General features: G+C 43.4%; 8 protein-coding genes across 15 annotated transcripts; 6 read left to right on the forward strand and 2 right to left on the reverse strand.

Annotated features, from left to right (window-relative positions):
• The first annotated feature begins 6,272 nt into the window (after window positions 1-6,272).
• pdia3 (protein disulfide isomerase family A, member 3) lies at window positions 6,273-12,205 on the forward strand. Its single transcript, XM_080505243.1, has 13 exons — window positions 6,273-6,536; window positions 7,438-7,516; window positions 7,621-7,738; window positions 7,833-7,940; window positions 8,063-8,192; window positions 8,302-8,418; window positions 9,434-9,559; window positions 9,635-9,817; window positions 9,981-10,089; window positions 10,377-10,505; window positions 10,683-10,762; window positions 11,081-11,138; window positions 11,219-12,205. The coding sequence occupies exons 1-13, from the start codon at window positions 6,403-6,405 to the stop codon at window positions 11,324-11,326; spliced, it is 1,479 nt and encodes a 492-aa protein (XP_080361369.1). The 5' UTR covers window positions 6,273-6,402; the 3' UTR covers window positions 11,327-12,205.
• Window positions 12,206-13,398: 1,193 nt separating this feature from the next.
• Window positions 13,399-16,023, forward strand: isg20 (interferon stimulated exonuclease gene). The gene is made up of 4 exons (XM_080505231.1): window positions 13,399-13,479; window positions 14,234-14,887; window positions 15,014-15,214; window positions 15,293-16,023. Exons 2-4 carry the CDS (start codon window positions 14,267-14,269, stop codon window positions 15,488-15,490), a joined length of 1,020 nt encoding a protein of 339 aa, XP_080361357.1. The 5' UTR covers window positions 13,399-13,479; window positions 14,234-14,266; the 3' UTR covers window positions 15,491-16,023.
• A 5,553-nt stretch (window positions 16,024-21,576) lies between these two features.
• On the forward strand, window positions 21,577-23,536 carry rlbp1b (retinaldehyde binding protein 1b; the record flags this gene model as incomplete). Its single annotated transcript, XM_080505226.1, has 6 exons — window positions 21,577-21,702; window positions 22,330-22,534; window positions 22,681-22,859; window positions 22,956-23,114; window positions 23,206-23,316; window positions 23,408-23,536. Exons 1-6 carry the CDS (start codon window positions 21,589-21,591, stop codon window positions 23,534-23,536), a joined length of 897 nt encoding a protein of 298 aa, XP_080361352.1. The 5' UTR covers window positions 21,577-21,588.
• Window positions 23,537-24,435: 899 nt separating this feature from the next.
• Window positions 24,436-35,188, reverse strand: abhd2b (abhydrolase domain containing 2, acylglycerol lipase b). Its single transcript, XM_080505351.1, has 10 exons — window positions 35,103-35,188; window positions 33,085-33,318; window positions 31,718-31,896; window positions 31,097-31,264; window positions 30,061-30,244; window positions 29,810-29,902; window positions 29,546-29,647; window positions 29,371-29,440; window positions 28,733-28,817; window positions 24,436-27,080 (listed from the first exon to the last, which is right to left on the reverse strand). The coding sequence occupies exons 2-10, from the start codon at window positions 33,294-33,296 to the stop codon at window positions 26,878-26,880; spliced, it is 1,296 nt and encodes a 431-aa protein (XP_080361477.1). The 5' UTR covers window positions 33,297-33,318; window positions 35,103-35,188; the 3' UTR covers window positions 24,436-26,877.
• Window positions 35,189-39,422: 4,234 nt separating this feature from the next.
• mfge8b (milk fat globule EGF and factor V/VIII domain containing b) lies at window positions 39,423-62,274 on the forward strand. Of its 4 annotated transcripts, none has more exons than XM_080504882.1 (11): window positions 39,423-39,630; window positions 47,256-47,378; window positions 47,540-47,671; window positions 48,257-48,289; window positions 54,239-54,352; window positions 54,886-55,067; window positions 55,256-55,411; window positions 55,652-55,796; window positions 57,707-57,909; window positions 57,983-58,138; window positions 59,417-62,274. In XM_080504882.1, the coding sequence occupies exons 1-11, from the start codon at window positions 39,561-39,563 to the stop codon at window positions 59,558-59,560; spliced, it is 1,458 nt and encodes a 485-aa protein (XP_080361008.1). In that variant the 5' UTR covers window positions 39,423-39,560; the 3' UTR covers window positions 59,561-62,274. The 4 variants fall into 4 exon arrangements, with proteins under 4 accessions (XP_080361008.1, XP_080361009.1, XP_080361010.1 ...); XM_080504883.1 differs by having other exon boundaries at window positions 57,725-57,909; XM_080504884.1 differs by lacking the exon at window positions 48,257-48,289.
• An 8,111-nt stretch (window positions 62,275-70,385) lies between these two features.
• Window positions 70,386-76,916, forward strand: hapln3 (hyaluronan and proteoglycan link protein 3). The gene is made up of 5 exons (XM_080505171.1): window positions 70,386-70,497; window positions 71,805-71,962; window positions 73,938-74,345; window positions 76,187-76,489; window positions 76,576-76,916. The coding sequence occupies exons 1-5, from the start codon at window positions 70,457-70,459 to the stop codon at window positions 76,851-76,853; spliced, it is 1,188 nt and encodes a 395-aa protein (XP_080361297.1). The 5' UTR covers window positions 70,386-70,456; the 3' UTR covers window positions 76,854-76,916.
• A 3,114-nt stretch (window positions 76,917-80,030) lies between these two features.
• acanb (aggrecan b) lies at window positions 80,031-96,087 on the reverse strand. Of its 3 annotated transcripts, none has more exons than XM_080505027.1 (19): window positions 95,998-96,087; window positions 91,314-91,392; window positions 90,830-91,213; window positions 90,536-90,710; window positions 89,935-90,062; window positions 89,529-89,822; window positions 88,632-88,853; window positions 88,344-88,518; window positions 88,093-88,220; window positions 87,715-88,008; window positions 87,054-87,179; window positions 86,827-86,931; window positions 85,613-86,707; window positions 85,297-85,410; window positions 85,039-85,197; window positions 84,387-84,469; window positions 83,656-83,800; window positions 83,219-83,401; window positions 80,031-82,149 (listed from the first exon to the last, which is right to left on the reverse strand). In XM_080505027.1, the coding sequence occupies exons 2-19, from the start codon at window positions 91,387-91,389 to the stop codon at window positions 82,058-82,060; spliced, it is 3,978 nt and encodes a 1,325-aa protein (XP_080361153.1). In that variant the 5' UTR covers window positions 91,390-91,392; window positions 95,998-96,087; the 3' UTR covers window positions 80,031-82,057. The 3 variants fall into 3 exon arrangements, with proteins under 3 accessions (XP_080361153.1, XP_080361154.1, XP_080361155.1); XM_080505028.1 differs by having other exon boundaries at window positions 95,951-96,022; XM_080505029.1 differs by lacking the exon at window positions 95,998-96,087 and adding an exon at window positions 95,857-95,879.
• Window positions 96,088-103,303: 7,216 nt separating this feature from the next.
• Window positions 103,304-107,172, forward strand: LOC308137050 (mannose-binding protein C-like). 3 transcript variants are annotated; one of them, XM_080505611.1, is made up of 5 exons: window positions 103,304-103,405; window positions 103,618-103,963; window positions 104,114-104,173; window positions 104,450-104,512; window positions 105,033-107,172. In XM_080505611.1, exons 1-5 carry the CDS (start codon window positions 103,331-103,333, stop codon window positions 105,413-105,415), a joined length of 927 nt encoding a protein of 308 aa, XP_080361737.1. In that variant the 5' UTR covers window positions 103,304-103,330; the 3' UTR covers window positions 105,416-107,172. The 3 variants fall into 3 exon arrangements, with proteins under 3 accessions (XP_080361737.1, XP_080361739.1, XP_080361738.1); XM_080505613.1 differs by having other exon boundaries at window positions 103,310-103,405; window positions 103,613-103,963; XM_080505612.1 differs by having other exon boundaries at window positions 103,354-103,514; window positions 103,613-103,963.
• Window positions 107,173-107,561: the final 389 nt, after the last annotated feature.

Consider the following 107,561-nt stretch of genomic DNA (forward strand, 5'->3'; position numbering starts at 1 on the left):
CAGGTCACTGAATCAAGTCCTTGCAGCAAAACTAAAGCACTTATTTCCATTGTCCTTGGGTTGTTTTAAACTTATCATCTCTTGTCTGAACTAGTTTATTCTTTTGTTTTATCCCCATGTCAGACTTTGATTGCAATACTTCATCTATCTTTGTACTCTCATTTTTATCAATGTTATGAAGCACTTAAAGAATGTTTAGAAAAGTCTCACATAAAGGAAGTTGTTATTGAGAATAAAGGTTACCAGGACCTCTTTTTAGCACTTGGTGAAGGAGGAGCGTAATAGTGCACAAATGTCAAATGTCCAATTAGTCCTCAGCTAAGAATAAAAGGTGTTTTTCGTGTTAAAACCTATTTAATTTACTCTATTTGTGTCTTCACTGGTTTTATCCTTTAACTTCTGTGTTGAGCTCCTTTTCCCTCGGACCTCCATCACGTGCGGCGTGACGTTAACATTCAGGGCACGGCGGCAGTGGGAGGACGTCCTCCTTCAATCTGTGTTTGTGTTTTCATAGCTGAAGCAGAATGTGAAGACGTCAGAGTGTCCTCTGCACGACGTCTGTAACAAGTGCCTTGTCTTGTTGGGAATGAATGACGGTCCTTTGTCTCTGGCGATGAAACCGTTTGGGTTTTTTTCCCCCAGTGTTTTGTTTCAGAAGCGGACGAAGACAAGAAGGACTTCAGTGTTCTGAGGAACTACAGCCGAGACGTGGAGTGTAGGTGTTCCTCTGACATCTGCTTCTTTTGCTCTCTCTTTAAGGATTTGGAGGACGGTCTTAGTCTCCTGAATAAACACACACACACACACACACACACACACACACACACACACACACACACACACACACACACACACTCCTCGTCCTCTCCTTTTCTGTCTCTTGCAGCAGTTAGAGCGTGTCACTGGCATAATGCAGCAGGCGTCTCCTCTCCTCCTCGCTCCAGATATGGATGAGGAGCAAGCAGGTTGCCTAGGCAACCTGTTCATGGAAGCAATGGGGGCTTGGATGGGGGAGGGAAGGAGCCCTTTTGAGGAAACTGAAAGCAAATCCCTACAGCAGTACGGGTGCTGCACGGCCCAACACGTCCCAGCTCGCTGACGAATCATCATCACCGTCTTCAACGGCCCAATATAGAACACATTGTACTTTATTTAATCTAAGGTCAGCCGTGGGTCGTGGTGTGATACGCTGACACTCTTGAAAACGAACCTGAAACACTTGACCGTGTGCTCTGACCTCATTCAGTCCCTGAATTATTTCAGTCTGATCCTTCTGTTTTCCATCTCGGGCTTAAGTTTACAGTAAACGGCAGCCTGGCCTGGATCGTCACTGAGACGCTCTGGAGCTGCAAGTGTGACCCACGGAGGCGAGAAGAGACGTTGGGCGGGTTGAAACACGTCGACATGTGCTTCACATGTATGTAGCAGAGCCATGTGATGTATGGATGCCTGGAGCAGATTCCAGTGTCAGTGGGTGGAAGGCGAGACGGTCGGAACAGGTTCTCAGTTCACTGCAATAAAACTACCCTGAATTGTTGAAATCTTCTCAGATATTCAGAGAAGCCACAAAGTCAACTTTATTTATGTAGCACCACATGAAACAGTCATGTCTCTTGTGTTTTTAACGGAGTGAAACCCAGAATGTGACACTGGACATCACTGCAGCCTGTTAAAGCGGCCGTGGAGTTAAATGGTGGACAGACTGCTGTCGGAGCGCTCCCCCTGCTGGCCGGCTGATGTGACTGCAGCTTTACAGAGAAGGAACAAACGGAGTTGAAGAGCTGCCAGTGTATTACTAAAATACTCAGGAGAGTAGATACTAAAATAGATACTAAAATTACGGTGGCCCTGAAGTGCAAACCACAACAACAAATCACTAAACACAACAACAAATTCAAAAACACAACAGCAAATCATTAAACACAACAACAAATTCAAAAACACAACTGCAAATTCAAAAACACAACAACAAATTGAAAAACACAACAGCAAATGAAAAAACACAACAACAAATTGAAAAACACAATAGCAAAAAATGAAAAAAACACAACAACAAATTGAAAAACACAATACAAATGAAAAAACACAACAGTAAATAAAAAACACAACAACATTAACTTTAATGGAAGCGCAGCAGACGATCTCTCTGATTGGACGACGGTGCAGTTCAGCCTTTGAACCGGAAGTTATTCTGCCTGGAGCACAAATTTCAAAACATGGAAAAGTTTGGTGACTCCTCTACCAACTCTTTCCTGCAGCTTGGACAAAACATTGTTCCTCCTTTCCTTCCCGATATTTTCACCTCTCGAAACTAAACGCGCCACAAGAGAAATGACCTCCGGTTCATAAGCGGTACTGTCCCATCGTCCAATCAGCGAGACCTCTCGCTGCCAAACCTTTTCTGTTTAAGTTACCGTCTTTGTGTTTTTTCATTTGTGTTGTGTTTTTCAATTTGTTGTTGTGTTTTTCAATTTGTTGTTGTGTTTTTTCATTTGCAGTTGTGTTTTTTTCATTTGTGTTGTGTTTTTCAATTTGTTGTTGTGTTTTTCAATTTGTTGTCGTGTTTAGTCATTTGTTGTTGTGGTTTGCACTTCAGTGCCACCGTATAAAATAGATACTGAAATAGATACTAAAATAGATAGATACTTTCCTCACCTTAGTCCTGCCATGACATGTCTTCATATCACTCGACATGTCTTCATTTATATGTGTATGTCTGCATGTGTGTTCTTTTGCTTTTTAATTATCTATTTTTTTTTATTTTTGCAACTGTTTTTAAATCATGTTAAGCACTTTGATGTATAAAAAAGTGCTATAGAAATAAAGTTGATTGATTGATTGATAAAATAAATACTGCGTCTCCTCTGTCCTCAGTTCATTAAGAAAGTGACGCACTACTGTCATCTAGTGTACAAAACTAACACCAAAGTAGCTCTGTTGCTGTTTTTTGTTTGTTTGTTTTCTAACAAAAACTATAGAAATCGGCTTATGTGAAGAGTCTGATTCAAAAAGTTCAGGCTCATCGAGTCAGTTTGAAGGTTGTAGGATCAGTCTGAAGAGTCTGGCACTACTTGAAAGAGTTCTGTGTAGTTTAAAGAGCACAACGTACAGAAGGTCTAGGCTTCGGTTTATTGTTGTTTGATTTATGTGAAGTGATACAAGTCTTGTTTTAGGAGTGTGAGTCCATAACAACGTCTTTAAAATGATCCAGTTCTGTTTTAAAGGTCATTCCTAATAAGTCCGGTTGTTGTTTAAAGAGTCCAAGACCAGTACAAAAAAAAAAAAAGAAGAAGTCTGGTTCTCTTTAATGAATTCAGGCCTGAAGGAAGGAATTTGTGGTAATTTACAGAGTAGAAAAAGAATCCAGGTCAAATTACAAAAGTCTCATTGGGAGAGTCGAGGCCTGCGTGTAAAGGCTAACAGGTATGCTTTGAAGAGTTGAAACAATCCAGATGGAGTTTAAAAAAAATTTTAATCTGTGTTTTAAAGTTTGAGTTAAAAAGTCCAGGAAATAAGAGTCTTGATTTGCTTTAAAGAGCTTAGACCTGTTATTAAAAAAAAACGAGAAAAGAAATTGTTCTTCCATTGTTTTTGTCTTTAAGATGATGTTAAAGATTTCAGGAAGCTTCGGGATATGAAAGAAATATAAACCGAAGAAAGTCCCACTGTACCTCCAGGTTTATTTTAATAAGACTGGGGGTTTTCTGTTAAAATGTACTTAAATAGTAAAAAAGCAAATCACGTCACTCAAACCAAGTTTCTTTATTGGTTTAATAAGAGCAGGTATACATGTAATAACACCAATTACTGTTGTTTCAAACATCTGTCACAGCAGACTGCAAATTAATCAAGAAGAGTGGACTGATGCTTCCACAAGTATAAACAAACAGATATAATTGCCATTCTTTTTTTTCTTTTTTTTTAAAGGCTTGTTTTATCATTTATACGATCCCAGCACACTTAATCCTGAGCGCTTTGGTTTTTCCACAGGTGAAAAAAAACACATTAGCAAGATTATCAGTGCCTGACCTTTCTTCTGACATCTGATCTGAAGCTGCACTTCCTGTAGGAACTCTGTGGGACTCTGATGTACACATGAGCCCATGAAAGGTGATCATGACCTGCAGTCCATGGGGGGGGGATCTCCGGCTCCGGGGGTTTATTACTGGTGCAGATCACCACAACTTCACCACAGCAAAGCAATGCTTCATTAAAACTTAATATTTTCTAACGTATACAATAAATTTGATTTATTTGTGATCTATTTTGTAATTTAGAAATAAAAAGGGTTCTTTTTTCTCTCTGAGTGGCGTCAAGAATTTAAATACCGTATTTCTTACTGCCATGCAATACCTTTATTTTGGCAAGTGGCAAGTGATTTGAATGATGTGCGTTGCAGCAGGGAGATCTCTCAATCATGCAGTGGGTGTGTGAAGACTTGAATTGGGAAACACGGTGCTATAGCACATAACAATGTGTATAAATAATGTTCAAAGAGAAGAAGAAGATTTGGGGTCGGGAATAGGTTTGATTCCGACAGTGGACAGGTGACCACTGAGCAATAGCCTTGACTGCCGGAGGATCTGCCCCCCCACATCTACAATAGTGATTAACTTCAAACGCAAGCATTGTTGCTCGTATACAAAGAGGAGGAGGACCATGCTCTGAGATTTAATATACTAAAATTATGCTTGTGGAAATGTGCAAACTATAATAATAATAATGGCATTATGTTGAAACTGCTCTATTTTTCTTGAAGTATTAAATTAAATGTATGATCTTTGAAATATATTTGTACTTTTTTGCAGTGAAACTATGTTCTCCAGGTTATTTATGTGTTTATTTTAGTGGCAGCAGCTGGAAAAACGTTGGGGGTCACAGGAAGATGACTTTTCCCAGCAGACGTCTTTCTTTTTAATTTTTTAGGCAAGGCAACTGTGATTCTATAACTCCATTCAGACACAAGGCCGCTTTACAAGGAGACAGAGGAAATGCATTAGAACATAGCAATCAAGAAAAGCATAACAAATAAATAAAGTTAAACCTTTATTAATATAAAAGTAAAATCTCATGTTTACTGACTCTGGAGAAATTCTAAAACCTCTTCCTGTCAGGAAGTTCCTGAGGACCTCAGAGGTCTGCATGTTTCATAATCTACAAGTAAATCTGAAGTGTATTTAGGCCTGAGACCAATGCTTTATAGACAAGAGGCAAGAATTTGAAGTGGATCCTTTGACAGGCAGGCAGCGAGAGCAAAGATTAGAGCTCAGATATAATGTCCCTCTCTGTGTTGGTGAAGACTCTATAATCCATCCTACTGAAAATTAATGCATGAAGAAGTTGATCGAACCCTTGTTAAGTCTGAAATTGCAAGGATTAAAGACTCGCAATATTTTTTTTCAGATGGCAGGTTATCTGATTGTCATTGTTTTAATGTTTCAGGTTTGAATCCAGAATTGCCCCCAGCTTTCTTTCTTGATGTGATGTCTGGAGTGACATGGAGTCAAGATAAGCGCTGAACCTTTGAGGTGTCGTCTCTGGGGCTGAAAACGATGACCTCAGTTTTCTCTGGGTTGAGCTTTTACACACTTGTGACACATCCACTCATTATTTTTTTTCACTTACTCAGGTACAAGGGGCTGCGGTCATTCACTGGCACTGATAAATAGAGCTGTGTGTCCTCTGCACAATTATGATAAGTGATGTTGTGATGTTTCATGAGCTGACCCAGAGGGAGCATGTAGATGACAAATAGAAGAGGCACGGGAATGGAGCCTTGAGGAACGCCACATGCGATTTCCATAGCTCACATTCATAATGACAAGAAGAGTTGTGCTTTTCGTTGTCTGTGGACCTGAAAGGTTGTTAACATTTATACCTTGGCATGTGTGTGTGTGTGTGTGTGTGTGTGTGTGTGTGTGTGTGTGTGTGTGTGTGTGTGTGTGTGTGTGTGTGTGTGTGTGTGTGTGTGTGTGTGTGTGTGTGTGTGTGAGGAACATTATACATTCCAATATTGAATCAAACATTGCTCCTTGACGTGAGACAACTATGAGTACGGAGAAAGGCTTTTTCCCCCCGTGCAGGAAAGACGTTCTGATTGTGCAGCCTTCTGATGGGCTCTCAGAGCATTTGCGTGATTTACCCACTCCTGATTGGCCAGTGGAGTGTGAGCGGCGTGCGGAGCGGACCAATGAGAAGCTGCCACAGTGTGGTTAGGAGAGGTTCCGCCGCCCGCAGAAGCCTTCTTCCTCCTCCCCTCCTCCCTCGCTTGTCTTTCTCTTTCTGTATCGCGCAGTCTGAGGAGCTGCAGCCCGAAGAGCTGAAGAAAGGGGGCCGCCACGGAGCTCGTTCGCGTCTTTTTCTCGTCGTCCTCCAGCGTGAAGAGGGACTTTCGGCTGCACGATGTGGAAGCTGATCCTGGTGGCCGCTCTCGCCGGCTTCTCGCGGGCCAGTGATGTGCTCGAGTACACCGATGACGACTTTGAATCCAGGATCGGGGACCACGATCTGGTCCTGGTGGAGTTTTTCGCTCCTTGGTGAGAAGTGTTCTATTTTTTTTTCTAGATGTGTGTCTGTACTCAAAAGTGTGTGTTTGTTTTGCCTTTCTTCCTGGCTGTGGACCAACTGTTAGCATGCTAGCAAGGAGCGGAAAGGTGGCCGCTGAAGCACAATTAATAATGTTTCTGTTTAAAGGCCTCACGTAGCGAAACGAGGGCTTCTAGTGTGGGATGGTATGATTACTTTTAAACATGTAATAGAATTAATTTCGGCGTGTTTTTATGATAGTAAAGCGTTTCCATTGGGGAGCTATGCGCTAATGGGGCTACAAGGAAGTTGGGGGCGTGGCCTTTCACTGTTGTAACAATGTGATTGGCCAGGGAAGTTTTGGTGTCCACGTCTGATTGGTACAGTGGAACTGTGACGTTTGATACCGCAAAACTTAACAGGACATTATTATCATTAAAGTTTAATTAAAACATTTTTTTAAATGAAGTAATGTATTTAAAACCCTTTTAAGAACTTGCTTGCTTGATGGGTGGCAAATTGTTTTTTTTCCCCTGAAGGACGTTTCTTTGCAGGTTTTTAATTGACGAAGTAATTGCAGTAATTTAAAGCAACTGCAGTTACTGTGAATTAAAACTACAAACAATAAAACAATCCCATGATGTTGTGGGATGATGTTACAAAAAAAATCAATCCTAACTTAATTATATTATTCAACTGTGAGTGCTGTCAGATAAATGTGGGTATGTGATCAGATGGAGAGAAAAATATTACTAATAAGTCCTTTTTTTGTTTTTAACGTGACGTAATTGTACTTATTTTAGCAATTAAAACAGAAAAATGCCTGCAGTATCAAATTCCACACAGTAAAATCCCTCAGGATGGTCATGTGGCGTGAAAGCTGATGTGTATCTCCTGTTTCATATCCTCAAGGTGTGGCCATTGTAAACGGTTAGCACCTGAGTACGAGGCAGCAGCCACGCGTCTGAAGGGGATCGTCGCTCTGGCCAAGGTATTGCACAACACGAGTCCCTCCACTCTGTCCACTTCACTGTGGTTTTTGTACTCTTGAACGTCGGGGCGTTTGAAGAGCAAGTTGTTCTTATCCCTCCCCAGGTTGACTGCACTTCCAACAGCAATGTATGCACCAAGTATGGAGTCAGTGGCTACCCCACCCTGAAGATCTTCAGGGACGGAGAGGAGACGGGTCCCTATGAGGGTCCTCGGTCTGCAGGTATAATCTCGCCTCTTATTCCTGCTGTGGTGAACTTTTATTTCCCCGTCTTGCTCCCATCTTCTCACTGGTTTGTGCGTCTTTCTCTGTGCAGACGGGATTGTCAGCTTCTTGAAGAAGCAGGCCGGTCCAGCTTCTGGGGAGCTCAAGACTGAAGCTGACTTTGAAAAGTTTATTGCGGATCGCGATGCGAGTGTAATCGGTGAGTTCACCTTCTGATACTGGAGACGTCCTCATTCTGGCACTCGGGTTTCAAGACCGCTTGTTTGGTAGTGAGATTGTGCTGCTTCCTACTCTGATGGACATTCATGTTTTCCTCTCCAGGATTCTTTGCCGATGACAAGAGTGCGTCGCAGACCGAGTTCCTGAAGGCAGCCAGCGCATTGAGGGACAACTACCGATTTGCCCACACCAACTTGGAGGCCCTCCTACAGAGTCAGGGCATCGATGGAGAGTGAGTGCACTCGTTTTGTTTTTGCTGCACAGAGCAGGCAGATCTTGCAGGGCAGCTTCTGTTAAGCGCTTGGATAAAGTCTTGACGTTTTGCACTGTTTGTCCTCCAGGGGAGTCGTCCTGTTCCGTCCTCCGCGGCTCAACAGCAAGTTCGAAGACAGCTCGGTCAAATTCACCGAGGACAAATTCACCAGCAACAAAGTCAAAAGATTCATTCAGGACAACATGTGAGTCATCTTCAGTAGAGGCGGCTCCTCAGCACACAGGCGTGGTGGCTTTTGTCTGTCGGTTTTTGGTCATGCAGCAAAAAAAAAAAATGTTTTCTGGGCAAAGTACATTGCAGTTAATAATTCCTGGCTGCAGTTGGACACACTGTCAATAATAAGAGGTGCATGTTTACATGCGGGGCTCAGTGCCAACGTGACCTCGTGCGACAGGCGAGGGGTCCAAACGCGCTGAGCCTCGCTCTGTTCAGGCAGTATGGGGAATCCGATCGTCCTGTTTTGAGATTGGAAAGAGGAATCTTCATCAGATTGGTGGTGTGGCTCGTCTTCAGAAGGCCGGCAGCTGAGGCAGAGCTCATTAGACAAGATCATTACCTCACAGTTGATCTGGAAGTCCCTCTCTCTGCATTCTCATTTAAGTGTAGCCAACACACTTTATTCAAAAGTTCATCATCAGGCTGCAAAAGGCGTCGAAGACAAAACTCTCATGTCGCTGCTGAAATGGACAAATGTTCCATTAAAAAGCCTCCGATCGGTTCTTCTAGTGATGAAGGGAGCTCAAATGCTGCGTGAGCAAAGACTCACTTGTGATTATTAGAATGCATGAACACAAAAAAACTCAAGACGAGATAATTGCTGCCCCAAAACAAGTGACATAACTGCCCCACCAGGTGATGGAGGTGACAGAGGGTTGATACACTGACTGCTATGTAATCCATTACTGAACAAACGACTGTTTTGCTCCAAATGTACACAAAGAGTCCCGACGGTCACAAACCTGGATCATATCATCCAGATGAGTTCACATCAGTCCGTGTGGAGCATCTCCGCCTTTCTTTTGTAGAATGTATTTGACTCAATGTGAACCTAATCTTTAGAGTGATTCAACTCTGCTCAGCTCAACAAACACAAGCTTGAGACACTTAAGAGTCGTGGACGATACAGCCGTTGTTGAATTATCACTGGATTGTTTCAGTTTCTCTTTGAGCTCACGTGTTACTTTCTCTCTTGCTCTCAGCTTTGGCATTTGTCCCCACATGACGGACGACAACAAGGATCAGCTGAAGGGGAAAGACCTGCTGGTGGCGTATTACGACGTCGACTACGAGAAAAACCCCAAAGGCTCCAACTACTGGAGGAACCGGTAGGAGTCCGCTCGCCTCTTTTGATCTCTGGTGTTTGGATTCCACGGGCTGACGCCGCGTCTCGACCTTGGCAGGGTGATGAAAGTGGCCAAAGGCTTCCTGGACCAGGGGAAGAAGCTCAACTTCGCTGTGGCCAACAAGAACATGTTCAGCCACGACATGTCGGAGTTCGGGATGGCGGGCAGCTCGGGAGAACTGCCTGTGGTGGCCATCCGCAGCGCCAAGGGGGACAAATTCGTCATGTCGGAGGAGTTCTCGTGAGTCCTGGACGAGCCGAGGAGCGCTTTAGCTTTTTAGACCATAGAACCGTCACAGTCCTCAGAATAGGATCATCTTTCTTTCCTTTTTTGTTGCTAAACCTGTTTTTCATGAGAAATTCATTTAGTCACTGACTCCTTTAATGTCTTTGTTTTGAAACAGGCGTGATGGAAAGGCTTTGGAGCGTTTCCTGCAGGACTATTTTGACGGAAAGGTGAAGCGTTACCTCAAGTCAGAGCCCGTCCCCGAGGACAACGACGGCCCTGTGAAGGTGAGCGCATTTTGAGGATTTGTTTGTTTCCCCCCCATTTCCAGTCCTGTTGTGTTAAATGTAGAGGAGTTTACAATTTTCCTTTTTTTTTTTTAATTGTAGCTCGATGCACAGAATACCGTTACTCATTCTGAATGTGCGGGGTATTTAAAAATAACGGGACACAAAGCGGCACATCCGTTTCTCGATCTCTCCTCTTTGAGCTGCGCTTTACGTCTGACAGGAACGACGCAGCCACGACCGGTCGTCGTAATTGTAATACTTCCCCGTGCGCTGGTTGTCTGCAGGTCCTCGTGGCCGAGAACTTTGACTCCATCGTCAACGACGACAGCAAAGACGTGCTGATCGAGTTCTACGCCCCGTGGTGCGGACACTGCAAGAGCCTGGAGCCCAAATACAATGAGCTGGGAGAGAAGGTGAGGAGAGGCCTTCAATTGGATATTTACATTTTTTTTTTGCTGGCTGCGATGGGCGGGTGACTTTTCTGTTTCTGGCTCGGTCTGCGTACCTCGTGTAGAATAAATGAAGACTTTACCGATTTTTAGAGGTAAAATGCCAAACGGCTGACGTTTTTCCTCCTCTTGCTTCTACAGCTGGCCGGCGATCCCAACGTTGTCATTGCCAAGATGGACGCCACGGCCAACGATGTGCCGCCTCCATACGAAGTCAGCGGGTGAGTCGACACTTCATTTAACTTTCAGACTCCTTGTGCTTCAAGTCGCACGACGTCTGTATTCACAGTGATGAAATACAAATGTTTGAAAAAAAAAAAAAAAAAGATATGCTTATAGGTCCAGTTTTATTTAATCGGGTTCGGCAGCTTAATTTACCATTTGACACTTTGATTTAAACTTGCATGTTTAGTTAGCTCTTCATGTGATTAAAGGTTTTAAATAAAAAAATTTACATCCATGTGTTGCTATATAAATTATTTTCTGACATTTCTCATCCATCTCCTACTTTATTTTTATTTATTTTTTTATTTCTGCAGTTTCCCCACAATCTACTTCTCTCCAGCCGGACGCAAGATGAACCCACAGAGATACGAGGTGAGTATTGACGCAGCAGCACGTAAAAACCCGGTGTGCTTCCTCCCGCTGACCGTCCCGTCCCACCGCTCTGCTTGCAGGGAGGACGCGAGGTGAGCGACTTCGTCTCCTACCTGAAGAAGGAGGCCTCCAACCCCTTGGTCATGCAGGAAGAGCCCAAGAAGAAGAAGAAGAAGGAGGATCTATAAAAGCTCCGCAAATGAACTCGACATCAACCCACCACCGCCCCCCCATCTCTCTCCCTCCCCTCCCCCGACACGACAGGATCAGGAGGATGATTTGGGACAAATAAGAACTAAATTGTACCCCACTGTCTTAGTGAACAACCGAATGCTCTGAAGCCCGAGTCGAGAAGACGCGGCGCCCCCCCCCCCCCCTTTTAGGTCCTCCTCATGCTCTGGGAATATTGTGGAGAGGTGGGGGCCTGGGTCCGCCCCATGTTTCCAAAACCAATTTTTAGGGAAAGTGTGGGACAGCTTTTGAAAAATTTATTTTTAATTTTTTTAATTTTTTTTTGTTTCCCATGGTGTGTCTTGCTACACCTCAATCTGATGCACTTTGGTTCGATACCAGTTGCCCGCTATCTGTCGCTTTGGTTTTATATCGTCATCATCACAGGGGATCGTGGTAATGGTGAATTATTTTTCTTTTCTTTTTTTTTTTTTTTTTTTTTTTTTTTTTTCGTAACACGTCTTTGTTTTTGTACATTTGGAAGGATTGTGAAATAAAAAAAAAGCCCACAAAACAAATGAAACTGTACGATCTCATTCATGAGTGTAAACTCTGCAGATGAAGCTAAAAAAATGTTTTTCAGTCTGAATCTTGTGAATCCAAACTGCTATACAGGTTCATGTGTACGAGGGCCGTTTCATTCAGAACACAATACAAACGTGTTATTTAATTCTTCAGCTTTCTCTGAGAAAAGTGATTTAACTTGGAGTGGAGATTAAAAAAGCAGGTTCAATGACCAATAATGTAGTGGGGTTTTTTTTTTATATGTATCTTTGTCTCAGTTGATGTAAAAATTTTCCGAACATATTGATGGAACTTGAAAGGAGATGATTAGATTGGGAAATATCATTACCTTTACCAACAAACATTGGGGGAAGTTTGTTTTTGTCTGCATTTATTTATTGGTCTATACGTGTGTATTTATTTACTTTCCACAAAAAATATTGACCCGACTTGCATGAAATCTTCAGGGGGGGATTTGTCATCATCCAAGGACCAATCGATTAGATTTTAAGATGTGAGCGGCTAACTTTCTGAATAAATGCCAAAAAAAAGTCTCAAAAAAGCAGACGGGAGAGGCGCCTCATGGAGGACAAAGGAGATTGGTGTCTGTTGCCATAGAGATGCTACCCGCTCAGCATTTCACACCGTTAAATACCGATACGGTTGACATGCTGCTAACTCTGTTCTGCAACAAATGTGGCGTTGGCGAAGGTATACACTCTACTGAGGCCCGTTCTAGTTTATTTATAAATGAGAAGACGTTCAGCACCTCACACTTTCAGTACACAATGAATTGAAAATAATTCATCTTTTGAGTCGACCTCCATCTACTCTTCCATTGGGGAAAAAAAAACATTTGGTGTAAAACCAAACTCCTTTTGTAATGGAACTGCAGAAAAGTGTCCAGCGATGTCATGTCAGTAAATATGAATCCAGTTATGCAGACCACACAAGTCACGTCAACATTTGTAAGAGAATGCAGACTTATAAATCTAGTCCCAACAGAGTTTTCAAAGCTTTTCACGCTGTTTTGATGTTAGTTGTATTTCTGCGATGACTTAAGATGACGCAGGTTTTAGAGTTTAAAATACTTGCCTGTTTTGCAGTGCAATGACGTCACACAATCTGCTGAAGGGACATTTTTTAATCATCGAAAGTAGTTGTCAAGATAAACCAAATAGTAGCCTTTTGATTGAACCTTTTCAACTGAAAAAAAATTTGATCTTGTTTTTCTTACATGCCACTTGTGGTGATTTGAAGCATTGTTTTCCAGTTTAAAGTTGTTTCACCTCCAGCCCAAAAACGTGTCTGATCATTTGACTTTTGTTCTGATCCACGAGCTGCAATGATACAGCAAATTTGTGATTCTGCGTTTCATAGTTTATTTGAAAACACTGCAGCTGCGCGTCGTCATTATTGGCAGGAGTGGTATTGGTTGTTTTTTTTTAGTGCATTCCTACATCCGACCCATAGATGGGGACACCACACACACTACACGATTGTCCTAAAAACATCAAACGAAGAAGAAAAGCAGCCAACCACAGACGAGCGGATGCAAGAAAACGTGTCAGGACATTTCCCACCCGGACACGTGCTTCTAAAGCTGGTAAAGTTCACACTTTTATCTTGATTATTTAATTATTTTGACTCTTTAATGCGGGGAACAAACTCGCAGTTCGTGGTTTGTCTAATGCCGGATATGTAAATGACGTTGCTGTTCAACTAAACGTGGATTTCACGAGTTAGCGAAATGCTACGTGGTTTTCTTCACCGAGTAGCTAATTCAATATAACTGTAAAAAATGGTTTAATCCCGAAGTTTGTTTATTTAGCCGCTTGATTCTTAGAGATGGATTGACCTCAGACTGTATTTATATCCGGAGAGCCAAAGCAACATTAATCTAGGGGTAATTTGAAGACACGTTAAGTCTCGACGTTTTTTCGAAGGTGATAAATGATAAACATGTACAAGGTTTGGATTTGCACTAATCTACTGACAAACTGTAATCAGTCCTTGAAGCACTAAATGTTTGCTCAGGCTTTCCATTAAGTAGTAGATTAATTATTGTAATCGCTAAAGATTAAGCGTTTTCATTGCTTGATTTCACTGTATTTCATTGTAAAATTCAGAGAACCGTATCAGTAGTGACGGAGAATTAAATGTGCCTTGCTTCACATGTTTTCTGTACAGAACGTTCAAAACTCTCACCCATGTTATGTAACCGCTTGAGGGGCCAGAGGTACCCTGTAAAGATGTATCATGAAAAGTCGCTGATAATCTTTTCACTTATGTATTTTTTATACTGAAATGAGTTATTACTGCTTTTGCTTACTGAAGTTTTTTTTCTTTTTCTCTCTCAGAAATGACTCGAAAAACACTTCGTCTATTTAATAATGGCAGAAACGTCAAGAAGGTGTAAAGCCTCATCGCAGAGCCTTCTGAGCAACTACAGGTATCTGAGAAAAAGAGCCATGCTGGTTTGTGCCATGCAGGCTGCAAGAGCCCGGAAGAAACGGCAGCAGAAGTTCACCATCGCCAACGTAAAGCTTAATAAACCAGAGACTGACGATCACTTGGATCCACACGAACAGAGCAGAGAGAGCAAATCGAGAGAGGCCAACCAAGTGAACCAAAATTTGCACTGCGGGAATAAAACTCAGGAAGAATGTAAACAAGGATTGACTTTGGCCAAAGCGGCGACCCTGGCAGACAGCTGGGAGGTGGACAGCGGTTTCTGCTCTGAGGCCAGTCCCCCGGCCAGCGGCCGGAGCTCGCCGTGCCTCGGCACATGTCCGACCACGGTGGTGGCGTTGGACTGCGAGATGGTGGGGACGGGACCCGGCGGGCGCTGCAGCGAGCTGGCCCGCTGTAGCGTCCTGGATTACCACGGCAACGTCCTGTTGGACAAGTACGTGAAGCCACATCTGCCCGTCACAAACTTCCGGACTCGCTGGAGTGGCATCCGGAGGCGCCACCTGCACAACGCCATGCCCTTCGCAGAGGCCAGGGAGCAGGTGAGGGCTCGCCTTAACGTGCAGACGGGAATTGATCGGCGCTTAATTCCAAACATCTCCTGCTCCTTTTGATTAAATGCCGGTTTCTAGTTTGACACCTGTGCGCGCTTGTCTTTATCCTGTTAGGTCCTCAAGATACTTGAAGGCAAAGTGGTCGTCGGTCACTCCGTCTACCACGACTTCGAGGCTCTGGACCTGCTCCACCCAGGTCACATGGTCCGGGACACGAGCACCGCCCGGCTCCTCGGCCGGCTGGCCGGTTTCCCCCGGGAACGCTGCGCCTCCCTCAAAATCCTGTCCCGGAAGCTGCTGAACCGCCACATCCAGGTGAGTGTCAAAGCAGACGTTTTGGCGTGTTCTTGCCGATCCAGGTTTGGTAACTGTCGTTGTCTGGCGGCGCCGCAGGCCGGGAGGAGCGGGCACTGCTCCGTGGAGGACGCCCGAGCTTCCCTGGACCTCTACAAGCTGGTGGAGGGCGAATGGGAGCGGGAGCTGCAGACGGGGCTGCGGGACGACGACGCTCCGCTGGAGCCCAGCTTCGCCTCCTCCAACCACTACATGCACGACGAGTACTGGCCCGACGGCGTCGCCGAAAGCCAATAGAGCGATTGGTATCGGTGGCGGTCAGCGGGATGTACCTCGTGAGGGGAGACGGTTCTGTGAACTGTCGTCTTGTCCATCGAACCTCGGCTCGTAAAAGATGGACTTTGTCATTTCAGAGACAAACTTCAGTGTTAGAATCCACTTTATAACTTATTCATTGTTGTCAATGAAGCATATTTTCTTACTGGGGTTCAGGTGTTTAACCTGCAGACGTGTCAAAGGTCAGGCTCATCGTCGCATTCTTGATATTTGAAGAGTTGGTGTTTTTACAGTGACGGTGAAACATTTAATGTGGACAGTTTGCAGTTCAGGTCTGAAGATTGTTTTTCGTTCATGATCCCCGAAAAGTAAACTAAATAAATACATTGGAAGATCTGAGACCAGAAATGCTGCTCGTTCAAACCTGTTTGCAGCTTTTTAAAAAGCGTCTCGCCGTCTCAAAGACGGTGTGTGAAACAATTGTATTTTAAACTGTGCAATTTATTTAATGGGTTATTGGACTAAACTGCTATGAAAGGATATTGGGTTGTGAGAGTGGTGCTTCATCGTGTTCTATTGTAAGCTGCTCCTAAATATTGAAATAAAAGTGTCATTGTGAATCAGTTTGTCGTTTTCACTCCTTGTTTGGGTTGAAGTATCAAAGATCTATAGAAGAAGCAGTCGGTCTGGTAATGAGGTCAACTAAAGTAACTTCTGCCCACAGTCATGTTTGTCAGCAGGATGAAGACAGGAAAACAGCCACTCAGTCCATCTGACTGAAAACAAATGCAGATCGCAGGTAAGCGAACAACTCGAGACCATTACAAGAGAATCATTCTGCCAAACAAGCACTGATGTAACCTCTGAAAAAATTTAAAAATGAAAACTAGTTATAAATTTCCCAGTACACACGGACCTACTTCTTGTTGCTTTCATGAACTTATTTGGGAATCGCCACATTTTTGGATAAATATGGGAGTTTTGCAAGTAAACTTCAGCAAATGACTTCAACTTGGATTTAAAACCAAGATAAAGGTACAAACTAGGTGACATAGTGGTGCTTGAACTTTAAGATTTTTTTTTGTCCACCTGAGTGGAATTTTTCTTTGGCTCAGCAAACAAAACACATTAAATGTATTAAATATGACGCTGATTACATTGAAAAGTTGGTGCCTCCAAAAGGTTAAAAGTTCAAACTCAAAAGTTGGATCAAGGGTTTCTGGGATTTGCTAATTATCTTTTATCTTAATTTATTTTTTATCTTACAATTCACAAAATGCTGGAGAGTATTTTTTTTCCACCCCCCATAAATATGCAATTTTTCGGATGAATGTGCAGACGCACCAACACTGGAGTTTCCTTGTGGCCCGATTGTGTCAAATACCCGAATCCCACAGTCCCAGTGAGCGTCTGCAGGTCTCTAACGTCGCCGTCGTCTTGTTCTACTCATATTAAACACATATATTGAAATTAAATGAAGAAATTTAGATGTGGGTATGGGGGGAAAAAAAATGTACAGCAGGTGGAGCTGTACATTTTGTTTTAAAACCACATAATAGTTGTTAGGACCCCCCCCCCCCCCACACACACACACACACACACACACACACACACACTCCTCATTCCTCAGCCTCTTTGTTCTCTCACTCATACATTTAAAGGACCTGAACCTGCCTCTTTCAGATCAGGCAACAGCGAGAGAACACAACATGGCATTGTTGGTCAAATCCGTCTAATTTGGTTCCTCAAATCGCTTTATTGAGCAGATCAGGCCTGGTTTAGCAGATTACTATTTAGTCGTCATCGTATCAGGGAGAAAACGCGTGTCGGTGACGTTGGAGCTACCGGGGCTCTGGAAAAAAGGCCAAAAAAATGGCCCAAGTTCCAAACATGAAGCACACGATAACGCACTGCAGGTCTGAACTGTGTTGGCTGTAGGCAAATCTGCATGGAGAGGCAATTGTACCATTACAATAAACACAACATACATACGGTATATCATTGTATTTTAAGTGAATTGTGTCTCACCAGAGTCCCTGAGGTACGTGTACAGTGATGATATTACAAACAAACACTGGTAATTCAAAGTGGACAGAAATACCAGGGTTCCACCTCCATCTACTTTTCATTGACTCACATCATTTTGAACCCAAACAATAACAAAAATCAACACTTTAGCCTCACGGCACATAAAGCAGCCGTGATTGTTTGTACCTCGACCTTCTCGACGTGACATCACATGATGTCAACACGACCTCCTGCGGCACAACTCTGGCGGCGAGCGTCACATGTGCAGTGTCTTTATGGTTAAGGTGCTGAGATCTGCGTATGTGCAACAAATAATCTGATCGCTGGAAGGACTGCTGGTCCATGTTTACTGCTGTGTGTGTGTGTGTGTGTGTGTGTGTGTGTGTGTGTGTGTGTGTGTGTGTGTGTGTGTGTGTGTGTGAAAATATGCAATAAGTGTACATATGGATCAGGTGATGATGGCGTTTGACACAGCTGGTCTGTCTATTGTCTTATTTATTTATTTATTTTAACTAATGCTTGCTTGGTGAGTTTCTTGTGTTTTTTTCACTGCTTCAGTTTGCCAGTGTGTTGCTGAAGTTTACTGTTCTTGTTCTTTTTTCTCAAAATATCCTACATTTATTTTACGTATCTACATCATATTTGAAAGTGTGTTTTCTTTCTGAGATTTCCATGGAACCATATGACTATGAACCATAAACATTTTATAAAGTCACAATAGTTAGAAAAAAAAAACATGTGCTATTTATTGATTAAAAAAAATCTTTGGCAAATGTGCAAAACCAACCAAAATCACACACATTTGTAGCTTCAAAAACATATTTATTAAAATACTTTTCTCAGTGGATTTGTGTCAGAAGTGCCTCATAGATTATTCTGTACGTGTCTCCTACAATCTGTTGAGTTATTTACAATTAAAGGCTGATAAATATGTATTACTGCTTGTTTTGTGAGCGCAATGATCAAATACAGATGTGCTTTCCTGAGGCAAAACATTATTTATGTGCATTAATGAGAACTTTAAAGCAGAACATTCATGAGTAGTAATTATTGGCATTTTCTCAAAAATCCCAAAATGGGCAAAAAAAAAAAAAAATATATATATATATATATATATACACAAAATTAATTAAATGTGTTAATTATGTGTTTGGTTGTAAGAGGTAGTTGGAGAAATGCAGAATCAGGGAAACCATAGAAAACGACTGCCTGCCTCTGATGAACGATGTCATACGAAATTCAGTCTCGGGCAAAGATGGAGGTGATCAAACCTTCCAAGGTCAAAGGTCACTCGGATTTTTCTGAGCTGCTTTTTGATATGTTCCTCAGGAATTTTCTCCCTCTGCATCAGTTAACGACAACTAATCGCATGTGTGAATGTATACAATATATATTTCGCAGCTTTATGGTCGTTAAGTCGAGGAAAACTCAAATTATTCTTCTCACTTGAAAAGCAGCTTCAACTGGAAGAAAGCGATTCCTTACAGCTGATGGTTCAGCGAGAAACGTATTAAAACTTGTGAAATGGGGCATTTTCATCGCCCCCCCTCCCCCCCTCCCCCCTCCTCCTCCTCTCACCCTGAGTGTGTTCACGTTGCCGTCACAATGGTCACTTTTCACTCCAATCAAGTCTTTGTGGAATGTAAGTCAAATCCCCCCCCCCCAAATCACCTCTTACCTAAAGTGTACACTCCACATTACATCATGCACAAATGCCCCCCCCCCCGCTCCTGCCTTTCACCATGCGAGAGCCTCCACCATTGGCCGTCAGCGCCTCCCAGTGACCTCCCCTTTCACTCCCCCCCCTGTCACTTTTTATGCTGATTGAAAGAAATCTGATGGGTGTGATCTGGTGTGACGCCACTGATCCCGCCGCTACAAATCGGAGGTCCCGGCCACCCGGCTCTGCACAGACCACCTCCACTCCCCCCCGACAGCGTCTCCACGGCGACACTCAGGTAGGAACCCCCGGGCCTCCTCCTCTCATTTCGCTCCGACTCTCTTCGTTAAGCTTCTTTCTTTCTTTCTTCCTCCGTTTCTGAAGAATGAAATATACGAATGTTACGGGCGACTTTACATTTTCACAATCAATGAGCGGCTTGTTTATTGCTTCAGAAGAAAGATCGCTGCTCATGGCGGTGGTGCATCATGGGAGCCGCTCTCACGTCCCGTGTTGCTCCGATACAAAGAAACTTGTTAATCTCCCAGCTGCGCTGCTTCACAGGGTGTCAGGATTTATTATAAAGCTCCTTGAGAATAAAGTGATTAGGACAATAAGTTGTCTTTTATTCTCCACTAAACCTCAACAAAACAACCAAAAATATATTAAAAAAAACACTAAAACCGCCCAGTCTGTTCAGACCTGTCTCCTTCAAATATATGTTTGTGTGTTTATTTGTACATATTCAGTATAAATGTTGTATTTTCCGGGAGGATGAGTCCCTCACAGCTGCTGTGCCGGTTCCAGGTGTTGATTATGAAACAGAAAGGCTCTCCTCCTTTAAATCTCCCAATAAATCATCCAGGAGTGGAAGGGAGCTAAATATAGAAAAGGTACTGAGAGGATGGGATGAAGGGGATTATTATTGAGTGCACGGTACCCATATTTTTGTTGTTGTTGTTTGATGATGATGATGGGATGTAGAATAACAATCACACCCTTCTTGTGTCCTCGCAGCACTGCACGGAGCTCATTGAAGAAAAACAGAAGACATGGCTGTGGTTGTAAGTATTCTCACTTCCAATTGAACTGATGCCTCAGTCGGCGATGGCGTTTCACACGTTGCTCTTCAGTTTAACAGGTGGAAGGAACATCTGGTTAAAAAAAAAAAAAGGCATCACCGCCCTCACAGAGGACAAACATCCATTCATCTCCTTGGAACTCGCATTGAGTCGCAGCTCAACATTTCCCAACTCCAAAAGCCTCTTGTTACGAGTCCCGCCAACGGGCGACAGTAGCTTGAGCTGCTAATCTCTGATCCCCGCCTCAAGTCCACTCGCGGTCCTTACCGTGTATTTACGAGCCTCGCTAGACTCATGTGAAGGAGATTAACCAAAACACTGGCTCCCATTGATCCTGCAGCGCCCGGCCGGCCTCACGTGGATTAGATTTCATTTGTGTGTCCGAAAACACACACAACACCAGCGAGTCTTGTGAAAGGAGTGTACACCGAGTGGTTTTAAACCATTTGAAGGCTTTTTTCTAATGGAGTCATTTGTTGTAAACTGCCAGCTGCTCCCCAACTGCCCCTCAGACAGTTTGACTTCTTCATTGCAGGAAAAATAGCCTTTAAATTTCTCCCAATTCATTTGAATAATTTCATTGTTAAGTTTGTATAAAAAAAAAAAATAAAAAAAAATACCATCAATGTTGTGGGTCTAAACAAAGTTTTTGCCAAGGTAATTCATAATGAATCGGTTTAACTTGAAATTCAGTAACTTTGCAGTCATTTAAAACATTTTTTTTATTTGTGTCAACTTGTAAGCGAGCTTATCCTAAAAGGTTTAAAGAATATAGTTTCTAAGCTTTCCTAAACCAGCACTGCAATGCACTGTCACTGTTTTACGTAAAACCAGTTGTATTGTTTTTTTGTAATTTGCCATCCATATAAAAAAAAAAAACCCACAACCTTTTTCATCCAATGGAGAAACATCCCCCATTATTTCTGATTAAAGCTCACACAGCATTGAAGCCAGTGGCTGCAGGGGACACATCAGTCCATCAGGGGACAGTTCTAGAGTCACCAACTCACCGATCAAACGACTTGTTTCCGGCCTGTTGGAGGAAACCAGATGTGTAACGCATACAAACGCCAAAGTCAGCAATATTGTCACTTTAAGGAGAAGTTAATGTGCTAATCAGGACTTAACATCAGGTTATTTTCTTGGACTCAAACGCCACTGGATGTACCTTCATGCATTTGAAGCTCTCTCTCTCTCTCCCTCTCTCTCTCTCTCTCTCTCTCCCCCTCTCTCTCTCTCTCTCTCTCTCTCTCTCTCTCTCTCTCTCTCTCTCTCTCTCTCCCTCTCTCTCTCTCTCTCTCTCTCTCTCTCTCTCTCTCTCTCTCTCTCTCCAGAGTGGAACCTACCGCATGGTGTCGGAGGAGGAGCAGGCTCTCAGGGCCAAGCTGGAGCGACTCACTGTCAAAGACCACGGGCCAGTGTTTGGACCCTGCGCTAACCTGCCGGACCACACCAGGCAGAAGGTAGCGACTCCTCCTCCCTCGCCCAACACATCGGTCTGTAGCGGGCAGGAGTGATGTCAGAATGTCAAAGCAGGAGAGGGTTGTTTAAATTCTCTGAAACCATCAAAACTCATGTTTGTGGATGGACATACTTGAAATGATCTTACATCTCACAAAATTTTTTATTTTAAGTGTGTACCTATATTCCGAATAGAAGCTCCTGAAAAATCTAAAATATGGTACATTGAGCTCTTATTAATAGCTATAATTGCTGCTATCAACAGGTCACATACACAACAGCCTTCGTTTCCCATTTCACTAACACAGCTTTACTGGTCAGTTCAGGTCTGGGTTTAAGAAGATATGCCAGCTTTATAAATCTTTAAGTTATTAAAGAGTTGTAATTGGTTTCAAAACTTTATCGGAAATGTCTCTTTCAATCATAAATTAAGAATTAAATAGAAATAATCACAAGTTTCATTGCTGATTCACATATTGATTCTCAGAAACCCGCAAAATCAGATCTTCTATGAAGAAAGATGTCGTTACTTTCAAGACTGTGTACATTTGATGCAGTATCAAGAGAAATGATAATGTGACGTAAGGTAAAAGACTGTAGACTGTGAACCCTCCGGCTGGTGTCTGCAGGCCAAGGACGAGCTGAATGAGACGGATGAGAAGCGCGTGTCCGCGGCCAAGGAGCTGCGAGCCATGATTAAGGAGAAGGCCGACGGGGGCGACGACCTGGCCAAGGGGGTGCAGGACACCTTCGGAGAGAAACCAGACAGTCTGCTGGTCCGATTCATCCGCGCCAGGAAATACGACGTCCCCAGGGCCTTCGAGCTCATGAAGGGTACGTCCGAACCGTCTAGACGTCAGCGTACCAACAGGGTCTATCTTACGTGCCCACGAGAGCATGATGAGGCAACCGGTGAGAAAGATTAGCTTGTGAGGAGATTGAGAGGAGTCTCGAATAATCCTGCCTTGTTCTGTACCCAGGCTACGTGCGCTTCAGGAAGGACTACCCCGAGCTGTTTGAGAATTTGACCCCGGAGGCCGTTCGCAGCACCATCGAGGCCGGATACCCCGGCATCCTGCAGAGCAGGGACAAGTACGGCCGCGTGGTTCTGCTCTTCAACATCGAGAACTGGGACTACGAGGAGATCACCTTCGACGAGGTATAATGGCGATATTTGTGCCTGCCAACGAAGTGAATCCACGAGGGGGGATTGATGATGCTGAGCACGTGGACGTGTTTGTGTGTGTGTGCTCAGATCCTGCGTGCCTACTGTGTGATCCTGGAGAAGCTCCTGGAGAATGAGGAGACTCAGATCAACGGCTTCTGCATCATCGAGAACTTCAAAGGCTTCACCATGCAGCAGGCGTCGGGAATCAAACCCACGGAGCTCAAGAAGATGGTGGACATGTTGCAGGTGGGTGAACTGTTGATAGAGTTGTGAGACGCGTTGACCCAAGGTGACGTCCCTCTGAACAAAAGTGGCCGCTTCCTCCCTCTCCCGCCAGGACTCCTTCCCCGCCCGTTTCAAAGCCGTGCACTTCATCCACCAGCCCTGGTACTTCACCACCACCTACAACGTGGTCAAACCGCTCATGAAGAGCAAGCTGCTCGAGAGGGTGCGTCACATCAACGCGTGCCGAAATTCTCGGAAAAGTCGTGGCTCCTTGTGAAATGTCTCTAACGAGCTGCTGCTGTTCCTTGCTCTAGGTGTTCGTTCACGGAGACGAGCTGGAGAACTATTACAAGGAGTTTGACGCGGACATCCTTCCCTCCGAGTTTGACGGAAAAGGCTCCAAATATGACGGCAAAGCCATTGCGGCCAAGCTGTTCGACTGAATGTCTTCCGTCTTCTTTGCCAATAAAATTGAGAGCCACTCTGCAACAAGCATTTACGAGCCATTCGACTGTGGAGAGTGAAAGCCCAATCTCGCTTGTGTGGGTTGTAGGGACACAATGTGAGAAGTTCAAAAGATGGTTTAGAGTAGTTCTGAAATAAACAGCCCATTAGTACCTCAGTGGCAGATTTCCTTTTTTTTTTTTTTTTACCCTGCACTGCAGTCAGCATTTTCCTTTCCATTAATTCTATGTTTTACAGCACAACATGACAAATGAACCTGCTGAGTGCTTAGAAATAGTTAATATATGAATTAAAAAATAGGAGTTAATCACAATTGCATGATTGAATCAGATACAAATGTACTAAGTAGTCATGGAGGTGGATCAGTTTTCAATCTAAAGAGTCTGCCCTGGTGGTGGTACTGGAAACACGTCTGCTGTGAAATCAGTGTAAACTAATGGGCAACATGTCAAATCTGCCCTTGAATTTAAAAAAAAATTAAGATTTGGTGATTAATCAAACTGTAGTTGTTATCAACAGACACATGGTGTGTCTCCTTCTCTTTTAAATTGTGCTTTTTAGCCTGAAGTTCACCCACACACTACTTCGCTTCTCCCCTCTGGTTTATGTGTCCTCTGGAAGGCTGATATTACAAGTGCCTGTCTCTCGCATGTTTGTTTGTTTGTTTTTTAGTTTGTTCTTCAATATATATATATGACGTTTTACCCAAATGTGCTACCCGGTGCACCAATAATAATGATAATGTCAATAAATGTACAATAAACTGCTGTATATAAACACAAAAGTGAAGTCATTGATTTTCAATAAAAAAAAAACAAAGTAGACACAGATATTTGTGCAAAAGGACATACATTTATTAGAAAGTTTCTTTGGATGAGAAACACAAGGTATGTTTAATAACAATAAGAAGAGAAACAATTAATTTCAGAATGCCATGACACCACATGGGGAAACCATGGTTGCAGTAAAGTGCATTAAAAAAAAAAAAAGTCAGGCAAGAGGAATTATTGCAGAAGTGGCACTTTTACAGGCTGGACTGGACTCCAAAGCAGAGGTTAATCTGAATTTGCAGCTGGTTTATGAGTCGACTGGTAGCTTGTGTTTGAATTGAGGAGCAAAGCAGCAAAGAGTTGAACGGAGGGACTCTGCTGCATTTTGCAGCACCTGACAGGATCTGACTCAGAGGAAACGGTGAGTAATGCACACCGCAGACATAGTTCTCAACACGCTCGCGAAACAAAACCACTGCGTGAATACGATACTCTGCACGTGTACGAGGTGGATGACCAAGAAGACTCCAAAAAGCAAGTCAGATTTGAGCAAACCTTCTGCATGTGCCTTGCGAGTCTTATCATTTTCCAGTTAAAAGTAAGTGACGACACAGTTTGACCCAGTTCTTAGATTTTCCTCCTGCCCTGCATTAAATCAGAGCTGTTCTGCAGCAATAATCAGTGTAAACAGCAGCTTGTGCATTTCTAAGGCACCGTGGAGCAGTTCAGGAATGGTACAGTGTTTGGAGGACAATGTTACAGCTGGCTGCAATAAAGTGCCAAAGTTCCAGTTAAATAAATCAACATCCACAACTCCATTTGCTCAGTTTGACAGTTTTTAAACCGCTTTTAAGTTTTTCCTCGACCTGATTCATTTGATCATGAAGGAGGAGCACAAACAAGGTCCACTGCATAGAAAGGGGAAACCTGGAAATGATGCTCGTCTCTGATATAAACACAAAAAACGATGCGCTCATCACACTTATTAAAGTGTTCATTCCATGTTTTAGTGACACGAATGAATGCAACTGATCTGTGATTGGAACAGAGAACCAAGACAGTTCCACCGCCTTGGAAAAGAAACAAAAAACCTGTTTAACCTTGTTGCAAAGTCGCAGCGAAAAAAACAAACAATGTCACAAAAAGCTCATTTCAAAGCTGCGAAGGGGAAGCCATTTGAATTGCAAAAGTTCTTAAGTAGGCAAGGGACAATGATGCTCTGCTGAATGCTGTGATGGCTTGTTTCCTTAAAAAAAAAACACAACATCAACAACAAAGAAGCCCTTGTTTCAAATGAAGGTTTCCGAGTTTTGAGAGCCGATGTCATCCGACATTTGCTGCGTCATTCAAAGGAAAGTAAAATATTGCTTGAGGCCGAGATAAAAACCCCCGAACCTGTCCAAACTTTCATCTTGCAATTAACAGTTTAATTTTGTAAAGAGGATTTAAATTTTCATAGAAAAAAAATAAAGAAAGAGGAAGTTGTGGCACTGTCTCATTTGGACACTTCTGGTAATACAAGACGAGCAGGACATATTAAACACGCTGACCTGATGTGAGTCTGACTCTGCCCAGAGAGTACAAGAAAGAAATGACAGGGAAACAGTCTCATACTCACTTCAACAGTCATAAGTTAGACTCCAATACCAATTGTTGGATGGTGGCAGGACACCAGAGTACCTGTAAAAACTCCACAAAGAAACTCCTTTGACTGGAGGGCATCCCACCACCTTCGTTTGTTCAATTCAATTAAAAAAAACAAAATCAAGTCCTTCATTTATATTTGATATGGTGTAAAAGTCAAGTGCAATAAACGTAGTCAAGCACTCAGTAAGTCAAGCTTACATATCCGAGCGCAAGATTCAGTACAATAAAGCAACGCACCTTCATCACAAACGGTGATGTTTTCACTGCAACTCAAGATATGTGGGATTAAGACTCAATGTACCACGACCGTTTTACACAATCCACAGTCGATATGCAGACTTTACAAATCACACGCCCTCTGCAGTCTGGTACACCAGCACTGTGAACCATGTAAATTAGAGTACTGGTATCAGAAAACCAAAATACCAACAGTTATATTGAGGCACTGGAACCTTTGGTGAGGCTGGAAGGGATTTTTATACGGAAAATTAGGCCGACCTTCTTCCTCGACTGAATTCTTGGGAGCATATTCACGCCTCTCGTCGGGCACTGATCACCCGGCGGCTAAAACTACGGGAACTGCGGCGACTCGTGAAAACCCACAGAGGGCGAGAAGTTGTTTTCCTAGAAGCTCAACAAAGGAGGAGGAAGCGGTTCAGCGGGAGGCCGCGCTCCACCCAGAGGTGGTGATCGTCTGTTGGCATCTGCTGCGGCCTTTTCACTTCCCCCTTTGTTTTGTTTATCCTCTCCCACTCGGCCTGTCTGGTCTCACTCACGTACACGTTGCGGCGTCGCTTAGCGGTAAATCGCAGGAGGCTGTGCTTGTGTGTGTGTGTGTGTGTGTGTGTGTGTGCGAGACCCGCATGTGCAGTGTGTATGGGTCATCCGCTGTGTGTCGCCTCCTAGACGTTTATGTCCCACTGGTCGCTCCTGTGACGGACTGAGCAGCTCTTCTTCTTCTTCTCCCAGTGGCAGATGGCGTCGGTGTACTCCACGATGACCTTGTCCATCCAGGTGAGGGGCTGAGGGAACAGCACGGCTCCTTCGAAGAAGCCCATGTGGCCGCCGTGCTGGGTCAGGGCGAATATCACATTGGGCTTCTTCTCTGCAAGAGGAAGATCGTGGGGAAAAAAAACAAAACAAAAAAAAACAAACAACTCAGGACCTTTTTCAAAGCAGTGTATTTCATCAATATCATCCAATTAGATGCAAAACATCCGAGGTTCAGGTTGTAAAGAAACTGGTTCAAATCTGCAATAATCCTGCGATTGTCCCATTTCTTCAAGTTGAATCTTTTCTCCATGATGTTACAGGACTGAAACCTGACAGTTAAGAAATATCTGCCCTCAAGGAGTGAAGACAAACCAACAACACTCTACTAAACCATCTAAACAAAGTGTGACGTACATTAATGGCCAGCAAAAAGAGTCAAAACATGGATCTAAACGTATTGATGAGGCTCAAACTGAGAGCTAATGATGTTTACTGTGTAGGGACGATTGGTCAACAACAACATTACATATGTTATATCACATACTTGGTTAATTATACTCACAACTTCAGTTCATTCATTGGCAACTAGTTTCTGTGTGTTTCTGGTAGGTCTTTATATAAAGTCTGCAACTGTTGTACACTTAAGCTTATTTCTTATTTTAACTCATCTTGCTCTACTTGGGAGCGACATTTTCTCATTGCTGATAAATTCATATCATATAAATACAATAATAGTGATATTTTTATTTCTATCCACCATTCAGAATTTGTAATAGTTGTTTTTTTTTTTGTTTTGTTTTTTTTTTTAAAGCTTTTTGGACAAGCGTCTTATTTTAGAAATCGAAACGGTCTAAACAAAAGGTGATCTTGCCTTGAGGGAAAGTGGACGGATCATTACAATGCCCTCGTTGACTGACGGCAGAGGCGGCAGCCAAGTCACTTTGTCTCTGCTGAGCAGCACCACCCTTTCTCCTTCGGTTACTTTACACCACTTGCACTTTACCTCCTACCTGACACTCTCCATCCGTCTCTCCTTCTTTACTTCACAGTGGTGTTGAATGTGGAGCGCCGTCGCAACGTCTCCAAAATGTACACTTTCTGCATGTCGAGGAGTTTTAATGTGTGCATCTGTACAGTAGAGTGGCTTTTTTATTTTTTTATAACCTGATTTTTGAAATGTTGAGCAGAGGAGTGAATAGATGACAGGGAAGTGTTGTCAAAACGTGGGGAATGCAATGCGATGTGTTCCTGTTTCCTTGAAGTCGGGGACAAGTTTAGAATTTCACTTGTCAAGGTCCAAGGTCTCGTTACACACACTGATTTACACACAGAGGGGCCGCTGAATGTGAACCAGTGAGGCAAGACGGGGCTTCCACACAGTCTCTCACTATATATATATATATATATAAATATATGAAAAAAATCCAGCATGGGCAGATCACATGGCCCTGAAAAATTCAACAAGCCCGTCTGGGCTGGGCAGCGTTGAGCAGATCGCTGTGACAAGACTTCATCACCACTTAAGGCTTAAGTCTCCAGTGTCTCCAGTGTCCGGCTCCAGCCGAAGCCTTTACTGCCGCACAAAAGATGCAGTTTGCGCGACATAGTATATAAGGCGCTACTTTTTTGCCAGGAATGCACTCTGCACAGCACATGGCTGCGCGTGATTACCTCAGAAATGTGACACGACTGACGACGACAGCAAATAATCGCCTCCTTCCTTCGAAAACGACGACTTTTTTTGTGCGAAAACAAACAACATACCTGCGAGAGTGCGCGGCACAGCGAGCAGCGACTGATGGACCAGCGGGTCATCTAAGGAGTTGACCAGGAGTAATGGGACGGTGATCTGCACACAAGCGACAGGGTCAATTCACGATTGAATGACTTTCGGGAGATGCAGCGTCGGCAGTAAGAGCACCAGCGCTCTTTCTTGTGATTTGTGATGCAAAGTTGGATTTAATTTTATCTTCATTTCTTTGATTACTTCAAACATGCTCAGAATATCAAAATCAACAATTCACACCAATCAACAGAACAAATATCTCACCAAACAAACAGTGACTAAATACAGCAACACGATAGAATCAGGTTGCATGTCCAAAAAGGAGTGGTAGAATTAGAAAGAAGTAGATTTTATTAATCCCACCCCTGCTCCATAAATAATACATATTTGTCACACATTTGTCAGACCAGCAAAGTCTGAGGTAAAAGCAGATTTAAATAATGTCACAACATTTAGTAGGTGAGATCTGCTTCTTGTATTGTTCTGCATGTTTACTAATACATCATATGATCATCATATCCCACTGAAGGCATCAGTGGCGCTATTCAAAGCAACAATATTGATGATCGCACCGACAATGGTGTTAGTTGTATTGTGAAGGGGATGTATCACTCACTTTGTGGATGTAGTGCACGCAGCTCTCCTTCTCATAGTACTCGTTCAGCGAGCCGTAGCCGTGGAATTTTCTGCAGTAACAATGGCGAGATAAGATCAGTCACACAGAGAAGAGCGACAAAGCGAGAGCCGAGTGGCTCAGGCCCCCCCCAAAACAAAATCTCCAAACGCGTCACCTCATGATGCTGTCATCGATCTGCATCAGCGACGTGGCTGCAGACAGTCGGCTCAGGTCTGCGTCGGCGATGTTGCTGGAGTTTAAGCTCCGCAGGGTGTCGCTGTCGAACCCATACGGCATTTAGATTAATCCACCGAACAAAAACAAGTCTGCAGTCCTGCCTTCTGACCTAAAGCCTAGGATTAAAAACTCTCTGCATTGTATGAATCCAACTGACACAACGTGTTAATCTGTACTTGGGGAAAATGTCGCGTTTGTCCACCTGTGTGACAGGATGAGCTTCTTCATGTTTCCCGCCAGCACAAAGTTGTAGAGCCGCCGCCACTGGTCCCACTGCAGGAAGGTCTCCTGGGCTCTGAACGCACAACGGCACATAAACGCAGGTATGTGATAAAGAGCATGGATCACGCCACTGATAACGTCTGCGTCCCGACAAGAGGCACCGGGAATGAATGTGAAGAATTGGCCTCGGGGGGGGGGGGATCTCAGTGGTGTTTGTTTTTGTTCACCGACCCGACGGCGCTGTAGCCCTGGCAGACGCTGACGCAGCACAACACCCGCTCCTGGTTGGACCGGTTTTCTCCCAGGAACTTGCAGACGACGTTCCCCCCCAGACTGAAACCCACCACCACAAGTAGCGTCTGGGGAAACGCCTGCTTGACGTAGTCCACCATGGCGGCGAACTCCCACGTGCATCCTGGATACAAAGAGAGAGGAGCTTTTACAAAACGCCACACGGGAACACCTGGAGTCAAACGTCACTCAGATTAATCACTAACAGGTTGTTAGTGTAATCGTTGTTATGTAATTTAGTCAAAGGTGAATCTCTCCTGCTCAGACGTCTGCTATCAAATCCGTTCGTATTGGAATGTATCTAATGTGCATGTACATTACATTTTAGGTTTGAAAATAAAGAGAGCATGTCCTCTGTTCTTTCAGCGGCTGCAGTTAATCGTTATCACAGTTAAAAATGAACAGAGAGGGTGAGCTGTCATGTTTGCCGCACCTCCTTCTTTCAACATTTTCCCATTCGGTATTGCCAAAGCAAAACCCTTTTCTTCCAACCCTGTCTGTCTCTGTCGCCTCTCTCCCGCATGCATGACAAAACCCTCTCTACCTCATCTTTCTCACTTTTCCTGTATCTCCTGATCATTTACAGACTGACCCTCACTAATACTCTGTCTAAAAAGGTTAGTAGCACTGGAGTTCCAGTTGTCTGTGTGAAAGTGTTTCACATGATTATGTTTCACTGTGGTTTTTCCTCCCGAATTCTCTTACGGTCAGGTTTTTTTTTTTAAAACATTTTTCCTGTTAATTCTCACTTCTTGGATCTCTTGAAACTGATCTGGTGAAACAAAGGCTAAAAACATCCACCAACAATACTTTTCTTATAGTAGAGTTGGAAATATTTAGATTATTTCTAATAATCAGATTTGATTTTGCCAGATCTTTAAGCTTCACGGGTTAACGCTTCATTAGTAACGACACCTTCCAAACTCTCGATTATTGATTAAAATCGAGGGTGATCTGCACCAATGTGTGTTTTTACCGCAGGTAAACATGCGAGGCGAGGTGAGCTCCATGTTCGGCAGGGCTCCCAGGTGGTTGAGGACGGCGCAGCGGTAACCCTGCTGCTGGGAGTGATCCACAAAGGTCCGGATGTAGTTTTTCTCGCTATGGTTTCCAATCCCAGGGCAGATTACCATGGTGATGTCATCTGACACACACACACACACACACACACATGGTGGAGAGACCACAAGCACAAACATCTCAAAGAGGAGTCATGAGTGGGTGTGAAGGTGGATGCGGTGTGTGTGTGTGTGTGTGTGTGTGTGTGTGTGTGTGTGTGTGTGTGTGTGTGTGTGTGTGTGTGTGTGTGTGTGTGTGTGAGCTGATTTAATTGGCAGCTGAAATGCAGGGTGTCTTTCCTCGAGGGAGTTCATTAGAGTTCATGCTGCTCGTGCATAATGTAGTACGAGCTGCTTGTTACTTGAGGCTGGCGGCGTGTCCGTGATCCAAGCAGGAGCGCCAAAAATAAAAAAATACTCAGGAGGTGAGACGTGGGAATAAAAACACGTTCACAAAACAGTGATGAGGGGATAAGTCAGTGGGGAATGAATCATCCTCCCCCACAAAACAAAAACAATGATCTTCATTTTGCCCTCACCTCCTGTGCTGTGGTCTCTGAGGGCTTCGAAGAGGTCGAAGGTCGCCGTGGCTCCGTCCTGCAGCATCGGGAGGAACTTGCGAACCCCGTGCGGCGTCGGCGTGCTGACACGGCCCATCTTGCCGTAGAGGGCCGTCTGGAGATGGCCACTCTTGCCCCAGAGCAGAGGAGGAATGTATCTGAGGAGGAGGAGGACAAGGACCCGCATTGTTTCACTTTACCCTGAAGACGGTTCGGGAGGCTCTGGGAGCAAAGCTGATCGCAGAAAGCACGCTTCAAGCCCAGTGTGAAAGCGGTGTCACCCACTTAACTGACAGGCAGGACCGGTAAGTGGTATCTCCGTGTCGCTAAATTACTTTCAACTCCGGTGTGACGTCACACGCACCGATGCCGCTGGAGGCATCGTGACCAGGAGAGGGTCGATCTGGTGCCAACAATATCTGACCTTTGTTTTCATTCATCGCCAGGTAAGGCGTAACCCAACATAAGTCTGACCCATTATTTATAACGAGGAAGAACAAGCCTTTATCTGGCTCAAATAGCAGCCACCAAACTCCCTTGCATTACTATTTCATCATCCTAATCCGACACAGTACCGGGCAGCTATTTAAAACGCCGACAGACAAACCCACTGTGTACACAGAAAAGGAGAAGTAAGTGCACGCTTCAACCTGTGACTAAGCATTCAGGGTGTAGCTGCAGGGTTAATCATGTACTTGCGACGACTTGACTCTTTAGCCTTTCCGGGATGTCGATGGCAAAACGAAGTCCCTGGGCCGCACTAATTTAACCACCGTTGAATAGTTATCCCGGGTATGTTCTTTAGCTCTTGTTTAAAACATGTCCACGCTGCACTGTGACAACACTCGTCTGGTATTTCATTAATGATTGTATGGCCATTGCACGGCGATGTAGCGGTTCGCTGCAGGAACATCCCTGGTTGAACGGGTTGAGGGGCCTTTTTTTTTTAATGTTGAGTGGAATTTCACTAAGAAACTCAAATTCTGTATGAGAGCAGTTCTTTCCTTCACCCTGGTCCTGATCCTCTTCCTTTCTTCTCGTCCTATACCCCTTGTCTCTACTGTCACATCAACCGGCTTCATGCGCTCCTTCTCTCTGGTCTTGTTCTCCTTCTGAATCGCAGCTCCTTCTCCAACACCCTTTTTTTCTTATTTGTTTCTTTGCTTTATCTTTGTATTGCCCTGCTGATTTGTTAATTTTTAATCCCGTCCTCCCACACACCCAATGGAAATCTCAGTATCTTCATCTCAAAGGGTACCCCCAGTTTCTTGTAGCAGTAAATATGTGTGTGTCTGTATGTCTTCCCCTTTTCATTTATGAAAAAAGCTGGTATCAAAAGCGCTCACTCTTTGGTCAGCATGGGGCAGGACTTCAGTAAATATCGGCTGAGCGGCGTGTCCTGGTTGATGATCTTTGGCGGCGCAGTGGAACTCTTCAGGTTCAGACAGCGGACGAGGATGTAGAGGATCGTCGCCACTGCCGCCAGCTTCACGCCGTCAAACATGGCCGGCAGCTCCTGGCCCAAGGTGTGCGAGTCGCCGTCCTCGAGGATGGTCATTGTGAAGGTGTGAGAAGACGTGCTGCATGGTGGGGGAAAATAAGTCAGGTAAATACTTCAACAGACTGAAACAGAAGGGCTGATTGATCATATGTTTGACTGGCCACGACAACATGGTCTTTAACCGCCTTTGACAAGATGGAGGTCGAAAAAAAACAACGAGAAAATTCCAGAACAACAGATGCTGATCTACTCCATCAGGTGCCTCTCCCATCCACTTGGTATGGGACAGTTTTTTTTTGCAGTTTTTTGGGGATTTATTCGGAAACGGTCAGCTGAATAGTTAACAAAAGTCTGAGAAACACATTTCCAAGTGTTCCGCACATTTTGATGTGCTTTTTCGTGTCCTTGCTCCCAACGGTGCGGGACGAGTTAGCCGAAGACAAAACAGGCAGACAAATAAATAATAATACTGTAATATAATTAAAAGGCCAAAAGGATAGTAATCTTTGTGCCTTGCCACTAGGGTAGACACAAGAGTAATCTATCAATCAGAATGTAATAATAACTTTTTCTTTATAATGGATGTCTGTACCAGACATCCATTTTCTACAGCGACATTGTGGCACAAGTCAACAATTTCATCACAGAGCAAACAGAGAGAGAGAGAGAGAGAGAGAGAGAGAGAGAGAGAGAGAGAGAGAGAGAGAGAGAGAGAGAGAGAGAGAGACAGAGAGAGACAGAGAGAGAGAGAGAGAGAGAGAGAGAGAGAGAGACATACAAATCCATTCCTAGTGGCAGTTTATAGTCACCAATTAACCTCAAAATGATGTTGTTTTTCGACTGAATAAAATAATCATACTAAGAAGGACAAACATACAACCTCCGCACAGACACGTGGGGGTATTTATTCCCCTCTGGGAGGCAAGAGAGCGAATCATACCCATACCAGACACCAGCATTAAGTTATACCACTATTTCCACACCCTTAAAGACACAAAACAAGCTTGGATTTAGGTGCACTGTTGAAAATCCCTTCACAAATGTGCACTCCAGTCATGAACAAGGACCGTATGAATGGTTATGAAATGTTCCAGTCACATTCTTGTTTTATTAGATCATCCCAGTGCCAAACTTATGATCCTGGCTTTTGTGTGTGTGTGTGTGTGTGTGTGTGTGTGTGTGTGTGTGTGTGTGTGTGTGTGTGTGTGTGTGTGGGAGACGCTCAGACAATTCATAGTTGTAGATTGTCCTCTCTTAATGTCCTGGTGTCAGTGGGTTTTTGAAAATACAGACGATCTTAAGTCTTTCTGACGTTCGTCTCAGTCTTTATGAGAGTAAATCCAGTTGTGACCACTGCCATAGTCATAGTGGAGTCAAAAAGGTGCGTATGTATATATGTTTTTGTTTTTGTTTTTTTTAAACACAAAAGTTAAAGCAACATTTTGCACTAGTGGAAGTCAGAAAGTTGCTTTAAGTCGTGTGTTTTCAAAACAAACGAGAGAAGAAAAAAAACAAACAAAAACGTTTCACTTGTGGTGCGCCTCGGGATAACCAGAAAGGCAAAGTAGACAACTCCACCAAACAGGAAAAAAAAAAGTAACTGCCATATCCCTTCACGTTATTTACATGTATTTGTAGGTGTAAAACCTTAAACAAAACAGAAACACACGCCCAGAAATACTTCAGCCAGTTCCGAAGGCGCTCCAAGTGTCACTTTCTTCCTCTTTTTGTAAAGTCGCTCAGGTAAAAAAAAAAAAAAAAAAAAAAACGGTTGCTGGAGACGGCTCAGGTGAAAACGTCAACAGAAAACAACACGGACTTTCCATAACGTACGTGTGTTAATATTGAATAAAGCAGTCTTACCGTGGTGCTCGGTGGCCTGGCTCGGGGTTCTGGTCGGATCCACCCGGAGTTCGTTGTGTTTACAGCCGCGAAGCTCTCGAGCTCACGGTGCGTTCACGTGCTCTCCCAAAGCTCCGACGTTTCACTACTATTAACTACACCACCATTAACTCGTAGCCTTTCAACAATTTCGTTTTTTCTCCCTAGGTTTTTATTTTTTCCCTGTACTTAAATAAAAAGTTACGAATCAGAACAGTTGACCGCATCTGTAGAAATAGTTTCCGTTAGAAACTCAATGTGGTCTGACATGAACGCAACCCTGAAAGTCTGATATTCGTGAAGGCACCACCACAAACTGCGGTGTGGCTTTCTTCCTATTGAGAGAAACAGAATCTTATAATTTACAGTAACGAGCGGACGCGGTGTCATTGTCGGTGCAGCGTCCGCTTACCGGACACCACGGAAAGTCACGTCACACATGGCAGGAAGTCTACTACACCTACATCAAAGCTCAACTAATAGTCACAGCAGTTCGCTGAAGTTTGAATTTCTTTCTCGAACTTTAAAGTGTGAGATTTATTGCTGCATCCGAGTGTGACTGTCATGACTATAATTAAATATTACACAAAATAAATCAAATAATAATTCTATTTGTATTTGATTTGATTTGTATTTGATTTATAAAAGTACGAAATACGACACGTGACAAACAGATGAGATACAGTATTTGTTACACCTCAGTTTAGTCCGTGAGATCAGGCGGATGTTTGCAATGAGGATTTGACCCACTGGGGGGCGCCATCCTCCACTACTACACTGAGTCAAACGCTTTTTAGTTCAGAGGCCACATGCGTAAGGTCCAAATCCGTTTGATTGGTTTCGGTTGATTTCGTTCTAAAAGCAGATGTTTTCACATCCTGAAAAATAGTAAGAAATCATTTCTGCTTCATGGTTTCTGTCCAGGCTGATTTAAAAGTATGTTGCTTCGCGGGAGCTGTGGCCCACTCAATGCAAGGTATAAGACACTGTAAGCATCCTCAGATATTCAACACCTGGGTGAAGTGAAACCCAGTTTGTGTATAATGTCTTTGTAAAACAGCAATCTGACAATTGAAAGGTCTATGCAATAGCACAGTCTGAATTCATTTCAGCATTATGAATGAAATCTAATCTGTAACTATTAGTTTACATGTTGTGTATCTTTTATTCCGCTCCAGGGCGATGGGGATTCCAACCTCAGTGTGATGAAACACCTCCATGAGGCTTTAGCCCCCACCCCCCAATAATTTTTACTTCTTTATCTGTAAATAAACAGCTCTCTAAAGTAACAGAACCTGATTTGTATACTGGTTTATGGTGTATTTTCTTATATGCAAGCCAAAGAAACACTGCAGCATGGATTCCATAAAAGGTATAGGTGAACTGGTTTTACTGTAATCTGCTGTTGTAATCAACTCACTCATGAGTTCTCCACCGACTATGAGCCCGGCTTTCTCATGTGGGTATAGTTCCTGATGAACTTTTCAGGGCAGCCGAGTTTCCCAAGGGTGTCTAAAAAAAGGAGCTGTCTGTTGACCGTGTCAGAGGCTTTTGTGAAGTCCACAAAAGCTATATAGAGGTTTCTTTTCTCCCGTGCTACTTCCAGTACAACACTACAGATTGTGACTGTGGACAGGTCTTCTCAGCAAGAATTGTTTTCACCTCTGTAGGAGGATGTCCGCCAATGTTTTTCCAACAACACTCAGTATGATCTTCTGAAAATCTTCAGTTTCACTGCATTCATGGATACTGCAATTCTCATTCCCACGTTTCTGAATCCCCACTGTACAACACAATAACCTGCTGTACCACCGACTGTCCGTCACACTAATGAGTGGTAATAAAGGAGGAGGTCAGTGTTTCGTCATGATGTTTGAGATTAAGCTTTTCTTGAAGCTTTTTTTTTTTTATGTAGCCCCATATCAAGTCAGATTGGTCATTGTGAATAGAAATGTATTCAGTTAAAATAAACATGAAAAGAGAAGATGAAACCCTTCAGGAGAGTGTGATAAGAATTGACCGTACAGCAGCTTTTCTCCTCTCTTTGTGTCAATATAGCCATGTGTGAGATCAAGCTGTATTTTAAACACCAAGGCTTGTTACTAGGCTACGGAAGGGTAAGTTTCACCCTGGCAATCACAATGTGTAGAGTTCATCTGTGATTATTCTTGCTGCTATTGTTGAGCTGTGGTGAAATGCATTTAGAACCAGAACAATACTTCCAAGACTATTAAAGGGATGGTGTCTTGTGAAGGTGACAGTCATGTAACTGTGGTTATATTTAGCCTGTTTGTCCCACAATTTTGGAGCAGGGTGGAAAAAAAATACATCTGAATTATAGTCACCCCTGCAAGGGTTATGAAGTGAAGGGTTGAGAATGAAATGGTACGACAGTGTTGGACTCACACCCATTAAAACTATTCTTCGCCTTACACCCACTCCCTCTGGAGGCACAAAAATCAACTCTGACCCCCTGCTTGATCTCAGTTCAAGCAACGCCCACAGAAAAAAAATCCTTTCTCTTGGTACAATAAAACATTCCATCTAATTAGCATTTCAAAGGCGGATATAATGTGAAATGTGCAAAGAAGACTAAGCCATCAGTCTATGGCATTGGGTCAATGACTGCCAGGACCTACTGAAGCTACACTGACAGCATGCCCTTTTTAATTAAACTGGGTCAAAAAAATAAATATGTCTTAATGCAATGTAAATGAGCTACTTAAAGGAGGAAATGTTAAAAAGCAGGTTATTGTTGAGTGAATCCAGATCAATCATAGTGTTTTCCCTTTTACAACTGTACACAGTTGCATACAGTTGTTGTTTTTTAATTTTAATTACATTTTTTTATTTGTATTTTATTGTTGTTTTTATTTGTATTTGTATTTTTTTTTTTTAATTTTGTTTGGGTTAGGGTTAGGGTTAGATACATAGTGGTCTCCAACATCGTTCTATACCAGTGTTTTCCAACCTTTTTGAGCCAAGGCACACTTTTTTGTTTGGAAAAATCTCGAGGCACACCACCACCCGAAAATGTTAAAATGTGAAACTCTGTAGCCTATATTAACAATATAAAGTCATTCTCATCAATGCTTTATCAACAGGAATCAAATAAATACAGAAAAAAGTATTTCCCAATTTCTTTTTTTTAATTTTTACCCACTGGATGAACACAGAGCTGATATCCTGGTTAGCATTCGTCCTTTTCAAAAACTTCTCCATCACTGTCACTGACACAGTACTTTGATACAAGATGGGAGCAGCTGCCCGTGGTGGAGATTAACCAGACTGACATCTGTTAAGTTTCGATTTCACCAGCAAAGTTCTGTGCTGCCATCTATTGGCGAAGAGTATTTATACATGATTACTCTGCAACACACTGCTCTCACAGCTGACAGCGGCTGTGAGAGCAAATGTTATTGTAGAAAAAATGTGGAATTGGATAATTTCCCACGGCACACCTGACTATATCTCCCGGAACACCAGTGTGCCGCAGCACAGTGGTTGAAAAACACTGCTCTATACTGCTTAATTCAGTTCAGGGTAGCAGAGATCTGGAGGCCTGTTTCTGGACAGTAGGAGGAAACCAGAGTACCATGAAAATACCTATGCACAAGGAGGTAACGTAAACACCACACAGAAAGGCCAGGATTCAAACCCACAACTTTTTTTTTTTTTACAATGAAACAGTGGCCAGCATCAAACGACAATAGAGGAATTGTTGAAAATGATGAAATATAATAAAAAGTCACATTTCAATGGTAAAAAAAAAAAAAGTTTTCATTTTTTTTACCATTTACTTGGTGGTTTACCAGATTGGAGCATCGAGTGGGCTGGTTTTTGGCTCACTCGCCTTATGTTTGATGCCCTTGATTTAACCTTTAAATACACAAACTGATATTTAAAGGGTTAAAATCTTGAAAAGGTTAGATACTTTGAATTTTGCCACAATGATTTATATAAGAAAAATGATTATTTAACCACACTTTGGCAAAGAAGAGGACAACAGTGGAGTAAACCTTAGAATTTCTTGAGGCTCCGAACAGACGAAAATAGGGTCAGAGGTTATCCGTGACAAAATTGACTAAAACCAGGAAGCAATTAGTCGCTTTCGTTATTAAAGATCGTAATCAGGTGATTACATTTATTGCCGCGAGCGTGTTTTGGTTTCCAGGCTCCTATGAACAACAGAGGGAAGAAAGGGGCGGAGCTACAATTAATAAGCATAATAGGATTGGCTGACAGCTGAGGCGCACGTGCTCCCTCATTACGCCTACCGCCGGGGAGTTTGGAGCTTCACAACCAGCGCGAGGCAGCGCAGCAGAAGCACCGTCCGACTCACCTCCGCCGCCACCGTTCCGTCCCGTCCCGCTCCGCTCCGCTCCCGTCCGGCTCGAGAAACGACACACGGCGCCTTAACCGCCGACCGAAACAGCAGACATGACAGACCAGACGCGTTTCTTCTTCTGCCTGCAACTTTTCGCCGCGTGCGCGGTGCTGGCGGTGAACGGTGAGTGTCCCTTCACGTTTGTTTACAGTGAGAGCGGCCGTTACCCGTCCCGTTGTTGTTGTTGTTTCAGTGGAGTTTAGAGAAGGAAGCGTGATCTCTGAAGTTTCTCCCATCCCTCCGTCCTCACATTTTCGCCCCGAGGAAAGTGGTTTTGTTAGTTTTCCGGGACGCCTCGGCGTGTTTTCGTAGTATGTCGTGATTTAATCGGCCAATTCATCACCGAAGTAATGGGCGTTTTGTTCCAGCACTTCAGCCGAGCCTCCACTAAGTGGACGTGTGGGAGAATGTGGCCGAGGAGACGTGGTTTAATGCAGAACCTGCTGCACTTCAACCAAAATATAAAATAAAATTAAAAAAATGTTGACATCTGCATGTCTTTTCACCGTCTGAAGGCTGAGGGATCGACGCCTCCAGGCTGTTGGTGCACTGACCCATTTCAAGGAGCTCCACACATGCAGGATGTCCATTATCCTCATCCTGCGTTCACCTCATGCCACTGGCGCGTTGCTTTTGTTTGTATTTCCATGCAGCAAACACATTTAGGACGACGGACAACAAAAGCTCAAGTGGCTTTGACTGCCTCGCCCCCCCCCCCCCCCCCCCCCTTTTTTTCTGCTTCTCACTCAGGGAAAGACACCACCCAGGTCCCAAAGTGTTTTCCTTGGTATGATGGTGAATTTTCCAAATGTTAAAAATGTTCCTGCTCCACACTTTGCATATTGACAGATGGTTCTGTTCAAATCTTGGGCTGGTGGTATGTTTAAAAGAAAAGAAAAAGATGAAGGTCTTTCGTTTCATCTCAGTCCATCAACAGTCTACTTTTTCCCCCCACAAAATCCTGAAAGTATTATTACATGTGACCGGAAACTCCATTGCCTTGAATCAACCCCATCTAGTTGACAGAGCCATAAATGTTTTTTTGTTTTTTTTCCTGACACACTGAAGTGAGACTCATGTGTTTGTGGTTTCCAGTGCTCATGTTATTGACTGTGTTGACAATGTGACTGTGGTTTGCACATGTGTGGCTTCAATCCGTGGTTTGGGTTGGATTTTAATGTCAAATAAGTAGAAAATAACAACAACAACAGTAAATCGAGGTGACATGTGTTTTGTTTCTTTGTGAAACATGCCAATCTTGCAGCACAGTAGCTCTGTGTTGTTGTGGATAAAATCAGCAAGGTAACGGAGCCCTATTAAAGTGTATCCTAAATTCTTCATATTTTCACAAAGTGACCTTCCTCAGAAAGCACTTTTTTGATGGTTGGTGTAATTTTTCCTGGCGGAATAGGGAAGTTGTAGGAGCGATGGCTGTCTTTCTGTCTTCTACCTGGTAAAATCATGTGTTTATTACCTTTAGAGTAACAGCAGAGGACATTTCCTGCATCGGCATTGAATGGGAGAAGGAGCTAAATATATTGAAATTAAATGTACAGCCTTCACTTTCTATGGTTAAATGTTTTCTTTCCCCGTACTGTTTGCAGCAGGCCGCCGCTTAAATCCCAGTGTCCATACAGATTGGCGATTGCCGCTAGTGATTTAAAAGAAATTAGTGTTTGTTCCTCGCGGCACAGGGACGGGACAGCCATGGAGAATAGGTGTGGTCGACCTCGCCACAGTGTTGACTCACGTTTCCGGGTGCAGCAAGCCAACACAGACGTGTCAGTGAACTTCAACCCACAGCGGCCAGGGATTTAGTTGGGGGGACTTGTTGCCGCTGTGTCATGTCAAAATGTTTACCCAGCAAAAATAAGAGCTGAGAGGACATTTCCTCTCTCCTCCACTTTACCTGATCTGCCTCGTTTCAGCAGCTTGGAGCTTCACTTGTCGTCTCCGTTTCATGCTGAGGGGAGAAAAGTGAAGAACGGTGCTCTGTGTCAGTGTTTTTTATTTATTTTTTTGCCCGTACAAGACGAGTACAGTGAAGTGGACCGATGCTAAAAACAGCCAAACTGCTGGACCATCTAGGTGGCTACAAGTGTGTTTGTATACATTGTGGGTCGGTGTACGCCAACACCTAAATCAATTTGAATTGCAAGTGCAACAAGCTCTTACATAATTGAGACATGAGAAGCGGACCATGTACTTAAAGCGTTGCTGCAGCTAAAAATGGACCCAGTTATCTGTTGGGAAGGTCCTGCTACACGGTCCGGTGTTCGTCTGACAATAAGAAAACACTTCACATGCAACCTTTCCCATAACGATGACTGTTGCTGTCGAGCTTTACAGTTTCAAAATGTCTGTTTGACCGAATCAGTGAGATACAGTATCATAATGATGATTTATGAATGAAAGGGCAAAAAAAGACACATGATAAACGTTCTATTTCTTAGCGTTGATCGAAATAATGGCCATGTTTGCCTAATGGTATAAAAATTAGGCCTTTATCCACTTCCGAGTTACTCCCTTCAAATATAACAACAAGGATTCTTCCTCATATCTGCAGAAAGTTTTGTTTTACTGTATTTTGATGGATGATTTACTCAGTTTTCATTTCTGCTTTTAACCAAACTGGTGATGTGACTCACTCCTCTTCTGACGGTAAACCCGGAAAGATGTGGTGTTTTTAATTAGGGTGTTTCTGCCCGAATATTAACACCTTGAGTTTGCGTGGCAGAAATTTGCGATCGTGTGAAGCCAATGACACCTTCGTCAAATCAAGCCTTTTACCATCTGCCCTGTATTTGCTCTTCCTGCAGGCGACTTGTCTTCTGCTGGCTATATCATTTACTTTTCCCACCGAATCCCTCGGGGACAAGATCCTCTAAAATTCAAGCTGAATTTCAAATAGCTTTCCTTGATCAATGTTTCAGCGCAATATGGGCTTTCTTCTAATTCGGGACGCTTTACTTTATTAGCCGCCCCACTTTCCAATCTGCTATGTTAAATATTTCACGCGCTCTCTTGTGAGCGGAAATTGGCGCTTTTTTTCTTTTTTCTTTTCTACACGAGATCTTGGATTTCATTTGACGGCAAAAAAAGGAGCGTTTTGACACGGGTACACTCCGTTCAGCCTGCTGTTGCTGTGCCTCTCCTTCCAGCTCTATTCCAGTCGCAGCTCTTCAAGCGCAGGAGCTCGTTTTGTTGATGGCGTGTGACGCTAGAGTATTTTTAGTGCCTGGCCATCGTCATGTTTGCACGCTTGTTTCTTTTTTTGTTTTGTTTTTTTGAGGGGGGGGGGGGGGGGGGGAGGGGGGGTAGTAGCTGCAGCAGATGGCTGTGTTTCAGACTCCCAATCACAGATTACAGGAATCTCACCTGCAGCTGGAGTCCCACTGATCCTAATGCAGAAACAAACGGTGCGTCGTCAGAACACTTGTACTCGTCTGCCCTCGACACACATGTTCCATACATTCAGAGTTTTTGCCTTGTGAGCCGTGGATGAACACTGCAGTTTTAACAAGGGTCGGACACGTGTGTGTGTGTTTGTGTGTGACGTCAGCTTCTCTCCTCGGCTTTCTGGAACAGTGAGTTCCCACACTTGCCTGTGAGCCCAGAGGGCTTTGGCATGCGACTGTGTGCATGACAGAGCAGAGGGGTCGAGGGGGGGGGGGGGTTACGTTTCTCCAGGCGTCAGGACAGATTACATATTAGGAGCAGTAAAGTGCAAACTTGAATAATGTGTTCATCCTCCGCGGCGAGCGTGGGAAAACCCCGAGGCCGACATGTAGGATTGTTTCCACACTGGTCTCTGTATCTAACATGCTCAACAATAATCGACACCATCACTGGGTTTCGTACCCCAGACCTCTACAGCAGCAATTGAGAAGACCAGGCCTTTGGTGGTAGTTTCTTGGCTTCTGCCGCAGGTATAACGTGTTGTTGCTCGTCGACATGGGTGTTGGTCACTGTTTCGTTTTCCTCCAAACGGAAAGCCAGCGCAGTTCTTAGAATTGCTGTGGAAGATGTTCTTTGTAATGAATGTAAGTTAATGATTTTACACCTTTTTTGTCCAGTCAGTTCATGTGCTCTAATGTTTGCGTTAATATAGCAAGAGAGCATCACTACAAGGGCCTATAGAGCCAAGCACAACTGTTTTCTATAATTTTACTGACTGCATCTATATTATTGAGCGCCCTGCAATAAATCATGCTTTTAGAGACAAAAACCTCAATTTTCAGTTAGAATTTATAGATACATTTTACGTTGTTGTCGGTGGTTGTAGTGCTTTTCACACCTTACCAGTTAATGTAACATCCATTTCGAGATGTGTTCATGTCTTTACCGTTTGGTTAGTTAAGGTCTCCTATATTTGTTTCGTGAGAACTCTGTGCATCTGTATATATATGCAGGGGTAACGCTAACTTTTTGCATTACTTTGCAAAAAGCTAAAGTTGCTGATCCTGCAATTGCCTTAAAAATGTGCAGTTCCCTCGAGAGAAACTATTCAGGACTGACTAGAAAAATGATTCTCGCCCCTTTATTGACTTTTTTTATTTCTATTTTCTATCTCCTTCAAGGCCAAATTAAAATCTATAAAGGCGTTTTAAATTTGACGTAATCTTTAATTCAGATCGAGGGGAATTTTTGTTGGGTATTTTCTTCACCCAGCAGATTTCCTGCTCAGTAAATGAGCTCTTCTGAAAACGCAAATGCTCCTGCTTATTGATGTCGACGGGATATTTTTCAAGATGTATCTGGCTCTCCGAGAGCCAGTCGCTCTCTTTCCTCTCTGATGCAGGCTGCATTACGGCATCGGGTATCCTCATCCGTCCCTTTTTTTTTTTTTGAGGACACTGTCCTGAAATGGCTCCCGTCTCCTTGTCTTTAGTTGGGGCACACAGCATTTAATATTCCTCAGAGCAAGAGATGAGTTACTCTCTTGTTAGGGCTTTTGCCTCCCGTTGTAGGAGTTATTTTTATCTTCTTTTTTTTTTTTCCTTTGCCCAGATCGGGTCAGTTTCTGTGGAAAATCAAATGGTGCATTTATCTAATTGGCAGATTTAGGACTGAATCCCTGTATGGGGCTGACTTTAGATGCTGTGCATTTCTGTTGTGGCATTTGAACCACAACTTCTCGGGGTGAGGCATGATGGGAAAGGCCCAGACCATGACTCACAAGGACCGAGGGAACACAATGCCCTGTAGAAAAGTCTTTTCCTGCCAAACATAATTCCACATACCTTCCTAATCTGTCATTCTGGTCAGGACAGAGCAGGGCACCATGTTTGGCAATTGGCTTTCAGTAACTGGTGGCGTAGAAACAAGTTTTACTTGATCAGTTGTGTCGAAAAGAGCTTTACTAGTTCCCCACACCATTTTGGTAAACAAGTGGTTTTATTGCTTCCTGGTGAGGAGAACTGAGATGCTGTTTAAGGAGTAATGGGTGCATTTACGGGACTCGAGACTTGTATTTAATGTTATTCGATAGATGAAACTTGGGTGAGTTCCTTACCGCATCAGCTGCAAACACGTCTTCACGTTTGTATGAATCATCTTATCTCGCTCAGTTAAACTTACTTGTTGCATCCCACTTTCCATTGCCAACTTCCTCGATAAACAAAACCGAAACTTGAACCATTTTTTGGATTTTGGGGGATTTTCACAGAGTTGACCACAGTCTGTTGGCTGACCAACACGAACTGATGCATAACTAATTTCATTTCCTCAATTTTTTCCAGACGGACTAGTAAAATGTCTTCTTACACGCAGATGTGGTGCGTGAGCTCTTGTATCTTTTTTGCTTGTTGCTGTAAATTCAGGAATGTATTGTCATTTGTTCAGAGTCGTTATCTTTTGGCACTGAGCTCCTCCCGAGGGCAGTGGTCTGTCGCTGGAGGAGTGGAGGTTGTGTTCCTTCTGGAAGATAAACGGGCGGCAGGTTTATGTGTTTGCGGTGCCCAGTGAGCCTGTCCCCCCCCCCCCCCCCCGGAGACCATAAAGCACTCGCAGGCCTCGACACTGGATACAGTCCTGATAACACTGGACATCCTTGAAGCGCAGCTCATGAATAAACAGCCTGACAGGATGTTTGTGAAATGGGCCTCTTACTCCTTTCTCAGCGAATAGAACACTAATGCACCGCTCGTCTTTCTCTGACGTTAATTGAGTTCCAGGTTTTTCACTGTAGTGGTTAAAAAAAATATGGAATTGCAATATATAAAACTCAGAAACAATACATATTTAAGTTTTGGAGGGTTTTTTTTGGACATTCTTTTACATTTCTGTCATAGAAAGAGAGAAAGATGTGTGAAAACATATTGTTCTCACAATATTGCACAGACGGAAAATAAAACGATAGAAAATGGCAGAAGCAGAACATGTTGCTGTATATGGCAGTAGCCTGGAGGCCTCTTCAACAGAAAGGAAGAACAGTGTCGGAAATCTTTATTCACTTCACTTCTGTTGAATAAGTCTGTCTGGCACGGCTCGAGGAATGAAGCCGACTTGGAATTGATTTAAGACTCACTAAAAACTTGTTGTGACCTCAAAGCTCCAAGGATTCTACATTTCGCACAACTAGAACACCCTTTTCTATACGGTGAAAAAGCTGAAGAATATATGATTGTCCACATCCATGAGGCTTCTTTTGTCTGCGGTGGTGAGAAGTACTTTCTAAAAAGCATTAAAAAACACTGAGCCAGAACTCCTTTTTTAGTATGTGTGGCAGACGCAGTTGTTCTTAAAATAACATTTTTACACAACCTCAGTTTCCTTGCCAATTATCTCAATGATAAGTTTTGTCTTGGAAAAGCCATCCCCGTCCTCCTGGGTATGAAACCCCCCCCCCAGCAGCCTTAATTCTGGCTTCTTCCATGTTATTGTAGCAGTTAAAACGAGTCGATCGGCATATAATTAAATGGTCATGAGATGCTGTATATGTGCAGAAAATTTTCATTACATGGTATTAGTTTTTACATGCACTGTAAAGCTGTTTTTTTATTTGCTCAACATTGTGTTATTATATCTCTTTTTTTTCTCTAACACTGACACTCTGGACACTTTATTAAGCTTGTTCATCCGCAGAAATGTCCTTTTACTACTAAGTTGAAACCGACTGTGTGTGTTCGCGCAGCACGAGTAAACATGTTGTCAGGCAGCGGCACGCCGGTAGAAGCATCTAGTGTTTCCAGTGCCGCCGCGGCTTATTCAGCTGTTCAGGCCACCACAACTGACCAGCGGCAGGCCGTTTGCTCTTCATTCAGCAACGCATGTGGATGGAGGAGAGAAATAATAATGATGATAATGGGAGACGACACAATGGTAGTCGGTGCACTCCTTCCCTCTCAGAGGACACACTTTTTACAACTCTTGTTGAAAACCTTCAGAAAACGGGGAACAACTGCTCAAGAGTCACTCGTAGTTCATCTCCCAAGTCTCAGTGTCTACAGAATCGGATTGCTCTCTTCCCGTCTTGAAAAAATGTGCTCCGAAGTATTAGGTCCTTGTTGACGGGAAATAGTGCGCTGCCAGGCATTTATGAATATGAAATGAAGTGTGTAAACCGCAGCTGGCTTAAAAACAGGATATAGTTATTTTCATCAGAAGTTTTTTTTTTTTTTATTCAAAAAAGATTCCTTCCTGCTCTGAAAGCACCCATTTTTTTTTCCCTTTATTTTCTTTTAAGGTAAAGGAATTCAAATGAAGGATGTAGTTTAAATGTCTGTCTCCCTGCCACTTTCCTCCAGGAGATTACTGCGAGGTGAACGTGTGCAGCAACGGCGGGACGTGTGTGACCGGAGCAGGAGCTCCGTTCATCTGCATCTGCCCCGACGGCTTCACCGGAGAAACCTGCAACGAGACCGAGACTGGTACAAGCCTCTCCATTTTTCATCCCGTAGTGTACAGAAAATACAGACACGTGCTCGGATTATGTGTTGGGTTCCTCCGAGGAATGTTTCACCCCCGTGGTAAAAGTCGCCTCCCCTTTTTTTTTTTTTTTTCTTTTGGCCTGTGACGCCTAATCCCGCAGGGCCGTGCAACCCCAATCCCTGTAAGAATGACGCCATCTGCGAGGTGACCGGTCAGTCCCGCCGAGGTGACGTCTTCAGCGAGTACGTCTGCAAATGCCAGCCGGGCTTTGATGGCGTTCACTGCCAGAACAGTAAGTCTTGAGCGCCGATCATCAGTAAACCCTCACATTGTGTACATTCAATAACACCAAGGTGTTGTACTGCTCATGTCCTGTTTCGGCTTTAAATTAACCTCGATCAACCTGATGGCCAACAGTTGCTGCAATTAGATATAGAAGTTACAATTTTCCGGCAACAATATATATATATATATAATCATTATTGCTGACATATAAGTCTTAACTAATTGCAGTTTTAGTCTATATACTTGACACACTCGCCATGTAGGCAGCTGCTGAGGGTGCTGGCCACCAGACAGGCAGCTGCCGTCCTTATGGGAGCTCCATTAATACGTCATTCAGGCCAGGTTGGTTCAATCAGGGTCAGCCTGAGAGAGAGGGAGAGAGAGAGAAAAGCAACTGTGGGAACAAGTGCCACGCTCCTCCAACAGCCTCTCGGCTCTGCCCACAGAGACAGATGGCTCCTGTTTACACAAGACGGCAGCAGAACAACACTGGCCAAGTGTACACAAAAACCTACTTTCAAGCAAGAGTCGACTGGGACTTTATGGAAACGTTTCCTTTTGTCTTTTGATTATGTATGCCTTTTTATCCTAGGTGACCAAGGGGCAGATTTAAGTGCAAGAAAAGGTAACATTTCAAATGGGACTGTTTTTGCAACCCCGTTGTCTGTTTTCTTTCTGAGTCCAGGCTCTTTTCATGTTCTTAGTTGCATGCGGAGGTTGAAGACTTCAACTATTTGCACTCAGTACGCACGCACGCACACACACACACACACGCACACACGCAACCTTATAGGCAGGGCAGATTGCTGACTTCAGTGTTATCTGACTTAGAAACAAGTCATTTTTATTCAAGGACGGTGAAGAAAACTCAACTGTGAGAATAGGTCACTATCTTTCAGCCGGCGCTCCCTCCCTGCCAAGACGAGTCCTTTTCAAAATAAGAGTTGTCATCCATCCTCCTCCCCTCCCCTCCTCAGCTTGGTCACACTCTACCATGTCAACTGGTTAATTTGTCTCCCAGTATAGCCAGCGCTCTCCAGAGGATACTTGCACTCTGAGTATATGTGCTTCTTGTCCATTTCCCCGAAGGGCCACAAATCACAGCTCATCACAGCTCACTTGGCAGGTAATGGAATTTGGGGAAAGGCTCTCCTGTGGACGGCTGGGTCAGGGAGGTCCCCCCTCATTTACAGCTAACTGATGACTGTTGTGACGGTTTAAAGACGCTCTAATTTGTGTGTGTGTGGGGGGAGGAGGGGGGGGGTGAGCATTGCAGGAGCCAGCTCCTGTCGTGACACGCTGGAGAAAGCCAGTGATTGTGGTGTGCAATGGGAGAGGAAGTGTTCAGCCGTTATTCTGATTCTTTATGCGCGATAATTTGAAAATGGCAAAAAAAACAAAAAAAAAAAGGAAATGCTTATAAATGGGGGGGGGGGGGGGGGGGACGTGTGAAAGCACGTGACTGCAGATGTCAGTCGACGGTTAAACTCTGACACGTATGTGTGAACAAACTGAAACCAGATGTAGCGGGAGATTTCACACCCGGCAAGAAAGCTAGAAAACACTGCTTGGCACGGTGAAAGAATGAAGGACGAGCTGCAGACGGTAACAACATGTTGGCCTTTATTAGCTGCAATACAAGTGGCAACAAACGTATTTTTGGTGCGGTCGGTGTATTTCCTTGCTCAATGCAGTCCTCCTTGAAGAAGCGTTCAGTTCAGCAAGAGGAGCCCTCCTGGAAAAGCTGATTCACGTGTCCGCTGCACATCCCACATGAACCGCCACGCGCGGCTCATGATCTCATATATAGACTGTTTAGCATACACACACACACACACACACACACACACAGTTTATCCAGCTCTCTGGTCGAGCCAACAGAAAGTGGCCGTCCACGCAAAGCGCCGGCGACGTCAGCGCCGCTGCTGTTGCCAGGCGAAAAAGTGAACATGGAGGCGGAACGGCGAATTAAGTCTGCCCTCCCGACAATGTCACACTCGCTACTCAGGTCTAACTGCAGCACTTCTGACTGTCCTGTCAAATTGGTCTAAAAGCTTTGTGGGTGTGTGTGTGTGTGTGTGTGTGTGTGTGTGTGTGAGAGAGACTGTGTGTTTTTGGAACAAGAGCTCCAGTATGGAGGTGGGGAGGGAGAGAGAGAGACCGTGGTTCATTTCAGGCCAAGGCAGATGGATAGAAGCAGCAGGAGGAAGGAGTCTTTCTCTTGCTTATTAGTCTCCAAATCCTCAATTTGCGCGAAGGATTAAGGTAGATATTCTAACTTCGCGGAAGTCGGCGAAAGGGCGCGTGCGACCGCTCCGATCCCTCGTTTGTTTTGGGAGAGTTTAGCGCTCCTCCCAGGATGTGGCTGCGTGGGCAGACTGGGCTTTACGTCCCCTGTGGAACACAGGGTGTAAACAGTATATGTGCTCCTCGCGATGCCTCCGCCGTTGCTCAACTAAGCCTGCCTGACGTGCATTTCCTCTTTTGTATTCGTCTCCATTAAACTTGCATTCTTGACCCACGAGGTCTCGAAAGCTGCTTATCTGGACTCGCGACATGAGCTTTAGCTTCACCCACATCTAACAAAGCATCTGTCAGGTGTTTACTCGCAGGTATCCTGACATTCAGTGTTTACGTCTGTGGATGTCACGGTTTAAAAAGAGCCCAGCTCATAGGATCGAGATGAACTGAGGTTAAATGGAAAGTTTCTTAGGCTATTTACTGTGATTTTCATGTATTTTTTTTTTTTTTTTTTTACTTTCTCAATAAGAAAAATTGAAGAAACCAATTCTCTAGATATTTTAACTTAACGATTTATAACAAATCATAAAAAAAATACATTTAAATCCTCAGATTTATAACAGCGCAGACATACGACATTGTTGATCTGGAGGTCATTTATTTTTTAAATCTCTACACAAGCTACAAGTTAAGTGTCTGTTGTACGATGGCTCAGAAACTCCAGTAACCGCTTAATGTGCATATGTGACCATAATGTGGCGTTGACGTCGCAGCAGGGGAAGTCCATCAAAACCTAAAAGCCCCATTTTCTATTTAAACCACAACGGCATGAAGTCATGACCGCGTCAGTCGAGGATGCAGTTGTTTCTTTTAAGGAGAAGCAGAAAAGTATTGCTTTCATAAAGACAAAAAAGGATTGCGTTCCTATTAGCTGACGTTGTTTTTGAGGAATATACATCTGAAACTGCAAAAAAACCCATTTATCTCCTGATGAAAAATGCTCTTAAAGTGCTATTGTATATTTAGAGCCGACTCAATGTCCAGATGCACCTGGTCGCCTGCAGGGATTCATCAGTAACCCCTCGTGTCATTCAGTGAATTATCTCTTGTTTAAAAGGTGGATGGCTGCTGGTGTTCAGATGTGCAGCTTTAGACGCTGTGCTTGGTAAATATACTTCATGACATCAGCCATTTCATGTGAGCTCCCTGCATATCTCCAACAGAGGGGAAAAAAAACCCCAAAACAGTTATTCTGGGTTTTTGTCGTGAGTCCAGTCCACAGGAAATAAGAGCGCGGACCTTTTCAGCCCTTCTATGTAATGATATCGTGGTCTAGGGTGCCCCTGTAATTACTGTATAATAGTGATTAAGAATGTGTCCTTTTCTTAGTTTACGTTGTCATTGTTTGGGATTCTAGATTAATTGCAGGTCAAGGCATTCATTTGGAAAGCATGATAAGAATGTAACCATTATTTATTTGTTAAATATCACAAGAAACTCTTTTTTTTTTGTCCTTGAGAAGTTACTGTTAAAAGTTTTGTTATTGAAACACAATGAATAGCAAATAGTTTACTTAAAAAAACAACAACCCCAAAACAAACATTTTTGATTGTCTTTTTGGGTTAAACTCGCACTGTGAGCTGGTCAAAACACAACGAAGAGCAAGACAAGTGTTTTTCTTCTTCTTGGGCATCAACAGAAAAGCAGGCTGGCACCAGGTCCTGCTGGCTGCAGCACAAATCCGTGTTGTACCTGGTATTTGTGATCACATGCACAACCCACTGACCTTGGCCTTGCATTGATCAGAGTCTGGGTTTCAAACGAGCCACATGAGATTTCCATCGGTTTTCTCTTCATGCTGATGGCAGATATTGACGGCTATGAATATTGTCGCGGGGTGCAATTTCCTACAAAAACACGATGTCTAACTGGCACGTGCTGAGCTGCCCGGGAGATAGACGTGCATGCTAACGGTGTGCTAATGGCCGCAGCGCGAGGCGACTCATCCTGAGGAACTATTTAGTGTGTAGTTGTGTTTGTAGTTGATCAGAGGAAATGTTACCTGTCCTGCCAGTGCAGGGATGTTGTGGACCCCCCCCCCCCCTCCCCAGTTCAGATAAATGGATTAAAGCCAGGAGCGGACCAGGCTTTGTCGTATTCTTTGCACCCAATCCTCTTAGAGGAGAGACTTCCACCAGCTGACGCATCCCAGGAGTCGATCAGCTTTTTGCTCAGACTGACATTAATTACTGATGTGGGTGCCGTGTTTGGAAGCTCACCTTTTCTAACTTTTAGTTGCTACTTGGCTTGCATTGAGGGGTTAACATTTTAAGGTTTTAGGAACCAAATACTGTATCATTCATTCATGCAGAAAACTCACATTCCTCTTGAAGTTGGATCTTGTTTTTTTTAAGCATTTTGTAAAAAAAAAAGGGAAAAAAAAAGAATGTTTCAAAAGCCTTCGAAATGAAAAGATAACAAAGCAGAATGCAGTGACGTGTTGCAGAAGCCATTAGATAGCCAGAAACCTTGTAGAAACAAGTCCTTCAAGACGGCTGTAATCCGTAAGATCAGGGATCTGCAGAGTCCCAAATTATCGACTTTTATTTGCTGACGCATTGAGGGTGAGAGTCGTGTATCTGCGTCTAAACTCATGTTCCCAAACATCTTTTCTCAGACGATGGCTATAATCACATATGCGGTTTGTACTCGTTTTTGGATAATCCATCAAAAGTGAGGCGATGCTCCACTGCTTCCAATATGAAAATAATCGTTTTGTATTTATTGCTTATAAAATACTTGAATACCTCATTCATGGTTTTACATCATCCCTCTTGTCAAGTTTTATTTGGTCCCATCACCTTTTGGATTTTGAAAGTAAATAATTTTTATGCCATCTATGCACTTCCACCAGAAAATACATGAAAGACGACATTCTTGAAAACGTTCTCTTGACTTTCTCCTTTCTTTATAGTCTAACAACCTCTTTTCTTAAGTATTGTCTTTTTTTTTAATAAAATGGTAAATGTATAAAGATAGAAAGATACTTTATGAATCCAGATGAGATGTATTACTAATAATTCAAACACTCGATGACAGTAATCTGAATTGCACTCAATTCATGTTAAGATGTACTGCTGGCTCACCAATAAAGAAGTGTAACTGTATGATATTTCTCTTTTTGTTACACCATTCTGCAAGTCTTCAAAGTGCTTCATATTATACCACGTCTCTCATTTCTCCTGATTGAAGACAAACCTCTTAGATTTTAATAAGCTTTCGCGTCACTTGCTTTTTTCCTGGTTCAGTCGTGTTTAATACTTTCCAAGTGAGGTTTTAATAGACGACTGCTTGACGTGCAGATATTAAGACGTATGAACACATTTCTACATGTGCAGAAAGCTGCTGCTGTCTCACACCTGCTTCACCACAACAATGGACTTGATTTCAAACAGTCTTTGCACCTCTGGAGAGCTCCACGTTTGAAATCGCTCGCTTTAATGAGATCAAGTATGGGCTCCCCCAAAGCTGGAGTTCTCATGACCTCGTTTTTCTCTGGCGTCTGTGTGATGCGCTTTTCAGAATTACTCTATCCTTCCTGTGACACTGGAGGATGAATGTTTGGACACGCTGCTATTTATAGGTGGAGCATGTGGGCAGTGAGAAACTGCCATTTGTGTGTTTGTTGGTTAGAACCATTTTGTTGCTTTGCATGCTTTTATTTCCATAAGAACCACTGAGGATTAAAAGCTTTAGGGATCGGTTAAAATGGCCCTTTTTTAGGTCTACATTCATCTGTATAAGCAGCTGTATCTTCGCCTGGCTCTTTGCGAATGCGGTCACCAGTGAGCGCATGCAAAGCTGGTTTAGTCACTCTTGACAGTTGATGTGGGTGAACGATGAAAAGGAGTTTATGCTCTTTAGTTCTGCTGATTCCTTTTCCTCTGACTCATTTTTTGGGGCAGCTTGGGACAGACAGTGTTGGTGAGAGCACCACCCAGAGGGGGTATGAAGAATTACAGTATTCAGTGTCAACACCAGATCTATATCTTTTTTTATTATTATTATTGTGCTTATCATACTCACCCACTGAGACACACACATACACATACATTGATCAGGGTAACAATAAACTCTTAATAACAAGAAACCAGCTCCTCTTTCCAACCCTCTGTCTGCCACAGCTCCTGACCTGTTGGCCTCAGTTTGCATGACGTGTAATTCACTCACACTTCTAACTGGAATCCAGCTTTCAAACCGGCCCCCGACTGGATCAAACTCTGGCCTCGTGCTTGCTTCCACCGGGTGACGATTGCGATCCGTGTCTCCGCAGACGTGAACGACTGTGCCGCCCAGCCATGTGAGAACGGCGGCGCCTGCAGAGACCTGGAGGGAGACTTCAAATGCCACTGCCCTTCGCCCTATGTCGGCAAAAAATGCCAGCTGCGTGAGTGCGACAAGTCATAATGTGATGGAGAACCAAACGTCTCAATCTCCTGTATATATGCATGTGGTATAATGTATTACTGCTGCTTTGTTTTCAGAGTGTCGATGGAAGTCGCTACCAACAATAGTGTTGGGACGGCAGCCAAGCTTTGGGGTTTTAGGATGATCAATATGCAGCACAAATATAGCCTGTTCCAAATGAGGAATCAATACTTCATTCAGTTCTGCATCCTTGAACACACACACACACTCAGGTTTCGTCAGGCTATGACTTAATATTGTAATTTTTGTCATATCTGTCAGTGACGCTCTACTGAAACGTAGTAAAAAGGTGTTTCCTACTTCTCAATTCAGACTCAGAATTTTGGATTCAGCTAAAAAAAAAAAAAAAAACAAATTAAGGAAATTTGAACACACCTACCCACTTTGAATTAATTTTTTTTTTTTTTTTTAAGTTCTGTTTTATGGAACACTTGTAGCGCGAGTTGGAGAACGTCAGTCTCAGATGTGGACCTACCGTCTGTCCCTCCGCAGGCTGCATTTCGCTGCTCGGCATGGAGGGAGGCGGCATCGCCGAGTCCCAGATCTCGGCGTCGTCGGTCCGCTATAGCCTGCTGGGCCTGCAGCGCTGGGGGCCGGAACTCGCTCGCCTCAACAACAAAGGGCTGGTCAATGCCTGGAGCTCGGCGACACACGACAAGAACCCCTGGATGGAGGTCAGTTCACTCATGACGTATTTGGCGAGATTTCGGGCCTGTGAGCTGCAAGTCATCACGGTGTTTAGCAAACAAACGAACGTCCATTGATGACATTCACACTTTGTCACTTTCACCCAAAAAGTAATTGATCCGTAAAACAATTTTGCTTCATAAACATTCTTCTAATTCCACTCGTGTGTTTCCAGATCAACCTGCAAAGAAAGATGCGCATCACAGGCATCGTGATGCAGGGCGCCAGCCGCATGGGCTCAGCCGAGTTCATCAAGGCCTTCAAGGTGGCGTCCAGCCTGGATGGCAAGACGTACACCATGTACAGGACAGACGGACAGAGGAAGGACAATGTGAGGAGACACGAGGACAAACACACTGCTCTCGTCTACTCAAAGCTGGTTTCTTGTCTTTTGATGGATTTTTTTTTTCCCTTTCAGTTAGGATTTCAAAATGATTGTTAAGCTATAAATGAACCACTAGAGGGCGCATGACTTTACTACAGGATGATATACTTCAGTTTGAAAACTATATTAGTTCTAACTGTTATTAGAAAAGAAATCACAGTGCAGTTTTGCTTTGTTCTTCATTAGGTGTTTGTGGGGAACGTCGACAACGACGGCACCAAGACCAACCTGTTCGACCCGCCGATCATCGCCCAGTACATCCGGATTATTCCCGTCGTGTGTCGCAAGGCCTGCACCATGCGCATGGAACTGGTTGGCTGTGAACTCAACGGTAAATATGCACTTGCAACATAATTATACATGCATGAACGATCGAAATAGCAGGTGGGGAAGAAGTTTTTCCAGGAAGGTTTTAAAAAAAGAAATAAAAATATTTAGCTGCTATGTTTACCTCACTAATTATTTTCATTCCTCAACTCAGTGGCTCATCACATTTCAAAGAGATGTTTCTCACAGGATTCCGCTCCACGCCGTCTTTGAACCCAGCTGTGTGCCATTTGATTACTTTTCTAAGACGATCCCTCCAGACTGGATTTAAATCGTATGATTCTATTTAACTACAACTCTTCAAATGCTAATGATTCCAAGATTTCTTTTTTTTTTCTCGTCGTATTTACACTAAACACTTATCAGTTACCAGGCACATGTAATACTCGGGTCTTTTAAGTCTATTGTGCTGCATTGGATTTGTGTTCATGTTGCTTTTCTTTTCATCTTAAGCCAGCATGTTTTTCTCCAACTCACTGGCCTCGTTACGCCGTCAGATGTTTGTCTCGTGTTCCATCAGATCCGTTTGTTCTTCCTTCATTGTGCTTTCCAGAGTACGCATGATCGCAAAATTGCTCTTATTTGTTGCTGGGTTTTATCGGAGACCCTATTTGTACCAGACATCGTTTGGCCGATCACACTGGATGGATCGCGATATTCGCTGAAACCACCTCAAAAGCGAGCCAAATGATTTGTGACTTTATTAAATTTGTCTTTTTAAAGACATTTTTTAAAAGAAGTTACTGTAACCGGTTTTCTCAAAATGCATGGTTGTACATCAATATGTGTCTCGCCTGTTTAGGAAAAGCGACATTCTCTCCATTACACAGGCTGGTTAAGTCAGTTTTATTTAGTAAAAGTCCCTATCCTTATAAGTTAAGTGAACTAAGGCCTCCATGCAGAGAATTTTTGTGTAATTTAATGTGAGCGGCATGTTTAGCACAGGAGCTGCAGCAAGTACTCCTTTACCATGCAGTAGTTCTAGTGGACGGGGTGAATGACTGTAATTGTATTTTTAAAACGGATAAATTTAGACCTCAAAATCCACTGCTGTCGTGGCTTAAGACCGTGTTCCCGTTAAGTCCGATCAAGTGGCTCCTGGATTTGTTGCAGCGTTTCGCTGATCCATTTCTGGAAGTGTGAATGCGGCGCACCAAAACAGCACAGTTCGTTAAAACGTCTGAGTAAACACGAGTAGAGTTCCATGAAAAGTCTGAACAGAGGTCCGACTCGAGCTCCTCAGAAGAAAACACAGGCTGTGATGGGCTTTAGATGAGCTGTATGACTGAAATGGTCTGGATTCAATCTGCATAGGAGATTCGTATTCATTATATATATAAGATTTTGGGCAGGTAGCTTATTCTCGATATATTACAGGTAATGTTTAGTCTATTAGTCAAAGTATTTTGTCAGTATTGTGTCAGAGAACACTAAAACAGCTGAATATTTGTCATGCTTTTTGTTTTACGTGGCCTCCGTGCTCCACTGCTCCTCGAAACCCAAGCGCGATAAAAGACTTTATATGGATTTTCCCGGCTTCAGGATTTCCATTCTGCTCGTACAGAACATCTGGAATGAAACGGAGACTGGAAAAAAACAAAAAAATGGAAACTTGTATTGAAGTGCTGTAAAACTTGAGCTTGAGTCACAGGTGGTGGAGAGAAAGGGTTTGAATCCGTCAGGAGAAACTAACCTGCACATTTCCAGCTGCTCTTCACCTGCATGCCGTATTTCTGTCTGCCGCATTGGCTGGTTGTGTTCTTCATCTTATCATCATCATCATCATCATCATCGCCTCCATGTGTTTGCTGCTTGGCATCACTGGCTGCTTCCTGCTCGTCCCCCGTCTATCATGCTTTTTCTCTCTCTCTCTCCTTCCATTCTTCTTTCTCTGCCTCCTCTCACCTACCGCAGTGTATTCAAACACTTCAGGTTGCTCAGAGCCGATGGGTATGAAGTCCCGGTTGGTGGCCGACCGTCAGATAACGGCGTCCAGCACCTTCCGCACCTGGGGCATCGAGGCCTTCACCTGGCACCCCCGCTACGCCAGGCTGGACAAGCAGGGCAAGACCAACGCCTGGACGGCCGCCACCACCAACCGCTCCGAGTGGCTGCAGGTAGGAGAGGAGGACGGGGCTGCTGATATTTTTGCTCCCTGCAGCCTGCCTAAAGCTCCTCCTCCGTCCTCAGGTGGACTTGCAGTCTCCCAAGAGGATCACGGGGATCATCACACAGGGGGCCAAGGACTTCGGTTCGGTCCAGTTTGTCACCGCCTTCAAAGTGGCCCACAGTGACGACGGACAGTCCTGGACTGTGGTGAAGGACGAGACCACCAAGACGGACAAGGTCAGTCTGCACAATAAAAAAAAAAAAAAAAAAAAAAAAAGTTCTTTCTCATTGTGGCAAATGGGCCGTTGAGCCGGGAGCGACGGCACCAAGTCCACATGGACGATGCTAAACGGTATAAAAAGCAGCACTGTCAATAAGAAGCCGTCAACTCTCTTGGACGATGTCAACAAGTTAGTTTGTTTTTAGTCGCTGGCTGAAAAAAGGAGTAACGCCCACATTAATGTGGATAAAAGTTTATTTTGGAATTTTTTTTTTTGTTAAAATGAGCTGTTAAAATGAATTACATATATATATTCCTTTTTCTTGGATCTGATTGCTCATACACAATGAAACATGACTAATATAGATTAAGAGGGACTATTTAATCGTGATTGAGCTAAGTTGATCCACAGCAACCATTAATCTGATTTAAAACAAAATTGAAAGCGTTTGACCACACTAGTTTATATATAACTAATGAAATTAATAAAGCATTCAGATTAGTTTATTTTTTTTACAAAGAATACATGTATATTTTATAAATGTAGTTGTAGTATTTCTTTAAAATGTTCCTGTTCATAGACCTGGAACCAGTCATGCTTCCTGGGACGGATTAGTTTTTGGTCCACGATGCATTCAAAGATCAATTTATGTGCCAGATGTGAGTTGCACAGAGCCAAATGAAGTCATTTAATCAAGGACACGGCGGCTTTGACTTGCACCAAAAAACAAAAATGAACATCAGTTTTTGGCCCGAATCTCCAATTGATGCAGTGAAGTTGGCAGCGGGATATAAAGCCGTGCTGTTTGTTGAGGTTTGCGATTCTCCATGTCTGCTGTTTGTTTCCACTCAGTTCAGTTCTTCTTATCTGTAAAATGGCTTCCACAGAATAAAAAAGTGTTCTTGAATGGTTTCCAATTGACTCAAGTATTTTCAGTTTGGGTTTTGGAAAATGGGAGCAAGTGTTAATATAATGGTTATAGTAAGGAAAAACAAATATTGCAAGGATATATTCACAATGGGGGGGATTTTAAAAACTGTGCCTTGCTTTTTGCTCACATTGTGCAATTCAACAGGCGCAAATCCCGGGAGGCATATTCTGTAACAAACAGGATATTAAAAGATATTTGCCCCTTTTTCATTTTCAACTGTTATAGATTAAAGTGTAAATGTAACATTTTTAACAGCTTATGGCCCATTTTAAGTGACTGAGTACTACAGTATGACTTTATAATGTTTGTTTAAAAAAAAAAAAGAGAGAGGCCATACTAACTAACGGTTCCATTCCCGTCTAGATCTTTGTCGGCAACAGTGACAACAACGTCCACAAAAAGAACATCTTTGAGCCGGCGTTCTACAGCCGGTACCTCCGCATCCTGCCCTGGGACTGGCACGAGCGCATCACCCTGCGCATGGAGCTTCTGGGCTGTGATGAGTAACGCAGCCCCGCAGCCATCTCCCTCTACCTCTTCCTCCCCTCCCTCCCTCCCTCCCTCCCTCCCTCGTGAGCCACACCTGCACTGCCTTGCTCTCAGCCCTAGGGGGCAGCAACCACCAGAGTAGCACTCCCACCACCCCGAACCCTGGCTGGACAGCCAGCGCCGTTTACCCTCCTCCCAGAGGGAACGACGCTGCCGCTGCCCCATGAGCCACTGCTGCTGCCTGGACTCTGACCCTCAATCAGTTTCTACCTGGAACGTTCAACCTCCAAGACCCACAGCTGGTGATGTACATATTCTCACAACAGAACAGCTTGCACGCCTCCTTTAACTTACCACTTCATGTCCCGTCATCACACACGACGTGTTCTGATCTTCAAGAGGGTACGCTGAGATGGAATGCTCGATTTGGTTTTTCTTAACTTTACATAACGCAACTAATCTGAACTTTTGATCAACTCGTATCTGAGCGTGTCGGTCAGGATTTAAGTTGAAGACGAAACAAAAAAATTAATGAATAAACACGAGGTCGGCAAACTCTTCCCCCATGAAGCAAAACTCGGATGCCAAACGTCTCAGGTTGTCTTACAGTGTTTCTCTGCTGTGATTTACACTTTTAAACCTTCACTTTCTGTTCTCGCATGCATTTATTTAAAGCTACTTGAGGAGATTTGACATCTGAAGTGCAAAAAATCTGGAATTCAGCCACATACTGAGAGCAGCTAAAAAAAACCTCCAGACCCGCGTGGAAGAGCTTTATTAACTATTTGTCTGTTTTCGAGTCACTTGGCGACGACACGCCCTCCAGTTGTCACGTCGGCGGGTTTATTTAGAGAAATCCTGAAAGTGGTGCACCGGCCGCAGACACACAGAGGGAACAAAAAGAGGAATCAAACACCTTAAGTCGGAGTCTTTGTGGGACGCAATCCTTCAATGAACCGTCACAATTAGTGAGCTTAGAAGCCAAGCAGATGTGATGTTAAAGGCCAGAGGCGACGCCCTCATTGATGGACAGGATGTTCTCAACAAAGGACTAGAAGAGTCGAAGGTCACTGTTGTGTGAGCAGTAAAAGAAACATTTTATAGCGTTTGAGGAAATACCTGGTGAGATTTACATACTCTAATGCCTTCAAATTACTGTGTGCAGATTTTTTTTTTTTAAAGACAGCATTTGTTCTTGAGTTTGGGAGTTTTCCTGTTTTCAAAAAAAAAAATCTTTCTTTGAATTAGCGGTTGTTTGAGTCACTTCACCACGTGTTTTCCTCTATTTGACAGTTATTCCAATGTCTTGAAATGCTGTGTTTGAAGAAATAGTGTGTGGTGAGTTTCTAGTTCGGTAATCTCATCGCTAACGGATGAGGTGGCATGTTTATAGGACGTCACGTGATTTATTTATTTTTTCCCCTGACTTTCAGAGCCAAGATCCTGGCATTTCTAGCTGACTTTAAACCTTTAATAATAATAAAAAAAAAATCTTTCTGGATTCTTGGAATAGCTAAACAGCCTTTGATGTATTATACCTTTCAACAGTGTTTCGCTCCAGTGACGGTATTAAATCAGTACTAGTTAAAGAATGGCCTGTGCAAAATGCTTGGTTCGCCTCCCAAATGTAGAGAAGAGCTGTAACGATGGATGTTTGTTTTCTCAGGTCAGAGCAGATCTGCTCCTGAAGTACAGTAAATGTTGCTGAACTGCCACGCGCCTCTGCTTCTAGTCGTGTTCACCGTGTTTCACTTTCTTAAGGCACTTTGATGTTTTTGTGTTTCGATATTTGAATTATTGACCCCCTCCTCCTCCCAAAATGTAAAAAAACCCCAAATGTATTGTGCAGTGAAGAACAAGCATATTCATTATTTTACGTCAAAGAAAAAATAGAGAAAAACAGATTTAGCAGTTTGGTGTCTTTGTTAGATTCTACAGAGTTTTGAATGTCTGGGGGATTTGTATCAATATGTGACTTGCATATGCAGAGTACGCTTGTCCACATTCTTAGCTCTCAACGTTTTTTTTTGTGGGGGGGGTCCAATGTTGTCCAATGCCTCCAGTTGAAAGCTGCAGCCCGGCTGATAAGCCTGTAACAGAGAAATCAAATTAAAATGGATTTTTACGCTTCTACTGGACACGACGTGACACGACCCGCCGTATCCATCTGCTCCACCCCGGCACCCAATTCTAAACCTTCCCACCCCATGAATTATGAATTATGGGCTTGTGCAATATTATACCGTGTTAGTTTTGATAACAATGAATAATAATTGGCGATCCTTTAAAAAATGCATGAGGGTGCAGCAGTGGCGCCGAGAGGTCGCAGTTCGGTGCCGCTCTCAGACGCTGTACAATATTTACTGATTGTTGCAGGCGTTTGAGGACGTGGCCGTCCTCGTTCTCCACGTCCGCATGCGCTTTATTCACTAACGTCGGTTAAAAATCAACTAATTTGACTTTAATGGTGACATAGCTTCTCTAGGTTGACGTGGGTATGTTGTTCCCCTGCTGTTCTTGTTTTATATGATCAAAAATAAATGTGTTGTTTTTTTTACGGTATTATAAGTTCATTTCTTGCTATGCTGACTGTTCATAGAATTTTGACTGGTTTTGAAACTTTGTGTTTTTTATTATTATTATGACAGTATTGTGTTTCTAAGAGGACCTCATGTTTGTCCTTTGTATCTTTAAAAAAAACAACAAAAAAACACTAAAATAAAGTATCTGAAACAAAATGGCGGAGTGTGGATTTACTGGCTGAAATATTGAGGTTGTATTAATAATCATAAAGCTGAATTAATTAGAGCTGCTTTCCATTTAAAAAGGTGGGAGATCAAAAGACTCGGGGCACTGAGGGTCGTTTTTGCCTGTTTAGCATTTAAACCCTCTCCAGGGGCCTAATCTCTTTATGTCGCCCTCGGCAGCCTTTTAAAGGTGTCTTCACCCGAGGAGGACGCGTCGTCTTCTCGTCTCGCTGCAGTCGGTGAAGGTCACAACCAACCTCTGGAAGGTTGAAGGTGCTCGGTAATAGAAAGAAACATTCAATTACACTGTGAAGGGTAAAGATCTGGTGTGTTTATCGAATAACACAATCCATAAAGGGGAGAAAAGCTCTCGTTTTAACAAAAGATGGTGCCTTTTGTTCTCCTGAGTATAGTAAAACAACAATTTCCAAACTAAATCCGATGCTCTTCTTTCTGACTTTTGTCTTTTTTTTTTCCCCCCATGGAGAATAATTTTCCAAGAGGAGGTTAAAGACATACAGAGCATGTCTAAAACAGTCATCGAGCATATAAACATGACTCCATCAACTCCTTTGTTAAATCTTTAATCCTACAAATATCTTTTTCTTTGAGAAAGGTTGCTGGTCTGTTTCTTCACCATTTTTACATCATGTTTGGTTGTTTTGTGGTGTAGCTACATCTGAATTCATGATCAAATGAGAATCTCATAGAAAACATTATGAATGTAAAATGATGCAGTAAAATAAACAAAAGGTTGAGGATGAATCGAAATGGTTTGATAAAGCTAATCAGCATTGAGGCAAGTTATGAAGTCAATGGAACATTTTACGTGTGTGTGTGTGTGTGTGTGTGTGTGTGTGTGTGTGTGTGTGTGTGTGTGTGTGTGTGTGTGTGTGTGTGTGTGTGTGTGTGTGTGTGTGTGTGTGTGTGTGTGTGTGTGTGTGTGTGTGTGTGTGTGTGTGTGTGTGTGTGTGTGTGTGTGTGTGTGTGTGTGTGTGTGTGTGTGTGTGTGTGTGTGATGTTCTGTCTCTGTGTTTGCCCTGTGATGAGATGTGAAACCTTTTCACCTTCCCATGGATGCTGAACTAACCCAAATGAAACCGCTTTGTTTAGCTGTTCAGATCATGAAATAAACATTCAATCCTTTTTTTTTTTTTTTTTTTTTGAAATAGTGCCCTTTAATAAAATACACCTTGCAGAGTAAATGATGAAAATATCACTCGGAGGAACACAACGACACAGAATCTTAAGGAGCAATAAAACACATGGAAACTGTGCTGTTGTCTTTCTGCATACATTTAAAGAGCTCGTTCAGAAGAAAGCCTCTGGATGTCCTTGAGCCTCACATAGGATTTAAAAAAAAAAAGACCTTCAAATGCTTTTGAATAAATCATTCCCCTCCGGGAACATTATCTTCAATCTGTGTAGATTCCAAACATGTGCTGATCTGCGCAGGGTGGACCGCCCCAGCAAACCCCCCCCCCCCCCCCCCCCCCCCCAGGGGGGCAGAGTCACTCACAAGTATGTCCGAAGTAGTAACTCTTATAACTTTGTGTGTAAAAAACACAAAGTGAACATACAGAATTTTTCTTGCAGTGGATTAAATCATTTAAAATCTTAAAGTCTCGTTCTTCAAATTAAAATTATTGGTTCTTCTTTCTCAAAATCTCTCGGACACATTGTTCAGTGCCGCCTGTGAACGTTTGACCCTTGTAGTCCAGAGAGGCAACATTTACATAGCGTACATACAGTTTGTACGTATGTAATGTCAGTCTTCACGCCACTTTTCTTCCAGTTGTGTCAGAAGTGGAATCTGAGCGGCTGCACTTCCATCTCCGCTGCGCCGCTTCTCCCTCCTGTGTTGGTTTCCTGCCGTGAGCTGGATGGACGGAGGCATCGGGGGGTGGGGGGGCAGAGCGGGAAAGGAAACTGGAGGCGCTGCTGTCGGGTCTGAACAGGAAGGATCCTCTCCTGGAAAACGGCCTCTATTTGAAGTCGGGTATGTGCGCGGCCGGCGTCTCCGGGGGGGACGTCGTCCAAAACCAGAGGAAAATCTGTGTCCTTTTCTCTGAGCGCTGACTTGACGGGAGACGAGGGACTCTTACAGGCTCGGAACTACGCCTCCGACTTTGGCTTTTGTGTGTTTCAGCTGGTGCAGACCTTACACTTGAGACTCATAAAGACAGAACTGTGGTTTTTTGTTAAGTTTTTTCTTTGCTTGGTATTACTGTTTATTTTGACTCCCTATCTTTTAATCAAGCTGGGAACTGTCACCCTTAACCTGCACTTCAGGTCTTGCTTATGGACGTCTCCCTCTCTAATCACCGCAGTCACACTGGAACCGCACTCGCACACCTTTTGCGCGACTGAGGAGCCGCCGCTAATGACAGCGTGCGGCTGCTCGCGCCGACACCGTCGCCTCCTCTAAACGCGAGCACAAAGAGTCGTCTCCTTCGCCTCTTTCTCCCGCGCGGCTCCAGGTCCGGGACCTGCCCACCTTCTCTGGGCCTTGAATGCGACTGCCCTGCAGAAATTACACCCCTCTGAAGCCTCAGTCGCCCAGCACTTCACAGAGGCTGCTGGTATTTGGGGCCCCGGGCTAAAACCTTTCATCTGGGACTTTGGGAAGAGCAAGCGCTTTTCAAACACACTGGGGGGGGGGGGGGGGGGGGGGGGGGAGATAATGGCGTTGGGAGATGCACAGGGAGGGGAAAAAGCCGAGAGCGGTGGGGCTGAGGACGCTCTCAGGCCAACGCTGCTTTACTGATGAGTAATCAAGCCACTTCTTAAAATCTGGGGGTTTATAGTGAATTTACAAGTCAAACATTTGAAGACAGGGGGATTTAATCAGATTGTAGTCGAAGGCCTATTGTAAGACTAGAATATTGAGTTACACGTGGATAACGGTAATATGGATGTGCTGATACCATTTTTTTTCTCAAGTATTTACAATTGTTGATACTAAGAACAGATGTTACTTGACAACGTAGCTGCAATTCTCACAAATACTTTGAACATATCTGATTTGCATTAGAAGCACCACATTTGGAATGAATTGAGACACGATATGATCTATTGCCAATGGCAACTTGCCTTCCATCCATCCATCCATTTTATGTACTGCTTTTTCCATTTTAGTGTCATTTCAGGAGACGATCTCAGGCTGTTGTCGTTTTTTTTTTTTTTTTTTTTTCTACAGTGGGTACCTTAAAAAAAAAACATGGAGGCAAATCATGTTACAAAGATGAGTGGATTACAAAGATGCTGGCAATGCAGAGAAGTCCACAAGTGTAACTTCCTATTATCATGATGACTCAATGACTGAAGTCTTCAACTGACTCAACATGCTGCAGCGAGAGTCCTGTCAGGAACCGGCACGAGAGATCACATCACTCGAATATTACCTTCTCTTCATTGGCTTCCTGTTAAATCTAAAACAGCAATTATTTAAAAAAAAACCTATAAAGCTTATCTTAAAGGGAGGATGACACACTCTCTACTTTTAAGGTAGGCTTTAAGACTTTTCTATCTAATAAGGCTTTCGGTGAGGGTGAGAACTGGACACCCTGGACCATTTTCTATTCCAGCTGCTGAATGTTTAGGCTGCTGGAGGACTTAAACTGAGCTTCTTTCCTTTCTCACCCTCTATGCCGTGACGTGTCTCTATTACTTGCCCCTAAACATCCTGTCTCTCCTCTTGGCAGTGCAACCAACTTCATGATGCCATGACAATCGCTTCAGTGCTTATTGCTCTCTGCCACCATCGTCTCCTCGTCTCTTTTTCTGTCCCCTGTCCCCAAATGGAACAGATGTCTCCACCTGGCAGCCTGGTTCTGCCGGTTTCATGCCTTGAACTGAACTGAAGTGAATATTGACCATGGTTCAGAAGTGGAACAGTTCCTTCATTGAGCAGCGGCTGAAGGAACTGGCTGAATTGTTCAGGATCATAACGGACGGGGGCTTTCCTCTCACAAAGCCAGATGTCTAGCAGCTGTCCTTCCAGTACACATCACAGAACCAGGTCAACAGCTTTTTTTTTTTTTTTTCTTCAAAAAACCGTTTGGCTGTGCAGTGAACTCCTGGTTCCAGAGGTGCAGCCCAGCACTCGTGATGGGGAAGCCGGAAGTCGCGTCACCTTTTAACAAGCAGGTGGTGAGACTTTAGTCTGACCAGCATGTTTGGCCTGGACTTCATCCAGTCCCACAGATGGAACTGTCATGATATTAAGGCTGTATTAAAAGTAGCGGTGAGACTGTAGTTAGTCTGAATTGGGGAGCCTTGCATCTTCTTTTTATAAACTACATGGGTTTCTTCCCACAGTAAAAAAAAAAAAAAAAAACTGTGTCAAAGGTTAAATGGAGGCTCAAAATTAAATTAATGTAAGTGTGTGTGGCTGTTTCTCTGTTTGCACTGCTGGGATTGGCTCCAGTCCCCTGAGTCCTTACATTATGTAAAGCAGAACTGAAGATGATTAGAATTTCTTGTTTTTGTATTTTACTATGCATGTTGGATGGCTCATTTAACCTTGACAATGTGGAACATTCATCCATCCATCCAAATAAGAATCCTGTGGATCTTTCTGATTGACCTCTGACCTCTGAGTGACCAGGAAGGATAGTAATCATAGACTTTGAACCACCTCAAATCACACCTGTTAGCATAGTGGAGCTTCTCCTTTGATGCTGAACTCGTCATTCTGTCAGCGACTGAGAAACACTCGCTCTCTTATGGTCTCTTATCTGTCACTATTTTCTTTCAATCGTTTTTATTATACGTACGAAACTATGTTACACCAGTATCGCCTGCTAAATGACGACACCTCGAGTGCAAACAGATCAAACCAAAGTGATGAGTGTGAACGGCAGAGCTGTCTCCAAATGCAGCCGGACCTGAGGGGTGAGTCCTGTTAGACACCGGCGTAAACATTTCCTCTCAAAGCACGTCGTTTTAACAGTGATGAAGGCAGCGCAGGGAAAGAGGTGGAGGAAAGAAAGAGACGGAGCAAGAAGATCTCATAAAGAAAAACCCCCCAAAAACACTGTATTCAGTGTCCGTGGGTTTAGGAGCCAGGAAACTTTTTTGTGTCATAAAACTGCAGTTCGAACGTGTAAACAATATTTTTAATTCCATGTCACTGTCGGATTATGTGAGTCTGATGTGACTCAATACAACAGCTGAGTTTCCACAGCATGTAGGTTTGTAGACAGAAATACGATAAGTAGCAGTTTGGGTTGTGGATAGCAAAACAAAACAAAACAGAAAGAAAGGATGAAAGGAGGAGGAAGAACACAACAGGAAGATACTGAGGGTAAACTGGCACGACAAGTTCAGCTCTGGGAGAAAAAAAATAAACCGCAGCCGGTGTAACAGTGCCAATGATCCACGTCTGGGATTCATGCCATTAGGTGATTACTGCCTTTTAGCCACGACCGTGACATTAATGTAACTTGACTGTTCGCAGAGTTCCTTAACCTCAAAAGCCCTTTAGTTAATCAGAAAGTCAAAGTGTTTGTTCTCCTTTGATAAAGATTTATGCTCCTTCGGGACTCACTAGATAAACATTTGTGCAGAGAGGAGCAGGATAATCCCCCTGACCTCTGCCTGGTTTAAACTAACTAACTCCATCCATATTTTAGTGAATCTCTTTGAAAAGATTGAGGGTAACCTGCCAGTGCCAATAAACAAACATTTTCTATGGTAAATAATATGAGGGTAGTAACTATTGCAGCATAAAGGTGCTAGGATCAAGTCAATTTCAACCTTTTATTGTGAAATAATTTACAAAATTCACTTAAAAAAAACCCACATTTTTGTAGTTCCCTCCAACCAAACACTGCATGTCCACCCCTGTGTCTCCCTGTTATTCCTTCCATGAGATTCTAGTCGGTGAGTTGAACTTCTGTCACCAGTATTCTTCTTCTTCCTAAACTCGAGCACGATAAAGAAATTCTAAGTAGTTCTGAGCTCGCGGGGCAAAATCATGGATATCACATGCGGTATATACTCAAGTGCTGTGGTATTTATTTTTAAACCTAAAGGAGATTTTAAAGGAATTCTGAGCATCCTGATTGTCTTCCAAGGAAGTGAGCTGACTGTTCTTTTATCATTCCCAAATCCAGAAATACACCCCCGAGGCTGAACTAGAGGTCGGTTTTAGATTTCTGTTGTGCTGGTTGAGTGTCAGTCAAATCACACACACAAAAATAAAAAAAACAACAAAAAACCTCACGGTGGCTGCAGAGGGCTGACCACAGAGGAAAACTTTGCGTGCAAGAGTGCAAAAACTTTTTAGTGTTCAAGCCTCTGAGCTGTGGCTGTTGTGGAGGACGGCCAGTGTCAGGAGGGCAGCGTCCATCTGCCCCCCCACCCCCCCACCCCCCTGCTCAGATATTCAGGCAGCGGCACATTTTCAAGGGGCCCCAGTGGAGAACTGGAATGGCTCTTGTTTTCCACCGCGTCTGCTATGATTGCAGTTAACGACTGAAATATGAGTTCATGTGGCAATATCTGCCGTGTGACTTGAGGCCGTGTCAAAACAAGAGGCGAGCAGCGAGCTCAGTCAGCCGCCGCACGCCAGGAGGACGGACGCTGGCAGCCTTTGGGAAAACTGCAGAGACTTACAGTTCAGGTTACTGCACTTTTGCCTTCATTTTGTGAATGATATGAATCATGAATAAAACAATTCAATGTACAATTCAAGTATTTTTTTTAAAAAAAGAAAAAAAAAAGTTCTCTGAGGTCAGACCTTTCTGGGATGGAAAAGACACTAAAATACACCTGCATAGTTAACCAGTAAAGAGGATTTTCCTCTGCTTTTCAACTGACCTCAACCTCGTAAAACTGACTCGTATTGTGTGTGATTAAAGTAAATGTGAACCCACAGTAGTGATAATGTGACCGTTTATAACCGGGCAGTCGTGGCGGATCGTTTTGTCCTTTGAAAGACTTACGACAAGATCATTGATCATTGATTGTACTGACTGGGAGGCATATGAGGTCAGGGGTCACCTGCATTGACCTGATGAAAGAAGTGATTTGAACAGCAGCTTTCACCTGAATGCAGGAGGGGATCAGTTTAACACACATATTATTACAATCTGTCAGTCATCATGGTAAAACTATGAAAAACATAAAAGATAACTTAAGATGCAAATGAAAAAAGTATGAATGGAGGCACCATGCGGACACTTCAAAACATACTTGAGTACAGTAATTGTAATTAGATTACTTTCCACTGCTCACAGCCCACACAGGGAACAACAGTGCCAGTCTCACCGTCTCACTGTCGCACTGCTGTGAGATTTATAGAAGTAAAACCAATGTTGGCAGTATTTCCAAAACACATTTTCCCTTTCAGTGTTTTAGTGTACTGCATATGGAGAGGAAATAGAGGAGGGGTGTCAGACATGAGACCTGTGAGCCAAAACCAGTCGACAACATGCTCCAATTCACCAAACACATAGTTAATATTTCAGAGAAAAATTGATAAAAAAAACAAAAAAAAACCCAAACCAACAACTAATTTCTTAAGAGAAGCCGACACAACCCAACACTGAGACCCGAGCTGAGATATCCGTGATGCTGCCAAGAAAGGTGGCAAACTAGCGATAGCGATTAGCTTCATGTCTAAAATTGTACAAATATTTGGATGTATTTCTTTGTTTTAGTGAAAATATAGCTGTGGCTGGTCTGTTGTCTCTCAGTAGGAAGGTCACAGTCTTTATTCTCTAACTGTCAAAGTGTACTGAAAGTGCAATTTACCATTAATATTGGTTTGATGTTGAAATTGTACTTAGTTTTGGTATTAATTGTTTTCTGTGAAATTCCCATCATATACACTGCACCACGATACGGAAAAACTCTAAAAATTTCAATTTAAAGGTTATCAAGGCACTATGTTATCAGTCTTTCCCTCTCAAAGTGAATCTTGGCTGTTTACGTTTCTGAACTAGAGAATTATTTGGCTTTTAGTTTGAAATTATTTAAAGTTTCCTATGCAGGCGCTTCACATTGACGTGTTGATACTGATACACAAGGGGTGTGAGCTGCTGGCTCGTGAGCGATGATGTCACACGCGTTTACTTCAGAGGGTGATGCCGCGGCTCGTGACGTGCACGCGCGGGCGCGCGCTCCTTGCAGGGACTGTCCGAGCCCGAGGCTGCGGAGGATGAGGAGAAGAGCTGAAGACAGGCGAAGGACGGACTCTGTGTGAGTGACTGCTGCTTCTTCTTCTTCTTCTTCTTCTTCTTCTTCTTCTTCTTCTTCTTCTTCTTCTTCTTCTTCTTCTTCTTCTTCTTCTTCTTCTTCTTCTTCTTCTTCTTCTTCTTCTTCTTCTTCTTCTTCTTCTTCTTCTTCTTCTTCTTCTTCTTCTTCTTCTTCTTCTTCTTCTTCTTCTTCTTCAAGACGCATTCCTCAGTCTTATTGTCGGTTTAGAATGAACGTGAGAGCTTCTGTGGATTTACTTGAGTGAATTTACTGGATTAAATACTACTGCAGCTCTCTGTGGGTCTGGAATACAATCAATGAGGATTTTATCGATTTAAAAAAAAAGAAAAAAGAAAAGGTATTTTCGTCCAATGCTTAGATGTTCTAGGTTAGTAAAGTTCACTGGGATACATACAGTGGATAAACTCCAATATTTGTCCAGCGGCTGAACTGTGAGGGAAGTTTTCTTTTATATGAGAAATTAATATTTACTGGAATGTAAAACTCAGAGCATATGAGTAAGTATCGGTTGTTTATTTGAGCAGAAATATATGTTAATTCCTTTTATTCGTCACAGAAGATGATGCTTTTCCCCATAAAGACAAAACATTGAGTTGAGTATTACATAATAGTGGACTGCATGACTGCCTGTAGTATATTTTACAAATCTTCGTGTTAATATGTTTGTTTGTTGTTTCTGATCACTTTTGATGATTGGGTTTAACTTGAACCACTGCGTTATTGTTGACAAATAATCAGCATTAATCGAGTTTTATTCTGGCACTTGTGTTTATATATTTCATGTCATTTATTTAGCTTGAGACCAAATTTAATGATTTGCTCTTTCAAATGATAAATAATAGGTTAATGCTACTCACAGAATACATTATTGAATATTTGTGCTACAAAGTGGGACATGTGCTTTTTTATGCATCATTATTGTGGGTTTTTTATTTAAATATAATAAAAAATAATAATAATGCAAGTCACTGTATATATGTGTTATTCAGTTTCACTTCAACATATGACTTCAACATGTGACTAAGGCATCTTTTCTTTGTCTGCATCCTGCTTTTATTCATAAAACACATTGTGCGAAATAGAAATCCAGTGAAAAATTCCAAAAAGTAAAAGATGGCTCTTAGTGCTGGAGGAATATTGTACATAAATTATATAGAAAAGTTTTTATTTGGGTGTAAACAGCTTTAAAGGGTTAAAAAAAAAAGTCTTGAAATAATCCTCACAACAATCAAGAGGTTGACATTTCCCAGTATCTCAATCGATTGTTTTTTTTTTTTTTTCCTCGTCAGATACAAGATCATGCTCAGTCTGCTGCGCCCCCTGCTGGCCGCCTGCCTGTATCTGCACCTGCTGCTGCTGCTGCCGCCCGGTGCTCTCTGCAGGATCCTGCACTACAACAACGGCTTTCACTACCAGGACATCAACAACGGGAACGGGAACGGAGAGAGTATGTGCGTGTGCGTGTGTGTGTGTGCATCATAACACAGCTGGCTGGATGTGACCGTGTGTGTGTGTGTGTGTGTGCATCATAACACAGCTGGCTGGATGTGACCTGGAAGTGGGAGGACAACTATAATTCACATCTCCGGCTGTCAGCCACAGTTACCATAACAAACTCCACGAGTGACTGATGTTGGTTTCTGCTATTTGTAGTGTGTGTGTGTGTGTGTGTGTGTGTGTGTGTGTGGGGGGGGGGGGGGTATTGTGTCATCCCCCTCGTCCTCCACATCTGTAAACAACTCAAAACTCTTTGAATAGAGTTTGCAGCTGTGGTTAAAGATTCAGAGTCACCATGAAAGGACTTCCAGGAATGTTTCATATTACAAATGTGTGCTCGTTTTATTTGGTTTGGAGGAGGGAAGGTACTACAGTTGTAAATGAATTAGACTGGCTTAATTTATGACACAGTAAGTGTGTTTCTGTATCTATAACAGCCAGATTTAATGTACGTTAAGTGACGCATATTGATTGAATCATCAGACAACATAACTCGTAATTATGGCAAAGCAAAACAAATACCAAGACAGAATCATTACAAAAGTGTTTTCAAAACCCTCATGGGATCAATAACATTATTCCACAGATTTGATCCTGTCTGACTTCATTGATCTCTCAATCTGTGACAATCAGTCTCAATTACTTTTATTATAGTATTCTTTTTTTTAAATTCACTTAAGTTGTCTTCCCGTCAAATGTGTATTGATCCGCCCTGCGCTCCAGGGCTTTTCCTGATTCTCCATCAATACAAACACAAATGCAGCGTCGCAGGATTTCTTCTTCACCAACAGCAGCGTCTGATTGATGTGCAGCGAATATTCATTGGCTATAGGAAATATTATCTTAAATCACCACCGTGGAAATATTGGTTTAACTCTGGATCATTGCAGATGTGTTGTCACATTTGTTGTTTTACCTAAATGGAAATATTATTAATAATATATGATAATATATTAGGAAATCTTATTAGTTTTCAATGATGATAACAAAGTTTTAAAGGCCTAGTGAAATGTAAAACACTACTTTGCAAACAACGATAGTTGGGCTACTACTTCTAAGGTTCCTCCGACTCTGCCCCACCACTGTTGTCGCATAACAAAGTCATTTGAATTTTGAATCTCCAGCCGAGGAAGTCGGGGGAATCCTTCTTCGTGACGTCAAGAGATGTGCAGATCTCGATCTGTTGTGTTTATATTGGCTTGTTTCCCTCTTAAATATCGAAGTTTTAACAGTGTTTTGAAGTTATAGTCGGCTTTTTATGAGCCTTGACGAAAGATTGAGCCTGGAAGAGACCCGAGAGAGGAGAAAAGGAGCACAGGTGGTGGGAGCGGCTAGCGGCTAGCGATCAAGTAATACCTGGACTCATCTTCGGTGATTCCGCGCAGTCGGAAAAGCGCCACGAAGCCGGGTCGTTCTGCCAAAAGTCAGGACGCCTCAAAGCCTCAAAGGTGAAAACTGGCGGCTGCTGAGGCTGAGGAGACGAGGACGAATCGAGGACGAGCCGTCTTCTGCTTCCTCAAACATGTTCCAGACGGGGTCACCGATGGCAGAACGACACATTCTGTGTCTTCTTCATCAATCACTGGGTTTGAAATGATGATGATGATGAAATATCGTTAAATTCAGCCTCTTCGTCGTCAAAACTCTGATCCTCCATAATGTAAACACAACTTGGGCGTGTGCACATCCAGTGACGTCACTCTATTATTGTCAGAAGCTCCGCCCAGCAGTGAAAATACCGCTGTTTATCGGCTATTTTCTCGCAGATTGCCGTGTTTTAACATTTTACCCTTGGGCCAGTTAGCATAAAAAATGTCCCTAGAAGCGACAGCCAGAGTGTTTTGGAGGTCGAATTTTCATTTCACTAGGACTTTAATCTTGTTCTTCAGGACGTAACATTTCTGATGCTTTGTTACCTTTCCCAGTCTATTTCAATGGCGTTCGTCTCCACGTGGAATCCCCCGAGCCCTCGGTGTCGGCCACCAGGGGCAGCAGCGTCACTCTTCCCTGCCACTTCCACTACGAGCCCGAGCTGACCTCGCCTCGCAGGACCCGAGTCAAATGGTCCTGGCTGCCCGCCAGCACCGCCGCCGCCGCCCCGGCCCCCGTTTCCCACCAAAGGTTCGCCAGGGAAACGGAGGTCATGGTCGCCATGGGGAACCGCCACCGCAGCTACGGCACCTTCCGGGGCCGCGTGCGCCTGCGACGCTCGGCGCCCGGGGACATGTCGCTGGTGATCAATGAGCTGCAGCTCAACGACACGGGGAGATATCGCTGCGAGGTGATCGACGGGCTGGAGGACGAGAGTGTGACGGTGGAGCTGGAGCTGCGGGGTGAGCTGTGCGAGGGAATCCACGAGCTGGATGAGAGGAGATGGTCGGTGGGGGGGTTTGAAAGAGTCTCAGGAGTCTTGAGACACAGAAATCTGACTTTGTCTTCATTTGTGATGACAAATTCTCTGGAGACCGAGCAAATCAGAGTGCGGCTGCAGCTCGGGACGGAGGCCGGGAAGTCTGGTGTTCGTACTTCATAATATATGTGTGCATAGATTAGAATAGATTAGAACAGTGTTTTTCAACCACTGTGCCGCGGCACACTGGTGTTCCGCGAGATATATAGTCAGGTGTGCCGTGGGAAATTATCCAATTTCACATTTTTTTCTAAAAAAACATTTGCTCTCACAGCCGCTGTCAGCTGTGAGAGCAGTGTGTTGTAGAGTAATCATGTATAAATACTCTTCACCACTAGATGGCAGCACAGAACTTTGCCGGTGAAATTGAAACTTAACAGAGGTCAGTCTGGTTAATCACCACCACCTGCTCCCATCTTGTATCAAAGTACTGTGTCAGTGACAGTGATGGAGAAGTTTTTGAAAAGGAAGAATCTAACCAGGATCTCAGCTCTTCATCCGTCAGGCCCAGGTTTCACACTGAGTGAGTAAAAATAAAAATAAAAAGAAATTGGGAAATACTTTTTTTCTGTATTTATTTGATTCCTGTTGATAAAACTTTGATGAGAATGACTTTATATTGTTAATACAGGCTACAGAATTTAACATTTTAACATTTATGGGTGGTGGTGTGCCTCGAGATTTTTCCAAACAAAAAAGTGTGCCTTGGCTCAAAAAGGTTGAAAAACACTGGATTAGAAATACATGATTAATCCCAAAGACAAGCACTTTACAGTGGGGCTTATTTTAACTCAGGGGTCACATATCACTTAAGTTAACTCAACTCAACTCAACTCAACTCTATCCATACAGCACTTTAAAAAGAATCACATCTAAAACAAATTGGAGTGCATAAATAGACATAAAAACCCAACAATAAAGTGAAAAAAATAATAAAGTGATAACGAAACAGGAACAGGCTCTCAAGCTGAGTCAACAAACAAGGACTAAAAATGGGTTTTAAGAAGAATCATTTTTTTTAAAAATAGTGAAGGAGCTTGTCTGATGTGCAGTGGGAACTCCTCCCAGTATTCGGGAGCAGCGACAGTCAAGGCTCCGCCCCCTCAGAGCGTTCAGACCTGGTCAGCTGACCTGAGGTGGAGGTGAAGCCGCTCAGAGAGGAGACTCATTCAACGAATTTAAAATAACAAATACAAGAATCTTAAAATACAGTCCAATTTCATCTTGTGTGGGCCGAACCAGTTAAATAGTGACACAATAACCTTTGTGGCTGCAGACCGATGGAGGAAAGATCTGTTGCTCAAACTTTGTGACCATTTAGAGCAAACTGAACCAGAGATTCAGAAGATTTCCTCCTGATCTGTGCCAAATGATCATCTTCCTGTAACAGGAAGTAGAATAGCTGATGAGTCAAACCTGCTTGTCCTTATTCTCCAGTAATAGTCTGTGTACAACCTGCAGCTGCTCTGCATGTCAGTGCAACTGGCAGGGTTATTTCAGGTACAATTAACATTATTTACTGCTTAAATATGTCAATAAAATCTTTAAAAAAAACCCATAAATAATCTGTATGCCTTCGTGGATCCACTTCATTTGCTGCTCAATAACATAACAGCTGCATGTTTACGCAAAAAAAGCTCCATTCAGTCCTGAACATAAGAAATAATAATTGAATCATTCTTCCTATTTATGCCATCAAACGTGTTCTCGATTTTCTTGCAATATTGGAAGCTAATGCCTCTCCATTATTTCTGTGATGTTCAGGTGTGGTGTTTCCCTACTTTTCCAATGAGGGACGTTATCGCTATAACTTCTTCGGCGCCCAGGAAGCGTGCCAGGACCAGGACGCCACCCTGGCCACCTTCGAGCAGCTGTTCACGGCGTGGGAAGAGGGACTGGACTGGTGCAACGCCGGCTGGCTGGCCGACGCCACCGTGCAGTATCCCATCACGGTCCCGCGGGACGGCTGCGGCGGCGCGGACCTCGCTCCCGGCCTGCGCAGTTACGGGCCGCGCCATCGCCACCACCACCGCTACGACGCCTTCTGCTTCTCGGCCTCCATCAAAGGTCGGTTACGAGCGCCGTGCGGGACGACGGAGTGTTCGGTTTCGGTCCACGCTATTCTGCTCACTGACTTCTCTCTCCCGGCTCAGGCTCCGTGTACTTCCTGAAGCACCCGGCCAAGCTCAACTTCACCGAAGCGCTCCGGGCGTGCCAACGCGACGGGAGCCAGATCGCCAAAGTGGGGCAGCTGCACGCCGCCTGGAGGCTGATGGGACTGGACCGCTGCGACGCGGGCTGGCTGGCCGACGGGAGCGTCCGTTATCCCATCGCTAAGTCCCGGGCCAACTGCGGCCCGCCGGAACCGGGCGTTCGTAATTTCGGGTTCCCCCCGCTGCACCTGAAATTTGGCGTCTACTGCTACCGGTAGATGGTTTGCCCCGAGCCCCAGACAAATACTCGTCAGACTGGTTTGAAAAGCTCCGCTCGGGAGGGTTAGCATTAGCTGTAGCCTGAATGCAAATGAGCAGTTTGTTCATTTCTGAGCTATTTTGAAGTGATGCTGTGGGGAGGGGGGAGGGAGGGAGGGGGGGTTCAAATGCCAACGTCTCACCACCAGTCAACTGCTGTTAAGCTTTGCACATCCATCATGTGATACGTCTCACACTTGACAAACACTCTGCACACACACACACTCAGAAGTATCTGGACACTGGAACATTTCCTCCACGTGTCAATATTGGGTTTCCAGTTCAGTGTTTCATTCAGTGGGCATCACGATGCCGCTGGGAAGTTTTCCGCGGGATCTCTTATCGATTCACTCACGACAATGTTACAGGCTAATACCGTGCGTCTACTCGCAGGTGGTGGTGTCCACCATCAGCTGAAATAAGATGAGGGGGGGAAAAAAAAAGAAAAAAATCAGTCTCTATGATAATTTAACAGGAATTGGAACCAAGAGAAAAGAGAAAACCTCATTCAGGAAGATGTGAGGGCGATCGTGCAGCGTGTGGACATGTCTTTGTCCTCACGCTTTAAGCTGAGGACGACGTCGAGACTCAGAATCAGAATCATATTTATTCAACCAAACACAAATGAACACTGCAGTGAAACACTGATATTCAATCTGAGAGCTTCATACGAAAGCAGATAACTTTAGTGCCTTGCCAAGGGGCACCGGGAGGGCTGCTGGAGTGTGCTTTTAACCACGCTCCAGTCAAAGATTACACAACGACAGGTTATTTCCTTCTAATAATGTGAATAATTTGTATCCCTTGTTTTTAAATCGTATCTTTAAAACGTGTCTCTTTTTTTATGTGTACAAGGAGGATTCAGAGTCGTGGTCTGTGTTGGAGGAAGCAGACGTTCTCCATTGTGGTCATATTCTATCTTGTTTATGGAAATTATTACACACATGTACCTTTTTTTTGTTTTTCATTATGCCTACATATTTGTACTTCCCCCCCCCAACAAGTTAATAAAAACACCTCTGTTAAAAAAAACACAAAAAACAAAACGAAAACATCTTACGGTACAATTCTTGGAAAAACACTTCCGAAATTCTTGTCTCGATTCTAAATTTCATCTCTATATGAGAGGAACAAGGAGATAAAATAATCATCAGCAAACAGACATGAGCACAATAATGTTCCCTTAATGGTTCATATCTAATCAAGTCCACATTAATATGCACAAAATAAACTCTGAAATACATTAACCTGCATCAACAAACCGATACTTGACACCAAACACACATGACCATCAGAATTACAAACAAAAGGGTCCAGATGACCAGAGATCCAGTCCTCAACACCATCATGTAGCCTACAACACAGTGCTGAATATTAATAATACAGTTTATGGACATGACCTTCAGACAGAATCACCACAGACCTGGATCAGCTGCTCCTCAGAGTCCCACAGATTTTTTCTTTTTAGGAAAACCGACATTTACCAGGTTTCCCTGTTAGAAATTGAGCAGCTGTATGATTTAGTGACGTTTCAGACGAGCGCCCCCCACACTTCAGTGGTGAGGAAGAGAATTGCATTCAGGCCGGCAACTTTATTAAAGTGAAAGAGTGACGATTCACCCTCAGGCACAAATAAAAATAAATAAGAGCTGAAATTAACACATGATCATGACGAAACTGAGAACAAACAAAAATGCAATGCAAAGGGAAAAAAATGCATTTTAACAATATTTTAGACACCCTCGCCAAAAGATTCAGTCTAAGGGACTTTTAGACTGTTTGGTGCGATACACTTTGAATACGATGTTGTTGGACCTCTTACATCTGAAGATATCTGAAATGATTGAAAAACTGCCTACTATTGGACCGTTAAGGAAATTAATTTGTAGGTAAAAGGTTTTCCTGGACAGAGGTTCACTCCCGGAACAGCTGTGGTGTCCTAAAATCATGATTTCAGGTGAGGACGAATAAGATTAGTGAACCTCTGAAAACGCACAGTTGAGTAGTAGCACATTTTTAATCCGTCCAATCTGAAGGAGCTGAACCGCTGATCAAACTGCGTCTCCTCAGATTGAGTCTCTTTCCGGGTGTGATGCGTGACGGTGTCCCCCGGGACTCAACCTCTCCCTCTGTCCAACACCCCTACGACTCACTCCTCAACAACCTACCACAGAAAAGCACACAGGAGGAAGATGAAGCTTCTGTGAGAACAGACGTCTACTTTTAACAAGCTTAAAGTGAATGAACCCATCAGGATTTCAGGTGGATTTTATTGTGAAGCTTTTTAGTGGATTCTTAGGTAGAGAGCAAACCTTATCTCAAATGGCGGGACACTTGGATGAATGACGCTCAGTTCATCGACTGAACATGTTTAGAGACTTCTCGGGTGCCTCTTAATTTCTGGATTTTCACCCTTGGAAGTATTTTCTCTGATCCTTTTAAGTGAATTTCTTATTTTCAGCGACCCGTAAACCACTGGTCCTGGGTGTGTTTGCGAGCCGGCCGCCATGTTGTTCCTGTTCAAACAGGAATGTCAGGCTGGAGAGGTGAAGTGGGCTACTGACCCGTACAAAACAGCCACTGTATGTAAAACACACACACACGCGCCGCTCTGTCTGGACACGACGCTCATTTAGACGAGTGGAGTCGAACACGCCGTTACGGCCTCCTACATCCCCACCGTGAACAGAGGAGTCCTAGTGACCATATAGGCTGCTGCTTTTAGAAACACATCCTTATTTACACCTGCCAGCCAAACATGAGCGGACACACACACACACACACACACACACACGCACACACACACAGGTCCACCCTGTTTGCCGCAGTAGTGAAGGTCACTTCATCGGCCTCCGAAGCGATGGAGGCCGATGAAGGAACTATTTATCCTTCATTTTTTCACAGTTGGGTTCGTCAGGAAGGTAAAAACAAACTGAATGCGAGGTTTGTGCCTCTGGATTTGCAAAGTTTACCTCAAATTTAACTGCCTTGGGGGGGGAAGATATTTCCAGAAAAAAAAAAGTTGGGAAAACAAACCATGCAAGGAGGCTTTCATACAGAATGTCAATGACGCTCAGTTCAGGAGAGATAGGTGTGCAATGTTTTTTTCTTTTTCTACAATGATTTGGACAGAGACGGATGATTCGAAGTTTTATTTGGTACAGCACAGTACAGTAAACTGCATGTTCACATCAGGTTATGGGATCTGAATAGAGTCACAACAAAAGGAGATGTCTGTGTTCAACGTTGTTCTTATTTTGGTTTATTATTCTGAAGAGAAAAAAAAATCCGTTTGCAGAAGAATCTGTGAATCACAAACACTGATACTGACCCATACTAATGAACTAATCCATGTTTTCACCGTCTTGAAGATAATCACAAATTTAATCTTTATTTATTTTTTTCTGTCTTTGTGAGCTCTTCTGTGAGATGTACTGACATATCTAGGCAAAAAATAAAATCTTGACCTTTAAAGGTCATGGTCAATGTTTTACAACCTCCTCATCATCATCTGAAACATTTACGAACTTCCCACTGCTTTCACAGCTTCTAATTCCTCAAGTACATTTCTCTTAGTAAGACCCCCGCGGCATGACACACGGCCCGAAACCTCCACTGATAATAAGAAGAAATACATGTGTCCTCTGCTGTACAGCTGGCTGTAAAAACAAACAGTCTCATCTGATTGTTTATTAATTCTAAGTACAGTTTTCCAGTTAAAAAAAACAACAACAAAAAACTAACAAAATCAACAAACAGAGTTGATGATGGCTAAATCAAAATAAAGTGTCTGCTCTGTGTTAAGTTATTGACAGATCCTGCTGTTCAGAGAATTGTACTGAGAATATTTACAGTGAGAAACCTGTCACACAGCAAACACTGGGAAAAGTCCATGCTTCTCAACATCAGAGGGGGTAGATGTTCTTTTAAAAAGCAACAAATATATATATATATAAAAACAAAAAAAACCCTCCAACCTGCAAAGTTCAGTGAGGTGGAGTTGTGCAACAACCTGGTGGAAAAAATTTTCTGGCTGAAAAAAAAAGTGTGTCAGTTACAGATCATCAGACCATCTATTTTTTCTAAATCTGTCTTTACATATTTAATTTCTGTGTGAATATTTTAAGGTGCACTGGATTCAAAAGTGCATGAGTGCTGACAATTTCAACCCAGGTGTTGCACTTTAATCACATTTTGGATGAACTTGGGAGTTATTTCAAACGTCATACGGAACAGCACAATCGTTTCAGCGTCTACGATTCCGCACTGTGGGATGTCAAACGTTTTGGTTCGCGAAGAGATTCTTATGAATCGCGTCACTGCAGCCTGCAGGGGAACTGGGCATGGTGCTTCCCAGGAAGTCTGCTCCCATGTGTGTTTTTTAAATTGAAATGGACTAAAATGGTTTTATATTTTTTATTTTGATGGTACTGAAAGCTTGTACTGTATTTCTGTCACAACCAAAAAAATATGACAACCACTTTCCTGGCCTGTAATCTATATATATTTATATATATATATAAGAAAAAGAAAAGAAAAAGAACACTGTTTCACAAGTATGAAGCGCACACATTATCCATTTTAGTTTAAGACCAAATAAGAAAGTTTAGGAAATGCCAAGAAACACAAATCTGGGAAATGACTTTACTAGAGAGAGAGAGAGAGAGAGAGGGAGAGAGAGAGAGAGAGAGAGAGAGAGAGAGAGAGAGAGAGAGAGCAAGAGAGAGAGAGAGAGAGATGTGTGTTGGGCTTCCGTTTTGGACTCTGTGTGTTCCTCCCCACCCTCTCCTGTAACTATCTTGTCTAACTCCTCTTGTATGCAGTGGCGGCAATCGTTGCAGAAAACATGAACGTGTGCATTCGGATAATCATTGTCAGCTATAAATTAGATGCTATAAATACGAAGAAAAACTACCTTCAGAAGGTGTGGGGTGACACTCCAAGATCCAAAATGTCGGTCAATTACGCGACCACTGTCTAAAATGTGCTTTCAGTGTGTGTGTGTGTGTGTGTGTGTGTGTGTGTGTGTGTGTGTGTGTGTGTGTGTACAAACACAGCAGGGAATGCTATCTTTTTTTTTTGGTCGGGCATTGGCATTGGTGTCCATGCTTCTTAAAAAGAGGGGTCCTTTGTGGCTGTCTGTTGTATGTCCTTTCAGTCCTGCTCAGAGCAGTTTCCTCTGTTCCCGCTGGCTGCTTACGCCTTTACTTCTTCTCCTGAGGGATCTTTTGTGTAGCCTGTTACTGTTGGTGCCGGCTGGGGGAGAAAAGGTAAGAATACTGATGACATCATGTAAAACACAAGTGGCCAGAAAGGCTTATAAATCAGAGTGTGGCCAAAAACAATCTGTTTTTCAGAAGCTGCCACGGGCTCTTCAACGGTGCGATGTTGAAATGTTCGCGCTGCAGGAGCCGCGCTTTCTCTGCTCAACATGCTGAACCTATCCTGTTTGCTTCAAGTATTAAATCTCCTGCATCTGTATGGGACCTCCACTTCTCGCCTTGAATGAAGTCTAAACAGGCATTAAGAGCGTCCAGGTATCCCAGTGCTTGATGTCTGTGCGAGGCTATAATGCAGTGACTTATTGCTAAGCACATGATCACTAGAATCATGAATAATCCAGATTATGAAAAGCTTCTATAGTTGTTCTGATGTCGGAATCTTGACAGTGATATTGGCAATAAATCCGCCAGCAATAGCCAAGGTGACAAATCTTACTTGTTTACTCAGTTACTCTTGCTACACTTTGGACAGACTAATCTTAGTGAATAGGCTTTGCTTTTTCTCTGAAAACTGCTTTTCCTTGATCATTGCACTCCGTGGAAGTCATTTTAATCTCCTGAAAGAAGTCATTGGTCCCATATATTGCAAAATTTCGTTATAATTGTTTTCTAAAAGTAATATGTGTGTTCGCCAGTGTTTTAAGTGAAGAAAGTCTGTCACTTTCCTCACTTGTTTGCTCCAATTGTTTTGTTAATGTGTGTCCGAAGTCCGTTCTGGTTTGTTCTCGCATGTTTCTACAAGATGTTGAGATGAAGACGACAAGCGGCGAGTCTCTGATTATTAACTCTGTCACGTCTCTTCTATTTCACCGTTTGAAAGAAGAAATTTGGCCGAAAAGCTGCAGGTCCTGTTCAACTTTCTCCATCGCAGTTATTTTCAAATGCACACAAACAGAAATGTGTTCAGAATTTTGCAAATGTGTCCAGGTTTGTTAATGTGCATATACATGTTTAAATCAGTTCATATTTTGTTAATGATTGAAAATCTAAGAGCTTCAAAAAAAAAAAAAAAAAAGCACACGGTTTATTTATTCTCAACTTACCTTCTGTACATTCCACCTGTGGCTCTTCCCATTGTCCGTTCGCCATGCAGCGTATCACAGGCAGGTGGCGCTGTGTGTAGCCTGCGTCGCACTGGTAGCGGACGATGGAGTTGACGGGGTAGCGCTCTCTGCTGCTTCCTATCGCCCGCCCGTGTTCCACCTCAGGTGGGGATCCACACATGACTAACGCAGAGGAAACATGACGAGTTCAGACAAAGATAAACACTGAGAGGCTTTGGTTTGGTTATGGCAGCATAGTTGTGATAGACTGTAAAGCCTTTAGGACACGTCAACACAAGTCCTTTCTATTTAGCGGAACTGATGTGGTTTTGATTTCAGCATCTGGGTCGTGTTTGCTTCAGACATTCCGCTCAGTTCATCTTCAGCGACAGTGAGCCAAACATGTTGGAGATCTATTGGTACGTGTCAACATTTACCGGGTCCAGCCTTGCAGGTGAAGGGAAGGTGGTAGTTGCAGGGCACGTCGTTCCACTGTCCGCCCTCGTGCCAGATCATCACCACACAGTCCTCCCCGGAGTTGAAATAGTTGTCTGGCTGGTTCGGCCGCCAGTTCTCGAAGGTCTGAGCAGAGCATTGTAAAAACAGTATTTCAGTGAGTTTAGCAAAGGTGTGCAAAATTCACGATTAAATGTGAGACGTTTTGTATGAAATGGGATGTCAGTAGATGTTATTGTTACTATTTAAATTAGTGTGTCATATAGATATACAGTAGGTGCAACTGCAGAAGGTGCAACTGCATAGTAATGACAGAAGCAATACAAATTTCATGTGAAGTAAATGTCATTAGAGCCAAAAGCACATTATTTCTAACCGAATCAACGAGCACTGGTGCGTAAAAAACTAACAGTGCAGTAACAGTGGAAGAACTTGCAACAAGCTGTTAACCATCATTCCTTGGAGTCAAATATTGCCAGAGAGACATTGTAACAAAACTATCAGATGACGAATGTTGAGTATACTTTCCATCATCTTCATTGTCAGCGGGACCCAACATTGATGTGTGCTACTGTATGTTGGTTTAATATGCGATTGCTAGTATAATATAACTATAATATAACTAAGGGGCAATTGGATTCAAAGTGCAGCTCCATATATGAAAAAAAAACAAGCTTTAAGTCAGAAAGACAGCAGCTGTTGTAAAACTTACCAGCGGACTGCGGTCTGTCCAACGAAACTCGTTCTGTACATCTTTGTCATTGAGTCCAATCCACTGATAGTCCTGACCGTTGGCTGAAAATATGAAAAAGAAACAGCTCTTATGAATAAGGACAATTGGAACAGGTTAAAAACATTAAACCATCGAGGCATGAACTATGCTAACCCTCTAAAAGTGTGTTGCCGTGTCTACCGTCAAGACATTAGCAGCAGATCCTTTATGTCTTGGAAGTATCATGGCGGACATGGGCCTCCATGTGACCATATACATGACTGGGCCTTGGCCGACACACTGTTACTCCTTCACTGCTTTTTCTTATTTATGTTTTAATTCTGTCCACTGTAGACTGGGAACATTCCACATGTCGTCCAGCCATCATGATGGGGCCCTTGTTCAACTCGACCAAAATGCTCAAGTCCTCAGGCTTAAATGTTTTGTGTGTTTCTAACCTATAAGGTTTAATAAAGATTGTCAGTGTCACCTGTCTGTGGTCACAGTGTTATGGTGGATTGGTGGACTCTTCCAAAAATGTCTAATTTTAATAAAATGTCACTGACTGTGCACCAGAATCCCTCTCCAACAAACTGATGATTTGTTTAATGTCCTTTAAAAGAATATAATCATGTGACTGACAGCTACTCACAGTTGACAAACTGCTGCTCCTCTTGGGAGGTGATGCTGACCAAGTGAGCGTTGACTTCCTGGCAACGTTGCTCCGCCTCAGCCCAGGTGTCTCTCTCACCAAAGTGCAGGTAACAATTTCCCATGAACTCCAACCAGCCTTCAGCACAACCCTGCACAGCTACAACAATGTGGACAAACGTCTTAAAAAACAGATGTCTTGCAACCAATTATATTTTCAGCTGTGTAGTGCTGAGAGTTTTTAGTTTAAGGAACTTACGGGTTGAACAGTCTTCTCCAGTGAAGCCGGTGGGACACTGACACACAGCAAGTTCTCCCTGTGCAGAGCAGGTCCGGGAACCACAAGGGTTTGGATCACAAGGATCTACAGAAGCTGACAATAAAGAGGAAGAGATTTTATTTCAAAGTATGAATCGTTTTCACTTTGATCAGCCAAGGTGTAATCAAGCAAGTGTCTCTAAAAAGCAGGATTATAGGACTATATCAGTTTTGTGTACAGAACAGTCTATATGGTCTCAGACGTGTCATACAGAGATTAAATGCATATTCTGGCCTGGTAAACAGGTGGACAGTACCTTCCATCACTTCAGGCTGCTCCACTACAGCTGGAGTTGCTAAGGATATAGATGGAGCCGTGGTTGGGCTGGTGTAGGCTGCGTCTGGAGTCACAACATAATCTGTAGGTCCTGCACGGCTCTCCTGAATGTTCTCTCCAAAGCCCGATTGGCCAGCAGCGTCAATATACTCTGTGTAAGTCATGCCGGGTGGCAGAGCGATGGAGAGTCCTTCAGCAGTTGGGGTTTCATGAGTAGCTCCGCTTCCTGAGAGGTGGAAGCTTTGCTCCATGCCACTGAATTGATGGTGGATCCCTGAACCGCTTCCTTCCCCGCTGACCTCCACCACACCTCGCCCCTGTTCGGGATGGCGCGTCATCGGTGGCGTGGTGACTTCCATCATCTCCTCATCTGTTATAAAGATCACATCGCCACGGCGCTGGAAAGTGTCTCCAGAACCGGAGCCGCTGCCAGAGACACTGGATGAAAAACCACTGGGAAAGCCGCTGTGGAACCCCGAGCCAAAGGGACGATATCCGGACACTTCTTGCTCTCCAGATGTTTGAACTGTTAGGTCAGTGCCACTGTGGTCAATAAATGAAATTCCAGAAAACTCACCAGAGGCCGACCCAGACAAACCTCCTGATCCAGACACACTTGATTCCAAGAAGTCACCACTGATATCGACTTCTCCCAGACCTTGCTCTTGCTCAGTGAACTTCTGGTGGGTCTTTGATACCTCTACCATGTTCTCATCCACCATAACAATCATTGAATCTCCACCGCTACCACTCATGTCTCCACTTGCGCTGATGAAACCTGATCCAGACATGCCAAAGCCAGAGTGTTGTCTGTCAGGCACGTCCCCAGATCCAGAGGCACCGTCCAGTTCACCAGATGTGAAGATGACAGCACTTCCTCCTTCTCCCTCCTGTGGACCTCCAGAGCTTGACTGATCTCCTGAGAATATGTCAGTGCGTCCGCTGAAGGTGACAACCAGTCCTGACCCGGATGCCTCTCCAGTGGCACTTGAGCTGCCAGACTCTCCAGAGAGCTCTCCGCTGGCTGAACCAGAACCGGACACATCAACCGGAACTGGAGGTAAAATGGGTTTCACTGGCAGAGAAAATCAGAATAAAAACTTCTTACAAATCATTTAGGTGTAACTGTCTCTCCAGGCAAAAGTAAAGGATGAACACAGATGTTGTTGCCACATTCATTTTCAATTCTCTTACCAGGAGGAACAACCTGTTGAGGTGTCACTGTTGTCTTGTTGATGAACTCCGTTTCCGTAATATTTTCACTCGTCAAGGTTTCATTGTAGTCGACAGTAGTTTCAACTAAAAACCGACAAAGAAGCACAATGTATCAGGAGAGTAAAAATTGTCACAGGCTATAATAATTGTCCAGGCATTGAGAAATGACTATCTATCTAAGTTCTCTCTTTCTAGATCTCTCTTACCAGTGGGAGGAGCAAGGTGATCAATTGTGACACTTGTCTTGTTGATAACATCCACAGTCACTATGGTCAGATTTACACTGGATTTGGTTTCCACATCAACAGTCGGAACTTCACCTGAATGAGTCGCTTTGAGGTACAAATGATAAATACATTTACGTGCTATTAGAACTACGAGAATATTTTGTTTTGACAGTGTGTGGTGACCCACAGCCATTCACCAATTTTGCTTACGTGTGTATAATCCACTAAGATCACTTCTTTTTCTTCACTTAAAGATGCAGATTGAACATTTATTAACAGTCTTATAGTATTTTTTCTCTCTCACTGATGATCTCACTACATTGCATGTTTTGAATATCTTTTTGCTTCACCCCACCTCATTTATAATAAAAACCCATCCCTCTAAGTGATGACTGCTTTTCTCCTTTAAACCAAAAACAGAGTAGGAACAGACTTGCACATATTAATCAATTTGTCATGTACTTTTGGTTGCTTGCATGCATATCTACTTCCTTGTCAGCAATTTTCAGAATACTAATCTTTATCTGTTGTTATTGAAGCAGTAGTTGCTTAAGAAAAAAGTTAGTTAATCTTAACTAGTTGAGCTCCTCATCACTCAGATTAATGTGAGGTTGTGAGGCCATACTCAACCAATTCCTACCTTTAAAACAGTAGGCATCGTAGCGAGAGTGCTCATCGGGGAAGCCGGTCTGGTTGGGGAAGGCATAGATGATTTGTACCCCCACCTGGCCCCCTCCGCATTCAGACCTGGGAGTGGTGATGGGATAGCGGACGCTGCGGTCCATCAGCCAGCCGGGACGACACTTGTCCAGTCCTTGCTTCCAGGCAGCATACATCTGACCGGGGCTGGCTAAGGTGGTGTTTAGTTTCTGGCAGTGCTGCACAGCCTCTTCGTAGGAGAAACTGTCATAGTCGCTGGTGAAGAACACCTCACCTGGTAGAAGGGCACATATTTAGAGGTAGGACATAGCTGCAAAAGTTTAGGAATGTACATTTGCTTCAGAATATTAGTCCTCACCTCTTAGACGCTCCACATAACAAAATACATCGTAGTGTTCAGTGGCTGGCCTCAGGCCGTAGGACCTGACTCCTGGGAGGTGTGGCAAATTTCCTGCACAGTTTTCTCTGGGTGACACAATTGGGTACCTAAATATGTGAGACAGTGATTTTAATTGATTTTAGTTTGTTTTCGTACAGAACCAGTTCAGCTAACACTATGTTCATGAATATTGTATCCCTTGATAAGTTTGCCATTAATAGATTACTCACCGGACAGTCTGATCGCGCAGCCAGCCGGCATCACATTGGTGTAAGCCTTTCTCATAGGCTGCGTACAGCTGTTGGGGGCTGGCAATGACCGCACCAACACTCTGGCAAGCCAGCTGAGCCTCCAAAAAGGTGAGAGTGTACCGGCCAGTGATTGGTCGATAGTGGAACACCACACCTGAGGATGTATCACAGAAACAAAGTGTCATCATAACATTCTTGCTTGACAGAGGTTCTTGCCGTCAGGTTGTTGTTCGTTGGTACAAGTGTGTGTGTGTGAGACCAACTCACCCGTGGCAGCCATTTCTGTATCCACGCCTGCCAGATCCAGTCCAGGCACACGTATCACAGGTGGCCGGGGAAGTGGGGAGAGAATGTCTACGCCTCCAAACCTAATCTCCTCACCACCAGGTCGAGGAGTGATGCCCGGGTACACCCCAGGAGCAGGGGTCATACGGATGATGTCGGGGAAAGGGGTGGTCCTTACAGGCACGGCACCAATGTCTACACCAGCTGAGGAAGCATAGATTTGTGATCGGTCAACCTAATCCTATTGTATTGAGATGTAATGATCAACAAGGGAAATACTTTAGTGTCCAAGCATGGCATACACTGGAGAATTTAGACAGTGTGGTCACAAAAGTAACTTCCAACAGATTTGATCTTTTTCCATATGTGTCTATAACAGCGGCAGTAATAAATTCACACAAATAATTTTCAAATTGAAATTTGATGATCCAAAGAGCAAACCCACCAAGGAACGAGTCAATGATTGTCACATTTTCTAGTCAAAGCCCACATTTTAGTCCTAGTTTAAAACTACAAAGCCTAAAGAGATTTTGCATGGGAAATGTTTTCTTCAAAAACCTGGTGGACAGTTGTGCAAAACATTAACAAGAAGGTGTTTCTGCTTAACAGAGAAACACAAGCTATATGGAGAAAGGAGTAACTTATTGATAGTTTAAAGTAAATATGGTTAGAAATTGTTGGGTTATTTTAATAAATTGCATATTTATCTTTTGGAAAAGTATCAATGACCACAGACTTCATCATATGGTTTGGTTTTATTATACATTACCTGGCCATAAGAGTATTTTTTTTTATCACATTATAAGCTTCCAAAATGTCATGGATGTAGTGATGGCCTCAAATCTTGAAAGAATTTTTTTAGCATCATTGAGGTTTTACCTTGGAAACAGATGGCATCATAGCGAGAATCTGGGTATGGGTATCCTGTCTGGTTGGGGAACAGATAGACCGTTCTAACACCGAGAAGTCCTCCTCCACACTGAGGCCTGGCGATGTTGATGGGGTAGCGCACACTCCGATCGCCCAGCCAGCCGGCACTGCAAAAATCCATACCACCCTTCCAAGCAAGGTAGAGCTCTCCTGTCGTGGCAAGTCTGGCACCGAGTTTCGTGCACTGATCTCCCGCCTCATAGAAGGTGAACTTCTCTACAGATGTGGAATAGAAGACTCTGCCTGCGAGGGAAGTGATTAAAACAGATATGAAAATATGCAGCTGTGTTCTTCATGGGGAGATCTGCAGTGGATCATGTTTGCTTTTATTTCTACCCTTCAAAGGGGAGCATACCGGACAGTTTCTCAGCAAAACAATACACATCATAGGTCTCATTGACGTCTCTGATGCCATAGGTTCTGACGCCAGCGAAGGTTCCCTTGTCTCCGTAGCAACGGTCCCGTGGCTCATGGATGGGATACCTTGAAGGAATGAGCGACATAACGGTTGAATCTGACAAGAGGTCAGAAATATCATGAATTGTTCTTAATGGCATTGGCCAAAGGAGGTAGTGAGCTTTGTCTCACCAGGCTAAATGTAATCACTGATAGTTATTGATGATGTTTACATTCCAAGATCCAACTGCTAACGCATGTGAATGTTTGCAGTGAACTTGTTGTAGTTTTTCTTAAATTCCAGTAATGTCAGTGACCTTTCTGATCATCGAGCAACTTCTGATTAACATGATGACGGGAAACCAGTGCTTTTAACTATTATCGCGTCATCATTTCAAGGTCTATTTTCATTCAAATAAAATGTGTGTTGCAGTTGTCTGACCAGGAAAAACACATTTTGTCTAGGTATCAGGGCGTTCAACCTAAATGAGATATTCACCTGTTTCTGCAATATTCGCGAGCAGTTGGAAAATCTTGGTGGTAAAGTAAGTAAACTCTACCTGACTGTCTGATCAGAAAGCCATCCTGCGTCGCACTGGTGGTATCCATCATCGTAGGCGGCCTGGAGCTGAGCTGGAGTAGCAATCGTGGCACCGTTCTGGATACAGGCGGCCTTGGCCTTCTCGAATGTCAAGGTGTAGCGGCTGGAGATGGCACGGTAGTGGAAAACGATGCCTGCAAGATGAATGAAGCGAGCAGAAAGGAACAGCAGAGGTTGTTGCTTGAAGATCTTGACACTCATACTGAGTACTCGAGTGAATTAAACTGAATGGAATTGTGTTCCTTTAGCGTACCTTGAACCTGCACTTCCACCGAGTCGTAGTTGTCCTCGATGCCATGCATCACCTCACAGCGGTAGATACCAGAATCGTTGGCTCTCAGCTCTGTCATTTCCAAGGTGGCGTCAGTGGTCACCATCGGGTAGTTGACCAGGGTCACTCTGTCGAGATATTCCATCTCTACGTGGAATTTCCCCTCTGATGCAACTAGGATCGTGCTGACTTTTTCCTTGGTGACATAGCTCCACTTGATGCGGTGAGACAGTGGAGCAATCGTCGGTGCTCCGGGGTCGTTCACGGTGTTGTCTTGGAAGTAACATGGCACCACTACTTTGCTGCCCAGCAGAGGACGCAGGGGCAACTCCATGGGGATGCTGACACGCAAGGTGCCGTCCATATCTGAGGAAATCAGTCGTCAAATGTTAAATGGGAAGTGTACATTTTGAACTTCAGTATTACATACCCATGCTTAAAACTACCAGAAAAGATGTTCGCTCACCATCTTGTTCTCCAAATGATATTGTTGCCGAGATGAGAGGCAAGGACAAACACAGCAGAAGCAGAGGGTTCATCATTATCTGAAAATCACCAGACAGAAAAAACAACACTTTTAACTCACTCAAATCTTGTTCATGCGACAATTTTCAATAGACATCATGTAATCAAATAATGCAATTGTGCGTCATCACAAAGAGTTACTATTAGAGAGTGAAATTTGCACGTTGTTGTAACTTCTCTGTACCACAAACAAACTTTTACGCAGTTGAATGGTGACATAAGTGTTTGGATGTGGGGTTTTATTTATCACATAATTCCTATTCCTCTGCTCCTGTGCACCACTGTGGTTTTCCTAAGCTCTGCCTCCTTACTTTCAGATTCCATGTGACCCAGGATCGACAACACATCTGCTTGTTTCAGCAGCCTCATTAGCTGAGATGGAAAGAGGACGTCAAGAGTCGCAAGTATCTTTTGGAAATAATTGCAGTGGAATGAAAGCCCCTCTGTCTCAGTACAAGGGAAATGTGTGTTTAATGGTAAATGAGTTGATGACAGTGAGAAATGATTCATCTGTCTTAAGACTTTCCATTTGTTAGATGCTGTAGAAAAATTAATGTTGAACTTTCCTCCCAGCCAGAGCTGTCATTTTCTTTTACTGTGTGTGTGTGTGTGTGTGTGTGTCTGTCTCTGTGTGTGTGCATGTTTGAGTGTACGGTATGTCTTTGTTTGCTTATACATACTCTATTTATAGAATATTCACAAGGAGCTGACAGCTGTTCTCATATTGTCCCTAAAAACATTTGTGAGCTTTCTCAAATGTAATGTTTTGCCGACTATGTTCAATTAAAAAAAAGTCACCTTAGCAACTGTTAAGACACTTAAGAAACTAATTTTTGCTTGCCTGGCAATTTTTTTTCTTTTCACAATTTGCATGTCAATCACCCACTTGAAGACAGAAACACAGAAGAATCCCCCCCCCCCCCCCCCCCCCCCCCCCCCAATGTACAATTACAAACGAGCAACAGGCAGTTTCCAAAACGGCAGCTTCAGTATCACAGGCTCACGTTCGTCAGACCCTGATTACAACATTGCTTTTTTTTTTTTCTCTCTCTCTCTCTCTCTCTCTCTCTCAACTTTCCACTCCCGTGACGTGCAGTACACTCACACATACCGAACCTGTGCGCGTCCCAACTGAAACCTCATTGTGCTGCATTCACAAGTCCCCGGGCTGGCTGCTGAGAGCTTCCACTTCATACCAAACGGCCGCGGAGAGACATTTACGAGCAATAAACCTGAAGCTCATAATAACAAGCTGGCGTTTGCCGCTGGCGTTTCTGCCGCCACCGGCAGCCGGGGAAAAGGCCAACGAGAACTGAAGTGACCTTTCAAGTCATGTGACTCAGCATTAAATGCACATGTGTGTGTTGCTGGCATTGTCAGAGTTGTACAGATCTGGCACGCACGCACGCACACACACACACATGCACACACAGTACAGTATGTCTAATATTTGCTCTGCTGTCTATGATGTGTCTGGGAGGGAACGTTGGCCCAGTTTGAGGAGGAAAGACAAAATACCACACAGCATAATGCATATATACACACAGGGATGATAATCTTCACAAGAGATGCTCAATTCCTGGATTAACTGTACAATGATTCACTGAAACACATTAACATTTTTGTTATCTTCAGTGCGCTTAAGATTCCAAGTGGCTCATTCTTTCATCGTTTCCCCTGAATTTCTCAGTTTTTCACAAACGCTGCAGTCCCGTTTTCTTCTCTTATCTCCTCAGTAATGTTGCAACGAAGTTAATGTTCCTCGTCTCATAAGATCCTGTCTTTAGACACAGGTTTTACTCATAAAATCACAGCAGTCGGAGTGAATTCAGTAATTAATTTGTGTGGCATTTCAACTTACGTATAATTCATGAATCACCAGATCCTGCTTTGTGGTAAAATATTGGATTCATCCTATTTGCATGGAATATTTGACTTATGTTGTAACTACTAACAGAGTCGTAGCGTTTGGGAGCAGCCTTGTTTTACATTCGCACTGTGAATCCCGGTTATCCCCCAGGAAAAAAAAAATACAGGAGAGTGGTTGCAATAAAATGGTTGGTTTGAAGAATTTAGTTCCCAAACAGCCAAACTTAAATATTTGGCACGTTCATTCACTGATTCCCTCCTTATTTCATTCAGTGGTCATGAAATCTGGTTTAAGTCAACCTCTTCTATACAGTATGTTGATCTTGCAGCTTTGGCTTCCTCAGACTCACAGACAGTGAGAAGTTCATTTACCGGAACTGCAACAAGTCGTATGTAAATCACTTAGTATGGACGACTTATCTATTTGAATTAAATGTCAGACTGGCTGCGGTGATGTTAAAATGAACTCCATGGTATCTGGGCTCATTGTGAGGTTGCAGGTAAAGAATCACACACCTCATAGAGATTTTATATTTTGAGTAAAATCAGTAAGAGTTCCAGACGCCTCCAGCCACGAGGTGCAGCTCAGGCTGATTCTTTTGAAACACTGACCACCTTGGTCAGTGTTTCAAAAGAATCAGGTCAAATTACAATACGTGACTCCATGAAAATGCAGCGTCACATATTATAGTCGGCTCAAGCGGCACAGTGTCACGTGAACTCAGAGACCCCCCCAGCCTCCTGCCTGCTCCTCCACCACTGGGCAGGTCCCCTGCTCTCTTCAAATGCATCATTTGAACTGTGGCAGAAGCGTCCGAGAGCAAACCTTTGCCACCAGGCCAGGTCGGCCCAATCAGCCCCCTCTCCACACTGTGCCCATTCAGCCCACGGGGTGGCTGCTGCTCCCCTGTTCGGTCGCTGTGGTATGTTCAGCTCCCAGCTGAGGGCGGAGGCCAATAAGGCCTCGGTCTGTTCCAGCAAGGGACCGAGGGGGGAGGCCTCGGAGGGAGGGGGGTGGTGGGGTGCAGCTCTGCCAAGGTAAACACAAGGCGAGCATCCAGGGGAGCCCCTCCACCGCCACCTCCACCCACCCTCCTCTAACTCTCCAGAGTCCCTCGCCAGCAGAACAGAGTGGACATTGATACGCGTGCACGCTCCCAAACACAGGCCGACACTCATACATCACCGAGGGGATGTGTGGGACTGCACGTCTGATGCCCCCGGTAAGGAAAACGCTCAGGAGTGTGTGTGTGTGTGTGTGTGTGTGTGTACATATGTACACTGCCACTGACTCAGTACTGTAAGGCCTGTGTCTGAGGACACACACAGGCCTGTTATACAGTGAAATGGGGCGGAGGGCAGAAATTCATATTTGCAGGTGCTTTCAGACGCATTAGTACATGCCTACACAGTCTCTGATCAAAGACATGCTTCAGCGGAATGTGCGCATTAAATGCGTCACATGCACACACACACACACACACACACACACACACACACACACACACACACACACACACACACACACACACACGCACACGCACACGCACACGCACACGCACACACACACACACACACACACACACACGCGTGTCTCCAACGTGAGATTTTTCTAAATGATTCAGAACGTGTGGATTTTCTTCTCGTCTATTCAGTCTCGACGGTTGACATGGAGAAAGCAGATTTAGAGGCTGTCACTTTACGATCCTGGACATCGAACTGCTTTCCCTCTCATCAAAACACCTCAAGTTCTCAACATCAAGCCAAACAGTTAAATAAAATGCTCTTTCCGAGGTTTGCGACATTTCTGTGGAAATCCGTATATATTTCCTCACTGTGTGAGATTTTATGGAGAGTAATTTTTCCCAACCAATAGAGAGAGCTCTAAAGATGTCTTTTCAAAAGAATTCCACTTTACTTTTACTGGAAGATGAGGCTGGTGCCGGTGGTGTGCCTCCATGCCAAGCCCCCTCTGGGGGATAATGAGATACATTTGAGGGGTTGCGAGATGATTTTCAAGTAGTTGGATTTGCAACAGCCGAGAATCAAGGCAGTTCAGTTACTTCTAAATACTCTTAAAATTTGAGATATTGCTCAAGCTAAACAAATCAACATTTCCAACCAGTTAAGAGAAGTCTTTCCATCAGTGACGGCCGCAGATAAATCAACTAGATTATCTGATATCTGATGAAAGTGTCAGCTGATTTGAATCAGGGCTTCAAACACCAGTTATTATCACACTTTGATTAAAAAAAAAAAAAAAAAAAAAAGAGATTTACTATTGTTTCTACTGTTTGATTTTCAAGAGCAATTTCTGCTATTTTCAATCATTTATTGTCCTTTTGGTTTAATGATCTGTTGAAAAAGTTAAATCTGTTTTAAATTATATTTAGAGGTTCTTGTAAAGTACTTTAACTTGCCCTGTGTCTAAATCGTCTTATACACAGAATCTTGATTTGCCATTCCTGCAAATAAAGACTGCAACTAACTGAAATTAGCAAAAAAAAAAAGTCCCCCAGTCTTCTTTACATTGTAACATGTAAATCAATGATTTTTGTTCAAATACCTCCGTCACAAACATCCTGGAGCTAAAGATTAAAACCAAAAAAAGTCACCTCAGGTTTGACCTGTGAGTACCTGAAGCAATACCTGTTCCCCCAAAGCAGAGGACGAAGAAAAGTGGAATGAATCCCCTGAAAACCTCCTCACAGTTATTATTCCTCGTCAGGGTCTCTGGTGATGAGCTGTGGACGTACCGTCGGTGCTGCAGCTCCCAGTGCCAGTGACTCCAGGGGCCTCCCGCTCCTGCCTGCGTAGGAGAGTAGAAAGAAGCTCTATTCAAACTCCACCACAGATGTAGATGGTGGGAAGAGAGAGGGAGAGGGAGGGAAAAGAGAGGAAGGAGAGAGAGAGAGAGAGAGAGAGAGAGAGAGAGAGAGAGAGATGGTACTCTCCTGCCAGTTGGTGAGGTCATATGAACAGCCACGAATATCAAAGCAGAAGTACAAAATTGATCATGGATTGTCATGGGAAGACTTTTTCCAACCTATTTACAGGTTCTTGATTTCATTGGTGATGGTAATCAAAAAATACAATCAAATTCCAATGCTTTAAAAGATATGCAGGCCATTTAAAACGACTTCAGTCATTATCATGTGTCACACATTTTTCTCAATAAAAAGATACAGGAAGAAGTTATTTACTTGTATTTACTGGTTTCAAATTGTAACGGAAACCTTCGATTCATTTTTTAGCAACTTTTTTTTGTAGTTTTAGGTCTCGTTTTTAGCCTCAATTGAATTAAAAAAAACAATTTTTTTTTGGAATCCACAGCCACTTAGTTACTTTATTAGCTACCAAAGATGAAAAGAACCTAGTAACTTGGAAAATGTACTGTCATGTCTCAAACAGGATTATGTCTGTGAGACGTGACTGCGTTCGGTTCAACTGAAGTTACATCAGTTTGGTTTGTCGAAGATCCTCTAAAATATTGATGGTAGCTATTCTTGAAAAACAAATCTATTAATGACAAAAAAGCTGTAAAAATAAATACATCCCTCAACCCACAGACAACAGGCAGACAGCTAATGCTAATGGGAAACCTATTACATCTACATCTTAACATCTTTCATCATGGAGGACTGAATTAATTCAAGATGAATGGATTACTTTTCCCTGCTGCGAAACTGGAGTTTACTGAAAAAGTAACCATTAAGAAAGCAGTTTCATTTCAAGATTGACAGACAGTCGCTTTACCCCTGATTTCACCGATGACAAAAGTTCCCACTTTACACTTTTCTTCAAAAATAACTGATTGCCTTTACTTGAGCGCCACTTGTCGAAGTGGTGGCGTGACGGAAAGGCGTTAACTTTACGACATTCCCGCCGCCGCCGGAAAAGGTTGAAAAGCATCATCAGGCGTGTGTGCATTTGTTTGGACGCATGCCTGCTTGGGGTTGCATACAGTGGGCACTGTGTACGTCCAGTTTAAAGTTAAACATGCTAATGTTGGCCTGAGGTTGAGGAAAGGTGTGTCTCCCCCCTGCGCCACCCACCAAACCCTATTCAGAGGTTTAAATACCGGCTGTGTGCTCGCTGACGCACGCTCACCTTCCACGTCTTCAAAGCAGAACATATTAACAGCTGATTTGCTCTCATTTTGGACTTATTTGCCAGTTCTGTGTTTGTCCAGCAGCTGCACACAGTTGAAATGGAAACATCAGGTTTGCTCACCATCATTCATGTCAGTCAGCTGGAGCCGGTCTATGAAAGAGCGACACAGAAATGTCGCTGCCTCGAAATATCCCGTTTATTGCTTCATGTTGGAAGCTATATTTTCGCACGTTTGCTTGCTTGGAGTTAATGTTTAAAACCAGCTACTTTTTTCTTTCCCACCCACTCCGGGTTTCCAAAATTAGCGGCTCACTTCTGCTTAAAGCTGGGCGATTTTTTGGGAAAACTCAGGCTTGTCTTGTTCCGGCCGTTTCGATTGGAAAACGACAAACGGCGAGTGACTAAAGTTGGTGCCCACGGCTCCAAGTAACACAAAGGAAACCACACCTCACGTGTGCGTAACAAGGAAGGTTTGCTCCTTCAGTAATTCACGGAACATTCACCTAATAACCACAGAGTGGCTCACATTTTCTGCCACTCACCGTCTCCAACAGAGACTTAATGGGTGAGTAGAAATGTGTTTCTCTTCAAATAACGTCAGAGAACACTTTAGTGAGTCCAACCGCTAAATGTACGTCAAGAAAAACAACAAAAAAAAGCAAAAGTCTTTTTCAATTCAGATGAGTTTAGAACCATAAACTGTGACATTCATTGTGACCAAAACGCATTAACGTTGACCCTTGAAGGGCATTCAGGGTCTCCAAGGCTGGCCCAAACCCAGAAACATCTGGATGTGTAGTTCTACAGCGTATCAGCACAGCTGTGATTCAATCATTGGAAATAAATAGAACCGTAAAACACAAGAGTTACACTAAAGCCACTTATCTCTTTAATCATCTGCTATGTACGCCAACAAGTTTTTTAAATTTCTAAACCATTTCCACATCGAGTGGTGACGGTGTCCTCGAGGCGATAGCAGGGGAGCCTGCGACCGGAGGGTGGAGGTTCAAATCCCAGCGAGGGGCAGAGGAAAGACTCTCTGTTAAACTTGGCCCAGTTGGTGATCACAGTCAGCAAGTACCCAAAACCATACGTGACTATAAACTCTCCTGAGATAAAATCAGTTGGCACAACACCTGTGAGACGACTCGCTCACATCATTTCAAGACTCCTGCATGTTATCAGTTTACGTTTTATTTACAATCTCAACATCTTGAAAAGTAACTACTGCTGTGATTTGAAGTAGCGGAGAAAAAAAAAGAAAGCGATCTCAGTGTTTGCGCTTGTGTCCCGAGGGTGGATTGACATCACCGATAATCCATTCCTCCTGAATGACCGACTGTTTTCTGGGCGATTTACCCTCGACACCAACCGCTGGCTTTCTTTGACGTAGAAGCGTGTTTGCTCTGTGCAGCCAGTTTGTTTGTTTCTCCTCCCGTGTCACGGAGAAGGTCGACACACGACACAGGCGGCATCTCTGTGACCTCATGAGGTTAAATCGAAACTAAATGTTTCGTTTTTACAACACTTGTGACCATTCCTCTGTGGAGCATTTGGACGCTTTCAAAAGTGCTTCACCCGTCTGTTCTTGTTGAATTGGCACACATAGAACTTCCACGGTTTATAATATCCTGGACATTCAATAATTGGAAGATTTGCACCCATATATCAAAGACTGTCGAACACGTCTGTAGTTATATTGAAGAACTGCAAGACATTGAAAATTATCCTGAAAAAAAGAGGCAAGGTCCTCACTCATCCCACAGTTTTTGATCATTTTCGAGCCACAACATTAAAATGAATCCAGACATTTTAGCTGAGAAATACATAAATTTTTTTTTCTGCAGTTAAAAACTATTATAGAGTGAATCGGTGCTAAATAGAAGCTGAGGTATGAGTCGGCTTTTGTATTTGCTCTGTGGCAATAATAAAAAAAAAAAAAGCAGCATGTTATTGCATCACTATGTGTCGAATATGTCGGCTTTATGTGTTCGTGTAACTCCAGTAACTCAAGGAGTCTGTAGAAACAGACAGGTTGTGTATTTTAACAGTCTGGGCCATAAAGAGAATAGGCGTGCATGGATGTGGTGTCGAGTGGACTCACAAAATGAATAATGTTACATTTCAAACTGCGTGTTCGATGAATGTCCCGTTTGTTCTCATAAAAGAAGGTTTTGTTGAAATCGTTTTAAATGAACTTGAGGACGTGAGTCACGTCCACCTAAATTTGCTCTTGTGTGTGTGGTCTTGCACGTTTATCTGTGTGTCTTTGTCGACACGTTGGAAACGATTGCTTGCGGTCGGCCAGTTTCACTTCATTTGCAGTCCCTGTGAGTGCAGACTTGATTTGCAAGCCGAGGCATTGCACAGGCCCAGAGTCCACCTGAAAGACCTCTCAGAGCGGAGCAGGGAGGTCAGCACAGAGACGCTTGTGTTTCCTCTCCACCTCGTCTCAAAAAGATCCAAATATGAGCGGCCGCATTGCTGGAAACGAGCTGGAATATTGCTGACACAGAGTTTTTTTTTTTTTTTTTTCTGATGGGATCAACCGAAACCAGACTGAGGCTTTTTCTTGAGGGTGACAAATTTCAAGCTTGGGAGGAAAAAGTGCTGAGGTGTCTGTTTGATTCGATGGAGTTTCTGTTTGCTTGCACACACACACACACACACACGCGCACGCGCACGCACACGCACATGCACACACACGCACACACACACACACGCACACACACACACGCACACACACATGCACCCTCCTTACAAACGATTACATATTTGGACTTTTCTGTCAATTGTTAAGTCAGCCTGACAAATAAATGTTTTTCTTTCACAGCTCCATTAGCAGCTTGTCCTCTTGTCTAATAAGAGTAATGTTGATTGAATCTTTTTTTTTTTTTTTTTTATAATGGTACTTATAATAAACATACTATTAAATGAAAGCAGCCTCATTTGAACTGCATCTCAATGTTTTTGATGCAAGAATCAACGATGAACAATTGAAACTTGTTTCGGTGAACGGATCAATAAATAGACTTAAATGTGCCAATGCAACAAAGTCATATCTATTACAGTAACTACAACATTTCAGAGGAAATCCTGAGTGTACCCGCCACCTGCTGGCGAGTATACCCTCCATACTGCCACTGCTTAGTAATTTAAAATAGTAATAGCTCTATCATTGTGTGTGTGTCTGAGAGAGAGAGAGAGAGAGAGAGAGAGAGAGAGAGAGAGAGAGAGAGAGAGAGAGAGAGAGAGAGAGGATAATAAGCTCTAAGGTAGTGTATCGATAAGGCAAAGTTGTATTTAGCACATGAGGATGAACACCTGATACTAACTCTTGGCATCCCTGCTCACAGCTACACAATTATCACTGAGGACACCAAAGACGACAGTTACTTTGTTGAGCCACTTTCCACACACTATTGATGTGTGTGGATCTTCGGTACAATCTCGTAAACTGAGAGGAACTGTCTAAGCTGCATTAAGACATAATATGCTACATATGATTAAAATCAATAATCTGTTTGATTGATTTTTTTCTGGACAGATTGTAGACTTAGACCAAATATAAGCACAACAGCTGAATTACAAATAAACTTTTGAGCGTCATCATACACAGAAGATGAACCCTGCTGCTGATTTATTGATCTTTCCTCAAATTCCATCATCATCATCTCTATTGATTTTGTCATTATGAACTGTAAGGTTGCCGACCAGGGTTGACAGGGGCCTATTTGTAAATGAACACTTTTCACACAGACCTTTATTTTCCTATCTAGGAAAGTGATTATAAGTCTGTAAATTAAGATACTTTCATAAATATGCATGCATGTGCAATCTGTCACCTTTAAATGAATTAACTACTGGGATTTCCAAATGGTAATTGCCACTGATGTCAGGTCTGAATCTTCATTTTTGGAAATTGAGTCACTGGCCACAGAGGAGGGTTCCACACGGTTACACAACTATTTGATTCCATTGCTGTTAAACGCAATGTCTTATGCCCTCCACAGGTTGATAATTACTGAATGAATCAAAAGATAAACATAAAATGTGTTGAATTCTGGAATTACAAATCCATACAAGCCAAATTTAAACAGGCTCAAATGAGTAAACCAGTTGAGCTTTTGATCAAAATCTCTCCAGCGAGAGACAGAATCTTATACTTCCTCATCCAATAGTCACCTCATGGTTTCTCAGAGCTGGAGGCGTGCATATGAAATGAAGTGAGGACATGGACTTTAATAAACTGAAGTGAAAATGACGGCTGTAATTGAGCATCAATACGTCATTGTCGTCTATACAGCCAGTATGTAGTTTGGTGTGAATGCACATACAGACCCACACACTCATAGGGTACACAACCGCCTCATTTACAACAGCAAATATCCTATATTAGAATATATGACTTTATAAATGTCAGTGGTCCGCAGATCAGCGCTCCTGCCATGAAGTGACTCCTCAGCTTATATTGAGCTGAATTACTTCAGCTGGGTGAAACGCTGTGAGTCAGCCCACACAGAAAGAGACAAATAGATAAGATAAGATAAGACAGAGCAGGGGGTTTCCAAGTGTGACAGGGTGTGTGTGTGTGTGTGTGTGTGTGTGTGTGTGTGTGTGTGTGTGTGTGTGTGTGTGTGTGTGTGTGTGTGTGTGTGTGTGTGTGTGTGTGTGTGTGTGTGTGTGTGTGTGTGACCACCCAGTGAGGCTTGAACCACACACTGTCTCACACTGCTTGGTCAGTCTGGCAAGAAGAGTGTCGGGATTCAGTCAACTGAAACTGCATAAGACACTAATTATTCTCTCCATCAGGAGGCTTCCAGTCGACCAGTCAACTGTGACTCAGAGAGGTGCAATCGAAAAGGACCCGGTCTTCATTATTACACAATTGAGTATACTCTTAAAGTATCGCGACTTACTTGAGAATTTATTTTTCTGATGACATTTAAGTTTTACTTCCTACATTTCACCAGTGCACCATCAACTCGTCCACGTGGTTTCCGGACATCTTGTCCTGAGCTAATTGTTTCAGCATTATTGATTTGAAGGATTTCAAAGCATATCTGAAGCATTTGGAAGGATTATTAAGTCTATTTGACACAAAAATAAGAAACATATTTCATAGAGTTAAGGTGAGATCTGAGGTGTGAGCCCCATGACACTCTACTAAATATATGTGGACATATACTTGACATGTGAAAAATACCAAAAAACATCAATTAGAAATAACAACATGTTAAAGTACATTGTACAGGAGTTCTTTTCTCAAAACAATTCTGAAATGTCATCCATGGACGTGTTGTCCACAGAGGGCGCCGTCCGTGGACGAGTTGTCCTACCATCCATTTCAACACAAGGGGTAGTACTTATAAAAACACAGTAAAACCAATAGTAATGTTGCAAAAAAGAGCTATTCGATTAATTCATAAAGTTGGGTTTTTGGACCACACAAATGCATTATTTAAAAAAATCAAAGATCATGAATTTAGTGACATTGTTGAGTTCCAAACAGATGTTATCTATAGCAAGTTGCAGATTGTTACCAAGCCAAATACAAGGAAGGTTCCAAGATCGTACTGGTCGGTATGAAATACGTGAGGAATTAATCTTTAGCACTCAGAAACATAAACAACCCTGAAAAGCTTTAGCCCGAGAGTTCATGGTGTACAATTGTGGAATAAATTGGAGACAGCGTTGAAACAATGCCCAAACATCAACCTGTTCAAATATAAATACAAACAAAAGACTTTTGAAATATACAGAGAGGAAGAAATGTATTAGGGGGATAAGTAGGATCAACTTATATCTGCATGTGTGTGTGTGTGTGTGTTGTAAGTTTGGTCCGTGTTGATATAGTCGTAGTAGTAACAGTGGTGGTTGAAAAGAGGGAGGGACTTTAATTCAAACCATCTTTTTTCCTCAGTAATCTCTGGAGGGTTTGCATCTGTTGTTTACTGAGAACTGATCCAGAGACTCATGAGTGACTTTTACCAAAAAGCTCAGTCATTTTTCCGAGGAAGCAGCAGAAGTACGACACACTGCGTTTATACGGTGAGATCTTTCTCCTTGTCTTATTTGACACAGCTCGAGCACAAAACTTCATAACGTCAATTTGTTGTGAAACGAGGTTGAGCTGAGGACATTTCTCGTTGTCTGGGAGGTGAGTTAAGGTCTTTTGGGTATTTTTTGTGTTGACCGACTCTGAACCAGCAGTTGTGAAGGGTGAAAGCTTTCTTCCTGAAAACGCCTTTTTTTCAGATCAGAAGATGCTGCTTTCATTCGGGATCCTCTGCATGGCGGTTTCTATCGGCTGCAGTCTTTCTGACGATACCCAATATGTGCCATCTGGTATCGTTGGATCATGTGATCCAGATTGTCAAACTGGACCAGCTGGACCAGCTGGACCACCTGGAATACCTGGACCACCTGGAAGACCTGGATTCTCTGGAATACCTGGACGACCTGGACCACCTGGAGGAAGAGGAGAATCTGGACCAATTGGGCTAACTGGACAACGTGGAGTAGTTGGAGCACCTGGAGAACCTGGAGAACCTGGAGCACCTGGAGCACCTGGAAGACATGGTCTTGATGGCCGTCCAGGACAGAAAGGTCAAACATGTCTAAATGATGAACTTCACCACGGCAGGAGTGCTTCAGCAGACATTATTCCTGAGAAAACCTGAAGTGTCTTCAAAGACTGTGTTGTTGACAGTTTGCGGCAGACCTTTATCACGTTTGTCTGTTTTGCTTGTCTTCCAGGCGATGCGGGACTGCACGGACGTCCTGGAGAGCCGGGCCAACGTGCCGTGTGCAAAGAAGGTCATTTAAACCCGACGAGACAAAGATCCAATGCGATCCAATATGACAAATTTGCCTTTTGATCATTTCAGTTGCTTCTCTTCCTCTTCATATGTATTTAAACGGCTTCAAATGACTTTCATGCTTTGTTATCCCTTCATCCGCAAATGCATTCTTAGAAACACTTCAAATATTCAATCTCATTGAAATCATCTTTCATAGAGGCTGCAGATTTGTACTTGTGCCATTCAGATCATTGCAACATTTGCAAACTAAATCAACTTCTTTTTTATGCAGGAGATGACGGCTCCTCTTGCGACACCGAAGTCGCACTGCGAAGGCTCAATAGGCTGGAGCGGGGTAAGTGTTGGACGGCATATGGCATTTAATTGTACCTCAAAAAAAAAAAAAAAGATTTTGTTATTTTTAGAAGTGTTATTCATACATAACCTCAAACATGACTGTTGAAATAAATAAAGTTGGGGCATTTTGAATAGGCAACATATTCATGGAATGTCAAAATTCCAAGTATGTTGCTGTCCTATGTATGAACCAGGTTGATATTTTTCAATTAGAAAATGACTTATATGTCACCGTCACTTCATCTTTCACCCACCTGGAATTTCAGACGCTTGTCTAAATGGTGGACAAACATGTATATTTTCACTTCTTAAAAAAAAAAGAAAAAAAATCCCAAATACTTGTAAATGTGTGCTCTTCCAGTGAATTTCTTTAATCTTCTGGCGCTCCTTGTCATTTGTGCTGGTTGAAATGTGGATTTGACTCTGTGCTGTCACTGCCCTATGCAGTGACTATAACAACAACTCATATATTAATTGGCCTTATTTCCTGTCGTGCTGTTTGTTTTCCCCTTTAACAGCTATAAACTATGACTTCGTCCGAAAAGTTGGCCCGAAATACTTTGTGTCCCACAAGGAGTGGAGCTCTTTCTCCGCTGCCGTCCAGTTCTGCACACAACAAGCTCTCCAGCTGGCTTTGCCTCAGAGCGAGGAGGAGAACGACGCTCTGACTCAAGTGTTTGGGGACGTTTACAGAGCGGCTTGGATCAACGTCCACAACAACAAAGCAGAGGGGAATTTCAAGGTTGACATGCGTGGCAGACCCCTGACCTTTACCAAATGGGCAGAGGGGCAGCCGGATGCCTCCATACAGGGCACAGGCTGCACCATGCTGACAGAAAACGGCCTCTGGCGAGTGACACGTGAATGTTTCCTCAACGCTTTCGTCATCTGTCAGTTTTAGATGCACGGCAATGCGTCTTGGAGGCGAAGATATTCACACGTTATTTTTTGGGGTTTTCTTTTTCATCGATGTAATCATTGCCCCGCATTATCAATCACTCCCGTATAATCAATGGGCAATATATTCACACTTTGCGAGTAGGGATAGGAATTGAAAAAAGAGTTCTTGTGAAGAACCGTCTCCCGGTGGTCCAACTCCTTGGAATCGTTTGCAAATTTGGCGAATCGATAAAGAACCAAATCATTAAGCAGAATCGAATATGGAATCAGAATCGTAAAAAATCATATTAAATCCCAAACCTATTAACAAATGAGCTCTTAATATTTGTTTGTATCTTAACTACTGGATGATATTCTTATTGTTGCATGACAAGCATCATACATGAATAAAGACAAAAGAGTGGTGTGTTGTGAATGCATATGCCATAATAAAATGATTAAAACTCAGAAAAGATTAATCGATTTTCTGATGAAATGTATGGTATTTCCATTGTAATTGATGTAGTATTGCTCGGATATATATGCAGTATAGGCTTTATAACAAGAAGGTCTTGGCTTCAAATACCAGCCATGGTCTTTCTGTGTGGAGTTTGCATGTTCTCCAAAAAAGTCAGTCAAATGGAATTATAAGGTTTTACTAAATGAAGAGTTCTCTCTTGATACATATGATTTATGCAATTTACTGAGTCAACTTCTAAAACAACAAGAAAATCTTTCACACAGGCTGTTATTTTGGAGGTCATGGTCACAAAGTTGACACCGAAAATGTTTTAATATTTTGCTAAATGAAATACGACATCTTATGCTTCAGCCTCATTTTACTGTAGGTGACCACATGTAAAGTGATTTTAACGTAACAGTTTTCATTCCATTGCACCTACAAGTATGTGTGCTGAAGTTAACAAGTTCACCAACTGCCTCCTCAAGTCTGTTTTGGAAATTCTGCACTTTCAGTCCAGTCCAAATTCAAAAATAAAACCAGTGAACAGAAAAAGAGGTTGAAGCTTTCGGCAACTACTCACTAAAGCGTTACTACCCAGGTGGCTGGAGTTTGGCAGCCCTTTGCATTTTTCAGCCGCAGGTTACGAGACAGCGAACGCAAGTATAGTGTTTTTGACCGTGAGTTGTTGGCGTTATATCTGGCAACTCGTCATTTCCGTTTCCTTTTGGAGGGCCGTTCATTCACAGCTTATGTGGATCACAAACCGTTGACCTTTGCGATGTCTCAGAGGGCGGAGCCCTGATCTGCTCGCCAGCAGCGCCGTTTGGCATCCATCTCCGAGTTTACGACCGATATTCGGCTTGTGGCTGGTGAGGCGGATTGTGTCGCTGTTTGCCCGTCTCGAGTGCTTGTGTGTCCCGTGCATCTGGGGGAATTTTTGCCTGTGAATTCTGCGCCGCGACCCCGGTCAGACGTCGGTCCATTTTCCTCCAGCGGTTTTTTGGCTCCGGGTCCCGTTCACCACTGTTTTCCATGGTCGTTTGTTCCGGCGGAGCTCAATTCGGCCCGTCTTGTGTTCGTGCGACATGACGCTCACCGCTCGCCCTTACAACCCCCATATGATGGCTGATGAGGTCACGTGTCCGGCCCAGGTTCCCCGTCGTGGTCGCCCTCCTTCAAGACCCCCAGTGATTTCTCCTCCTCATGGACGCCCTGCTCGCCGAGTTTCGTCCGCGGTTTCGCATGAGGGACAACGCAGCCGTTATGACCGACCGTTAAAGCCTCCCGTGAGGTACTGACTGGTTTCCCAGATTTGCCTTCTGGGTGTTCGGGGGGGGCGGGGATGGGGGTGGCTGTGTGGCCGCCGTTAGGACTCAGGCCTCTCACCCAGCAGGATGATGGGAAAAGGGGCGTGGTTTTTAGGCTCCCGCGCTTGGGGCTGTTGCCATATTGTTCAGTTGTGTTTTGGCAGTTGCTGAATAAAGACGTGTTCATACCTTCAGCTCTGACTCATCCTTCATCCTGCCACACTGTTACTTTTTTTGCACAGGTGTCTGAATTATGCGTTGAAAGTGAGAACTTACAATAACTCATCCACAGGCCCAACTGTTGTTTTGTTTTTTTTTGTTTTTTATTTCCACCACATACCTGGAATGTTGACACCCAAAGATGTATTGAAAGCTGTATTAAATCTCAGAATCACATT

This window comes from Blennius ocellaris (genome assembly GCF_963422515.1).
Source record: "Blennius ocellaris genome assembly, chromosome: 11".
Lineage (NCBI taxonomy): Eukaryota > Metazoa > Chordata > Actinopteri > Blenniiformes > Blenniidae > Blennius > Blennius ocellaris.

Bases quoted from the DNA above. Each gene is read 5' to 3' on its own strand.
- LOC308137050 (XM_080505611.1), top strand. From the start codon at position 103,331: ATGAGTGACTTTTACCAAAAAGCTCAGTCATTTTTCCGAGGAAGCAGC. The intron at 103,406-103,617 runs GTGAGATCTTTC...TTTTCAGATCAG, and splicing joins CGACACACTGCGTTTATACG to AAGATGCTGCTTTCATTCGG. The intron at 104,513-105,032 runs GTAAGTGTTGGA...CCCCTTTAACAG, and splicing joins GCTCAATAGGCTGGAGCGGG to CTATAAACTATGACTTCGTC.
- pdia3 (XM_080505243.1), top strand. From the start codon at position 6,403: ATGTGGAAGCTGATCCTGGTGGCCGCTCTCGCCGGCTTCTCGCGGGCC. The intron at 9,560-9,634 runs GTAGGAGTCCGC...CGACCTTGGCAG, and splicing joins TCCAACTACTGGAGGAACCG to GGTGATGAAAGTGGCCAAAG. The intron at 10,763-11,080 runs GTGAGTCGACAC...TTATTTCTGCAG, and splicing joins CCTCCATACGAAGTCAGCGG to TTTCCCCACAATCTACTTCT.
- mfge8b (XM_080504882.1), top strand. From the start codon at position 39,561: ATGACAGACCAGACGCGTTTCTTCTTCTGCCTGCAACTTTTCGCCGCG. The intron at 48,290-54,238 runs GTAACATTTCAA...GTGTCTCCGCAG, and splicing joins AGATTTAAGTGCAAGAAAAG to ACGTGAACGACTGTGCCGCC. The intron at 54,353-54,885 runs GTGAGTGCGACA...GTCCCTCCGCAG, and splicing joins CGGCAAAAAATGCCAGCTGC to GCTGCATTTCGCTGCTCGGC.
- isg20 (XM_080505231.1), top strand. From the start codon at position 14,267: ATGGCAGAAACGTCAAGAAGGTGTAAAGCCTCATCGCAGAGCCTTCTG. The intron at 14,888-15,013 runs GTGAGGGCTCGC...TTATCCTGTTAG, and splicing joins TCGCAGAGGCCAGGGAGCAG to GTCCTCAAGATACTTGAAGG. The intron at 15,215-15,292 runs GTGAGTGTCAAA...GCGGCGCCGCAG, and splicing joins TGCTGAACCGCCACATCCAG to GCCGGGAGGAGCGGGCACTG.
- hapln3 (XM_080505171.1), top strand. From the start codon at position 70,457: ATGAGGAGAAGAGCTGAAGACAGGCGAAGGACGGACTCTGT. The intron at 70,498-71,804 runs GTGAGTGACTGC...TTTCCTCGTCAG, and splicing joins AGGCGAAGGACGGACTCTGT to ATACAAGATCATGCTCAGTC. The intron at 76,490-76,575 runs GTCGGTTACGAG...CTCCCGGCTCAG, and splicing joins CTTCTCGGCCTCCATCAAAG to GCTCCGTGTACTTCCTGAAG.
- acanb (XM_080505027.1), bottom strand. From the start codon at position 91,389: ATGATGAACCCTCTGCTTCTGCTGTGTTTGTCCTTGCCTCTCATCTCG. The intron at 91,214-91,313 runs GTGAGCGAACAT...TGATTTCCTCAG, and splicing joins ATCATTTGGAGAACAAGATG to ATATGGACGGCACCTTGCGT. The intron at 89,823-89,934 runs GTATGCTCCCCT...CTTCCCTCGCAG, and splicing joins TTTTGCTGAGAAACTGTCCG to GCAGAGTCTTCTATTCCACA.
- abhd2b (XM_080505351.1), bottom strand. From the start codon at position 33,296: ATGACCATCCTCGAGGACGGCGACTCGCACACCTTGGGCCAGGAGCTG. The intron at 31,265-31,717 runs GTGAGGGCAAAA...TGTGTGTGTCAG, and splicing joins CAGAGACCACAGCACAGGAG to ATGACATCACCATGGTAATC. The intron at 28,818-29,370 runs GTGAGTGATACA...GCTTGTGTGCAG, and splicing joins GCGTGCACTACATCCACAAA to ATCACCGTCCCATTACTCCT.